The sequence below is a fragment of the Coloeus monedula genome, assembly GCF_965178545.1.
Source record: "Coloeus monedula genome assembly, chromosome: 7".
Taxonomy (NCBI): Eukaryota; Metazoa; Chordata; class Aves; order Passeriformes; family Corvidae; genus Coloeus; species Coloeus monedula.
Genome location: NC_138787.1, coordinates 24667681 through 24807124, shown reverse-complemented (window position 1 = coordinate 24807124; position 139444 = coordinate 24667681). Strand labels below are relative to the sequence as shown.

At 54.6% G+C, this 139444-nt stretch overlaps 7 protein-coding genes across 7 annotated transcripts in view; 1 reads left to right on the top strand and 6 right to left on the bottom strand.

The window, feature by feature from the left end:
* Positions 1 to 3695: 3695 nt before the first annotated feature.
* CFAP65 (cilia and flagella associated protein 65) lies at positions 3696 to 34643 on the bottom strand (the record flags this gene model as incomplete). Its single annotated transcript, XM_082284589.1, has 32 exons — positions 3696 to 3795; positions 4363 to 4500; positions 5169 to 5447; positions 5970 to 6119; positions 6486 to 6700; positions 8340 to 8405; positions 8898 to 9035; positions 9624 to 9743; positions 10196 to 10336; positions 11634 to 11792; positions 12547 to 12738; positions 13525 to 13635; positions 17432 to 17498; positions 18173 to 18349; positions 18632 to 18760; positions 19677 to 19893; positions 20394 to 20522; positions 21069 to 21234; positions 22490 to 22642; positions 22885 to 23109; positions 23530 to 23775; positions 24660 to 24797; positions 25525 to 25887; positions 26303 to 26503; positions 27758 to 28023; positions 28347 to 28569; positions 29634 to 29779; positions 30460 to 30659; positions 31769 to 31935; positions 33345 to 33447; positions 34116 to 34270; positions 34575 to 34643. 32 exons carry the CDS (start codon positions 34641 to 34643, stop codon positions 3759 to 3761), a joined length of 5286 nt encoding a protein of 1761 aa, XP_082140715.1. The 3' UTR covers positions 3696 to 3758.
* Positions 34644 to 38517: 3874 nt separating this feature from the next.
* Positions 38518 to 47063, bottom strand: LOC309574931 (uncharacterized protein; the record flags this gene model as incomplete). The annotated part of the gene is made up of 3 exons (XM_082284950.1): positions 38518 to 38826; positions 39346 to 39506; positions 46628 to 47063. The coding sequence occupies 3 exons, from the start codon at positions 47061 to 47063 to the stop codon at positions 38518 to 38520; spliced, it is 906 nt and encodes a 301-aa protein (XP_082141076.1).
* A 14118-nt stretch (positions 47064 to 61181) lies between these two features.
* On the bottom strand, positions 61182 to 71161 carry IHH (Indian hedgehog signaling molecule; the record flags this gene model as incomplete). Its single annotated transcript, XM_082284591.1, has 3 exons — positions 61182 to 61843; positions 64904 to 65165; positions 70859 to 71161. The coding sequence occupies 3 exons, from the start codon at positions 71159 to 71161 to the stop codon at positions 61182 to 61184; spliced, it is 1227 nt and encodes a 408-aa protein (XP_082140717.1).
* A 5300-nt stretch (positions 71162 to 76461) lies between these two features.
* On the bottom strand, positions 76462 to 119194 carry NHEJ1 (non-homologous end joining factor 1). The gene is made up of 8 exons (XM_082285582.1): positions 119120 to 119194; positions 118423 to 118608; positions 117329 to 117538; positions 114753 to 114891; positions 113223 to 113281; positions 77281 to 77398; positions 76940 to 77040; positions 76462 to 76648 (listed from the first exon to the last, which is right to left on the bottom strand). Exons 2-8 carry the CDS (start codon positions 118606 to 118608, stop codon positions 76568 to 76570), a joined length of 894 nt encoding a protein of 297 aa, XP_082141708.1. The 5' UTR covers positions 119120 to 119194; the 3' UTR covers positions 76462 to 76567.
* A 1807-nt stretch (positions 119195 to 121001) lies between these two features.
* SLC23A3 (solute carrier family 23 member 3) lies at positions 121002 to 125429 on the bottom strand (the record flags this gene model as incomplete). Its single annotated transcript, XM_082285373.1, has 12 exons — positions 125316 to 125429; positions 124886 to 125046; positions 124278 to 124372; positions 123868 to 123941; positions 123398 to 123579; positions 123122 to 123245; positions 122660 to 122807; positions 122326 to 122579; positions 122030 to 122135; positions 121788 to 121955; positions 121514 to 121609; positions 121002 to 121333 (listed from the first exon to the last, which is right to left on the bottom strand). Exons 1-12 carry the CDS (start codon positions 125421 to 125423, stop codon positions 121002 to 121004), a joined length of 1848 nt encoding a protein of 615 aa, XP_082141499.1. The 5' UTR covers positions 125424 to 125429.
* Positions 125430 to 126365: 936 nt separating this feature from the next.
* Positions 126366 to 132884, bottom strand: CNPPD1 (cyclin Pas1/PHO80 domain containing 1). Its single transcript, XM_082284827.1, has 8 exons — positions 132648 to 132884; positions 132357 to 132459; positions 129848 to 129929; positions 129148 to 129268; positions 128929 to 129057; positions 128689 to 128750; positions 128320 to 128437; positions 126366 to 127819 (listed from the first exon to the last, which is right to left on the bottom strand). Exons 1-8 carry the CDS (start codon positions 132714 to 132716, stop codon positions 127187 to 127189), a joined length of 1317 nt encoding a protein of 438 aa, XP_082140953.1. The 5' UTR covers positions 132717 to 132884; the 3' UTR covers positions 126366 to 127186.
* A 102-nt stretch (positions 132885 to 132986) lies between these two features.
* The window catches only part of RETREG2 (reticulophagy regulator family member 2), a 14218-nt gene continuing 7760 nt past the window's right edge, over positions 132987 to 139444 (top strand). Inside the window, exons 1-2 of the mRNA XM_082284795.1 lie at positions 132987 to 133309; positions 135539 to 135645. Of these exons, the coding sequence (XP_082140921.1) occupies positions 133095 to 133309; positions 135539 to 135645 (322 nt within the window). The 5' untranslated portion in view covers positions 132987 to 133094. The remainder of the gene's footprint in view (positions 133310 to 135538; positions 135646 to 139444) is intronic.

Sequence of the window (139444 nt, the reverse complement as noted above, 5' to 3'; positions counted from 1 at the left end):
TGCCCTACACTGCACTGCTACCCTGGGGAACGTCTTCCACCTGCCCTGCCATCTCTGGGGCAGCATCTACCAGCTTGTGCCCTTCTCTGTCAGGCACGCAGGCAGTGCTAGGACCAAGCTCTCAGTACGGCTGGCCTTGGAAAGGCAGCCTCAGTCTGCTCTTGCTGCAGCCAAGGGCTTGTGCTGCCTCACTGTCCCATAAGGACCGACTAGCTCACATCAGAGCACCTCTTGTGTCCATCAGGAGCCAGCATGGTGCCCTTGCCTGGCCTGAGCATGGCCCCCACTCCCAAACACCAAAGTCACACAGCTGAGCCAGCAAAGCCTCAAAGTATCTTGGAGATGGGAGGCCAGGGGTGAAGGATTTGTCCAGCTCTGCCAAGGGATTTGGAAGGATCACCCTCATGCTTTTGCTCTTCAGCCACTGCAAGCTGGTCAGGGCAGGACTTTTCCAGGTTCCTACCTCCTACACTGTACAGAGGGAGAAGGGGCTGATTCCAGCAAGGGACTCGTTAATTCCTTGCTCCCTAACACTGCTGCCTTCGCCACACGGACACAGAGACCCACCAAGTGGGGCTTTGCAGGAGATTCAGGCTCCCCAGCTGCAATGGGACAGCAAAGCCTTGCAGACACCCTGTCAGGGAAGCCCTGAGCAGCTTTGTTCCCTTCCTTTTATCTCCCTGACAATGGCACGATTCAGCAGGTGTTAAATGTTTTAATGGGATTCAGGATAGCTTCTGTTGCCCACCTGCCCCAAGGCCATTCCACCCCTCCCTGGGAGCCAGGAGTAACAGACAAGAAGAAAGCGCCTGTTGTGTGTTGCATTAACTGCCTGATGACTGAGTGCTCCCGATAATTCGCACAAGGAGAGGGGGAGTCCCATTAGCTTGCCGAGCTCATGCTCAGCCATTGGTGTGCTGGCCGTATACCTGCCGGGAGCCCGGCCTGGCTACCAACCCCAGTCCCATGGGAACATCACCTGTTTCACTACCCAAACACCAGTGGGAAGAAGCAGGACCTGTATCTACAATATTTCTGTTGGAGAGATGTGCATTAGAAATGTAGCTGTGTTTGGCAGAGGCCAAATCCAGCCCTGGGAGACAGTACAAGCTCAGACTTCCTCCTGCCTGAGGCCCAAATGTGGTTAGCAGAAACAGGACTTCTCCCCTCTTTTGGGAGCTGAGCTGGGCTGTGAGTATGGGCCTACTACAGTCCCACAAGTCCATTGCCCTTGGCAGTGGGTACCAACAAACTGGTACCTACTGGTTTCCCTCTTGCTAAGGGAAAAGCCCTTTCTGCCAGGTCCGCACATCTCTGCCCTCCCTTCACCTCACCATTGCCCCAAAGATCCAAGTGAGAGAGAACCCCCTGGGTGAGTACATCCACACTATGCAGAGCTCACCTCCAGCACTCCAGTCTGGGAGTGCTGCTTTCTCTCTTTGCTAACAGGACAGTGATGTGGCTCAGTCACAAATTAAAGTGTTTTCCAAAACCAGGGTCAGGGTCTAGCTCCCAGCCTGAGAAGTGGAATTGGGAATTTCCCCAACCTGGGAAAGAGGCTGCCCCTTGTGTATTTATACTTTAGGATGAGGATAAAAGAAGAAAAATGTGTGACAGCTGCTACTGTCTTTGCTTAGTGCACTCAGAGTGGTTCTGGATGACAAGCACCAGAGAAGAGCTACAACAGAGGTGACACACCACCATCTCACAGCCCCAAAAAGAGCTGAGAGAAGAAAAACTTTTCTCTCACAGGTGTAAGTAGCTCTCAAATCTGTTTCCCTGACTCACTTGTTGTTTAAGGCATCATCTTGGAGATTTCTCCTACTAGAGTGATGCTTATCAAACAGTGAATTCCCCTCTAACAGTGCTCCAACAGGCAAGTACGGTGTGAGTTGTTTTCTCCAGGTCCAGGCTGGGAGCACAGGGGAGTGGGGAGAACAGGAGCATTAATGACAAACAAAAATTCCCTGCACATTTTGATGGCACTCTGGCTCCCTCCATTTGCTTTTGGGTGCTACACCAGACCAACACAGAGCATTTCCCACGTTAACTTTTCCAGGTAGTGGATGCAATGGTACAGGTGTAGTGATGCAGCCTAAAGAGCCTTAGATCACACAGCAGATCTGAGGATGGGCAAACTGACACTGTCTTCACTGCTCCAGGCTGCCCTTGGGCAGCTGGATTCAACCTACTTTAGGGCAATAGTGAGGTTTCTGCCCCTGCCTTTGCTATCCATTTGGGAACTTTACTGCAGGACTACAGAGCACCTGCAGTGAGCAAATCCTAGCAAGGAGCCTGGACCAAGAAGAATCACTCCAAGTGGACTGAACAGCCAGGCCCTGCTGCTGCCTTGAGTTGTGGAGGAAGGAAATGGTTCTGCATTACCTGTTCAGCACTAGCCAAAGACCAGAGGAATACAGAAGGTCTGCTGGGACGTAAGAGACCTGGTACCAACAGTATTGGGAAGGGAGGAGAGGGTTTGCACTTCTCAGGAGAAGGAACCAGGTCCCATGTGAACACCCAAGGCACTCAGGCTGAGTTCAGGAGCTGGCAGTGCCTCTGCTGTATCTCTGACAACAGGAACAGCTCGGCCCTGGGGCTTAGTAACAGCTACACACACAAGGCTACTGCACTGAGAGGAGTGTGGGGGTGAAGCTGGGTGAGCTGCAGTACCCCAGGCACAGCAGGCAACTGCCCTCTGCTGAGCAGGGCAAAAGCCCTCCACAGTGCCTTGTGCAGTCTTGTCTTAGGAGGCGAGGGAAGAAGACGCAGCTCTGGTCTTGGCTGGGTCCCAGCACTGGGAAACAAGGCATGAGAGTTTGGAGGGGGACACCAAAGCTGCATCCTCACCAGAGCTGGGTGGCTGCATGAGCCCCATGTTGCAGAGCCCATAGCAGTACTGCAGAACAGGGGAGATGACGCAAACGCAGCCCCACGGCCCGGCATAGCCACCCCGCAGCTCCTGCCTGGGAGCAGCAGCTGGGACCCACCACCAGCCTGTTCTGTGCTGGCCACTGGGATTTCTCACAACTCACACCGCCACCTCCCGGCTGTGACAAACCCGCTCCTTCATTGCGACACCTCTCGCAGCCTTACGGACTCCCCAGACCAGGCCAAGGCTCAGAGGATCCCCTTCCCCAGGTGACAGCCTTGCAGTTTGAAAAGTCTTGTGAGTCTTTGTCCAGGGCTCACAAACCCAGACGCAAAAATTACGTATGTTACACACGGTGTCAGTGTCTGAAGGTCAAGTTGCTTTTATTGGGTTGCCCGTGTGTGCTGATGGTGCTGCAGCTGCCCCCTCGGGCTGGTCACTGTAAGGGGAACCTGCAGCCACCACTGGAGCAAGGAGGGGGGGAGGATTCAGTACCTGCATCCTACTGATGTCATCACCTCATTGCCCAGCTGTCAGTCCTTCCTCAGCTACATTTCAAAGCAGATTCCACTTCTCTCAGCTGGTACAGACTGAGGGTAGTGGGAATTGTCACAGTGGTTGTCCATGTGCTCCCTGTAGCACAGAGTTCTTCTCCGACGATGTGGCCAGCCACAGAAAGGAGAGATCTCATGGACTCTGCTGTGGAGTTGTCAGAGGATTCAAACCAGTGCTGAGAACATAGTCAGGACATACCTCCTCATAGAAAGCCAGCGTGCTGAGCTAAGGTCATGGTGTGGGAGGGTCCGAGTTGCTCTGGACATCACAGGAATGAAGAATGGAGAAAGCTGATGTGCTTGAAGAGCTTAAGGAGCACAGTACCCAGCATCTATGCTCTGGAGGACGAGGGTGCCAGATTGGTGATTCTGAAAAAGAGATGGCAGCTCTGGAGATGACATCTACATCCAACAACCCTCTTCCATTAACCCTCATTCTCATCTCTGCACTTCTGCCCAAGCTAGGGCAAACCCTCATGCTTTTCGCTCAGATCCAAATCTATTTCCCCCACCAGTGGCCATTCCCTCAACCTAACTAGATCCCACACCACCTGGGACTATGAAAGCTTTGCTTCCTTTCTGCTGTCAAAGGCTGCGCTGTCTGCTCCTTGACCCCTCTTCCCAAAGCACCATCCTTGTGCTAGGCTCTCCAGTGCCTCAGGCCAGCCGTTCACCCATAAGGCCCTACCCCAGAGCTGCATGAGGGTCTCGGGTCCATAGAAAGGTTGTACTGTTACTACCTCTGCTCTGAGGCTCAGAACAAGCCAAGAGTGGGTAGAGAGTTTGGGAGTGGATTCTCCCTTTTGCACAGGCAGCCTTGACATTGATAGGCAGGGATTCAGCTAACCCACATGGTCTAGAAAATGGGCTGTGCTTCAGCCTGACATATTAAGGACAGGTCATGTCCCCCACCAGAGCACAGACACACTCTGCTACCTTCGGGAAGGGTTGGGGGGTAAAGCAATGACCATGGGCCGGGCTGTCAGCACCACCTCCCCACGGCTGGCTTCGGTCAGGATATTCTGCAGTGTGTTTTTCAGCACGAGCTCCACAAGGTTCCCAACAGCTGGCTGCCTAGAAGGACAGAAGTACAGCAGAGGACAGCTATCAGAAAGAAGATAAAGCAGGCTGCTTGCTGTGACTCCTGCCAGGAATCACCAGGCACAGCAGTGGAGCACACACTGTGTCCTGCACACTGAGACCAATTAACCAAAGGCTTGAGCAATGGGTTGCTGACCCTTGTCCCAGAACTGTCACCAGCTGGTGTCAGGCCCTGACCTTAGACAGAGCTGGGTGACTATAGTTTTACTGGTTTCTCCCTCCAAGCTGTGCTGTAGCTGCTGTTGGTAAATATGCTTGTAGCAGTGTAGAAGGGAGCAGCCACAGCAATAGCAAGGTGGTGAAATACTGCAGTGAAAATAAAAGGTAAGGTAAGCACATATGGCACCCTAATGTCTAATATGGCCTGGACTTCTGGAAAGTAAAGCAGACCTCATTCACTACCAGCATCCTGGCACTGCCCATGGCTCAACCCCAGACACAGTAAACCTTCCCTCCCCACAAACCACATTCAGGAGAGGGTGGCTAGTGGGGCTAGCATCGACTTCCACCCAGACAACACAGAATACACCAGCAGAAATGCTGCAGGGCTGAAGGAGAAATGGACTTCTGGCCAGGCAGTGTGCTGCCATGGCTCTCTTGACTGTGCAGCTCTTGACTTTTATGTGTGAGCTCTTCCTCACCTACTTATGATCTCCTTTTCCCTCAACTGCTTTTGGTGAAAAATCTTGTAAGATTCCAGAAAATGACTGAAAGAGGTTTCCTGACTCATTTTTTTTCTCTCTCCATCCTTCTCAAGGTCAAGATCTGTTGAAGCAGAGACCCTGGAGGAGATCGTGGAGCCCTGTCTACTGTCCTGGAGCTCTGCTGATTTTGCAGACTGGAACTGGAAAAAATATGGAATAGGCTCATCTTGGAGTTTTCTCACTGACTCCTGGAAGTAGCTGTTCTCCAAGAGGCTTCTAGGAAGAGGAAAATAAAGGATGAGTTACAGCGTATCAGCTATCTGTATGACCCAGAGGATTATTACAATACACCACAAACCAGAGGAAACCACTGACTGATGTCAGTGTTTAGTCTGTCCCCTCTTGCTTCTGGGCCTAAGAGAGGCAGCAAGAGGGCTTGAGCCAGTGAAACTACCTCTGTTTCCCCAGTGCTGGTTCTTTACATTTGTGCAGCTCACAAACTGAATAGATGTACCCCAATACAGCCCGTTTCCAAGGTCACAACAGGTAGAGTTCCCTGGTTCCTGGGAACTCTAGAGGGATGGGCTCAGTCCCTGGCTGGGGAGGAAGCTCCTGCCTTGACTGTCACTCCAGGACCCCTGAGTTCATAGTCCCCAAGACAACCTTTGGCAGGTGGATCCCCCATTCTGGCAACAAGGGTGCACAGATTCCTCTAGGATTAGCAGAGGGCTAGCCATGCTGCATGCATTTTCTGGAGGACAGGGGCTTCAAACCAGGTGAGGGTGAAGGAAAATGCACCTGATGACACCTGTGAGTGTGTCAGCCACCATCTCCAGCTCCGGTTTTGAAGCAGCAGCCAGGGACAGCCATTTGGGGTCCATGTCCATCCTGTTTCTGTACCCTTTTCCATCCACAGATTCGCTCTCTGAGGGCTGGGCGCTGAAAGGGCTGGGAAAGGAGGATTTTTTCCATCAGTGGCAGCACTACTGAACCAAACTATCAAAGATCTGCAGCCTCCTGGCACTGCAGCAGTACTTCAGGCAAGCAGTGCAGGCAAGCAGGGGAGGAGTGGGAGCTTTCATATTTGTGACAGGAGCAGGGACACTGTCATAAAAGAGGAACACTGAGCTCTGACAGTTGAGATGGGGAGAGAAACAGGTCATGTCAGCTAATGCTGGGGAAAGCAAGACAGCTCTTACCTAATTTTGAGGTACTGGAGAGGAGCAGAGCAGAGCGCCAAGTTCAGTGCATATCAGAGCATAGGCAGCCCTGGCTCAGATGAACATGCCAATCCAAAAAACCACTATCTCTTACCGGGACAAGAAGTATTTGGGAAAATCCAAGGAGAACTTGCGGAGAAATTCCTCAATAGTGTAGGACCTGGCTGACACATCAAGGTGTAAGACCAAGGGCTTGGGAGGCTCTGGTTTGACCCACACCTGGCTGGCATCTTTGCCCAACAGCAGCCCCCTCTCAAGGTGTCCAGGTGGCTGACTGGGTGTAGGGCGACTTTTAAGAGGGGGTAATGTCTGTTGGAGAGAAAGAAATGGCATGCACATAGTTGGTTCTTTGGCCAAAAGTAGGCTGATATAGGTTTGAGCACAGGCATGAGAACTGAAAGCCCAGCAACCAGAGCCACCAGATCCTGGGTGTCAAAATGATCTTAGCACCACAGTACTGATATCAGGCATGAGCAGCCATAGTGGAAATCAGTTCTGTTCCCTTCTCACTGCCCAGTGTGCCAGCCCCAAGTGTCAACAGGGCTTCAGGGTCTCCCTAAGGTACTTGGGGCTGGTGTACTCCATTGTAGAAGCTCTTGCAAGCACACCGGCAGTACTGTGGGAGAAGTGATGTACATGGATGGAATGCGTGGGGAAACTGCCCAAACCTGAAGAGAAACCAGGAACTGATTCTAGCCACACTACATGGGCCAACTTGGGGTTGCATTACCAGCAGTCAGGTCGGGGGAAGTTTCTTAGAGCAGTGGGTGGGATACCTGGACCAGAAGGACACCACCCAGATCTGGAGAAGCTCTCAGGCATCACAGGACTTCAACGATCTTTGAGACATAGCTGTCCTGCCTCTGGAAATGAGGCCAGGGGCCTTCACTGCTACTTACACAGGCATAGCAGGCTCCAAATAATCACTAGAGGTTAAAACCCCAGAGGACTAAATGAAACTGTTTTTACCTTTCTGCAGGCATCCTTAACGCTCATCCAGAAAATGCCTTTACCTGCATCACTGATCATACCAAACAGCACAGGGCAAACAGTCCAAGCTAGAGTTGCCCTGAGCTGATTACTTCACACAGAACAGTGCAGGGCATGCAAAGGCACTCCACAGGGTCTCAGGAGCACTGCTACAGCCTCCCTGCGATGGCATTCCTGAGATAACAAGCTGCATCTCTGTTGCCTCAATCCTCTCAGGCCCAGCCTCCCCTCAGCTCCCCTAAATCTTCCCACATCTTGGGTTAGCTGGTCCTCCATGAGCCCTGTCATTCCCACAGCACATCCTGCTGATGGCTATGGGTGCTGCTGGCTCTTCCTTTGGGCTCCGGTAATTCTGCAGAGTACTCACTGGGACCTTGTTTCACACCTTCCCACCACTGCTAGAAAAGCTGTTTTACAGCAGTGCATACAGTTGTGCACTTGAGTGGAAACTGAGATGAACCAGGCAAATTGAGCTTTAAAGCTTTCTGTGCATTTAAACCAAGGCAATTCCTGCCTGCAGCTTCTCCTGAGAAACAGAGCACAGCTCGTCTAGAGGTGAGGGAAAAGTTTGCATCACTTTCTCCCAGGGTCCTGCTGCTTTCTGCTGTGACACACAGTCCATTATGGCCCCAGAATGAAACCAGTACAGGTACCAATTGCCCTGTCTTTGTGCATCTTCTCTGCTTATTTGAAACCTTTCCCCCTTTCTCCAGTCATGGGTGCGCATTTGATGCCACTTTCAGTTCCCATTCACCTCAGCTGGAAAGTTACTGGCCACAGAACACAGCCAGACAGTCTGATTCTTCTGGCTCCTCCAAACAGTCTGTCTCCCAAAGCCTTGAAGCTACAAATCCTGCTGTGCTCTCTGTCCAGACTCCCACACTGTGATAACCAGCATCTGCCTCTTTTCTAAAGCAGTCAGTTTGATTCTACCACGAGTGAGACAGGCCTGACTTACCTTGTATTTCCTGATCACAGCTGAGGAGTCAGAAAGATTTTCTGTTTCAGCAGAAACTGATAACCTCTGAAAAAATAAAAATTAAAAAAAAAAAAAAGAAAAGAAGAAGAAGAGGAATTACCATGTAGGAAAGACATGGAGCAGAACAAGACTTTAGGATTTTTTTTAACCTTGTGCCAGCTGAGAGTCAATGATCTCATCCTCCATTCTTCATTCAGGCCACATTCTTACTGCTAGCTACACATTTCTCTCCAGTGTTTATTCGTGGTTAAAAATCCAACTACCGGTTTCCAGAGCCACTGACTTTGTTTTTCCAAAGGCTTCTCATGCACTTCCAAATTTCAGATGGTCACTAGCAATTTCAGAGTTTGTAAGATGATTCTTGGCTTGAAAACAAGATCTCATTTTCCACTAACTACAGATCAGCTTTGAGGTCTTTAACAGATCAGAGCCTCATGTCCTCTTAACAGCTTGCCTAGGTTTTCCTAAAGAATTGTCAACACTGGCTGCTGTTTCTTGAGTCAAGCTAAGCTGGTGCAGGGTTTTGAGAGCACTTACCACTGAAGGTGATGTTAGCTTCCTTTTAGTCCCAAGGTCCTTCTCTGTGATGGTGAATTCCACAGCCCGCCGTTCCTTCTCCTCTTCCCACTTGTGCAGGTCCCTCTCATACTGAACCAGGGACTCCTGGATGTACACCTATGAAGCAAACCATAACTGAAGAGAGCAGGGCTAGAAAAGAGTTGCAAATAACAGTTTCTGGCTCAAGTCCATGCCTGTTTCTCCCCTTCAGGAGGAACCCACTTGCTTTTCATGTATTCCAGTGGCAGGAAGAGGAAAAAACAGTGGTATTTAAAGACTCAGATGGAGAAGATATACTCTTTTGCCAAAGAAAACTTGGAAGGTGTCCAGGGGGACACTACTGTTAGTCTGTGTCCCCAATAATATTAAAGCAGTGAGACTTGTCTTTTACAGATATCAAGTCTTTGGCATCCACTGAAAGCCACTCCCATTCAAACCATCACTTCTTGTGTAATTAGCAGCTGGGTTCCCCTCACAAAGCCATACATTGCACACTTACACTTCATCTAGTGAGCCACACAGACAGAAAGACACTTAAAGCATCAGGAAGGATGAAGCTAAGTGTCTTCAGGAATGAGAAGTGTGTATCAAAGGCGGCTTCCTTCAGCTGGAAGCAGCAGGCAGCTGATTGCTGGGGTCAGCCATTTGGGAACCACAATAACATGGCCACGTCATGGTAATACACAGGTACCTCTCGGGTCTCACCTCACACACCAGATTTATTCTGCAGAGGGAGGGCTTCCTTGTAGGTTGTAGGGTGATGAAGCAGGGGGTACTCTCTCCAGGCTGCACAACCCCTGACTTTGGAGTAATCTCCAACATGTGGGCCTAGGGGCAGGGGGAGGAGAATAAAATTAAAAAAAAAAAAAACCCAGAAAACCCCCCAGAGCAGCTATGTCACTGTCCTGGGACCTTCCTGTGTGCTTTCTCTTTGCAGGAAATACACCTGTCCTTCTCAGAGGTATGTGGCATGAGAGAGATGCAGTGGACATATTCTAAGAACAAACATGGCCTTTGCTGGTGGACAGAGTCCTGAGGTTTGTTATTGCATTCTGTAGGTCCAGCTTCATGTAACCTCACCAAAGTATTCAGATTTCCCTTCTGAATTCCTGTCGTTCTCCCTGTCCTAACCCTTGCCTTCACTTCACTTTTCCTTTCATCATCTAGTAGAAAGCCAATTCCCTAGAATCCATGTTTCTTGTTGAGAATGGAGTTGTAAGGTCCTTTCATGGCACAATATAGATGGGCAGGAAGGCTGTAGATCAAAGAGGACTCACCTTTTCTTTACAGCAGCTTATGTGCCAGGCAAACACAACTGCCGTGTTCTTCAAGATATTGTTGAGAAAGACAAGTTGATCAGCTTTGGTGCAGTCTGGGATATTTCCAAGGCAAATCCTGTGATGGGACAAAGTGGCTGCCTGCAGGAAGCAAGGAGAAACCAGAAGGAACAGCAGGGAAGGATGATGGGATCTAGCCATTGGGGAAGGGCAGTCACACAGGCATCTCTAAATTATCCAGCAATTCACAGGTAATATCAACCAAGTATCTGTAATATAACAACTTGAGGGAGTGTAACAGTTTTTTGCTCTGGTTACAATGACTTGACCTCAAAAGGCCAGCTCTGTTGCAGTGGGATTGAGTGTGCAATGAGTAGGACAACACTGGTGCTGGACAGGAGAGGATCTCAGGAGCACAGAGGACCAGTAACACTCCGATTCTCTCTTCAGCACTTGCGGTTCAGGCCTTTTCCTACTTCAGCTGAGAAACGTGAAGTGTGTGCTTGTGCAAAATCCCTATCAACCTGACTGAGTTTTTGAAATTGATCCCTAATACACTTTGCTACTAGTATGCTACTAGTTTGTCTCATTCTCCAGACACAGTGCAATCTCTAGTTAAGTAATCATTAGAGAAAGAAACTTGATTCAGACAACAGAGCCTTGCGGAATGCCATCTTCATTGTCAGACTGAGACAGTTTTCAATCATCTTCTCTTTGCTGTTCTCCGGAATATAATCACCCTGCTGGAAGCCAAAGAGCCCAAGGAGCTGTGGCTGGCTCCAAGGAAGGCATGCTAATGTCACACAGGATGAATCTTTACCTGGCAGGAGGATGCCTCTCTGCTATGTCATTCACTGTGCTTGGATCTGTGGGTGAGTTTAACAACAGATTGTCCAGGCTGGCAGGCCAGCACTAGCCAGGACAGACAAGCTCCTGCTGAGCCAGCAGCAGGTCAAACAAGTGCATTCCTCTGCACGTGCCTGAAAAGGTGACCATCCTGCAGTCAGCACACAAGTTATGAATCATCTGAGTTTGGCTGGGAAATGGTGGCAGCCAAGCCCTGACAGGGTATGTCAGGAGTATAAATAATGGTCTTTTCGAGAATGACTTAGCAAAGAAAAAGGTGGTGTAGATGCATACGAGAAAGACACCTGTGATGGGAGGTAACTTCTAAGAAAAAAATCAGTACATGAAGAAACCCTAAACCCATTTTTGTTCTAATGGCTATGGAAGTGACAAGCTGGAAGGAAGACACCTTTCAGCTTCCATGAGTTAAGCTCTAGATCACCTGCTGGAAGGGAAATATCTTGCTCTATCTCATGGCAAATGAATTCTCCTGCAACACAGGCTACTGCAAGATGGGGCCAGTTGTATATTTCAATCTCTCTCACACATTCCTGGACTGATCATATTGCTCATATCCCACACCTGGACTTACCTGCCCAGGCACAGTTAGTTTGGCAGAACCTGAATAGTCTGCAGAAGAAACAAATTGGCTGGATGTGTCAGTCTTTTGTACAGTATTTGGATTGTAGCCTACTCCCTGGAAAGTGACAGGGGTCGACTCACCCTCCAGGATGTGGATGGGAACATCAACCTGCCTTGGACAAAATAAAAGTTTTAAGTCCAGAGTCATCTTTTGGAGACATGTGCAATAAGCCAGCATACTTGCAAATGGACTGGTCTAAATACACCCCGTGCATGGATAAAGACAAATCCAGTCTCTTTTGCTCTTTCAGGCCGTGGCCTTTCCTGCTAGCCCAGGAAAGCTGGTTAAGTAGTCAATTAGCCAGTTACAGTATGAGATGGACAGAGACTTCCTTTTGGAGCAAAGGTTGGAGTTTCTAAAATTAAATTTATTTATTATTCCATGCATTCACCACAGACTAGACCAATAAGTAGTGCTCCAGCTCTGGCCCTGCCTGCTTGCTGCAGCCCAGGACACAGATCTTTGGGAAGGCTGTTTCCAGAGGTTTGCAGCAGCATACACTGCAACAATGGAAGGCACTGACTTCAGTCTCTTTGGTGCGAAATTTTGGAGGCCAACAATTAACCAGAAATCTGAACAGATACTATTGATATCCCCAGTTACTGTTTGATCCTTGAAAAATATATACTGGGATGACTCTGGTTGTGGAAGATATCTCTTCTTGGGAAGAAAAAACTTTTGAGACAGCAATTTATCTGCTCCATTTCCAGACCAGACCAGCCACTCATTTGCTTTCAAGACTCTGTTTCTTGGAGGAATAGAGCTCAATTCAGCCGTAGCATGACAAGGACCAACCATCAGTAAGAAACCTAAGGAATTTTAGGTCAACAACAGAATCTTTCAGTCATAAGGAGGGTCTTACCGAGTATGTTTTAGCTTCCAGTGGAGAGAAGATCCACTCAATGTGGCCTGTTTCACCAGGGGGAATTTCTCCTCTAGGAGTTAGGCAGACAAACACAGGATGCCGAAAATTCTTCTCCTGTATCTTCACAATGTTGTCCAGCTGAACCTCAAATGTCACAGGCATGGAGCCACCATTGTAGAGTTTATAAATCTGAAGTGAGTCAGAAAGAGCAGTGCTTATTATACCAGGTACAAGTTAAACTAGTTAACGCTTCACAGAGGATGCTGATAAGCATTAATATTTAATTAATCAGCTTATCTCCTAAGAATAAGGAGACCTCATAGTGTCCAGATTTAACACTGAGGCTCTGATAGGCAGCTGTGCTGAAGGTTTATCACCACACATGTACACTGATAACCAAAGTGCCTCTCCAAATGGTGCCCTGCCAATTCACAGTAGGGGGAAATGAATACAAATTAACTAAAGGGATCACTGTAAAGTGGATTACTTAAAATGCAAAACCACTTGTATTAAAGTGATCTTAATTCAATTTAGACTTGTTCATTTCCCAAGTAAATTAGACAGAACAGAATCAAGACTGCCTTTTTGCTGAATAAGTGTTTAAGGAAGTTAAATTAATTTACTAAAAACTAATTAGGATTTATTTCCAGAGTACTTGGAATGGCTAGGCAAGTTTTCACTCAGACCCAATGCAAGAGAATAAGTGAACAGCCCAACATGCCTCATAAGCATTCTGATTAGAGTGAACACCAAATCTTGTCAAACTGGAGATGGTGAGAAGTACTTTCCCTGCTGCCATCCCAGCCACTATTTCCAGACTCTGCCTAGAACTATCCTCAAAGTTCTCCTGGGATGCTTTCCTGTGGAGGCCATTCCATTTCCTGAGAATTGCCTCAGACACTGCCTGTCCGTGGGATACAATAGTACTAGCTCCTTCCCTATACTTGCTGCTGGGTTTGGCTCCAAGATGCTCACCTGTATGGGGGGGTGGGAGCCTCCAACAGCAATGGGTGCGAAGTGGTGCTTATTGGATGCAAAATGAACGTACCGCTGGTTGCGTTCCACTGTCACACTGCTGAAGGTCAGCTGCAGTGGAAAGAAATGCAGTCACTTTCTCAAAGGGCCTTGGTCCCATCACTAAAAACTGCACAAGGACTCTGAAGTACTTTGCAAGCTGAAGGCCACACAGTTACAGACTTAAATTTGTAATACCAGGATAGCGTGTCCTAAGAAAAAAAATCAAGGAGATGGAGAACCTACTCAAGATTTTCTCTGAAAGGTTCTCTTCTTGTATCAGAAAGACTCTACTTTTCTCTCTGTTATGCCAGGCATCAGCATCAGTGCTTTTCCATGCAAGTGTATGGTGGAAATTCTCCATGAATGAAAGTGTACATAGCAGAGTGTGCAGCTGTCACAGCCAAATACTTTGGAAAGACAGGATTTAGGTAAGTAATGGCCTTGTCTTGGAAAGGACCATCTGGATGTCTTCTGGAGTGCTCCAAGAATGTGTCTAACAGTCCAAAAGCTAGAAGCAAGTCCAAAAGCAAGAAAATCCCAGCTGAACTTTAAGTGATCAACTCATGATCAAGAGTAGCCTGTTAGCAAAGCAGCTGCCAGGCACTCCAAGCAAAGCGGAGAGATTTATGGAGCTATTTCATAGGAAGGATTTTGCATTTGCATTTTTGCACAGGCTCCTGCATTTTGAGAAAACTGCAATCAGGCTGAAGATGCACCGATGATGCACTGTTTTCTGCAGGATCACCCCAAAGTACCCCTGAGCTGTCTGCTTTGGGGTAGAGGCTGCAAAGCAGTCACCTAGTAAGTAATGTCTCTACATGGGCCAACAGGACCCAAGTTGCTGCAATTCACAATATGTTAAGCCTAAAGCATGGCTGTTTTTCAAATGCATGTGTAAAAGACAAAGATAGACACCTGCAGGAGATACTATATCAGCTGCTTTAAAAAGAGCAGAGAATGACAACTCCTTCTATAAAACCCATTCCAGTTCAGATGAGGAGGGAGCAAAGAACTAGAAATACAATGTTAGCAAGGTCCCACATGGGATCTTATCAAAGCACTACATGAGCATTCAGCCTCCTGAGAATCACAGTTTGCCAGATGGAGTGAAAGCAGGAGGAAGACAAAAGCTTTGCTTTCAAACTTCAAGGGAAAAAGGGCTAGGAACCTCCCTGAGCTTTGGGAGTGAAACACCCATTTATATAAATTCAGTCAAAAAGCCATCTTGGATTCTGACAGACCAGAACTGCTGAGGAAAAATTATCATCAGTTTCCATTTGACACAGGATATGACATTTAGAGGATTAGCAGTTAAAGAGAGGCAAATGGACAAAAGCAAAGACCTGCTACAATCAATTCTCCTTCTGGAGTGCATAGACTTCATCCCACAGTGAAGACTTAACAGCATAAGAGGGGCGCCAGGGGATGCCAGATTCCTCAGGGAGGACAGCTGCCTGCAGAACCCGTGCTGCAGGTGATAACATCTCAGAATACCTAACTAGCAGCTATGAAGTGAAGTGCAAACACTTGCAGTTTATAGAACCTATGTGCTCAAGGATTCTCCTTGTGATCCAGCCCTTCTCTCCAGCAAGTTCTGTGAACCAGCCTACCTCATCCTGCAACACATGCAGCTGGCTGGGCTTTTCCTACTAAAACTGCTCAGGGCTGCAAGTTCTGCCTAGCCAAATGATCTCAGAGCTCTGAGAACAAGCAGTCTTACAGGTGAAGAGGCAAAGGACAATCTGTGAAAGCATTTGGCAGTGGAAGGCCTTGTTTCCCTACTGCACAAGGAATTGGGTAACACACACGTCCCACAGAAGTCTCCTCCTACAGCCAGAAGAAATTACAAATGAGAAATCAGTTTGGGTCCTTTAGAGTACCTGTAAATCATCAGAGGACTAAAAATTGGCCACTGAATGGCAAAGGAAGAACAGAGAAGGAGCTTCTCCTGAAAATGAAGTAGACAGGCTCTGTTGGGGAAAGAGAGGAGCAGGAGGTCAAAATCTATCCATGCGGGTAAAGTCATCACAGAAGTCAATTTAAACCCAAAGAAAACGCAGACAATGGCTTGCAGGTGGCTAACATCACTGCTCTGAAGCCAAGTAGTTTGGAATCTGACCGAGTAACCAGGCAATACCCCAGCCCAATGGTCTCCTCTGTTTATTGTTCCTTTCTGAAATTTCCAAAGCTTAACTTTTCAGATGACATTACAGCATTTGCTTCCCTTAAGGTTAGCATATGTTCTGCACATTTCACCAGAATCACAGGTGAAGATTTGCTCAGCCCTGGAATGTGAGCACACTTAGGGCTGTTTCTGCCACAGGAGCTGGAAACTCTGTGCACTTCATGCCATGACTGCAAGGAAAGCAGGCACACTGTGTTCAGTCCCACAGCTGCCCTCTTTGCAGAAGCATCTCCCACTCCTATTTTTCAATGTCAGCAGTTCAGTACTGGCACTGCATCTCTGCAGGTTGCAACCACCTGCACTGCTCCATGCCTCTGGACTGGCTTCTACAGCTCCTATTGCCAGAGCTCAAATGCACCAAGGGATCTTTTCATCCCCATGCTTTTCCAGCCCCTTCTGCAAGGATAGCATGACAGAGGGTGGTGGCCTCCGGTAGCCACCAAAGCCAGTGGCTATATGGCAAGAGAGGATGTATGCCCTATAGGCTTCTCCAAAGCCTCTTCCCTCACTGGCCAGCTAGTGAAAGGCTCATAGCCACTCTCAGGATTGTGCCAGGCAGGCAGAGCACAGGGAGCCCATCCAAGGGCTTTGAGGGAAGGCACAGTTAAGCCACTGTTTGAACAGCTTGGTGAAAGGGTTGGATTTTCAGCTGACAACAGTCCTGAAAGAAAAGAAAAATAAAAGAGATGTGTGAACACAATGGTCTCATAGGAAACTTCAGAGACAGACAGGAAGGCTCAGCCGGGCATGACTGGTGCCTGGCAGAGCACAAGGTGACTTTGACTCTAACTGACAGTTTGAGAGAGGGGGAGAGAGGGAAATTAGTTTCAAGCCTGAGGAAATGCTCAGGGAAAACACACCGCTGTCACTGTCAGCTCTGGGATGCTTTAGAAAGCAGCAAAGCAGGAAGAATGAGTAAGAATCTCCTCCACCATTGGTAGGAGAAATAAGTGGGTGGACAAAGGCTGCAGCCAACCAGGAACGCAGGGAGTACCCTCTGGGCTTGGGGAAGCAGCTGACCCTAGAGCTGGAAGATGCTCTGCCACTCTGTTCATTCCCAAACTACCATCACAACAGGTGGTATATTTGGAGAAAAGCACATTTCAGGGGGTGTTGAAGAGCATAGAGAGTTGATGAGATGGAGAGATTCAGGAAAGCTGCACATGAGAGAAGCAGGATGGGCTGCAGATCTGAACTCCAGCCACATTGCATGGAACAACTCACAGTGACGCAGATGAAATGAGGGCAAGCATGCACAGGGATCTTGACCATGAGTTACACCAGAGTGTGAAAAATATGCAGGGACTGTAAAACCTGGGAAGGCTGTTTTGGGCTTGGAGTTGTCTTGAAGGAAGAAGCAATTCTGCACTAACACCACTAACAAAATACAAAGGTTAATAATAAATAAAACCCAGTCCTCTTGCTGAAGGACCCAACAGATGGTCCAAGGACCGTTCTGCTAGTCCACTGCCCATATCACACTGTGCTGGAACCACAAGTTTGTCAGAATATTGGTTTTATGTCTCTGCTTGGCCCTCTGTTACTGCCTGGGCAGTGCAAATTCCAGGGGAAGGCCACAGCCCCCTGTATGTTATGCAGCTTCTGGGGAAAACACCTCATAACTCAGTTCCTACCTGCTGTTGTTCTGCAGTTGGAAGGAAGGGACACCTGCTATCTTACCAGAATCTCATGGCCATAGGAAATCTTCAGCAGGACAGGGAGGCGATCAGTGCCAATGAAATCATGTCTAGCAGTGAAAGAGGAGAGAGAGGAAAACAGTAGAAATCAATTTTGTGCCCAGGATGACAGAGTCAGTCACACAGAACATTAGAGACAATTCACTTCCCAGCTAAAGAGTCACTGTTGCGTAAGGGCCCGGGGGGAGGTGGGGGGGAACCCAGTTGTGTTTGGGTGGGAATGAGTGATACAATGTTGATTTTAGTCATACACCTATTTAGGGACCCAAGTTTCTAGGCCAAAAAAATGCCAGTACTCCTCAGATATGGTCTGCTTTGAAAGGGAAAGTGTTCAGCTTTCTTCGTACCTTCTGCAGGCATACAAGGGCTAGCAGCTCTAGCTGATGACAAAAATAAAAATATCACTACATAATCAAAAGCACAGCAAGTGCAGCATCTTGTTCATTTCCTCAACTGTCAAGTCAAGGAAGACCAGTGTCCCCAGCATGTCACACTAAATGCCTTTTGCACTGCAGTGTTAAAGGACATTAAAACATTCTCCTGAGGAAGTCAAGCTCTGTGGGGTCCAGAAACTGGACCTGCTCAGGAACTTTCTATTTTCCCAGCCTCTGCTGTGGAACATATAAAGGGGAAGGAAAATCTGGCATGGAAACTCAGGGGACTGACAGCATGTGTTGTTCTGGCACTTAGCATGAAGCTCTGAAGAACAGGTACTTGTCATCACCTGTGTGAGAGCTGGACAGATTTCTCCTGCCCTGGGAGAAGTGTTCCTGACTTTGGGGAAACACTGAAGAGCTGGTTATCCTGAATTCTCATCTGGTGCAGCTCCTGGGGGGTAAAGTCAGTGTCTTCTGCCCAGTGCTCCATGTCCATCTTCTGATCAGAAGGAAACAAGAAGGCCCTAGGGAACAAATCAGCTGGTCAGCAACAAGGACATGCAACTTCCCCAGGGCCATGGTCAGCATATTCAATCCAAATGGGCTTAGCCCAGATGGTGGCCACATCACATTTCATCAGGTCTGATCTGCAGCTCTTTGATTGCTTCCCCACCCAGACTCACCAAGAGATCTCAGCTGCAGCTGTGCCTACAAACCCCACCCTGTCAATATGCAAACGTCTCACAGCCCTTTGAGCACTTACAGAGCCCCAGAAAGAAGGCTGAGCTCCAGGGAGCACTGCTTACCAGTCCACAGGTACCACACCCTTGTTCTCCAGCAGAAGCCTCGCAATGGTAGGCTCTGAGCCTACCGGGGCAGACCCAAAGTCAAAGTCCAGCAGGAGAGGGGTGTACACTGGAGGGATCAAGCATGTGCTGGTCACAGGAGAGAAAGAAGATATTAAACTGAAACAGGAGGAAGGGTCATCAGGGCATGACAGGGGAAAGGTCATTCTATACTGGCTGTCTTCCTTATAATTCTTGTCTGACCTTCTATTCCTGGCCCTTTTGAGAGAAAGGATACTGGGCATAAGGCAGACCTTCTGATTTTCTTTTAAAAATCTTTTATACAGGTCTAATGAGAGTGAGTGACAAAAGAGAGTTCTTCTTATCCTGAAGTGTCTCTTTAGCTCCCCAAGACAAGGAAGTCACTGACATACAGGCCCAATGGAGGGCCACCAAAATGGCTGAGAGCTGGAACACACTGGCCAGGCTGGATGGGGCTCTGAGCAACTTGGTCTAGTGGAAGGCACCCCTGCCCATGGCAGAAGTGTTGGAACTAGACGATCTCCAAGGTCCTTTTCAACCCAAATTATTCTATGATTACAAGGAGCAACTAAGAGACCTGGATTTGTTCAGCCTTATGAAGCAAGGGCTCAGCGATGGCAACCACACAATTTGCAATACAAGATACTCTGATGAGATGCTAGGAAAAAGGTTTTACCATGGAAATGGTTAAGCAGGAGCTCAGACAAGCTGTGGTTTCTTTGTCCTCAGAGATTCAGCACTGAACTGAATAAGGCCCTAGCCAACCTGATCTATATGTCCTGGCTTTGGGCAAGGGGCTACACCAGAGACTTTTGGAGGTCGATTGCAATTAAATTATTCTCTGTTTCTGTGACTCCTTTCTAGGGAGCTTAAGCAAAGAAGTGGAGGTGAGCAACTGCCTACAGCAGCTAGGATGGAATAACAGGGTGCCACGCAGCAGGGAGCTGCAACACATGCCAATAAGCATCTCCATCTGGCTCATGCAAGGGACTCAAAGACCCTCTGAGCCATTCCCTCATCTTACCTGTGCCTTGTGGGAACTCTGTAGGTGAGCTCGCCAGGAGTTGGGTCTCGCTCCAAGTATTCATTCAGTGTGTCCAAGGAGAAGAGCTTCCAGATGTGCAACTTGCTGGCACTCCCTGTTATAGTGGCATCTGTGATGCGCAAAGTTGGGTAGGTGCCTGTTGCTACAATGCAGCAGAGGGGCTGCTGCTTCTCTTTCGTGCTTGCAAGATCTGCAGCTTGGGAGAGAAAGAAACACCAAAAAGTAGTCATGCACCATTAGGGGGCTGCTGCCTGGGTCATTTTGACTGCAGCAAAGGGGAAAGAGGCCCTACCAAGACCAAAGAAAGAAACAATGGGCCTTTGTATGTAGTCTTTTCTTTGGCAGCTTCTCAAAACCCCTAAACCACTGACTTCTAGTTGTACCTTGACTTCTGCATTTAGACATCACCAAAAGAATATGAATATGATCCTTTTCAACAGTGTCTTTACACAATTGAGTTCTGCGCTATGTGAAAAAAAACCTTTTTTGATTTAAGCCTACAGCCTAATTATTTATGAAGTACCCCTTGTTTTCACACTGAAAAATCATAAACAGTTATTTATATCTTGTCTTCTCCCTATCATTCATATGACATTACATTTTTCACTTTCCAAGCTGAAAACTCCTTGTCTGGCTAGTCTCTTCTTTTACAAACACTGTCCCTCACCTCTGAACATCCCAAAACATCCATCTCACCTGTGGGTGTGCAAGTAGCATATTTGATTGACCAGGTGTAATGCAGTCGACGAGCTGGCCTTACTTTTATTCGGACAAAAGCTTTTGATCTTGCTAAGATTGTTCCTCTCGAGTGTTCCAGCTCTAGAGCTGTAGGATACGAGAGATGGCATGAGCTCTTGGCATCACTGTCTCTTACACCACAAATGTGGTGGCACACAGATCCCTAAGTCTACTTGCACTCCAGCCACTGCCACCCCTTGTCTAATTGTTAGGATTAGCTTCAGGTTTTGAACTTGGGATTCCCAGACTACCACTGCAGGCAGCTCATTGGGAGTACCCAGATTGCCTTTGGGCAGCAAAGAATAGGGAACTTCCCCACAGGAGGTCCTCTAGAAAGGTGGCACCACCATTTTTTCTGGTAAGGTCCTTTATTTAATTTCCTTCTCTGCTGGGAAATTGCATCTTATTTCAAGGTCCAGATTGGTCTAACTTCAGTTGTCAGACTCCGGATTATTGTTTTTCCAGCAAGATAGAAGAGTCATTTCCTATGCAAAGGAGCAGACAGCTTGAGGTTTGAGAGAATCAGTGCAAGCAAGCCAGTAATCACTCCAACCTCCGAGTTCATTCTAGATTGATTTTGGAGAAAAGAGAGGAAAGCTAAGGTCCTGTCCCATGCTAATTCCTTTACAGTACCCAGTGGATCGCTGCGGACCTCCTCAGGGTTATGGGGCCCTGTGATGAATTGTTCCACACTGAGGATGTAATTCAGAGTACAGATCCCATCATTTAGCAGTACAATGCTGCAGCTTTGTTGACCACCAACTAGAACATTTCCAAGGTCCAGATGCTCCTTTTGTGCCTGGAATACAAACCCACCGTGCTGAGGTCACTTTAACGTGTCAAGCATAGTAGTTGAGTGTAGCCACCACTTATCTCACCACGTGCTGATCCCTTGGCACGTGCAGTGCAGTGCAAAGGGCTCCCTGCTTTGTGTAGGACCTGGCATGCCCTGATAGAATCATTAAGGTTAGGAAAGATCTCTGCGATCACTGAGTCTACCCATTGACCTCACACTGCCAAGTCCACCACTAACCCATGTCCCTGAGTGCCACATCTACATGTCTTTTAAATACTTCCAGAAATGATGACTCAACCAATTCTTTGGGCAGCCCATTCCAATGAGTGACAACCCCTTTCCTAAAGAAATTTTTCCAAGTATCCAATCTAAACGTCTCCTGGTGCAATTTGAGGTCATTTTCTCTTGCCTTTTGCTTATTACTTGGGAGAAGAGACCAACACCCACTTTGCTACAAACTCCTTTTGGGTAGTTGGAGCACAATAAAATGTGGAACAGGTCTGCAAGGGACTCGATCCCTCTTCCAAATGCTTTCTCCTACTGTTTTTTAGGGTGTTTGCTGGGTTGGATGTAGCTTATTCAGGGCTGTGAGACCACTAGCTGACCAGCTGCACTTGGGCCAAGGATGAGAGATATTTGCTTGCCCTTTCGTGACTGCTTAAATAGTCCCCCTCTCTTTTGGCTAGTTGTGTGCTCACATACAATTTATAATGACTAAGTACCTTGAAGATATTATCACCTAACAATCAACATGATTTACATGGGGAAATGATTTACAAGGTATTATTTTATTTACCTCTGGTTCCTTAAGAAACCTGACTAAAAATTAAGGTGGCTGCACAGACCTGCAGGTAACAGGAAGAAAGCCAGATGGAGGTGTACTGGCTGTGCCACTTTAAAAGGTCCGCTACACTTAGAAATCAGACTAACAGCAAAACAAATGGAGAAGGAGAGCAGACAGAATGAGAGGAGAGAACCATGATTCCCAAGAAGCCAAGTGGCTTGCTTGGTTTAGTCTGGAAGAGAGCAATCCCAGAGGATTTGTGAAGGTCATATTTGAACTGGCAGGACATTTGCAACATGCTGCCATTAGGCCACTAGAATTAGTACTGTCGTTTAAACTGAAAGCAGTGTCTGGGAATTTTGCTGTGAATCCTTATCGGCTGCCTCCAGTACAGATTTTGCAAAAAGGGAAAGTCCAAGACCCCATCCCACCCTAGTATCCCCTACTGCTACTCAGTGGGCCCCTGCTCCTTACCCTGATGGTGCCCAGTGCGCCCTCTCCAATGACCCGTAAGACATAATGGACACCTTTGGGAGACACGAGGTCTGGGCTTTTCCAGCTCACAAACACCATAGCTTGCAGCACATACTTGGTCTCCTTGTTAGGAGTAAAAGTCCATGCCTGAGCCTGCAATCACAAGAGGCAAGAGTGCTGACAGGAGCTCCAGTCCAGAGATAAACCCAAACACCCCAACAATTGCATTTAATGCACAGTCCCTTCTTCCATTATAGCTAATCTAGTTCTCTACAGACACACCATCTCCATCTGTGTCAAAGATTCATACAGGGAATGAACATCCAGATATTCAAAGCCAGGCTGTGGTTGTATTGTAGAGAGCAAACTACAACTTTGGTAGAACTTGAACTTACCATGGCTTCAAAGGGCTGGAGGATCCCTGCAGTGGGACTGACAGACAGGATCTTACTGTGAGACTGACAAATCTTCCATGTGAAAACCATGGGTAGCCTTGTGCAGTTTTTAATGGTGTACATTCGTGTAGAGGAGGTCCCTATATGGAGAGGTTTGAAGTAGAGATTTCCATCACCTTCTAAGTGCAAAAGAAAGGACTGCCCACAACTCTGGAGAACAATCTTCTGTGGAATTAAGATAAAAAGTAACAGACATTAACTAGAAGACTCAGCTGCGTCAGGGGGGACCTTGCAAAGACGTTTCTCCTTCCAAGAGAGAAGCAAGAACAAACTGGATGTTAATGAGGAGGGGAAGAGCTTTAGGCGGTGCTGTCACATAGGGCCCTTAGCATAATACAGGATATTCCAAGAGATGGAAATGCAAGGAACAAGGGGTACAGGACGTTTGGCACCACAAAGGCCTTCTTTCTGCAATGCTGACCCCATAGTAAGTGTTGAAAATATTCTTTCATTCCTATTTCCAAAGGGAAAAATCCAAACTAAACATTAGGAGACATAACAGGCATCACAGTGCAAGTCATTGTGAAAAGGGAAGTCTATAGAGGAACAAAACTTTGCTCACTATCTTCCACTTCCCCTCCTTACCTTGGTGTATGCAGGATAAGAGTTCAGCTGCAAAGGCAGGACATGCTGCTGCATGACTCTGTTAACTGGGTGAGTGGAGAGAAAGAAAATCTGGTGGCCTCCTGGCATGATGTGTCCTGAGCTGGGCTTGACCATAACAGAGGGACAGGCAGTTTGGTTCACACTGAAGGTTATCAAAGAGGTGCCTGTGTTGGACAACAGCATGCTGCAGTAGGTATCAGTGTCACAAACTACAGGAGGAAAAGTCTGGTGAAGACAAGCAAAAAGGTTTATTTTCACTGGGTTTAAAAACCAGCTTAACAAAAAAGTTTGCACTATATTCAGTTCCAGGTTCCAATAAGCACTATCCCGAGTCTATGGGAAACTTTCTAACTGCTTATTTTCAAGGAAAGAAATGAAACAATGCAGGGGTACACAAATGATGGTCTTTTCCCTTCCCTCAGTGGCCCTCATGGGCTCATGGGATTGGTGAAGCTATTTTCCATCGTGCAGTGCTTTGTTCCCATCCAGTAAATGAGCTGCTTGCTGGTGCCTGCAGCTTCTGCATGGATAGTGACATCCTGGATGAAGAACTTCAGCAGCCTAGAATTTGCTCCACCTCATGCATATCAAATAGAGGCTGCATGGCCTAGATTAGCTGAGGAGATTTTATAAGAGGTTCTCAGGACTATTCTTACTTCCTAGGATCAGATCTCACTTTACTTTATAGGAAAAATACTTTATTGTGCCACAGAAACTGCAGGAAGAGAGAGAGAACCTTCCCCTCTATCTTACAACCACTTCTCTTTCGTAAGTGAGGATTCTGTGTGCCTAAGTGCATGCAAAGCTTTTGAGGCTCCTGGGAGGGGACTGAATACCCTTGTTAGAGCCTATGTCCACTTAAACAGAAAGGAAGGTGATCCCAACAGCTTTTCTGTCAGAGCTAATGAGATGGTCAGTACAGCTGACATGGTGGAGGCTGGGAAGCTAATGCAGGAGGAACAGCATACTACTTCTGTACCATAGCAGGAGCCTCCACACCATCAGAAACCACCAAAGACACACCTCAGTGCAATGGGAGACAAAGTAAAGAATTCAGAGGCAAACACTAAGTGTCTTTGCAAAGATTCAAAGGTCAATCAGTTACACACTTTGGGGACATCCAGGATGTACTGTGGAATGAAGTGCTCCCGTTCTGCTTCATATGTGTGTGCTCTCAGCCTCACAGTCAGGCACCACGATGGACAGATGGTGGCATCATTTTCAATGTTGGTGTAGTGTCTCATCACCTGCAGACACACAAGGGACAGCACACTGTGTAGAGGAAGGGAGTGTGGCAAGGTGCCTTCACAGAATCACGGATTAAACTGAGTTGGAAGGGACCAATTGCACATACTATCTCAACCAACTGCTTATTCAATGACATCTCTGGGGCTAAGGAACTGACATTTTCAGGGAAGAAGGACTGACCAGTGCCAGATGAGAAACAGAGAGAGAGACTTGCAAATGCTGGGTTTCACTTACCAGGACATTTCTGGGTGCTAAATCTCCTGTAACTGCAGACTTGTGTAATGTGAATGCCACGTCACTTGGGCAAAGAGTGACAGTGCCCTCAGCAGCTTTACTTGTGGAGGGCCAGACACAAAGACCAAGTAATTGCCCATTACCCAGGCCACAATAACCATTCTTGTGCATGCTCACATCTACACTAATAGTGCAATAATTCATAGTAATTCCTTCTTCAGTGAGGTTCATGCTCCCTGCGGGCAAGAGCAAGTGTACCTGTCCACATGCATGAGCTGTGACTTGTTTGTTGCATTTATTTGCCAGGACACAGGTGAAAGAGAAACTTTAACCCAACAGTGTATCAAAGCAAAGGCCAAAAGAGTTAATAGAGGTGTTGGTTTGTCAAAATCAAAATTAAGGGTTTAAATTGAATTTTAACTCCTCCAAAATACTTTATTCTGCAAACAGTTGCTTGCTAGGTCATCTCTGGTCTTAGTAATTCCTACTAACCTTGTAAACAGCAAAACCTTCCAGCTCTGCTGCATAGAGACTGTTGACCTGAGTAGGCTTGCAAAAGACATAGAAGGTTGAAGACTTCAGTGGTGGCATGTCACAAATTTCAGGGTGCACTTGGAAGGCACTGCCATGGCTTGGAGTCCAGGCAACAGTGATATTTCCTTTGGTGTGGTTGGTCACACAGAGAAGAAGAGGTTCTGCCTTGTGAGGTGGCATGCAGCATCCAAAATCATACTCCGTGGGGCTGACACTAACATGAGCAGGAAACAAGGCCAGGTCACTGCTTACACCATTGTAGAAATATTCAGTCATGGCATTGGGTTGAAAGTATTCCTTGGGTGGCTTGTCCTCAAAAATCTACAGGATGGAAATATCTCAGTGTGAGCAGGGAAAGTGTGGGAGACACGAGGCACTGATTGCCTCCATGTGCAAGAGGGCATGCAGGATGCACTTCAGTAAGAGTTCCTAGGACAGCTCAAAGTCTAGGCTTCAAGGAGGCTTCTGTTTGTAAGCCTCAATCTGAAACCACACGAAGCAAAAGATGACCCCATGACTGAATTAAAGCCAGAAAGTGGCTTAGTGACTGAGCCAGGGTAAAATCCAGCTGACAAAGGTAGTGTTGGTGTGTGCTGGGACCATCAACAGCAGAAATACTAAAGAAATCAGTCCAGCACCTGCAAGCCCTTCTAGATCTGTCTTCTCTACAACAGATGCCCAGCATATATAGAGAACAGCTGGAAGTGTCTTAGATTCCAGGGAGGGCAGCTCATACCTCAGGAGAAAGCATGAGGGCTCCCTTTTCATCCATCTGCAACTTCCCATCCTTCAGCATCATGCTCAGGATATCAGGGGGGTAGAAGGTCAGTCCCCTCACCATGTTGGTTCGGTACCAGGAGAGGTGTCTTTCCTGAAGGGTGGTTGGCTTAGCTGTGTCTGAATGGCAGGTACCCAAAAAGTCCACATACATGGGTTCCTGGGAAAACACAATGTAAGATAATAAGAAATAAACTGTCCTCTGATTGCTTTGAGAGTTACACCATACCAGTATCTCACTTCCAAAACCATGCCTGGAAAAGACTTAACATCTGCAGTGTTAGGCTGCCATTTACTTTACATCTTGATGTGAGACAAGAATTTTCTTGAAACTGGAGTGAAAATTGAAGGCATTCAGTGCACAGCTGTACAGCTAAAGTTAAGAGAGAGACCTACATGGACAAGAGCCATGTAGGATGCACCTCACCCTATCCATTACTGACTGTCCACATCCTATTGCTGATAGTAATCTGCACCACGGGGATTCTGCTCAACAAGAGCCCAGGTCCTGCACTTGGGTCACAATAACCCCAGGCAGCGTTACAAGCTTGGGGCAGAGTGGTTGGAAAGCTGCTCATCAGAAAAGCACCTGGGAGTGATGGCTGACAGCAGCTGAACATGAGCCAGTGTGTGCCTGGGTGGCCAAGAAGGCCAAGGGCATCCTGGCTTGTGTCAAAAATAGTGTGGCCAGTAGGACTGGGGCAGGGATTGCCCCTCTGTACTCAGCACTTGTGACACTGTGCCTTGAATACTATGTTCAGTTTTGGGCCCCTCAGTACAAGAAAAACATTGAGGGGCTGGAGCGTGTCCAGAGAAGGGCAATGAAGCTGGTGAGAGGTCTGGAGCACAAATCTTATGAGGAATGGCAGAGGGAGTTGGGGCATTTAGCCTGGAAAAAAGAAGGCTCGGGGAATTTTATTGCTCTCTACAACTACCTAAAAGGAGGATGTAGCCAGGTGGGGGTTGGTCTCTTCTCCCAGGTAAGAAGTGATAGGACAAGAGGAAAAGATCTCAAGTTGTGCTTGGGCAGTGGTTAGATTGGATAATGGGAAAAATTTCTTCACCAAAATGGTTGTCACCCCAGGCTGCCCAGGGATGTAGTTGAATCATGATCCCTGGAGGTATTTAAAAGACATGTAGATGTGGCACTTGGGGACATGGTTAGTGGTGGACTCAGAAGTGCTGGGTTAATGGTTGGACTCGATGGTGGACTGAGAAGTGCTGGGTTAATGGCTGGACTCAATGATCTTAGAGGTCTTTTCCAATCTTAATGATTCTATGATAAGTATTAATGAAAATGCAGTGGGAAGAGATTTGCAGGGACTACTAAGTGAGACAGGCCAGTCCTATTGGGTTACACTGTAAGATGTCTTTAAAGTATCACAGCAAAGAAACTACCCTTTGTCTCCCATACCTGGTGGTGGACAAGGCACACGACTCTGCGGTGATAATTCATTGGGTGAGTAGGTCGAAAGGTCACCTTCAGTGTCAGTGTTGTTTTGCCCTCCAAGACTCCGCAGGGGCGATCCAAGGAGAAGACGCTCCCTTTGTCGTCAATATCAAACTGATAAAAGGCCGGGACATCTGACATGTTGCTGATTTTCAGTGTCTGCATCAAACTCTCTCCAAGATTGATCCAGTCAAATTCCACAGAATACTGGTCCAGGGACACAGAAGGACCTAGCACAACATGCAAGATAAGATCCTGGACCTGTCATAGCTGTTTCTTCCAACATGTCACAAGCCACTGCTTCACTTAACTGATCTTCCCAAACCAGAATCAGCTCATCAGCAAACCTACTAGTCCTAAGAAGCAGCTAAACATTCACTTAAAACAGTCAGGCAAGTATAAATCCGAAACAGTACACCAAGGACAGCCAGGATCCCAGCAGAGTTTAGTCTGTGACTGCAGGCTATGATAGTTCGTAGTCCTTCCCCAAGCACTAACCTTTTCCCACCAGTGGTAAGAAGCTGACAGGGAGAAACAGGAAAGGCTTTGGTACCTTTACATGAGCCAACCACTTTCAGAACAGTCTCCAAGTGGCATCCAGCAGATGCAATAGTAAAATAGGAAGTACTGTGCTCTCCTACTATTTGAGGCTGAAACCGTATGCACAAGACCAGCTTCCCTTTGGCAGGGACAACACCATGGGACACATCACAGGAGAAAACATAACCATGAAGCAGAGGGTCTTTTTCTTGTTCTATTCTACATGGTGCATCAACCTACAAGTAGAAAAGAAATAGGTTAACAAAGGATCCAACATGAGGCAGGATGGCTCTGAATGCAGGACACTAATCAGGTAAGAACTGTAGTTCTCAGCAGTGCTGAACACCACCAAGAACACCAAGGCCACCACAAAAATGCTGTGCAGCAAACCTCTGCCACCTTGTTCTGATGGAGAACTGGTAGCAACAAGCTCCCATAATATGCTCAGAAATCAGCATGCTGCAGCAAAACTCCTGGTGATCTCTGGGTTTGGAGTGCCCCTCCTGGTAGGGGGAAAGATGGCTCAGGGTGTCCCTCGTGGTCAAAGTAGCCTAAGTGACTGCTATGACCAGGGGAACATGCAGGCAGAGAACTTATTTCCCTCAGCCCACAGTTCCACCTTGTTTATGGATCTTCTTTTCACCAAAAAACCAAAGCTGGTGCTCTGACACCTTCCTCAACACCCTTTAAAAAACCATCCTGATCCTTGCCTGGCAATGTGCTGAGCACCACTGCAGTGTGAATAAAAACAGTATGACAAATGAATGTGTCTTTTCCACTCCCAAGCTGCAGGGCCTGTGGAAGAGTCAGCACTGCTGTCATCCATGTCAGCAGTCTCTGAGTACATCCATCCATTATGAGGCTGGGATGGGCTGAGCTGGCACAGGTAACAAGGTGCTCAAATCCATTTGACTTTCTGAGCAATTCACTGGACTGCCTGGGACACACACACACACCAATTTGACACAGCTGACACACAGGACTGATGGGCTTGTCCAGGGTGAGCAGGAGAGCTGCAGGATGCAAAGGACATGGCGGCTGCCTGATCTGGACCAGGCAGAGAAGGGAAGCAGGGGGAAGCTGCAATACCATGCTGCAAATGGCTAAGTTGCCAGCACTGTAGCTGGAAGGCAAGGGTGAATGGCATGGTTGGTAGGGGAAGGCTCATCATCTCTGCTTCATTCACATTCACACTTAGGTTATTTTCACAGCATTAAGGGAGATACACAAGACCACATATCCCAGAGAAATGTGTCAGCATGCCAGCTTCTCACAAGAAGTCAATCTCCCCTCCACATACCACAGACATGTTGAAGATTTCCACACACTTCTCCACAGTTGTCCCCACTGGTACTGATCCAAAACACAGGACATCCTGAAACTTTCCAGGCTGTACACCTTCATATTCCTTTCCTGTCACAGTCACACGGAGGCAGGGGTATTTGGCTGTTAAAGAGAGTAGTATACTGGATTAGGAAAGATAGGTGGAACTTCCATTCTTGGATATTCAACACTCAACTGGACAACCCTCTGAAGAAACTCAGATAACTCCGAAGTTGGATCTGCCTTCAAAGTTGGTCCTGCTTTGAACCAAATAAGCTCCCTTCCAGCCCTAATTTACTTAACTCAGAATCACATTTTTTGTTTGTCAGTGGCCATACAAGTCACTTCAGGCAAGGACTGGTAATGAAACCATTGCTTATTTTAGCTTGCATCCAGAAAGCTTTAGAAATTTCCCTCTGCTTCTCTGTCTAGCAGGGACAGATGGGAGACACCGAGTGCAGACATAGCCAGGAGTTTGTAGAGGCTTTTTCCAGTGAACTCCTCTCATCTCTCCCCATCTGTCAACTTAAACAGGCCTTGAAAATGCTGGTTTGGCCAAAGCATGCCACAGAGCATATTGGACCCTCTGTCTCTTCAGGTAACACTTCCAAATTGGCAAAAGTATATTAGAGAATTTCACAGGCCACTTTCAAACCATGGCTTCACTTACTCATCATTTGGGTTGAGCCAAATTTGGCAGAGCATCCATGGAGTGCAGGCCCTCCATGTATCCCTGTGGAATGCTATTCCAGAATTAGGGGTAATACACATTTCTTTCAGTGTTAAATGCAAGAAAGACTCACCCAGGGCTTTTAGCTGGATTGTCCTCTTTTGTTTCACTTCACCTCCAAACCAGCATGTTGCTACTGCATTATGCACCCCAGCCACCTCTGGCTGGAAGGTCACCTTGACCATGCACTCAGCACCTGGATCCAGTGTGCTACGGTCAGAAGTCACGAAGAAAGGGCTTGGTGTCTCCCAGGAAAAGACGCTAATGAGATCACTAGGAAATGGAGATAGATACATTTTAAGGAGATGAATGGATCATTTGCTGCCTGTGCAATTATGCATAGGATGGGCCTTTCCCAACAGGTTATTTGGTCAGGACGGGAAGCAACCAGTGCTGAATGGAAGAATTCCTAATGCATCTGGACAAATACGTGATGCTGTGAAGAAATTTTTCTCTTGTCTCTGCAAATGCTCTGTTCACACTTTAATGAATCCTAGTTACTACAGCTAAGAACTTTATTAATGGCCATAAGGTGATACCAAGCAAATCAGCTCCAAAATTAAGTATTTGCTTTTCCTGTGTCTAAATTTGCAGCTACATAATTCCAAATGAACATTCGTTCCTCTGTTATATGCTCAAGTGAGAAGAGAGGATTGAGCTATTTCCTTAATACCTCATTCAATTTTCCAGAACCCCCTTTGCTTGTTTGATTTCTGCAAAGAACATGATACGCCATCAGCTTTTTCTATTTTATTGATCCAAGGTGTGTGTTTCTTACCATCCTTATCCTCCAACATCCTGGGCCTAACAGTTGGTACAAATTATTTCTCTAAGTGGAGACTGAAACACTTGAAATGGCTGGAATCACTTGGTTGGAAGTACACCTCCTCCTTGCCTGGGAACTTCACTGCATTCCTTTCTACAATACTGTCCTTCCTCACTAAAACAGGACAAACCTTGGTAACCAGGACCATCTTTGCTCCTAAATGACTAAAATGTTTCCAGCTGGTAGCTCATCTCTCCCTGTTCATGCTGGGCAGGCTGCCTTTGGTTAAATAGAAGCCCAGGCCTGTCCTGTGAATGCGGGATGTTCTCAGTGGGACACTGTGCTTGTCCCCACCTAGTTCCGGTGCATGAATGGTTCTCAGCATATGCTGGCAACAAGCAGATGTGAGATGTCAAGATGTGCCCACAGTGACCTGTACTACCATTCTGCTGCCTTTTCTGCCCAGACCTCAGGGGAGGCAGAGATTTGCCTCCTGTTAAGGCAGCCAGCAGAACCAATAACCACTGGAATGAGCTGCATTCATTGGAGAGTTCAAAAAAGTGGCAAAATACCTGACAAAACAGAAAGAGTGTCTCCTTAGCCACCTCTCACTCACCCAACATTGCACACAGGAAAGGTCATCTCTGTGACATTGTGGACAGCACAGACAGGCAACTGGACAGCAGCCGGCATGGACAGACCGAAGCATGGACGCATAGCACGCAGGGCAACAGAGAACTCACCCTCAGCTTTCATAAAGAAGATGCTGTCTTCATAATCCCTCTGCACAGAAAAGCAAGGGGAGACAGCAGTTAGATGGACGCCACCCTGGGGGTACTGCAGCTCTACCCCTGAATACCTGCAAGTGCTGGGGAAAAAATGTTGGCAACAGAGGCACCAGTGGAGGCCTCTGTGCAGGACAGAGAGCATATGAATCACTCAGAAAAGGCAGGCAGTGTGGAAGGTGCCCAGGCATACTCCTCTGTCAGAGAGCACACAAACACCCTCAGGGAGAGCAGCTGAAGGCCACATTAGTTTCACCTGATTTGTTTCAATGCAGATGGATTTCTTTCAGTATTTTCAAGATTCCAGTTCAGCTGAACTGAAGCATGTACAGCCTTTCTTTGAGTTCCACAAGCACAGAAGTATTAATCTTTGATTAAATGCTTTGTCAGCTAGAGATCCAAGCAGATAACACACAACTTAAAGATGCAGTGTTGACAGCACTGTGTACAAATAGCCTCAGGACATCTGCTAGCCAGCCAAGATAGAAGGAACTGAAAGATGTGTGTTTTCTATGCTTCCCATTTGTCACCCCTCCTGAGTAACACTCATACAGGTAAGGAGAGACCTTGGGCACTGCAACACACACAGTCCTTGCTCTCTCTAAGAAAGGCAACCTCCTGCTTTAGCAGTTGATGTGCTGCAGACAAACTATTCACTGAAAATGGAACAAGGCCAGCAGCTTATTTCATAAAGGGAATGCTGAACAGTCATCAAAAAATCATGATACTAAGAGAGCAGGGTATTGGGAATCTGTTCAATGACCATGCTCTATGGCTAGGACAGAGATATACATCAAAGACATACAGCTGTCCACAACAGCCAGAGATCAACACTCAGAGCCAAGACAGACACTGCAAACAACGTGAAAATCAAGAAAATGGTCTAGATGAAAAGAATCATTGCTGTTTTAAATAAAGCTTAAAGAAACCCAATCCATCCAAAAGAAGGGAGGCCCCTGACATATCCCTTTAGAAAACCGGTAGCCCTTGAATGCAGAGGCTTTGAGATCTCCTGTATGAAAGCAGAAAGTGAGCTCCTCAACCCAAGGTTCTGCACTAAAACCACCCAGATATATTTCCTTGGGATCAAACCAGGCGTGGACAGTTTAAGCACTTTATCTTACTGAGTTGAGAGCCAGAAGTGGTACGTGAAAAACTGGGAATACTTCTTGTGAGGATTCCTCTCATAACTACAGGCAAACTCTGCAGAGAAGTCAGGGATTAGGGCTCCCTCAGGTAATGAAGATGTGGAGAGAGCAGGAAGGTCATTCCGCCCACTCTTTCTATGCTACAATTTCCCCAAGGTCTCATGCATTCAAGTGAAAACAAATCAGAAAGGACAAGAGAGGCAGAGGCCCACTGCCCTCCCCCGGAACACTGAGAGCAGATGTGATGTTGCTGCTTTACCTTTTCCCTGGGCCGGAAAACGATGGGCAGAGTTAAGGACATACCAGGGTTCAGAGTAATCGGCTGCTGGAAAACAGTGAAGAAGTATGGCGTGGAAGGAGCTCTAGATAACAAAGTCAAAACAAGAGATTTTGTCTTAGGGTGTGCAGTTTAAGTTAGACAGCAGAAAAGAGAATAAATAACCAACACCTCCAGACCCCACAATTTAGAAGCACTTCACACACTGGACCCCAAGGGTACTTTGGCAGCAAAATAGTAGAGAGGGACAGAACACACTCCTGGCTCTAAGGACCTACCCCCTCCTTGAACAATATTTTATGTTTTCAGGCCGTGCAGTATGAGCAAAATACATAGGGTAGACACATTTGAGTTTCAGAGCAGGGAGGGTCACAGGGACTGCTGGAATGGCTCAACATCCAGAGGGACTCCGGGAGCAATGGTTTTAGGTCACACTAGTGACTGGCTGGCATACATCCACAATCAAAATCTCACTAGACTGGAAATGCCTCACAGACAGAAGTATCAGCAAAACAGAATTTAAACAAGGCACTTCATTTAACAGACTTCTGCCAGGAACAAGGGCTGTGTTTCTGAATTAGCAGGTTTCTGTTCTGCAACATAAGGGTGCACACATTGTCTCCAGCACAGCACTCAAGGGGACAGAGGGAAGGTGAATCTGAGAAAAGGTGCTGAGGTGACTGATACAGCAGGAGGAGTGAAGATGCAGTGAGAGTGTGAGGAGTACAAAGGACAAACAAACTTCCCACGCACCTGTAGCTCAGCTTCTGGGCTTTCCCATGAACATTTTTCAAGGTCAGGTGTCTGATTATCTCTTTTCCAAGTTCCCAGCCATGCCAACTGAGTGTTTCAGGCACCTCAATGCCCCAGAATATGACTTTCTTCTTCTTTGCCTCTCTTGAAGACACCTTAGGGAGTAGCAGTTTGGGAAGAAGGGAGGAGAAATAACTCAAAACAGCCGTTTCTCGACGCTAAGGGTTTCTTGACTCTGGCAGATCAGAGGAGCCACCCCGCGGCAGAACTCCAGGAGTCTCCAAAAGCCCTGCTCCAGGAGTCCAGAGAGGACACCTCCTGGCCACAGCCCAAACAGCAGATACTAAGGGCTGTGATGAACGACGGACACAAAGGCTAAACGCTTTTTTGTTTCTCTCCTCTCCCTGCCTGCCAGACAATTCACCCCACGTCAGCAGCACTTTTTGCTCCTCCGCTCACCTTCCTGTCATAGCCACTCTTCCGAAAAGAGTCAGAGTTTTGGGGCTCGCCATGTGCCTGAGCAAGCATCTGAGAAACAAGAGGGAAAAGTCCTCACACATGCTGCTCCTGCACCCCCTGCGCCTTTGCTGCCAAGAGCTGGGCACTCCCCGAGACCAAACGCCCCCTCCTCAGGCTCATGGTGGTGCTGAGCCCCCTCCCTGCAGGGGAGCAGCCCCCGTTGTGTCCCCATTTTGCAGCTGAGTCCAGCCCTCTCCACAGACCACGGCTGTCCCGATGACCTGTGGGTCGTGACCCGCAGCTCAGCCCCTGTGGAAGGGCTCTCCTTGGCGCTGGATAGCACAGCCCTGCCCTGCCCACTATCGGCCCACAGAGCCCAGTACAGCAAAGCTGTGCTCTGTAGCTTGGTCTGGCCCCCTCGAGCCCCGTATGGATGACTATGGCAGGACCCTGCTCCCTACAGAGAGCGCCTGCCCAGCTCCCTGCGGCACGGCCCACTCCGTTATAACCGTGCCTGCCCCCGGAGCGGAGCAGAAGCCCGGGCCCCGGGTCACCATCGCCCCCGGGCCAGTCCGGCTCCCTTGAGCCCAGCCCGGCTCCCCAGAACACCGGGAGCCCGGGGCACCTCGGTGCCGTCCCGAGCCGGTCCCGGCCGCTCAGCGCCGTGCGGGCCGGCCCGCGTTGCCATGGAGACCGGACGCAGCGGCTCCCGGAGCGACGACGGTGGCCGCCTCGGGTCAATTCGCGCGGGCAGCGGCGGCCGCCAGAGGGCGGCGGAGGGACACGCAGGGCGGGGCAGGTGGCGCGGGACCGGGGCAGGGAGAGGGCGGGGGGCCAGTGGGGGTCAGGGGAACGTGGAGGCGGCAGGGAAGCTGGTGAAGACTTCTCAGGGGTGCACGGGGGAGACAGAGATCAAGGGGAGATGGGAAGTTCAGAGGCAAGGAGATGGAGGAGGGCGAGTGTAAGAGGGATGGATGCAGAGGTGCAGGAGAGGCGCGGGGTGAGGGGTGAGGATGAGTGCAGGGGCAGGCGACAGTGTAAAGCTGAGCCAGCAGAGGGGGGGGCCGTGAAGTCCGTGGGTGCATGGAAAGGATGAACGAGGACAGTGTGGGGATTGCAGGGTGGCACGGGGGCACAGGCTGCAGCAGGCTGGAGAGTGCTCTCAGGGATGGAGTGACACCTTAATGGGGCCAGGTCACCCTAAGCTCCTTGGAGCATTGGTGACACAAGTAACAAGTTGTTAGCATTGCCAAAAGTAGTTGTGGGGCCAAGACCAGCAAAGGCACAGAGGGTGGGGAGCCCTGGCCGCATGAGCCCATCAGGTATCGTTCGCATGGGGCATCACAACCACCATGGGACAGTCCTACACCTTCCCAGTGCCCTGGATGACCCTCAAGGAGGCAGAACCTTCATTTTTCCGGTGGGGAGGGACAGATAGTGCCTCCAGGGTGCACAGGCAGCACTGTGGTGGAAAGCAGCCACATCAAACAGCACAGGGAGGGTGCCAGGGCAGAGGCATGAAGGAGATGCAGCTTTAATGGCATTTGTCGATGTTTACAAATGAGTCATCCAGCTAAGCAGCCCAGCTGTAAATCAGCACCCTAACTCTTCCAGCATCAGTTGCACCCCCTCCTCTGTCTCCCCAGCTCTGGACAAGTGCCTGGCTCCTCCAGAAACAACCTCATAAATAACAGCAACAAAACAAACCCTCCTGCAGCCACGAGTGCACCAGGCGAGAGATGAACGCCCCCCATCCATCACTTTAATGATTGTACTCTGGAAATTAAACCTGTCACGGCCCATCAAGGTGAATGTTTTAAGCCTGTGACATGCCTTCAGCTCCCCTCCTCCTTCCTGGCAATTTTGTTGCTTTCCTTCTTGCCTTTTCCTCTCTGCCTCTGCCATTCCTGTCCCCCCATTTCAGCCCTCTTCCAATGTGCCCAGCTCCAGTGTGTGGTACTCCCTGTGGTCTCCTGCTGAACCAGGCTGCACATCAGATGATATCTTTGGCCCTGATGCTCCTGCAGCCATGGACTGGCATGTGCCAGCATCTCTGTGCCCAGCCCTGTGTTTCTGCTGGGAGCTGGCACCACTGTCTGGAGCAATGGATCTCTCCCGCTCAGTCGTCCCCACACGGCAATGGCAGGGAATTAGGTACCATCCTTCCATGCTTCCCCGTCCCTTCCTCCTTTCCTTGTATTTTTTCCCCCCTACCCCACATTTATTTCTCTCTTGTCCCATGTTACACCAACCACGGCAGGCTCCTGGCACCTGCTCCTACCCTGGCTCATATCTATCCCCTTGGAGCAAGGGCTGCAGCCTCCCCAGAACCAGAGGTCCCCACTAGGCAATTCCAGGGGTCTGGACACCTGCGTGTCTTGAGATGAACTGCCTGGGGAGAGGGAACCTGGAAGTGAGGATGCCATGCACCCAGGGGAAAATTGCTGAGCTGCCAGCAGCCACTGCGGGTCACTGTCCCCCCACACAGGACTGTCATCCATCCATCGCATCCGTCCCTCCCCATGCTCCTCTCTCCCCTCATCTGCTTCCTCTGCCCACCCCTCTGTCTCAAAAGCATCGCATGCGTTCTCCTGCCCAGGGTGCTGCCCCCCAGACATTGACAGGCTTTTCCCAGCCTTGCGAAGTGTGACAGCCCCGCACCAAAGCTTACCTGTTCCTTCCATCACTGATTGTCTGCCAGAGGTGACCCAGGATTCCAGAGGGACTGTTGCCCTTCAGCAATTCCCACCCCGACCACAAGTCCCGGGGCAGATAGCCCTCCCTGCCACTCTCAGGTAGAAACAAGGAGAGGAGAGGACAGCAGGATGTGGCACGGGAGGGACATCATGGTATGTTTGGGAATGGGTCACCCTGGCCCCGCCTGCTCCACTCCTGCAGCCCTACGTGCACTGGAGTGGTGAAGCAGGGCTGCCCCCTCGGGCTGGCCCTCTGCCTTCGTAGCCATCTCAGCACCCCAAGGGGAGACCCAGTAAGTGCACAGAAGCATGGGAGGTCTATAGAGCCTTCCAGGACCCTCCAGCATCCTGTGAGGACAAGGGCAGCATGCTTACTTGTGGGGAGTCAGTGCTTAACCCTAGTGCTTCTAGGGAAGTGGTAGAGGGTGTCAGTCATCATCCTGCTACCAAGGATTGATTTGAGCCCAGTCAGAGTGAGCAACATCCCAAGAGCATCATGAAACAAGCCCAGAAAGGAACTGAGAGAAGTTAAGCATGGGAAAAGGGGAGTTCACCACAGCATTGAGCATTTACAGCCTGAGCACTTTTGTGCCTCCCTTCCCCCTACCCCCCCTTATTTGAGGCAATGCCACACCAATGCAACCAGGCTAACTGCAGCATGGAAAACAGCATCAGCTTTGCTTCACAAGACAGTTTTGCCCTGCAAAGCACAGACCCTACCAGGGATGCTACAGCTGCAGGAGGAGGCAAGGCAGGCTGGCATGCAACCTGGACATCCTTCCCAGCTCTTCATGCTAGCAAAGGGAAGGACAAGCTGGCACCACACCAGGATATGCTGCTCCAGGCACTGTCAGATCTGTAGGGAAGTGGCAGTGCAAGGAAGGGTCCTGGGTCTCTCTCTTCCAGCTGTGCCAGCAGGCTGCCAGCTGTCCAAGTTTGCTCTCCCCACCTTTTCCCCCAGGGATCTGGTAGGACAGCACAGTAGCAGGACAGGGGCAGGGCCTCCCATCCCCTAAGGAAAAGCACAGGCATTCAGATAACAGCTTTATAGGGGAGGGATCTAGGGACTCCTCCAGATACACACAGAGGAATAATTACAAGTTAAATAGGATCCAAACACACATAAGTTAAAGGGTGGCAGGTGCCCTGCAGCCCCCTGCTCCTTCCAGGCACAGTCTGTGTCTGCCAGCAAAGAGACCCCCCACAACACAGCCTGGCCCCTCTCCCCAGCTGGCTCCATTTGCCTTTCACAACACAGAGCCAATCTTCCTCTCTGTGGCACCCATCTCATCCTCCTCTTCTTCCTCGCCCCCCGAGCAAGACGAGTCCGGGCCATAGCTCAGCTCGGAGGTGCTGCAGTGTAGGAAGCCTGAGCCAGGGCTGTGCCCCATGAACTCGGGGCTTTCGGCAGCTTGTCCCTGGGGCTCGCCGGGCAGCAGCTTCTCACAGGTTTTGCTGAGCCCTCGTTGCTTCTCAGCCTCCGCCTGAGCCCCCTGCTCCTTGGCCTTGCGACTCCGCTTCCACTTCATGCGGCGGTTCTGGAACCAGATCTTCACCTGCCAAGGGAAAGCCCCCAGGGGAGAGGATGTACCCTGCCCCATCCTGTCCCCACTCACCCCCTCACCTTCCCTGCAGGGAGGGTCCCCCCAAAACCTCTTCACTGTGGGGCATCCCATGGTGCTACAGATACGTGCTAAGAGGCTGAGGTTGTCACAGGGAGAGGAATAATGGGGGCTGCTGCCTTCCCCCCATCCAGCCTCCAGCCAAGGACATGCACAGGGACATTTTCATTTTAACACCCCCCCCCCCCCCCCCCCCCCGCCCCCAGCATGTTGAGGGATAGGAAGGCTCTGAAACCCAAGCTGGGGGTGCCAGGTAAAAAGAGAAGCAGCAATTCTGGGGTGCCCTTCACAAGAGAAGAGCCTGCAGCCCACCAGGCAGGTCTCTGCCAGAGATGCCCTGGAAGGGGCACTGATAGGAGCAGTGGGGTTGATGGCATCAGCACTGCCCATGACCTTGGCTTCCCCCATGGCAGCTCCATGGTGCTATGCTCCATCCCCCCAGGGCCAAGGTACCTGTGTCTCAGTGAGCATCAGCGACGTGGCCACCTCAAAACGCTTGGGTCTGGACAGATACTTGTTGAGCTTGAACTGGTTCTCTAGCTCCAGGAGCTGTTGGCTGGTGAATGCTGTGCGAGGCCGACGGCACTTCCCCATCAAGCCAGATTGCGGGGCAGCTGTAGAGCAGACAGTGGGTGGGGGTCAGGGGACAGCAGACCTGTAGAGGGACAACCCCTCAGCAAACCCAGGATGAGGAGGAAGGTGAATGTCTCCATCATCTCCCACCCCAATAATGGCTTTATTGCCTGATAGGAACCAGCGAGATATGTTATCAGGCCTCGGTGTACAACTGGGATCAGTGCTGTGACTGAAATTAATTCTCTTTTTTTATTGCTGGGCCGCACAGGTGGCAGCTCAACGGCCAGGGGCTGCGGCAGGGCTGTCCGTGAGCTCCACTATCTCGCCTGCAGCCCTTGAAGGCAGAGCGGCACTGAATCAGCAGGCAGCAGGAACAAAGGGATCTTTGAGAGTCCAGCATGGGGTGGCTGCCGCACTCTGTTTGATCCTTGCTTATCTCCCCTCCACTGGCTTTATTGTCCCCCGGGGTTCAGCTTTTACTGCTTCTCCCAGCACCACAGCGGCAATCAAACCCAGGGGTTTGCAGCTGGGAATAAAGTGCTGGAGCAGCGGGAAGGGGTGTGGGGGAGAATGGGGGGTGGTGGCGGTGGGCATTAATGCGAAAGGTCCTTGGCACGTCCCTGCTGACACATCTTGGGCAGCAAGGTGGAGCATTCTGGCCCCAAAGATGTGCCCTGCTTGACAAGGGCCGCTCCAACTCACCCACTTTGCTGGGCATGGGACACCATTCATGCTATCCCCCCAGATTTCAGCTTTGATCCCAACCTGCCCATCTCCCGAGGTGTCCACTGAGCCCTTCACAAACACAGTGATGACGCATGAGGCAGGAATTTATGAAAGAGGCATTAACTGATCACAACACAGGTTTGATCCCAAGTACCTGGATGCTGGGTGGATCAGAGAGATAGAACACAGGCTGGGCTAGGACTGTGCAAACTCCTCATGGAAGCAGGATAGACACAACCCCTTCTTGTGCCTGTAGCCCCTCAGTGCCAAGAGAGACAGCATGTGGGACCCATCTTAGAGCCACCAGCCAGTTAAACAAGGGACTGACTGAACACACTGTGCCAATGGTTCTGACACACACGATGCATTATTTTGCATATGAAATATATTCAAGGCTAAAACCGAATGAGAGGTTCAAAAGATTTCCAGGACAAAGACAGATGAACGATGTCTCAGCTCTGCAGAGTTCCACAGCTATGTGGGCTCTGACTGGCTGTGGATGCTCTGGCTGTACAAATCCTCAGTTTCCCACAACACAAGACCAAACAGACCTGCAAAGGCTTCCTCTGGCTAAGGAAAGGAGGTGTTATGGGAGCTAGCATCTGCAGGCATGCAGCAGACCAAGCTAACAACCTTTGCAGCTCCTCGGGGAGGGAAAGGCCAGAGATGCATCACAAAGAACTGGAGGGGAAATTCATTCACTCTGCTGGTGGGGGGCACGACACAAAGCAGCCCCAGGCAGTGTCCAGCAGCCCAAGGATTGTGGCTCCCAGTGAGCCTCCTCTGCTGAGACAGGGGGCTGGCTGGAGCATCTGGAGCCCCAGAGTCCCTCCCTGCAACGAGGCTGCACTGTGCAGGCTGGCTGTACCAGGTCAGGGAAGAGTCCCTCTGAGCAGTTCCTCTTTCTGAGCATGGTCTGTAGAGAATGTTTTGGGTAAAGAGAAGGGAAGAGGTTGTGCCCTCTCAGCATCCAGTAATCCGTGAGTTCTGTGTTTTCTGGATCTGGAGGGTCCAGGGGTGAAGAAATATCATATTCCCAGTCTGAACTCCCCACTCCAAAGCAGAGAGCCCAGGGTTCAGCTCCTAGGGCATTGCATCCTGGCTCCACGGAGCACAGAAATCCTTCAGATCACCCTGAAAAGCTCCTCTGTACCTCCTCTAGCAAGGTCATATGTGACCAGACTAAAACCAGATGTGGGAAGAGTAGAGGCACAGAAGTGCCTCACAGAAGAATCTCGATCCTAAAAGCAGTGCAAGTTTGGTCTATCCAGCTTCAGAGGAGCCTGGAAGGCATCTTGCTTTAACACCCTCTCAAGGGACTCACTCTTACCGAGGTAAACTGATGAGGACTGCTTGGTCTAGCAGGGAAAAGAAGAACAGAAAGTTTGTCCAAAAGTCAAATAAATCCAAACAGGATATATCCCAAATAACTACCAATGCAGGGGACTGATTTCTGGAGCATGGTCCCACTGCCAGCCCCAATTTTTCCTTCTCAGTGTCCAATTCAGGTTCAGTGCAGTGTGTCCATTACAAACATTGTACAGAGCCTGACTTCCTTGGAAACCCACCCTGCCTCCTGCCCTAGTGCTGACAAAAAAACCCCCAATCCTCAAATCCCTCTGTGGTGCTGTCATACAGTTTGAGCCACCACCAGTCCAATGCCCAGGGTACAGAGGTGTGGCTGGCCACCTGAACTGTGACCTCCTCTGACCATACACCCCTCAGCAGCTATTATGATCCATCACCACTGCTCCCCACTGCGACTTGTTCACGATTTGGCCTCCACACCAGGTGGGGTAAGCCCAAGCCAATACAGCTGACCTTCAGCCACCCACGGCAGCAGCTTTTCATGGACCTGAATGACCAACATCTTTGGCATCAGCGCTGCTGTTACCTTTCCTAAAGGGCTCTAGCTCCTTTGTGTGGAGAGAGTATGAGGGAAAAGGGTCTGCAGTTTCTCACTGGGAAAAGAGAAAAGGGAGGAGGTAGATGTTGAGACTGAGGGAATGAAGTAGGTTCCAGTTTCCCATGGAAAGAGGAAATTATGCCTTGTGGCTGCTGGTAGCTCCAGCCTGTCCTGCCAGTGTGCCTTGCGGAGTCCTGTCCCTCCCTGTCCTGTGGCAGGCTGCCACATGGATAAAGAATCCTCCCAAGGGGTGCACAGCAAGCATCCCCCCAGGGCTTACCTCCTCCAGTAAGCATCAACTGAGCTATGAACCTATCCCTATCACAATCAGCATCTCATAGAAAGAATTACCCTTTGGGAAGGCTCTCCATCTTATCCAGCTCCTACCAGAAGACCACTGAGTGCCTCAGCATCACACCTTTGCTTGCCAAAGGATTTATTATCTGCTCAGCCACCTCCTCCAGCACTCCATCCAGGATCAGAGCTTGTCTCAACATCCCTTCAGCCTGGCAGGGCTTGGACCCCCTGATGGGTGCCTGGCATCTGGCTGCAGCATCAGTAAATAAATTGGTTGGCCTGGGGCCAGGAATGCCCTCAGAGTCTGTGGCCAGGAGCTCTGCAAGGCAGCTGCCTTCTGGATAATTAGATAAAGCTTATAAAGAATTGTTGGTTTATTTGATACAGTTCCGTTTACTTGATAACAAGGGTAATCCTAGGTTGATATTAACTCACTTGTTTTTAATTTGGTTTGTTTAACTATAGGTCACTTAACTCTGTGGTCTGGCAGATAAAGGAGAGGAAATTAACACCCTGACTGCTTTAGGAGGTGTTTCTCCAGATGTCAGATCTGGAAGGGAGAGAGGTGGTCTCAGCATCAGGGTCATCACCAGAGGCTTTTTCTGACGTGCCAGCAGCCCTGGCCATTATCTGTGGGGCAGCATGTGTAAGGGCACCTTCTACCTCTGCTAGCCCCTTGCTTGCTCCACCATTAAACCTTGATTGCTGCTTGCCAGCTGTTTCCCAGGCCATATTTCTGGCTGACATCAGATCACTGTACACCTGGTGAGCTTTGGAAGGCACTGCTTTTTGAACAAGTTTTATAAGACTTATCCTGCCTGCTCTCCTAGCCCAGCACAGCCCATCAGCAAGCTTTCTGTCATCATGGGCAGGATCTGATCTGGGCTCCAGGCCATGAAGTTAGTGAGTGGGTGATGCAAGGAAGTGGTATGGAAGGAAAGCCATCTAAGCACCGGGTCCCTCAGAGAGGATGCTTTGCTCTTCCTGAGAGTCTACAGCTGTATGTCACTGCTCCACACTCCTACAGCTCTCAGCTGCAGTGGGTCTCTGCACTTGGCTCCCACCACCTCACTGCATTTCCACACTGACAAACAGGGCAAATAAATCACAGCTCCCAGAAAAACTAATAATCATGGCACTCTAGTGCCAAATGCTCTCCCTGGGTGATTCAGGAGGTGCTCAAAGCCCCAGGACAGGGACCCTGGCTGGGGATAGCGGAACCTGGGCAGGCAGCATCTCTGCTGTCTGCAGCAAGGGCACGCCTGCTCCTGCACCCAGGCCTTCCACAACCCTCTGACTCCGCATTGCAGCAGAGGCAGCCAGGCACTGCATGCAGCTCTGCACAGGCAGCTAGCGAGGGAGGCACGGCACCCGCCTGCCCTGCAGCAGGGGCACTGCTCTGAGCAAGCCCAGCACCCAAGCCCAGGCCAGGTTCCTAAAGGTACATCTCCCTGGCATCCTACCTCCCCACACACAGGTGGTAACAGGGAGAATGTGTGCAATGCATACCCACAGAGCCTGCAGTTCATGGGCTGTCCTGCTGCTTCCCCACCCTGACTGTCCCCAGGAGATGAAACCGGACCACACCTGCAAAACAGCTCTACACATGCACCCAAAGAAGGAATTTATTCCAGAATTTAGTCCTGGAACTCCCTATAAATAAATCTCAAGGGTGATCTCCCCATGGAATGATCTCCCCATGGAATGATCCATAATATGTCCTAGGAGGCTTTCAGGTTCATCAGGTTACAGCCATCTGTCCACTGCTCCTGGAAGAGCTAAACATGACTGGCACCAGCAGCATTGACACTTGTACTCAGTCACTCTGGGCACTTCAGCCAGGCAGGTCCATCCGTCTGTCTAGGCTGAGTGGTGGGACAGGGACTCCCACAAACTACAGGCAGCCCAGGAGCCCTGTGCCAACACTGGGAGACTCCTGCCCAGCCCCCCACTCTCCTCAGAGAGATGAGGAAGGGTTGTGGAGGCAGCACATCCTAGGCAGGTGCGCTTTCCTGCCCCTGCCTACACACACCACTGTCCCTGTCCCAACACCATGGCTAGCACCGTGGGGCAATATGAGCCGAGACACAGCCATGACATGCAGCTGGGGCCAGTCCTGGTTAACTACAAGGAGAAGGCACACTACAAAGGAACCTGATTTCAGAGCCTCACTGAGCCCGCAAGAGCAAGGGCTGAAGACACACTTGTGAACCCTAAGGTTACCAATGGACAGAAATAAGGATCTGGAGACGGATGAGGTTCTGTCCTGGACAGCAGAAGAATTGCTAAAGTATTTGACAGGACACTCTGGACAAAAAGAATCCCCACTGCAAAGGGCTCCCCAGAGCCGGGAACAAACACATTGTAGTAAGGACATGGACTGAGGCAGCGGTCACCCTGATTAAAAAATTTACAGCTTTGGCAGCTTTTGCTGCATCCTTGTTACACCTCCACATGTCTACCCTGCTTTGGGCTCTCCAGAACCCAGGTAAGTAATACTTGGGTCAGAAACTGCTTTTCCTCCCTCTGAGCTTCCATAGGAGCCCTGTTCAGTGTTTTCCACAAGACCCATTGACATTCTGGTCCAGTGCATTCTGCAGAGCTCCCTCACAAGTTGTTCTCAGGCCCATAATTTGGGATTTGTTTCCTTTTTATGAGGTTTTGGATAAAACCAGCTATGGAGAAGATCCTGCTTTTGAGAGGAATGGGGCTGATGTACAAATACCTCTACATTATCCCAGCCAGAAGCTCCGCTCAGGGCCACAGGATCAGATGCAGTGGAGCATTCCCACTCCGGTGAAACACAACCCTGTATGAAGCTATCAGGATGCTGAGATACACCAACACACTGAGACCCTTCAAGGATAACATGGCCTCTGCAGAGGAGCAGGAAGATGTTTCATCCCCTAACTAATAAAGAATTCTTTTTTCTTGTCTTAGTGACACGTTTGAGGAGTGCACATAGCACTGGAGGCTTATTCTGAACCTCGAGATTCACAGACAGACCTTTCCTAAAGTCTACGGAAAGCCAGGTAAAGGGAGACAGCATGGAGAAAAAACCAGCCTGTTTCCCTTTAACCTGACCAGGAATAGTTTGAGGTAGGAGTAATAAATTGAATTTTTCAAGTTAATTATCTATATTTTTTGCACTATTATTTATCCAGCCTTTTCTTACTATTATTATTTTGGAAATGGGCTCCCAGCTTTTTAAGGCACTATGCTCAGCTAACAAATCTGGATTTTCTGACGGGGCTTTATTAATCAGTCACTCTTAGTTTAATGCCCATCTTTGCACTGACCAGCACAGGGCAGGGTCCAGGTCACACTGCCGGGGGTGCCAGTCCCCAGCGGGACAAGTGCCTGAAGTCAATTCTTGTTCTATCTGTGCCCTGCAGGACCCTTCACAGCCGTGGCCCATCACAGCAGTGCGGGATCCCGTGCCTGCCCGTAGCCCTGGTGGTGCCCACTAGGAGGGAGTGGGGCAGGGCTGGAGCCGAGCACGCTGTCAGGCCGCCCGGTTCCCGCAGCTGCCGCCAGCAATGAACTCACCGGGCCCTCACCCCCACGAGCCGAGCGCGACGCTGGGCAGGACCCGGAGCCCCGGCCCGTCCCTGCACGGGGCTCGATCCGGCCGCGCATCCAGCAGGACTCGGGCGGGTTCGTTCCCAGCCGCACCGGGAGGGGTTCATTCGTTTCCCGGTGCAGGTTTTTGCCACCGTCTCTTTATTTTCGTTTCCTTCCCGCCCCGCAGGAGCCCAACGAGTCCGCGGCGCCGTGCGGGGCCAGCAGCCTGGGTCGGCGCGGTTCGGCTCTGCCGGCAGCGGCACAGGCAGTGCTTCTCGGGGCTGTTCCGGAACACCGGGCCGGCGTAAGGCGAGACTTTGCCCTTCGGATCGGTTCCCCAGGGCCTCGCAGCCTTCGGAGGTCTCCGGAGGGCGAGTCAGGTCCCCCCCAGCAGTGGGACACCGCCCAGCCCCCAACCCTGCCGGGCTGGGAAACAGGTCTGGGTACAGGACGAGCCACGCATCGGGGTCAGCCCGGAGGGCTCAGTGTCCCTGCGGGCTCCCGACCCGAACCACCGGAGGGCCCCGAAGGGGCGGGTTCGGGAAACCTCAGTCCCGGGTTGTCGAAGGGACCTGCACCCTGCTGTGCCGGCGGACGCTCCCGGGGGTTGCGAGGGCCCAGAGCCGTGTTCCGCCTGGCGGGAGAGTCGGTCCCCGGGTCACTCACCGTTGAAGTCGGAGAGCCTCGGCACCAGCATCCCGGCTCGGATCCAGTGCTCCAGCGGGAAGGAGCCGGCCACGGCCGCCTTCAGGTGCTCTGCGCCGGGCGGCGGCAGGTGCGGGATGCCGGTGTAGGCGAACGCGGGGTGCTGGCCCCCCAGGCTTGGGAGCGGGTACACGGCGGGCGGGTAGAGGGCCGGCAGGGCGCCGAGCCCGGGGCCAGAGAGATGCAGCAAGCCGGGCTTGGGGACGAAGCCGGCCGGGGCGAGGGGCGCGGCGGCCGGGGGCGCCCGCGGCGAGGGGGTGTCGGAGCGCCCGGCGGGGCCGGGGCTCGCCGCGGGGCTCCCGGGGCTCAGCCCCGGCGGGGAGGCGCTCCGCGCCGGCTCTTCAGCCAGGAGCGCTTCAATGCGGAAGTTTTGGGACTTCTCCATGGGCTTGTGCATGGCCCTGCCGCGTGCAGAGCCGTCGAGCCCCCCAGCGCCCCACCGCTCCCCTGCCAGGGCACAGCCCGGCCGGCCAGCCCCGGGCCAGCCCCGGCACCGGCGGGCATTCACCCGCGGGGCCGCGCCGCGCTCAGCGGGGCTGCCCTCGAGGGCAGCCCTCCTCTCCGCTCCGCCTCCCGGGCACTCGCTCGCCCGACGGCACGGGGTGGGTTTTAACCCCCCCTCCACCTGCCCCAGCTCCCCATTGGCTCCGCTCCGGCCCCCCGCCCCGCCGCCCTCCCCACCGGCCGCCCTCCTCCGGCTTCCTCAGCCCCCGGACACAGCAGGGGCACACGCCAAGGGCTGACCCGGGCTACTCTGCCCCTTCCCCAGCCCATCCACACCCAGAGGTCCCCCCAGCCTGCAGGACCCACTGCCCAGGGCGCTAAGCCCATCATCCTGATCCAGAGCCCCATGGCAGGGAAGGTCTATGGTTGCAGTGACTGGAGGAGATCTGGAGAGACTAGACAGACTTCAGCAGATGTAGTCAAAGCCCTGCTGGGCTCCAGTGCTGCCCTGGCACCGTGGAGCCCCTAGGCACTTGGAGGGCAGAGTGCTTAGCTGGGAGGGCAGGAGAGGCACTCACTCACCAGCAGGCTCCTCTGCATCCTGTGCACCAGGGATCACCACCTTTGCCCGCCTGTGCTGTTTCCCATTGCATCACTGTGATCCAGGGAGATCAGTGGACCTGAGCTGGACACACACAAGACCACCACACTCCATCACCCATGTCTGTCCAAGATGCCAACACAGCAGGTGCATACAGGCAGATTGTTACTTATTTGCCTGATCTTACCTTTCCTAAACAATACACAGCTTGGAGAATGACACCTGGGAAGGATAGAGTGGAAAGCCTTGGCTATTCTGGGAACGGTGGGTAAGCAGGAGCAGAGCTGGTCCAGATCCCCTGGCACTGGCCTTCAGGGAGAGGCAAAGTGCATGTGAGTGCTTTAGGGATCTCTGCCATTAAGGGTCTGCACCTATGTGTCTCTGGGTCCCACTTTTTTGTGTCCTTCTGACACAGTCAGACAAGCCTCTGCTTTTTAGTGCCCTGTGGTGGGTCCTGCTCTTTGGATGGGAAGTAAGGCAGCTGTTATTGCCCTGCCTAAATGTAATAATGGCTGAAGGAAGTTCCTGTCCCTGTCTTTCTTCTCCCTTCTGCATTTCCAGCACTGCTCTATTCACTGAGCAAGAGATAGTCCACCCCACTGTATCCTGTGCATCACAGAGGCTGCAAGCAGATGCCCAAAGAGGAGAAACACTGAGGAAGGCCTCATATGCCCCTGCCTTCTATGCTTTCTCTGCTCAGTAACTCTAGGGACTTCTCTTACCATCACCAGTAGAGTCTGGTATGGAGCCTGCTGACCTCCCTGCACACACATCCCTGCGGAACAGAGCTGCAAAGGTCCCGTGTGTGCAAAAATTTCCTGCACCAAACAGCATCACTGGGTGGCCCGAAATCCTTCTGTGGGAAGAGACACACAATAGCCCTTTTCCAGATGCCTCCCTGGGAGACAGAGGGGCAGGAATTAGCCCCATGGAAAGCTCAGAGCTGGATTTGCTCAGAAGGGGATTTGGGGTGGATGTCACCCCACAGTAATACACCTGACTTGGCCAGAAGGTACTGAGGGTGGAACAGTGTTCCTTTCCACCTCAGCTCAGCTGTGCCTACTGCTCCAACCTCTCTACCATCAGGGAAGCTGTAGGGCTCCTCTCCTCTCCCCCCAGTCCATCCCCCTCTGCTTTCCCAGGACACAAGCCAATGTCCCCACAAGCAAAAGGACACCAAGCACTCTCTCCCCCCATGTAAATTGCCAGCACAGCCAAGCAGCAGGCACAGACGGGACAAGACCTGGGGAAGAATGGAGCAGACAGACTCCCAAACACAGGGAGAAACTACAAGAAATATCCAGGGAGCAGAGAGCACAGTGAAGGTAGGACAACTCTTCTGCTGCAGACCAATAGCCTACAGGGCAAGGGGGGAGCACCACATCCTTATCTGAGCACTCAGGACTGACTTCAAGGATTGCAGTGGTTTGTTAGCTCTGTACAGGGAATGTGCCTTGAGACCTGGAGAAGAGACTGGAGAACAACAGAGAAATCACTGCCTCAGTCACCACCATGGAGTAACAGACAGCCCAGGAAAGCCCAGGTAACTCCTGGCGAGCCCTGACACTGTGACTGTACCCAGTGTAGCCCAGGCAGTGGGAGCAGGGCTTGAATGAGAGATCTGGGACAGCAGTGGGTCACAGCCTTACCATCCTCATGGAAGTCCCCTGCACTACCCAAGGAGGTTTTCCAAAGACAAGCAACTCCCCCAAGGATCAGCAGCCCATGCTAGTGCCTAATTCACTGATGCCGGTGTGATGCAAGTACAACCAGCCAAGCTGGAGCCTTTGAATTGCACAAACAAGAAAACATCACTGACAGAGCCATAAAATCTGTGTGGAAATATCCAAATACAGAAATCTAGGAAAATCATGGAGGGATGATGAGTGGAGACACTTGGACCAGACCCTGAGACCCTGCAAGAGGTGCAGCTGGCACACAGCCCATGCCATGCAAGGCAGAGAGATGGAGTCCAAGGCTGTGTGCAGAAGAGCTGGGCTAGGTGGTGGACAGCAGAAGGGGCAGGACGCAAGGCAGTGATAGATGCCAGGGTGCTGATGAGTTCACAGTCTTCAGGGTCGTTAATCAGATCAGAGCTGGATTAAGGTGCCCAAGGTCTGATTAGCTTCATTTCCCGCCTCAGGAAGGAGGGAACTCTCTTTCCCATCCATCAGGTCCTCCAGTGACAGCTCACCTGGTTGCTAACTAAATCAGAGGACTGTAATAAGTGAATGCGACTGTGGCCTGGCCCCTCACCTCTGCCCAGCATCCTTCCTGCACAGGAGGGTCTAAGGCAACCCTGAGCATCAGCCACAAGTGGCAGACACCAAGATACCAGCCAGAAGAAGAGCTCATTCCCCCAGTTTGAGGGTTCAGGGCACTATGGACAGAAACTCTCCCAGGAAACCACCCTAGTTCAGGATGAGGTGGAGTTTAGGGGAGATGTTCCTAGTCAGCATCATATTGCTCCCAGTCCCCCCACAGCTCCCCTGTGCTGAAACCCACCCCATCAACATCTCCATTTGTCCCCTGCCTGATGCACCTTGTATTCAGTGTGCCTTAAAGGTACCTCCACTTTTAACCACTTAGACTATTTCTGTCCAGGAAGTGCAGACCAGCAAGAGGTCCATGCTGCCCAGGAAGCAGTAAAATTCCTCAGCTCCCTCACCTCTCTGGGGCAGACCCTGATCACAGCATCCCACGCTGGGCAGTGGGCATCACTAGGAGTGTTCACACAGCCCAGAGCTTCCTGGGATTCTTTCATTTGCCTAGGTATTTTGGGGGGATTTTCTGGATGTGCCTCAGCTGGACATTCAGAGCTCAGTCCTCCTTCAGTCACCTGAGAGCAGCAGTCACAGCAGCACCCCTGCAGGTACACATAAGCCCTGCAAAGCCTTCTACTGCTGACGGGAAGGTGTACAGCTGGCCAACTGGAGCTCTTTACTGTGTCCATAGCCCCAAATGGATTGACTCCATTGTGACTCCCATGCATGTAATGTCAAGAACCAGGAGTAAAACTAGAAGGGCAAACTCCCGCATGGCCACCAAAGATACCCGGGTCTGGTGTACACAAGTTTTCAGCAGCTGTAGAGTCCCGCAACACTACCAACAGCACTTCACATACTTCCCTAATTTGTTGCCAGCAGTACCTGAGCCCTCAGAAACAAGCCATGGGAGTCACAGGTAGTATTTGAGAGCACAGTTCAGTTTTACAGCCCCACTGCTTCCGCAGTATCACCTTGGGAAGCAACGTAATGTCCCTCAGCAAATCCAACTGCCCCAAGATCAAAGCCGAAGGTGCCGAGGAAAATCTGTACCCTGATAAAAAAATTCCCGACTGGGACCAGACTTCCATTTTCCCAGGATCGAGTCTTCATCCCAGACATAATGTATGACTTGACCCGTGCTGGGGTGTCTTGATTTTCACCTAACCTTCAATTTTGGCCTTTCCTAGATGAACAATTTAGCACCAGGTCCTTCTGTCAACTTTGGGTCACCTCCTGCCTTGAGTCAATAGAAGTTACCTTTGACACAGAGACTGTGCAGGAACCACTGCTTAGCCCATCCCAGAGAGGGGAGAGAAACCCTGATTTCTAACCAGGCCATTTAGGCTTTTAAGTGTTGAAAGAGCTCCCAGTCTCCAGGATGGCTGTACCTGTTTGCTAAGCATTAACTACTCACCAGGTCACAGCCCCCAGAGCTTTCCACATTTAGAAATTACTTCTCTGTAAGAAACCCACAGTGTGTCAACCTTGTTTAAAGCATCTCTGAAGAAGCAGAGATCTTGCTGCTCTGGACCTGGTGTCTCAGGTCATCTTGCACCATTCCAAAGTCCGTAGCCAGCTACTGGAGAAATACAGCCTGGAGTCACCACCGGTGCTGTGAGACAGGATGTAAGCCTGCCTAGAAACGTTTTCCTAGCTCTTCCCCCTTGAGAGAGGCTGTAGAATCATCCCACTTTCATCCCTGAGCAGGCTGAGCCCCTGGTAAGAAGTGCTAGGTGTAAAAGCCCCTTTTGGGGTGTCACAGGTTTTGTGGGAGCCCTGACTATTGCCCACAGCAGGATGTTGCCCTTCCCCTGTCCCTTACAGGCAGGCCACCCACTATCTCCAGAGTCTGGGAAGCCACAGGCGGCTGGTGGGGAAGGTAAATAAACTGCCAGCCCAGGGATGATTTGTGGCTAAATGAACAGTTGAAGTCACCTGTGAGTGCCTTGGGGCTGTTAACCAACCAGACAATAGGTCTTAATCAACCCTGCAGCGGTGGGAGCTGAGTCTACCTTGTGTCAGATCTGGCACAGCCAGTTCCAAGGTCCCAGGTTGCTTGGGGGCTGTCCCCTCTGCAGAAGCATTGGTAGAGGTATCCACACTGCTGCCATGGGAGCAGAGCAGCTGCCTGCAGAAATGGGCTTCTCATCTGTCTTTAGGGGACTGCCCCTGCTCTGACGGTGACAGCGGACAAGTCAATGAAGCCACTTCCCTGCCTGCTTCCAAGCTCCTGTGCTCAGTCACTGCCACACTCTGTCCCTGCCTGGACCCCCTCTCATGTGGGTTGGCCTGATCCTACCCACCCCTGAGACTTCCAAGGCAGCCACAGGCTCCTGAGGGTTTCTTCATCCTGGCACATCAGCCGCTCAGTCCAACAGGTGGGGATCTGTCCTGGAACGCAAGTCCCCGTGCCTCCATCCCCCTGCCCACCGTACCCAACCTCCACCCTCCCTCTGCACGGAGCGCCAGGTAGCAGCCCCCAGCGAAGGGGTTAACAGGCAAAGCAAACACGGCTCAGTCCCTCCCAGACAGACCTCCTGCAGGGATTTCTGGGCAGCTGTTTATTTAGCCAAGCAATTCCTCAAATAAGCAGCCTCATCTCTGATGGTACATGGCAAGGCTGAGCAGAAAAACGTGTTAATAGCTCCCACTCCGGAGCAGGGGAATAGCAAGCCAGCATAGAAAGGCTGGCAGGGCAGAGAGGGTGCCTGCCCCAGCAGAAATAGCCAGGGCAGCTCTGGCATGTCACAGCTGATCCCACTGCACTGCCCAGGGCTGGGGCACCAGCATCCTTTAGCATCAGCCATAGGGCTGCAGGGGACGGGCAGGGGATGCCCTAGGGCTGTTAGCTTCCTGGGATTCAGCAATGCACTGCAAAGGTGCTCAAGTGTGGAGACAGAGGGCTTACCCCCTGTAAACACATGGGGATGGAGTGACACATCCACACATGGATCTGGAGTGACAGGGACACGGTCAGCTCAGATCTATTTCTTACAAGGACTCAGATTATAACCACTACATTTCCAGTCCTGTTAGCCCCTCACTGCTCTGAAACACCTGATCCTGAAACACTGAGCCCACAGCATCCACACAGAGATCTCCTTCATTCTCTTGCCCCCAAATGAAGTAGCAGCACCTCAGCTCATCCTTAGTGTCTGTCCTCACCCCAGGTCAAGTGTTTTGGGGGGAGATACAAACAAGCCAGCATCTTCCACAGCTCAGCATCATCCAGGAAAGCAGGGAAGTGACTGAATGCACAGTGTCCCTCCTGCTACTTCCCCATGCCCCCACTCCCACAGCCCTTGCCCAGCACAGCTCTCCAGCACATTGTATCCGGTGTCACACATCTCTGGCACAGCCAGGCTCACCTTCCCCCTGGCACCACTATTGCTGGGCACACAGGAGGATCCCCCAGCTCTGATTTTTTCCCGTCACCTCCACAGTCTTCTGTTTTGGCTTCACTGGGTCTTGTTCCAAAGCCAGAGCTGCTGCCTGTGGGGGGACAGAGCCAGGTTTCGACTCTGGGGGTGAAGGAGTGAGGGGGAGTGACACCCTCACACACACCACTTCCCCCACAAACACAGCCTCACCTCTTCCCTGTTAATGGCCTTTCCATGGAGTCAGCACCTAACCTGCTCCCGGGGTGACAGGATAAATCAGCTGCTCCTCCCAGGACCTTGGGCTCTAATTAATGTCAGCTCATTAACAAGATAACGACCATTTATTACCCTGTCTCCCTGGCTGCTGATTAACGCTTTCCCAAAGTGGGGGCAGGGGGTGGTGATGCCATGGGACAGGAATGGTGGGAGACAGTGACGTCTCTGCAGTGAGACCCAGGGACACCAGGGAGAGGGAGATGAAGGCATAGGCAAGCAGGGCTGCAGAAGAGCCTGAGTGAGGAGTGGATGGGAAAAGGGGGAGTGTCTTTCCCTACGAGTATGGCAAGGGCTCACTGCAAAAAAACCTTGAAGGAACTACCAAGAGTTGCGGGCTCCCTCTGGATTGTCACTGTCACATCCCTGTGCCTCAAGTGTCCCTACCCCAGCCCCATGGGGGACAGTGTGGATGAGACCTAGAGCTCAGCACAAAGCCCCTGCACAACTCTGGTCCTCAGTCCCTGTTTTGAGAAGGTGCCACACAGACTAGGCAGTGGAAAGACACCAGTGTGTCCGTCCCTGCCTCCAGAGTCGGAAGCAGCCCCAGCTTCATGTTCGGGTACTGTCTATGCCACAGAGCCATGGGGCAGGATAATTTCTCCTGGGGCAAGAGGAAGCCTTTGACATGCCCTTGACCAGGGCCTGGGTACGGAGTGCGGGAGCAAAGGCGCTGGGGCGGGCATGGTGTCCCCGCCCAGCAGTCCAGCACCAGGCTGGGGGGGCTAATGCTCTCCATACATCAATCACGCTGCTCGGTGGCTCCCTATTAGCGGGAGCAGGGGCTGGTTAATCAGGCTGAGGGCTTCGGCTCGTTAAGCTGACACCTCCGTTGTGAGAGTGAGACATGGGGGCAAGCAAGGTGCCACTTATTTATTTTCTTCTTTCCCAGGGAATATATTAAACAAATTAAATTCCCGGAGTGTTGGGTCAGCACAGCCGGCTCTGCGCCTGTCCCAGCTCCACCTCACTCAGCGATGGGGAGGGGACTATGCTGCCCAGCCAGCAGCAAGCTCGGACACTGCTGCAGGGCCCTGCCTCTGCCGTGCCTCCCCAGCTCCCTGCAGTCAGACACAGGCCCCGTAATCCCCCTGTTTCACTCCGTGGGCTGTGCTGCAATCATGACTGCTTGGCAGTGCTGAGGATGGCTGGGAGGGCAGATCTTGCAGGAAATGTAGTCCACGATTTCATACGGCAAGTCCCCTGGGAACCCGCCTGCTGTCCCTGAGTGGGCTTCCTTGGCCCCACAGGGAGTGGAGCTGTGACACGGCCCTAACTGCTTTTGGGGCAGCTTGCAATGCTCCCTGCTCCACGTAGAACCAGGGGCTGATTTCAGTCACAGCACCAAGTCGTCTTTGCACTCTGGTAATAGGGACATCTCCGTTAGTGGCAGGCTGACACTGGAAGGTCTCTCTGCAAGAGGGAGAGCTAGGAGGGAGTGCACTTGTTCTCTCCATCACAGGTCTGCAGGAGCTGGGCATTTAGAAAAAAATACTGTGTATCCCAAGGACAGCTTTATGCCATAAGCATTACCCTCATTGGTGTTGGCCTTAAATTATACAAAGACATGAGAACAAGAGCCTTTGTTGAAGCAATCCCCTACACTGGGCCCTTTGCCTGCTTTGGCATCAGTCACCCCTTCACAGTCAAGTGCTGCTCCTGCTCAAATTCCCTGAGGGTTGGGATGCTGTTTCCTTGCTGCTGGGCTGCTCTGCTCCATCCCAGCACCGGCTGTGTTTCAGCTCTACTCCAGTTAGGTGACAGGGATGGATGGAAAACTCACAGCAAATTAGTCATTAGTCCCTGGAGTTGTTTATTTATTGACCATTTGCAACTCTTCCCTCCATCACCATCTTTTCCCTCCCTATTTTTCCAGCAAAGTCAGTGGCAGCCTCTCCTGCTCCTCTGTCCCACCCCATCCCATCCTGTCATCCCCATCTTTTACATCAGTCCCTTCTACCTAACCTCAGTCCTTCAAGTGCCTCTGATTTCAGGAATGGACCCACCTTTTGCTGGTGGAAGGGTGACTCCCTGGAGGTTAGTAAAGAATTAGAAATAATTTAATTTACCTCCCTGTTCGGGTGCTTTGATGAGCTGAAAGGCCCCTTGTCAGGAAGCGAATCCATCTTCCTCCAGCCTTACATCAAATTTCATTCACTAATTAGAAACTCCTGCCCTAGACCATGCTGCCCCCACCCCGGCCACCCCTTCTCCCCACCAGCACCATTATGAAAATAAATTGTTCCATTAGCTGCATTGTTGTGGCTGTGGGGCCCAGCGCTGGGAGTTATTAGAGCAGGAGGGAGGGCGTTGGATTAAGACAAATGATTTATTACGGAAAAGGACCCTGATTAGATTCTTACTTGTCCCCAGCATGTGGGCGCATACTCACACACCCCCCACCCCAGTCCCCCCCAGGGCACCACACAGCCACTCGTGGAAGCCCGTGCTGGATGGCGGTGGCATTTCTCCTGGGGCTGTATCCTGCTCGCTGCTCTCACAGGGCTGGGAGCCCCCATCTCATACTGGGACACGAAGTAGCAATTGATGCCAGCTGCCCCCTGCATTGTCCCCAGGTACCCCTGCCTGCCTCTCACTTGTTTGGAGGGTGGGGACCACTGGCATCACCCCCAGCTCTGCCAATTCTGCAGCAGGAACCCACTGTGGGTACTGAGTGTGTCCTGGTGACTGGGGAGGGGGTAAGGGAAGGGAAAGGGTGGTGTTGATGCGTTAGCTCTGTACCCCACACTGTGGGAGCAGGAGCTGAGGGTGCCTCACCAGCAGGAGGGTTGGCAAGGCTCACCTTGTGTGGTGGGACAGGTTGTCAGCCTCCTCCATGGCTCCAGAGTACTCTCTGCACCTGGCAGATGTGGGGTGGGTATGGCTGCAGGGATGGGTATGGCTGCAGAGGTGGGCACTACCATAGGGTGCCCATGTCCTGTTGTCCTCACACTGCCTTGCTGTCGCTATAGGCCAAGTGCACGTACCCCCCAGCTTGTTCCTGGAGGGGACAGAGATCAGGGACACAGGGATATCTGGGTGCTCCTGGAATATAAAGGATACAAGCTGGAAAGAGAGTAATTTGTGGCACTGGATGGCGGTTCTGAGATCTGGTGGGTGTCTGGTGGGTGTCTAGTGCGGTGGTGGGCAGGTGTCTGTCCAGGGGATAAAAGTATGTGTAGTGGGGGGATGCGTACTGTCATAAATCATTTGTCTGTCTGTTTGCGGTGTTCATCCAGGCACAGCAGGCTCTGGTTGACTCCCGGAGGCTGTTGCCTGCTAAAACACCTCCAATCCCCGCCCGGGAGAAGCTGCCACGCGCAGGCAGAGGGGCTCTGCAGCACCGGCAGTGCGGGGATGTTCCCAACGTTGCTCTCACACGGGTGCCACGGTTGAGAGAGGGGCAAGAGGTGGGGGGGCTCGGGACAGAGGGGGAGATGGAGGAGGAGTTCGGGGTGCGGGATGGGCTCAGCAGCACACACCACGACCCCCCTCCCCGGAGCTCCGTGGGCTCGGGGACACCCCCCCCCCCCCCAACCATAACAGCGCTGCAGAGAGCGGGGTCCTGCCCCTGCTCCCGGAGCAGCAGCATTCCGAAAAGCCATCAAGTTTAATTAGGCTAATGCAAGTGAGAGCGGGAGGCTGGTACCGACTGCCTCTGCGGGCACCTGCGGGCGGGCAGCGTGCAGGGCTCAGCCGGGCTGGGCAGCTTCTCCCGGGATTTTTGGTGGGCGGCTATGGGTCGGTCAGCCCTCGCTGGGAGGAGGGTTCCTGCAACCTGCTGTACCGATGTCCTCAGGCACAGATATTTTGGGGTGACCCCCCCCACCACTCCCCAGTCACGTCACAGCCCGGGCCATGGGGACCTCATTGGACCCGGAGCTCAGGGACGATGGGCACACACCACGGCCGTGCCCAGAGACATTGCCGCTCTGCAGGGCAGGTTTGGCCTTGGACACCGGTAGGATCCCACCCTGCTGTCGTCCTCGTGCCACTCAAAACTGCCACAAACGGGATTCTTTCAAGAGGCTCCGCTCCCACTGCCTAAGCCCCAGTGCTCCCCTGGCGCTCCGTTGCCGGGACCCCAGCACCCAGCGGGCCAGCCGGGAGCGAGCTTGGCTGGCGCTGCCACGGCAGAAGGCCGTGGGGCGAGGGGACAGACGGGAGAGGCGGGGACGGGGACCATGTCCCCCGTTGTTAACAGCGCCGGACCCTGTAGCCTTTTCAAGGCTCTGAATAGGGGGTGGTACCTCTCTTCTGCTGAATTAGCGGCCGGGGGTTGTTGGAGTTGGTTTAATACGCTCAGACATGGTTGGAGGGATGGGGAGGGGACGCGCTATCCCAGATGGGAACATGTGGGGGTGTCTCCTGTCGCCACATGCCCTTCCTCTCCCTCCCACCCACCATTCATATGGTAACGAGGACAAATTGATGGAGAGACATCCATTGTGGGACCCTCCAGCCCGGCCCTTCTGCCGGCCACCCACCAGCATCCCCATCCATCACCGCCCATCTGGGACCCTGCTGGGACCACCCCTTGCCTGGGACTGGCATGCTGGGAGATGGGACTGCTTCAGGTGCCCACGGGCAGTGGGGCAGCTCCCAGGCTGTCCTGGTTCTCCTGGGGCTGAGTGACAAGATAGGGGATGACATCCAGGCAAGGAAGAGACCCCCGTAAGTCCTGTCTGTCAGCTGGACATCATTTCGTCCTCAAGATTCTTTACATGAGGGGTTATAGAGCTATGGGGGAGTTAACAGAGCTTCAGAAAGACCCCAGCATCTTACTCACGGGTGTTTCCCCTTCCTCTCACTGCCCTGAAGCCAGCTCAGAACCAGGCCCTCCCTGCTTTCCCTGCCTCCACCCCAAAGCAGCCGCCACATACCCTGCAGCATCCCCCGAATGGGGCAAAGAATTCTTCCCCCACACTCACTGATTCCCTAAAAACCTGGACCTGGAGATGGTCTCCCCCAGCGGTCACCCCAAAGAGCGTATCCTCTCCTCATGCATCCCCTGCCTCTGGCTCCCCCTGCCTGCGACAATAGCCTGATTGAAATTTCACTCCATAAAGCACCTCTCGAAAGCCTGACCCCGCGGCCCCCTCGGGGACCAATTTGTCCTTCTCTGTAATAAGAACCTAATTAAATTAGCTCTGCCGCCTTGCAGAGCCCTTAAATTAGCCCGGTGATGAGGGCCCTCGCTGACAGCCTGCTGCCGAATTGCTTCACACTTGCCATGCTGTGGGGCCCAGGGAAAGCCCTAGGAAGATCCTGATCCCAGCACGGCCCAGGAGACCACGGCGGGGCAGCTTGGAGATGGGGCAGGGTGCGTACAGAGAGGTGTGTGGGTGGGACAGGTATGGGGAGGCTGTGTGGGGTGCTGGCTGGTGGACTCTCCTTCTGCTGCCATGGGGATGGAGTAGAGGGGCGAGAGGGCTGACAAAGGGTGAGGGACAGCACTGACTGGCACTAGTGACATTGGAAACCTGTCTACACAAGATACAGGGTCCATCCTCTGGGTCAGTGGGTGTTGTGGTGACTGGGGGTGGTACAGAAGGATGGACAGGCACTGAGGTGGTGAGTCCAGACTGGGACATAGAGATATCCCTGGCAGCCCCACACTGGCTGTCCCTACTATATCCTGCCCCACTTGCCCTAGTTTCCAGGTAGCTCTAATGACAATTTGGTCCCATGTAGACTGGGTCAATCCCACAGCCTCCAGCTGCCCACTTCCCCTGGGTATGGATGAAGTAGTGAGGAGAGAGATGTCATCCTTCCGGGTAGAGGGCACCGGGGTTACCAAATCTTGTTCCTAGAGAAACACAAGACGCCCTCTAGCCCTGCCTGCCCCTTAACAATGGGCACAGTAAGCATCCCCGATCCCTGCCTGCCCTCCCTGCACCAGAGTTCAGAGCTCCCTCCAGGGAGACGATGGATTTATTGGGCTGCGTCCCCAACCTGAAAAGGTACATCCAGTGAAGAGACAAAAATACACCTGCCATTGGCCATGCTTGCGCTCTCTCACTTCATCCTGGACAACAATCACCATAAAAGCTGTGCTTTAAAATAATCTTTAAATAATTTCTGCTTTTTGTTTAAAAAAAAAAAAAAAATCACCCCCCCCCCAAACAATTTCCCACCCCTGCCCCGCACTTCCGTCTCACCCTGCACGCGCCCACACTGCCTCCCATCTATGGTACATACAAAGAGCAGATAAATAAATAAAGATGCGCAATGCTACGGGGGGGACATGGGCCACAGCCTCCCTCAGCCCCCTCCCCTCCACTTATGTGGAGCTAGGGAAGGCTGAGGCCCTAGCTAGGATTTGGAGTGGGGGAACTGTGGCTGCAGCTCTGATGGGACTCTCCCCATATCCCAGGAGTGGGTGAGCAGCAATGAACTGGGGGTTTGGGGAGGGGCCCAGACATTAAAAAAAAAAAAAAAAAAAAAAGGAAAATAGACCAAACTTGGTCTTTTATGTATGAGTCTCAGTAGAGAAAATACAGAAACTGTGCTGGAAGCAAGTACCAAACCTGAGGGTTTGGGGTACTGAGGGCTTGGGGAGGTCAGGCCAGCCAGGGTCTGAAGCCTGAGGAGTTTTTTTAGCTTTGGGGTGGGGAAAGGCTTTTGGGCTGAGCCAGTTCAAGGCTGGATTCAAGGTTTTCTCCTCTGCCTCTTTCTTCAGACTCCAGCAGGCTGGGGTTGCAGCCCTGACTGTCCTCACACTTGCTCCTACCAGTGCGTGGCTATGCCTGGCTGGCATTTGCACCCTTCTGCCCATGTGCCTGCCTCTGCAGCCCACTCTTGCCAGTCAGAGCACGCCATGCCGTCACAGTGGCCCCATGGGATGCCCAGCTGGGTGGCTCTGGTTGCTGGCTTGGGGCATCTCACTCCCCAGTCTATCACTCCAGTGGCACTTGTGTCACCAAGCCAGAGGTCTCATGCCAGAACAGTGCCAGACCCCCACCCCTGCTTGTTTTGGGTGCCCCCTGCACATGGGCTAAGGACAAGGCACAGTCCCAGTACTTGGGTCACTCTCCTCCCAGCTGCCATGTCCCAGGGGTAGAAACAGCATTGCCTGCATTCCCACGCAGGCTGCCCAGCAAAGGGCCCTGGGCCCCTCTCCCAGAACTTCCCCACTGGGTGCAGGCAGGCTGGGAGCCCCAGCGGAGCAGCCAGGGCTCTCTCCTCTTCCCCCTCCCACTCGTCTATCAGACCTCCATCATTAGCTAATTTGGCACATGCACACACACATCGCACACACACACACACATAGCAGCATGTGGATCCAGCCGGGGGCACCTCCTGTCCCGGGGAAAACCCTTCATGCCTCTCTCCTGTCCCCAGGAGCAGGGGGTGAGGTGGTGAACAGGGAGGAGGCACACCATGGAGCTTCGGTGCTCCCCAACCAGGAGGTGGCTGTACCCCAAGCAGGCAGGGCTGGAGGCAGCTCCCCATGGGCACCCAGCTTTGGGACGGGGTGCTGGCCCCCAGTGAGTCACCCTGCAGCCACCACCTCCACCAGCTGTGCTGGCTGGGGCTGTGGTGCACCCTCAGCTCTCCGCCTGGGATATCCCCAGTGGGTGGAAGCTGTCAGGGGGCAGGAGCAGCCTGCCCAGGCGGTAGAGCAGCCCTGAGTACCAGTGCACACCATCCCCCTGCACCCCTGGCCACCCCACCAGGCTGTGGTAGAGCCGGAGTGGCCAGAAGGCCAGCTGTGCCAGCTGTTGCTCCTGCACCAGAGCAAAGCAGGAGGCCACCACGCCGTCCACCACCAGTGTCCCATGGCGTGTCAGCGGGGCATAGGCTCCCACGTCTCTCCGGTCCCACACCCGCACCACTTCAGCAGGCTGCAAGCTGCCCCCCGCAGCCACCACCAGCACGAAGTGTCCCGGGTGCACAAGGCTGGCAAAGATGGGGCGGAAGTGGGCGGTGGGCGCCGAAGCGTTCTCTGCCACAAAGAGCAGGTGGGTGGGCGTCAGGACCAGGCGCCGGGGCGGCTCCTGTGTCTCGATGACGTGGAAGGTGGTGAGGGCACGGGGCTCCTTGTCCAGGAAAGCCAAGAAGTCACTGTAGGTGGGCCTGCCCGCCCCGTCCATTGCCAGCACTCGCTGGCCCGGGCGCAGTGCCCACAGTGGCGTCTGGGCACCGTCCTCCAGCGTTGCCAGTGCCCGCCCGGGAAAGCAGCCCCCCGTCTTCGCAGCGGCCGAGTGCTCTGCGCAGGGAGAGAGAGGACAGGAGGGTTACCCATCAGCCACACCCTCAGCACCACCTTTCCACTGTGCATAGACACCTTCCCAGTCTGCCTGGCTTTGCCCACCCAGGGATAACCCCGCCCTGGCATCAGCAATGTGAGCTTGCTCCCTACACACCCCCAGCCACAAATTTCCCCTAGGCGCCTCATCCCCCAGCCACCATGTCACTTGAGGGGGCAACTGGGGACTCCAGCACGGTCCCATGGCATTGAGCCTGCTGTACAGAGCCAGGTCCCAAAGCCCAGAAGAGGCAGGCAGAGTGGGACACAACCACAGCCTGAAACGTGCAAAACACTACCAGGGGGCACCTGAAGTTTGAAAAAGCAGAGGCAGAGCACTGAGACAGTGGCAGGCTGAGGAGCAGAGTGCTTGGTCTCACTCTGCATATGCCCACAGCACCTCCGTTCCCTGCAGTGCTGGTCCTCGGAGGATGCTGCAAGGAACAGCGCAGGATGCAGCGCCCTTTCCCAGCACTGCAGCACCCCTTCGCCCCATGCGGCAGTCCTGCTTCCTTCTCCCACCTGCTCACCCCTGCACCACTGATGTCAGCCAGCTCCTGCTTCTCTGGGTTGTCGGGAGTTGGCCACAACCTGTGGCCATCATTGTGCAAAAGCCATCAGCCTCCTGGGCAGGGCTTCCCTAATGATTGTCACAGGGTAAAAAAACCCAAATTCCCTGTGGCTTGTCTCCTGGGATGGTGGCACAAGGGTCCTACCCCTTCCCAGATGAAAAAATGCAGCAAGTCACCAAGTGTCACCAGGGGCCCATTCTGGCACTCAGCAGGGGAACCCTGGCTTCCCAAGGAATGGTGCTCAGCTACCTCAGCAGCAGTGTTCTCCCGAGTCCCAGCAACTCCCATCTCAGTGTCTATATGATGCCCTCCCACCATCTGCCAGTGGCATCTCATCTTAGGGTCCTGCTCCTAGCCCTGCACAGTTACATCCTTGAGTTCTTAGCCCCTTCTCAGGGCTCTCTCCCAGCTCCCTCATCTAATCCCTGAGTGTCCCCACCCAGATGGCACTGCCCCCATCACTCCCCAGGTTTGGGCAGAGCCAAATCCCAGCCCCCAGGCCCATGAAGAGAGGCATCCATCTCTGGGACAGAATCCTTTTATTGCTCAGATGAGGTGCAGTGTCCACCCTGTCCTTGCCCCAGGGCCAGGTCCCAAATCCTGCACCCTGCATCCCCTGGCTGGCAGCAGAGCCATGGGGAGGGGTTGCAGGAGGGTGAGAGGGGTGCCTGGCAGAAGTGGAGGGCATAGGTGTTGGGCATGGAGGGGTAGGTGGTTGCAGGGAAGGACCCAAGGAGACACAATACATACAACAGGCCATGTGGCCATTCATACAAAAATAAAAGCCATTTACTAAGAGGCAGGGGCAGCCCGGCTGCCCTCTGTACATAGTTCTGAGGGGATCAGGATGTGTACCCCACGGCTTCCACCACGCACTCTTGGGTTCCCCATGGCCTTGGGGATAAATATGGGGGACTCAGAGCCCTGAGGAGCTGCTGCAGAGTGAGGGGAATATGACTAGCCTCTAGAAGCCCTTCAAGGCCTCAGGGCCCCAGTCTGCTGCTTGCATTATGGCATCCCTCTTCAGTTGGTCCAAGGGGAACATCCCAGGATTCAAGAGCCTGTGTCTTTCTCCAGGGGCACAGCCCCACTCCTCTGGCCAGCCTCATGGCTGTGGGGTCATGGTCCTTGCTTCAGAGCCTGGCCCCACTCCTCCTGCCAGCCCCACAGGGTGCCCCGGGGCACGGGAGCCCTGGTCCTCCGGCCACGTTTTGTCCCTCTTCTTCGGGGGTGCATCGCTCCCTCTCTGCGGCGTGGTCGCCCCACTTCCGTCGCCGGCCGGCGTTGTGCCCGTCCTGGCATCAGCACGGGGAGCGGGTCAGTGCGGGGGGCCAGGCTGGCGTCTGGGGGTGTCGAGCCGCTGGCTGCGGGCTAGGGCAGTAGGACAGGCACAGTGCGGTGGGAAGTGAGCCCGGGGCCGAGAGACGCAGGGCAGCACAGACACACCGGCCCCGGCACCGCGCGTGGCGTGTGGCCCTCGGCTGTGCGGGCACGGGTGTGGGCGTGTGTGCGAGGGCTCCGTGGGCGGGCACGGCCCTGCCGCGCGGGCTGCGAGTGCCAGCAGCCGCCGAGGCTGCCCCCGTGCCCAGGCCAGCCCAGGAGCAGGCAGAGCCCTCCCCGGCCTGTCGCCACACGGGCACAGCACGGCCCCTCCCGGCGCGGGCCGGCGCCGTGCGCGGGGCGCTGCTGCCCTCTGCAGCCCGCAGCCAGCGCGGCCGCTCCTGCGGGAGCCGCATCCCGGGCAGCGCCGCTTCTCCCGGGCTGCGCGGGGCTCGCACCCCACGCGATCCCCTCCCGGCCACGGGCAGGGCCTGAGAGTGGCTCCCCCTGCCTCCACCCCGCCGCCCCCACTGCACCGCACAGGAGGAAGCAAACACCACCAGCGATGACAGCACCCCTCAAAGCACCACCCAGCTCTGCTCCCTCTCTGCACATGGTGCTGCACAGCCAAGAGCTGATCCCAGGATGCCCTGGCCTGTCCCTGCCTGGTGTCCCTGACCCCAAGCCTGGCTAGGCAGGGATGGACAGATGCTGCTGCCGCAGCATAAGCTCAAAAGCAGCCAGCAGTGGAGCAGAGCAGGGCTGGATGAGGCTGAGCATGGGCACTAAGGGACTGCAAGGGCAGAGGCAGGGCACATAGGTGCGACGGGAAAACTGGGGGGTCAGGCTGGGAGAGAAAGGGATGTGGGCTGAGAAAAGGAGGAGCATAGAGTGGGTGGGTCAAGATGTAGGTCTATGGGAGCCAGATAGGGAATTTGCCCCATCTCAATGGCTGGCCACAGGTGTGTGACTCACTCCTCACCTGACTGTTGGCCCAGATACGGAAATCAGGATGCAAGAGCCGGCACCCCCTGCAGGAGCACCCCACCCAGCCAGCCAGGCTCCCTGGGTACACTGCAAGAGGGGGTCTGGCTCCTAGCTCCACTCACTGCCCCCCACCCAGTCTTACCTGACTTGACGGAGCAGTGGATGTGTGCCTTGGACTCGTAGTAGACCCAGTCGAAGCCAGCCTCCACGGCCAGGCGAGCCAGCATGCCGTACTTGTTGCGGTCCCTGTCCGAGGTTGTGATGTCCACAGCTCGGCCCTCATAATGCAGTGACTCTTCCGAGTGGTGCCCATCCTCATCCCAGCCCTCTGTCACTCTCAGCTTCACCCCTGGCCACTGATTCATGACAGAGATGGCCAGGGAGTTCAAGCGGTCCTTGCAGCGCTGTAGAGCAGAGGGACAGAGTCAGTAAAAGCTTTTTGGAAGGAGGAATTAGCTGCCTGGTTGGCAGGCTGCATCCCACCACGCTTCCATTAAGCCTCCCTGGGCCCTCAGGCCCTTGGGGGCTGGTCCAGCAGAGGAAGATCTGAGAATATGAGGTGCCTTGTCTATCCCATGGTCTCCAAACTCCCTGCAGAGCCTGATACCCCACTGTTGGGCAGAGGAGTGTGCATCCAACAGGGTACCCTTCTCCTCCTCCCTCTCTCCCCCAATTCCAGGCTCATTTGAGAGCCTGTTGGGCAATGCAGCCTGCGCTGGGCTGAAACACCCTCTCTGCTCACCGGACACCTGCCCTGTGCTAACTGTACCCCTGCGGTTCCCATCTGACAGGAGGAGGATACAGGAGCTTCAGTCCTGCTGCTTCCTGGCTGGGAGGAGCTCCCAGGGTCTCTAGGGCTGCCTCCAGGCACAAATGAAACACCCTGCCCGGTCCTCAGCACAGCTCTGCTTGGTCTGGCTCCTCAGGTCCTGAGTAGCCAGGACACAGCACTGAGCAGCCTCATAACTTCATCCAGCCTCTGCTCCTGTGGGAAGTGCCAAACCTGCCCAAGAACTCTGTTGTGCTGGAACAGAAAGGATGTGGCAAGAAGCCCCCTTCACCTCTCTGCACCACAAGGGCTGAAAATCCTGGGCTGAGGAACAGCAGTGGATCTTAAAAGCCTCAGATGTGGTGGCCACAGAGGCCATGCATGCTAGTACGGTGCCCATGGCAGTCCTCCCAGCAAGCAGAGGGATGCCAGTCCCAACTGCCTGTTTCACAGTCCTCCCAGCCCTGTCCTCCCCTGCCCCACACTCCCCAGCCACAGATGAAAGTCAGGGAAAGACCAAAACTCTGCAGGCTTGACTTGCAAAAGCGCAGCCCCAGCTTCTTGTCCCTTGCCCTGATGCTAAAGGGATGGAGAAGAGATAGAAAAGGTGTAGGAAAAGCAACATGGGAGCTTCTACAGAAAACCAGGTGAATGGACTAGGACTGTGCAGCCCAAAAAGGAAATTCTGTGAGGTCCTGAAGAATCACAGGACAGAGTGAATTGGAAGGGACCCATAGGATCAAACTCCTGGCCCTGCACAGCACACCCTAAGAATCACACCAAGTGTAACTGTGTATAAAACCAATGACAATTTAAAAGAGACAAGCTGGGACTGGGGTGTTTTTATGCCATCTCCAGAGGCTGAGGGTCACAGCCACAGGTACAGCTGGTTCTGAGGCCTCCAGCTGGATCAGGAGTCCCATTGTCACTGGCCAGTGCTCGCTGGGTGGGAGAGCTCTGCCTCCACAGAGGTAAAAGACTCCGATGCTCCTCTCACTGCCATTCCCCAGGAAACATTGAGTCCCATAAAATCAAGGCAATGGACAGAGCATTCATAGTCATGCACAAAACCAGTCCTGGGAAGCATTAAATGAAATTAATGGACAGCAGCTTAAAAAAGAGCTGCTGCTGGGGATGTTTTTGCCTGATGCCAGCTCAGTACTGGAACTCCCCACCACCATGTTGTGGTCTTGAGACAGTTACAGCAAGCATGAGCCAGGGCTCTAAAACCTGATGCTGGCTACATCCCTGGGCTCAGAAACACCCCAGCACTGCTTCCGCAGGGACCAAAAATGTAGGTCATCACCCTATCCCCAAGCACATGCTCCCATCCTAGGAAGGTGGGCGCTGCTGCTCTTGGGGAAACCTGCTTGCACTTGGCAGGGTCCAGGCCCTGGGAAGGGCAGTGCCAGGCAGGCCTTTGCCCCACATGAGGTCTGCCGTCATCCCACAGCTCCCTGGGCGTGGGGAGATAAGCTAGGAAGGTGCTGGACAAACAGTTTGCTAGGTGAGGGGAGGAGGAATAGGGAGGAGAGTGACTTTTGTCCCCGTCCAGCACCACCATGGTGCCACTTGGCACATGGGACAAGCTGTTCCCAAGGTCCCCAGCCCGAGCGGGACCCCGCAGTAAGGCAGTTCAGCACTGGAAGCAAGGAGGGAATCCCTGAATCTCCCCTGCATCCCCCGGGCAACACTCCAGGCATTCCCTTGCCACTACCATGCCAGCACCCCGCTCTGGGCACCCCTCCGGCCCTCACTGCCACAGCCCTTCTGTCCTCCAGGGGCACTCTGCCCGCACAAAAAAACAACGAGACTGTGCAAGCCTTTTCCCCCAGGCAGGGACAGCGTCAGGCAGAGCCCTGGAGCACCCCGTCCCCGGCTCTGTCGGTGCCATCGGTGGCCAGCAGGTGTCAGAGCGCGGGAGGGGACCAGCAGGGACGGGCTAGGAGCAGGTACCGATGGACAAGGACCAGGCAGGCTCAGGAAGGTCGGGGAGGAAGCACGTACTAACGGGTGGGGAACCGGTGGGCAGGGCAGCAGCGGACAAGGAACAGTCATGGATGGGCAGGGAAGAAGCAACTATGAAGAAGAAACAGGCAGGGATGAGCAAAAGTAAGTAGGGAGCAAGCAGTGATAGGCAAGGCTGAGCAGTGATGTGCAGGGTGGGGACAAGCAGGAAGCAGGCACAGGAGGCACAAAGAAGACAACAAACGACAGGGATCGACAGGGATGGACAGGGATGGACAGAGATGGACAGGGATGGACAGGGATGGGTAAAGAGCCAGCAGCAATAGTCAAGGAGCAGGCATGAGCTGCACGAAGTAGGTAGGGATGGGCATTGCCTGCCCAGGGACTCTGCTGCCTGCACAATCAGGTAGGCAGAGAGCAGAGAACTCATCAGCATGGGCTGACCACAGGGTGTGTGTTTGATGGTGATTGCAGCGAGGGCACAGCTTGTCCCTGTAGTGGTGCAGATGACCAGCACCCCCAGCTGACATGCAGGATGGGGTCTCATATGACCACACTAAACTGGCGCCTCTGCTGTCCCATGTACCTCATGGTGAAGACCCTGGGGATGTTGGGCTGGGCTGAGCAAAGGAGCTCTACCCACCTTCTGCCCAATCCTTGCATCTCTCTTTTTGTGTCCATAATGGGGACAGAACCATGTCCTGTGGGGCAAGCCAAACCACTTTAGGGAAGGCAGCAGGGCAGAGCTCCAAGATGGGGTGCAGTCAGCAGGGACTCCAGGGTCATCTCAGGGAAAGTATGAAGGACATTCAGGTGTGACCACAGTCTCAGAAGAGGTGCTGTGAATGGAGCTTGGCCACAGCTACTCCCATGTCCAGAGTCTGGTCAGGAGAAGAGGGGTCTTACTAGCATCTCCTCTTGAAGTGAGGCTTCCCCCAAAGGAAGCCAAAAGTCCTACCCCAAGGTCTGCATGAGAGATTCCTCACCACTGCAAGGATGGTCTCTGTGCCAGTTTGGCAAAGAGTGGCTGCAAGTGATGATGGCTGGGGTAGGGAGAGGCTGAGTTGGGGACTCCATGGGGGCAGGGGACCCATGGCATTCCTGGGCCAGGCTCCTGGGGAGAGGTGAGGCAGTTTCTGCCTCCAGCCTTATCTCAGCACCTCCGAGTGGGACCAGTGAGAGCAAACACACTGGAATTCTTGAGGAAGATGAAACGATAAAGGAAAGGCGGGCAGAGAGCAGCACTACCCACTCCTCTAAGCAGGCGACATCTTCCGGCTGCCTGGGACACCCAGACCCTTGGACTTGGGGAAAGAAAACAGGTTTGAAGTGAGTCAACAGCAGTAAAAGCCAGTGCTCTGGGGGAAGGGACAAGGAGTTGGGTCAATGGCCTTTCCCAACCCATACCAACACAGGACATGGTGTCAAAGCCAGAATTTCCATATCTGAGGGCATCTCCTCCAGCCAGGAGCCACAGAAATATTCCAGAGGGCTGTGGGATGGCAGAAATCATGCTACCTCCATAGCAAGAGGAAGAGTTGCTTGCAGAGCTGCCCAAGGCACGGTGGTACCCATCTGTGCATGGATGTGTGGTGGCCAGGGACCCTGCTGGAGTAAACCCTCGTTTGTGCAGCCCAAGAAGACCAGGATGCTTCTAGGTACTCTGCCAACAAGGCAGTGGTACAGCATGATACGTTAGGCTGGCAGGTGGGACACAGAGCCCTCCCTCTCCCAGGTGTGCTGAGGGGCACTGCCTGGATTAGAGAAGGTGGTGGGAGCTCTCTCAGGAGAAAACACGGTGAGAAGCACTCTCCTGCCTCCAATGATGTCCACCACTTCCCCGATGCATGGACCAGCGGAGCTCACTGCTTCCTCAAATATCCCTGAAGCTGTTCCCCAGGGGAGGCAGGTTACAGCCCAGCCCCAGGGCTCCAGTCACCAGCAACCACAACTTGTGCAACTCCCTAAGCTTGCTGCCTTGCAGGGGGATCCCGGTCCCTCTGCTACAGTCCCCAGCCTGAAAACCAAGCTGGACCATGGTCCCTGCCCTAAGGGACCTGCTCTCAGGGCACACGGGGTTGAAGAGCTGTCAAGCCAGCACCCAAGCAGCCTTACCTCCTAACGTTATCAACACCTTGGTCAGAAACTATGGCCAGGGCTTTGTTCAGTGCCGACCATGACAGTCACCCATGTTCACCCATCTGCCAGCCCCTGACCGGGGGATGCAGTGGTCAGAAGGACAGCCCCAGCTGCCCTCTGCTTCCCCCAGGATCTCGTTAAGGCTGTAACCCTGCTGAGGCTGGTGGCCAGGTTTCTTAGCAAGGCCGTGCGGCTCCTTATCTGCATTCCTGAAACCCTCAGGCATTCTCCTGGCAATATTAAAACACAGAGTAACCTTCGTCCAGCATCACCCCCCCTCCTCTGCTGTCGTCTGTGTCGTCCACCCCCCCGTCCCTCCTGCCGGCCCAGGGCACTTGTAAGCTGACAGCAACAGGGCATTTGCAGTAACAGGTTGTCCCCAGCCCTGAGCACAGCAAGCAGTTCCCACTGAGCACCCTTCACCATCCCACACGAGATATGCAACAAGAGGGGGGCACTGAGGGTTTCAGTGTCAGAGTGGGGACGAGGTCAGCAAGAGCACTCCTGGAACCTACTCTGCTCCCTGCCAGCACACCAGGCTCCGGTCTGTCCCTCGGATCCAACAGGCAGGCTGCCTGTTCTGCCACTGGGCAGGCAGAGTAGAGGGGCAAGGGCTACATGGCTGCATGGGGCAGGGTGCTGCCTGACCAGGGAACAGCGCGGCACAGCCCTGCCGGATCGAGGGGATGTGGAAGGATGCTGCCGGATCGGGGGCAGTGTGGCATAGCTCGGGGGCACCAGGGACGGCTGCTGCCAGCTTGGAGTGCAGGGTTATGCCAGCCTGGGGGCCAGTGGGACGAGAGTTGAGGGGCAGCAACGCAAAGTGTTGCCAGCTCGGGAGTCACAAGGGCGTACCTCAGGGTGCAGCCAGACACGGCTGCCACAGGCTCCGAAGAGCAGCGGGGCAAGGTGCTGCCATCTCGGGGGACAAGGTGCTGCCGGTTCCGGGAGCAGGGTGCTGCCGTCCCAAGGCGCAGCGTGCTGTCCGACGCGCACAGCGCAGCCGAAGGGACAGAGCTTTGCAGAGCCCGACGAAGGGAGATGCACTCGCTGCACGCCGGCAGCCCGGACCCGGCACCGGGATGCCCGGGGCAGGACGGGGAAGCCGCAGCGCCGGGCCCGCACGGTTCCCGGAGAGTGGGTAGTAGGGCGCTCTGGGGCAGTCCCGGTGCCCGCAGATGCCCGGCGCGGGGGTAGAACCGGGCGGCAGCGGGGCCGTACCTGGGTCATGAGCCGGTCGGCGCCAGTGTTCTCCTCGTCCTTGAAGATGATGTCGGGGTTGTAGTTGGGCGTCAGCTCCTTGAAGCGCTCCGAGTTACGCGCGATCTTGCCCTCGTAGCGGCCGCTAGCCCCCAGCGTCTTCTCGGGGACGTTGGGGCTGAACTGCTTGTAGGCGAGCGGGATGAGCTTGCGGGGCGGGCGGCGGCGGCTGCCCACCACCCTGCCCGGCCCGCAGCAGAGCACGGCCGGCGCCAGCAGCAGCGCGCACCCGCTCAGCAGCAGCAGCAGCCGCGCCGGCTTCATGGCGCGCCCGGCGGCCCCGGGCGGCCCGGGGCACCGGCGGCTCCGGGGTCCCCGCTAGGCTCGGCCGCCGCTCCCGCCGCCCGGCCCGGGGCTCCCCATGCGGCGCGCAGCCGGCGGGCAGGTGCCGGTGCCGGTGGCGGCGGCGGGGCGCGGCGGCTGCCCGGAGCGGGTGCGCTCCAGCTGCCCGGTGCGGCGGGCTGGCGTCGGCCCGCTCTGAGCTGCTGTGGCCCGGCGGCGGCAATAAATAGCGAAGGGCCGTTTGTTTTGGCAGGCGAGCGGCCGCTTGCGGGGCGCGGGGCGCGGGGCTCGGCGCTGCCGGAGCCCTCCGCGGTTTGCGCCTCGGCGGTCAGCGCGGCGGGGCTGGAGCCGGAGCCGGAGCGGCCGCTGCCTCCGCTCCCCGGGCAGGAGTGAGAGGGGAAATTGAAGAGATCCGGGACCGGGAACCGCCAGGACCGCACCCTGCCCGTGTCCCAGCCTCCCAGCGCCCTCCCTCTCTCGCCTCCTCCCCGTGGAACCTGCCCCGGGCCGCCCGCAGCCTCCTCCCCCCTGCCGAGCCCTGCAGCCCACCCCGCTGGGGGTGCCCGCCGCCACCTGCCCCCCGGGGCAGCCCCGCCGCCGCCCCAAGGCGCTCCCGGCCCACCGCACACCCTTCGCCCCCCTTCGCGGGGCGTCCTGCGGGGGCTCCCTCGCGGCGGAGTGGGCGCGGGGTGGCACCCCCGGGGCTCCGGCCCCCGCCGCGCCGCCTGCTCGCCAGGGGCCCGGGCCTGCGGGCGGGGATCAAACAGAGCAGGGAGGCAGCTGGTTGAAATTTAACCACAATATTCTCGCTCCCCATTGTTTCCAGGGAGGCCCGATATTTCCACAACAGGATTATGGCATCTGATTAACTCGCTGAGACAACAATGAGGGGCTGGGATGGGCTTCCCCTTCTAGCTGCCAAAAGGGGAAAGTAAATATAACACCCTGATTTCAGGAGCGAGGGTTTGCAGGGCCCCCCCCGGTTCTCCCCCAGCTGTGTGCCGGGGAGGGGTCCGGCACAGGTCCACTTGCACACCCTCTGGTTCCCTAGGATCTTCCCAGGTGAGGCAGTGCCTTGGGATGCCCACACACACACAACTCTCTCAGGGATGTTCCCTTGTCAGCTCTTCAGTGGGCACAGGGCACAGGTCACTCATAGGGATACACAGTGGCCAGGTTGGAATAGCCAGCCAGACATCCAGCTCTGGCTGCAGGGCTTTGCTGGTCTCAGCAGCACCGAGCAACCTGGGCAAGAGGGATGCAGGCGGGGGAGCCAGCATCACCCACAGACTTGGGATGCTGCTATCCACTGCCCCCAGCAGACCATTTCCTTTGCAGGAGCTGCGAGCAAAGTGCAGCTGGCCAGAGGTGTCTCCGTCAGGTTTTCATACTCAGTAGCCGTGGTCCATCAGGTTTTTGTACTGGTTTTCATACTGCTTACCCAAAACCAGCTCCCAGAGCCTCTATGACGTCCTGCCACTGAGCAGGATGGTGAGTGGCAGATATCCCACTGCTCCTGCACATGATGAAGCTAGGGTGTTTGGCCAGCAGCCCCAGGCCACCCCACTTCTACACCTCTTCAGCTGATCCTTCCAGTGGAGCATTATAAGGGCATCAGCAGAGAGAGCAGAGGGGATGTAGCACAGCACCATTCGCCAACCTTGCCCTTAGCTTCTCAGGGATGCAGAAGGGACACAAGTCTCTGTGCATCACTAGCACAGAAAAATTAGACTCTATGGACCCCTGGACTAGATTCACAGAATCTTCCAGGGTGTTTTGTACTCCCAACAAAAGGAACAAACCTAGCTTCCCACTTTGCACATCACAAGAGACTGTGAAGCAGGATTATCTGGGATAACACTGCATCTGGAGGCTGCAGCACTTCCCCAGGGAGAAGTTCCCTATGAATGCCAGTGTCACAAACCCAGACCTCCAAATAACCTCTGCAGCCTGACAGCATGCAGTGTGCATGTCACAAGCCTCTGTCCCCCTCCCAGCAGCTCCAGGCTCACAGTAAGCAGCCTAGCCCTGCCCTTGCTGGTAACAGTATTCCTGTGCCATGGAGGCCTAGGGTGGAAGGCAGGGAGTTGGGTTTGCTGGTGACAGCAACTCCTGCCCATGCAGGGGCTGTGGCACTGTGCATCAGCTCTGGCCACAGCGAGCAGTGACAGTGCCCTGTTGCTGTGTGCAGAGTCCATCACCTGTCCATGCAGCATTCCCCATGTCAGCCAGTGCTCCTGCCAGGCAAAGCCCACGGGCACATAGGGCTGAGTGGGACAGGGACATCAGGCACAATAGGGTAGCCAGGCTGGGTGTATGGGGAGGCAGCTGGAGGCTGAGACAGGGTGGGCATAACCAGTGTTTGAGAGAGAAAATTTGCTTGGGGAGGGGCACTCCTGCTTGGGCAACTGATGGGAAGGGACCCTTGCTGCTATAGTGGAGGTGGGAGAGAGGCAGTGTCTGTCCCTTATCACATGGCATTTCCCTCAACACTCAGCCACTCTCAGGCACCGCCGGGACTCCTGGCCTGGACGGCAGGACGCACTGCTCCTGCCTGCATTCCGACAGTGCACCAGTGCCTCTTTCCTCTGTCCTTCGGCTCTCCCCACCACCGCATCCCACTGTCCCTGTGCGAACGGCAGTGCAGCATCCTGCGCACCCCTTGCTGGGCTCCCAGGGCTGCCCGGAGCTGGACTCTGCGCAGGGCGAACGGGCGGCGGAGCCGAGCCAGGCAGTCTAGGTGGTGCTATTTCTCTATTTTTGCACTGGACGGGTTTGGGATTTTCCTCTCCCTATTCGCTGCCTTGGTCGTCTTCTTCCCTCTCTCTCTCTCTCCCTCTCCCCCTCTCTCTTTTTTTTTTCTTTTCCTTTTCTAAAAATACTTGACAGCGATTGAAAGGTCCCTTTAATCGAGGCCACAGAGCCCTTATTAAGGGCACGGGTCGGGGTGCTGGGCCGTGCCCAGCATAACGGCTTCATTAAACCCTGAGAAAACTAATATTTATGGAATCAAATTTATGGAGGCCAAGGCCGAACTTGTGGCCTTTAATGTGTGTCGGGAGCTCAAATCCAGCCGGCTCCAGGGAGGAGGGGGTGGGGACAGGGAAGGAGACCCCAGCGGGACAGGATGGGACAATGTGTAGTGACATTCCCCGGAGCTGGCGACAACCTGGGCCAGGGAGGAACCAGTGGCCCCATGCTGGAGTCTTGAGGGCCAGGGTCCCTGCGGTTCCCTGGGGGACATTGGCAAAGCTCTTTTTCCTACTGTCTTCACTCTCCTGCTTTTATTTACCCCCCATCCATGCTCCTGCATCCACACCTTCCCTTGCATTGGGAGAGGGGTGAACGGAACAGGATCTATCCCTGCAGCAGGTCTTTAGGGCTACTGGACACTCCACAGAGACTTTGCAGCAGGACAGGGTTCATGAAAAACTCCTCTGCAGCATTCCTGGGACGGCTCCCCCCAAGGTAGAGTACCCCAGGGAGAAGCAGAGACACAGTAACTCACCAGAAAGACCCAGGGGTGCAGGTGCTGGTTAGCACCACCCGCTCCTCCCCCACAGAGTCCACGAGCCACTGGCACAGCCAGGTTGGGATTGTTTCAGCCCGGCCTCTCCCTGTGATGTCTCCTCACACCCGAAAGGGGATAGACAAGCCAGATGCCCTCACAGGGGCCATAAGCATTCCTGAATGTGCTGGCATGCACGGGGGAACAGCACAAACCCCAGAGCCAGAAGGGAGCTGAGGGACCAGGCTTGCAACAGAACAGCTCCTGCACCAGGAGATGGACTCCATATGGACGGAGTAGGGGTTGCACCAGGGACAGCCTGGCGACAGAAGATACAGGAAACACTTGAACTGCCAAACTCCTGCTGCCCCAGTCCTACCCCTCAGCCAGTAGCAGGACCCTCCCTGGGGGCAAGTGCCTAGCAGGCAGACTCAAAGCTGCCAAGATAAGATGCTTGCAGATGGGAAAATGCAGGATGCGTAAGCTACGGCAGTCGGCACAAGCTCTGCATCCCATGGCTTTCCCTTCTCACCACCCACCCTGCCCTGCATGCTGCTCCCTAAGAAAGGAAATATAAAAAGCAACCAGTTGCACTCGCCCTGGGACTGGTCGGCTGTGGCCCAGCAAAGGCCCTTTCATTCCCCTTCTACAGACACAGGGACTGCTCTGGATGTTTTTATTTCCCCCTTTCTGCCCAAGAGAACAGGCAGCATGGCTGCAGCTGGCCCAGCCCCAGGGAGCAGGACAGCTGGGGGCATGGGTTCCTGTCCCAGGAGAGCAGCACCATTGGCTGCAGCCTGCCTGCTGCCTGGCTCTCTGCGTGCTGTTGTAGGACCTGGCTTGGACACAGGAATGGGGTTCCAGTCCTGAAGGAAGCATGACGACCCAGGGGCTGGAAGAGGAGAGCAGGAGTGGATGGATGGATGGATGGATGGATGGATGGATGGATGGATGGATGGGGTGGGAAGGGATGGAAGTGGTGTTTTGTGTCCAGGGAGCATCTGTAAGCTGCTCCAGGGCTGCTCCCAGGCCTGGGAGCATTCAGTGTGTTAGTGTTTTGGTTGTCTCCTGCTCCTTGGAAGCGAAAGCATGAATCAACCCTGTAACACCTGCCCAGTAACTATGGTGGAGGTGCCTGCAAATGTAGGGTGCCCCACAGCCCATCCAGGGCCTTTGCCAGCCTGCTGCTGCAGGCACCAGCACACAGTGTGTATCCTGGTGTGGGACAGGAACAGGGGCTCCAGCCCCCTCAGCATGCTGTGCCCCCATGATCTGGGCATCCTCTTGTGCACACCCCAAAACACATACTGCTGCTCAGGGTGAGGCACAGCATGGCTGGGAGTGGCTGTGCTGTGCCACAGCAATGAGCTGCTGTCACCTGCTCGCTGTCCAGAGTCACTGCAAGCCCCTGGGACATCAGGACTGGCCTGAGGGGGACCCAGCAGCACTGGTGATTACATCCCTTCCTAGACACTACAGCCCTGGTGGGACAGAGAAGGAGAAGGAATCCCACCCAGACATAGCCTTTTATTGAAAACCCACTCAAGAGCAGCCAAACCCCACAGCTCTGCCAGAGCCCCAGCTGTCCCACATCCACTGGCAGCATCCCTCCCACTTCTCCCCGGTCCAGCACTGGCTCTGCCATGAGAGGAAGCCTGGGCAAACTGCACCAGGGAAGAGTTAGAGAAGCTGTTTCCTGAAACACTGTTGAAGAAGGGAGCTCCATCTCCCCAAATGGAGACATCTTGGGAGGGGACCATGACCTGGGCAGGGTCCACCAGGAGATGCAGAGAAGAGGTAGATGATGCATGGGTGCTCTGCACTTCCTCTCTTGGATGCTGGGGGAAGCAGAGACCCTTGGCAGGGTTGGCAGCAATCTTTCAGCTGAAGAGCCCTTTTGCCTTCTTTGGCTTGGCCTTGGCTGCAGGCAGCCGGGGCTTCTGAGCTGGGGAGGAGGCTGGCTGGAAACAAAGAGGAGGCAGTGTCAGTTCCACCTTGGGGGGTCATGCAGCGTGTGTGCAAGTGTGCAAGCAGTGATATTCCTGTCATCTCTGTTGTGGGAGCGCAAAATACATACACATCTGCAATCACACACTCCCCAGTCAGGATGCATGGGGTAGAATGGGCTAGGAACCAAGCTGAGACGCCAAGCCCATCCTAGATGGGCACAGTGCTTGGATGAGAGGACAGGAAGGAGATGTGGTCCCCATCCTGCCATTGGTACAGAGAGACTGTTCTAGAGCAGCACTCACCGAGGTTCTCTTGCTGGAAGATGTTTCATCCTCCTGGGATGGAGGAGGTGGATGGGGGTGCTCTGTGGTTTCTGCAGTGGGTGCTGTGTCCACGTCATCCTCTGGTACCAGAAAAAGACGCAATTTGGGATTGAGATAAGGGACCATGAGGCATTGCCCAAAGCCACTCCAGGAATTGTGCTTGGATGGGGAGCCCAGCCCATGGGGGGAAAGCAAAGGGGGACACTGTTGCATGGGGTGAGCTGCACCCGGGGCCACACTTTCCCCAGGATATGGGGCTCAGCAGTCGAGGGGATGGCTGCATCACATGCTCCCCATGCCACAGCCAAGGAGCTCCTCACCAGAGCAACGCCGTTTCCGAGCCTGCTTGGCCTCCTGCTGTGTCACTGCAGTGTAGAGCTGCTGCAGAGCAGAGGCAAACTCCCGCCCTTCATCCGCAGCGCAGATCCGGGGCAGGGTCTGTGGAAGACAGTAGAGGCACCATCGCCCTGCCAGGACATCATCTGCCAGGTCACCCTGCCACGGTGCCGCTGTGGGGCAGAAAAGGGGCTGTGCCCCCCTCTGCCTGTCAGGCTGCATCTGTTTCACCCCAGGACTGCAGCACAGTTTGTGGGAACAAGCAGCTCAGGCACTGGGTGGGATGTGGCTGCTCCCAGCTGTGCACACACCCACACACCTGCTCTGGACACTGCGTTGCCTTCCCATTGAGAGGCAGACTGCAGAGGCTTTTGGGTCATTCATGAAATGCTGGAGACAAGATCGCTCTGGAAGGGCTCTGGCTTTCCTGCCTGGAGCAGCATGGGCTGCAGCTTGCAGATCTGGACAGCGAGCCCTGGGCAGGGACATGACCTCATTAAGAGGTGGGAACAGGCAGCCCCTGCCTGCCACCACAGCCTCCAGCACAAGGCATCTCTGGTGGCCCCATGGAAAGTGAAAATGAGGTGACAGTGAGCTGAGGGATGCCCAGGTTTGCTCCCCGTCTGCCAGAACAGCTCCTGCCTCCCTGCACACATTTTTATTCCCTCCAGACTTGACGTGAGAAGCTGCCTTCCTCCTGCCTGCACCCCTTGCCAGTGGCATGCCACCTTTCCTGCTGGGCCATGCTGATGCACATGAGAGATCTTGGTGGGCTGGGGAAGCGCCACACTCCACTGGGACCATAACACAGCTCAAAGTGAGCAAACAAACGTGCAGGGATGGGGAAACGCGTGTGTGCCCTGGAGGGGTTGCTGCGGGGGGTGTGTGGGGCACAGTGTGGGCCTACAAGTGCAGGTGAGTGTGAGCATGATGACGTACATAGGGACTGTGTGTGCAGCAGTGTGCAGATGAGCATGGCTGCGGGTGCATGCATGGCCGATTGTGTGGCTCTCTGTGTTTGTGTGTGTGTGTGTGTGTGTCAAAGGTCTGCACACACTAATCTCTGCCCTGCTCCACACCCAGACAGCAGGAGAACAAAGTGTAACAGATAAGGTAGGATCCTCTCCGGGCCAGGAAAGTGGGGAGGGGATGGGGACACTCAGACCCACTCAAGGCCAGAGTCCAAAGCCTGACCCCAGCTTCCCAGGGGCAGAATGGGTAGGCTGAGCCCTCTTCACTGCTCCCTGCCAGACAGGGTGGGAGGATAGGGCTGATGCCAGGATGTGTTGGCTGGTGCCCAGAGAGACACTTTCCATGCAGGTCTCATCTCTTCTGCTGGAGCCACAGGCATGAAAGGCCCCTTGGCTGTAGGAAATGCATGGCACTGGCATCTGCTTTTTGACCAACTGCTATACAGGTCACCTCCTCTGTCCTTGCCCACTGCCACTGGAGGGAGCGATGCTCTGCTCCCAGCATCCTGCCAGCATCCCACTAGCATCCCACCAGCATCCCTGGGATTGTTTGGTACTGGGCAAGCACACCTCTCAATGCCTCATCACCCAGCTGCCAAGCTGTTAGCTGCACTGGCTCATGACAGGGTCCCAGAGAGGAGGAGGAGGGATGCTGAGCACCTCAGGCACCCCAAAGATGCTCTTGCCCTGCTGTCTCACCCCACAGAGCCAGAGTTGCACCCAAGGTTTCAAAAGCAGCATCCAAGGCTGGGAAGGTGACTGCACTTCAAAGGCAGAAGAGGGCCTGGTCACGGGTGGCTGACACAGCCCAGATCAAAGGCACAAGCTGGAGTCATAATTCAGAGAAAAGCAAACAGCAGCTCCCAGGAAAGTCAGGAATGGCAGTGAAGTGAGCAAAGTGTACTAGATAGCGCTGCGTGGGTCAGTGCCCCAGGAGGGCAGGAGAGTCCCCTGCAGAGCCAGGTGCCAGCTCTGGGTGTCACTACTATGGTGCCCATCCCCTCTCCCTGCCACCAACCAGTTTCTGGGGAATGCCAGGGCAATGGGGCAGGCTATGCATCCAGGTGTAGGGTGCTGCCCGATCTCCTCTGCTCCAACCCATCAGGATGGCACCTGGGATGTGCCCCGAGGCCCAGGGCTGCTCACGCTGCTCCACTTCATAGCATTCAAGCAAGGATCTGAGCAGGGCAGCTGCTCACTCAGCGCTCAGCCCCAGCTGCCCAGAGCCAGCAGTGTCCCCATGGTGTCCCTGGGGATGGGGCAAACCATCTTTGCAGCCGCACAGTGTCCCCAAGAGCAGCACACACACCCACTGAGGTGGCACCCTGGAGAGGCACTGGGGGGAGTGCCCAGCACTCCTCGGGGGATTGGGCATCCGGGGTGGCACAGGGGTCTGCAGGTGCAGGGCACCTGCTGCCCACGCCTGCGGGAAGGGCTTAGCTCCAGCAAGCCCAGGGTGGAATTTGGGAGTCAGCGGCCACTTCCTGCCGCTGCCCTTCCCGGCGGCTGGAGCCTGCGGGCTCGGGGCCATGGGGTGGCCGGAGCTGGCCCGCGGCGGGACTGGGAGGCTGCGCTTCACAGCCCCAGAGGGAAATGGGTTCTAACCAGAGCTGGAAGCGTTTCCCTGCAGAGCTATGACTCAGCAGGGAGCAGAGCGTGCTGTGCCAGCCACCGGCCACCTGATGGCCCCGAAGGCTGAGAGGGACAACGAAGTGTCCCCAAAAGGGCTGGATGGGGGACAAGCCCTGGCTACAGGTGATTTTCCCCTTCGTCCTTGCCCCACTGCTCCGTTCCGAAGCTGAACCCTGCTGCAGACAAGTTGTCCCCACTGCGACATCAGCCCTCATCTCTGGTGACTTGTTTTTCCCTGATTACCCATCTCCAGGATAAACATGATGTCTGAGGTCCGGGGAGCCGCACAAGCAGAGGGCTGGCCGCTGGGGGAGTGCTGGCCGAGTTGCTCCACACGACTCGCCAGGCACCAGAGAGTGATGCCTGGGGAGCTGGCATGGCTTGTCTGGCCTGTTATGACTACCTGGCCACAAGGCCAAGTGGGATGCCCCCGTATCAGGAGGGACTCAAGGCTGTGGAGGCGGCACGGGAGGCTCCGCAGCACACCCTGAACTGCAACTGGGGGGGTGCCCAGCAAAGGGGGGCAGGTGCCTGACCTCGTGCTGAGAGCAAGCCATGCTCACCAACAGCTCCACGGTGTGGAGGGGCAGCTCAGGGGGCTGCAGCCTCGCTCAGTGACCCCAACCCAGAGGGCTGGGCTATGGGGCTGCACCCCAGCGTGGAGATGTAGCAGGGTCAGTGGTGGGCAGGGTACAGAATCTATCTCCAAGGCATTCTGCCTTTACCCACCCCCTGCCCAGACTCCCTTCTCAAGGGGCCATAAGGGACAGCAATTTGCAGTATGAGCAGAAGGGGCACATCACCCAGCCCGGCACCATGCCACCAGCACAAAACCATCACCTTTCCCTGGCCCAGGACGGGTTTGCAGGCAGGCTGGCTCATGCTGGGCCCCCCTTCCAGTGCCAAGCACCAGAGTCTAAATCGGTCATGCTCAAAGCTGGGGACTGACCCTTTCATTATCACACCAGACGTTCAAAGCGGTTACCAACATTCTTCACTACAAATCCCACATTCCTATTTTTTAATATATTTTTAACTGGAAAACAGAGCGAATGGGGCCTGTTTGGAAATTACAGCCTGGCTGCTGTGGCTTGTATGTCAGATCTGCCCACATTCCCGTGGCCAGCCTCAGCACATGCTCCACAGGGGCACACTTAATAATTCCTGCAGGGGCGGGAGCCAAGGGGTGTGGGCCAAGGGGGAGGATGGCTTCCCCAGGCTGTCCCTGCCAGCGGGCTCCGCGGAAGCGGCGTGGTGGAGTGGCAGACCAGGAATGGCAGACTGGCTCTCTGGCACTGGGCATGGCCACTGCCACACTGATGTGGATGAAGTCTGGCGATGCTGTGACAGTCCACAGCGGACAAGGGAAGGGCTCCATGGCTGGTGCATTCCTGTGCCTCAGGGCCAGGCTGCCCTTGGCACCCTACCGTGCCACAAGCTTTGTGCATGCTCCTGGGAATGGGGCTGGCATGGCTTGCTGGATCTATGCTGGGCATCTCTGCCCATGGTTATGCCAATGTCAGGCTAGGGAGAGACCCACCCTGGGATCCAGGTAGATGCTCACCCACCCTCTTCCAGCAGCAGAGGATCTGTCTGCAAGAGGATAGATGGAGAGAGTTGAACTGCCCCCCTCCAGCCGGTATCAAGGGCAGGAAAGGGGGTGCTTATTCCCTGGGATGAAGCAGGGTACATCGGCCGGATCTCCTGCCCCAGCTCCCTTGTGGGGAAATGGCCCTCTCCCTGGGGGCAGAGCTGCCTCCAGGCACTCCGAGGTGCCCCACACTTACCACTGATGCCCTTTCCCAGCTCCTCCAGCCCTTAGATCTACTTGCACCCACCCCAGCCTGCATCACTCCGTGGGACACTGCATACTCCAGAAGCAGGTGGCTAAAGGACCAGCCCTGAGCTCAAACTGTCACTGTCCCCATCTGCCCTACGATGCAGTCCCAGGGGACACGCAACAGCAGCAGCAGCAGCGGCAGCAGCAGCAGCGGTAGCTAGGAGAGCTGACGGTGCTGCCAGCCCGCCCTTGGAGCAGGCACGGGCAGGATGGCCAGGGCTCCACAGGCAGGCAGCCAGGCTGAGCACACCTGGCAGGAAGTGGCGGTGCCGGCAGGGGAAGGCAGCCGGAGACCTGCTGAGAGGTGAAGGGGTCACCCCGGGGAAGAGCGAGTGGTGAGGCCGGGACAGAGGAGCATCGGAGCCCTGCCCAGCCCAGCCCAGCCCAGCCCGGCATGGCACAGCACTCCTCCCAGCACCGCTCTGGCCCTGCTGCCGGCAATGTTTTCCTTTCCCCCTGACTTCAGGGGCCTTTCCAGCGAGCAAATGTCAGGCACATAAAGAGCGGCACTGTGAGCGGAAGATGGAGCGAGAATGCCTGCCCGCGTCCCTCCGTAAGTGCTGTCTCACACTTCATCAAGGCAGCCTTTGCAAGCGAGGCACTCACTTAACAACCAGCAGTCTATGCTGGCCGGCGACCGCAGCAGCCCCGCCGCTCAATACCCTTTTCTTTTCTCCTTGTGCTGCTTCTGTGGCTTGGGTTACAGCCTTTCTCGCAGACACTGAGCGGAGGGGCGTGGTGGCAGCGGGGGCTCTGCATTGTGCAGCCGCCACGCCGGGGTGGATGCTGGTTCCCCCCATGCAGAGATGCTGGGGGGGTTCTATCCCTGCTCTGCCCACTCACTCCTGCATCCAACGGGCAGGGATAAATCCCAGGGAAAGGAGGGTCGGCGGCAGAACAGAGGTGGGGCAGGAGGTTGCAGCATCTCCTTCCCAGTCATGTGAGGACCAACCCACCAGCAGCAGCCTGGGGCTTGGCAGGGACGCTGGCAGGGGGTGAGCGATTCCACCCCCAGTGGGCACCGTCCCTACCCCATCCCATTTGGAAAGAGGCCCTCCTGCCATGCTGCCAAGCAAACCCATGGGCATCCAAGCCCTCCCCCTGCCCAAGTGCCAACAAACTCCCTGAAAAAGAGCTGTGTCCAGCACTAGCATTGCCTCCCCACCTGGGCAATGCTGGAAGATGCTGGGCCTTGCTGCACAGCTTGACCATGGGCACTTGTCCTCCTGTCCAGCAGCCCATGGGGGTAACAGCAGGAAAACCTTTGGGGAAGCTGGCACTGGGTGCCAGTTTGGCAAGGGAGATGGACAAGGAGGCAGGTCCCAAAAAGTGTGGCAGGTCCCAGCATGCCAGGACTAGTGAGGACTTGCTTCCAGGAAGGGAGAGTCACAGGCTGATAGAACCTATAGCCTTCACCTCCACCAACCTGACCCATCACTGACACAGGGTGCCTTCTCCAGGGTCAAGAGCAGAAGGCATGGAGACCTGGTGGCCAGTTATGCCTCCTCTCCCAGGGGGACAGCTCAGAGACCCCGCTTATCTGTGAGGAAGCTGGGTGGCTCACACCGCCTTGTTATTTTAGGCTGACTCGGTGAATATAGATACATCATCCAGGCTTATTATTGTAGGATTCCTCCGCAAAGTGTGCCAGCTCATGCGGGTTTATTATTGTCTGCTCAGGAAAGCTGGACACATTGCACTGGTCTGTTATTGTAGGGTTGCTCAGGAAGGCCAGCCAGCTCATCCCAGCTTGTTGTTATTGCACAGAGCTCACGGGGGGCTGGCCAGGAAACTTCCTGCAAAGTGGGGTGATGGAAAGGGAGCCACACCTGGTGAATCACAAGGATGCTGTGTGGCGATAAGGAACAGCAAAGGGTGGGATCCAGCACCTCAGCTCCACCCAGCAAGGACAGGCCACTCATTCATGGGCACAAGCACTCATGATTCCCCTGGATCTCTGTGTAACAGAGGCAGCAGGAGTGTGGGTCAGGGCAGGGAACTGGCAAAGCAGCCCTCATACTCAAGAAACAAAATCTGGGGATGACAGGGGGACAACCATGGAACTACTGCAGCCAGTACATCCCTGAACCTGGCACACAAGGGATTAGCTGAGCTAACAGGGCCCAGAGAGGAAGCTGGTGCTGAGCCAGGTGAGATTAGGGGCTTTTGGGGGGAATCTGGGCGTGTTTAGGACCAAAGTTGAGCAGGAGGCAGCTGCTCCACCCTTGTGGCTTTGCAGTTCCTCCCAAGCACGGGTGCAGCCATAGGGGCAGCCCCTGGGGATGCTGCCCCATTGTCACCCGAAACTGCAGCAGGAAGCATTTCTATGTGGGGCAGGGGGGCAGCAGGGCTCCCCACTGGGCTGCCTCAGGCAACTCCCCAGGCACATGGCCCCAGTAGGGTTGGGTCCAACTTGCCCCAGCAGCCCTGGCACTGCTGCTGGCACAGCCACTGAGTCACCATCACTTCCTTGCTCTGTGACAATCCGTGTTTCCCAGGCATGGCAGCCTGCTGGCGTCACCCCAGGCTGTGCCCAGCTGGTACCAGGCACCCAGATGTCCCATGGGCAGTGCCCAGCTATGCCAGGTGCCCAGGTGTCCCCCCAGGCAGTGCCCAGCTGTTCCAGGTACCCAGGTGTCCCACGGGCAGTGCCCAGCTGTGCTCAGTGCAGATGTTGGTCCCCAGCCAGGCACCAGGATTGAGTGTCAAGAGAGCTCTCCGTGCACAGCAGCAGCGGCAGGAGGCCAGCCTGCCTTGTGAGCACACAGCCCTTTCATTCATGGCAAAAAATAGCCCCCCGGGGTGTGGTCCAGGCTGGAAAAGCCCCCTCCAGCCCTGGCCAGCCCATGTTTATTCAATACGGGGGGGACACACTGCCCTCTCCCTGCCCCCCAGCCCTGCGCACCATCTCCCTGCCAGAGTGGCTGCTCTTGGACGTGATTCGTCGGGTCCCCCCTGGCCAAAACACACAGGCTGGGGTGGGGGGGAAGGCAAAACCCTAAAAAGCACTGGGTTTGTCTCCAGGAGGAGCAGCCCGTGGTGATGTCATGAGAGTTTGCACGCGGCCACATGAAAGGGACTCGCTGCCCAGGAAATCCACAGGTCAATGATCCTTCAGACAAGCCAGCGATTCTTCAATGGGCCAGGAAGGAAACCTCGGGGAGCCCAAGCCAAGCCTGCCCTTGCCCCAGGGACAAAGCCTGCCCCCAGCCTCATGGCCCCCCAGGATCCCCAACCCTGCTCCACAATGCCTCCCTTTCTCAGCAGCTGAAATTCACAGCAGCCCAATCCCTCTGCAAAATGGTACCAACTTCTGCCCTGCAGTTCCTGGGCACCAAGCCTCTCCCCACAGACTACTAACATCCTAAGCCCTGCTCTGCAGCCTCCAGAGTCTGGACCCCTGCCCACAGACCCCAGACCCTTTCCCTCTGCTGGTCTGGGGGGAAGCACCCCTATTTCCATGGTGATCCATCAGGCTGGGAGTGGCAGGTGATTTAGGGTCAGGCAGCACTGCCACCTGACAATGGGGATGCAGCAGGGCAGAGGGTTCTCTTTCATGAAGGATTACACTGGGGACAGCTGGGAACACACAGATGCAGCCCCCTCAGCCCCCTTCCCAAGAGTCAGCCGGGTTCTCAGTCTGCTCTGGCAGGCATTGCAGATATGGGCTCTGAAACCAAATCCGCTGCCCAGGGCTCCCTCTCCCTGCTTTCCATAGGTGCAGGATGCAGTGGCTGGACTGATGAGGAAGATTTGCCTGATTTGCCTTCCTCCTCCCCATGGAGGAGACATCTCTGGGCTCACATCCAAGCCCAGGATTCCAGCTCTGCACCTCAGTCTGCTCTGCACATCCGAGCCCCTCCATGGATCCTGTATCACATGGAAATTGACGATGGAGCTGCATTTCCGGCCCCACCACAGGCTGCAGCCCAGAAGGAGCCGAGTGGCAAGTGAACCTCAGGGCTCTGACTTCGTGCCCCCAGCACCTCCCATGAATCATTTTAGGAGGCTGCAAGCAACCAGCCTGTCCACCTGCAACTTGCCCATGGAGACACTCTTCTGCTCCACTTGCCCCATGTCCCCACTCACAGGCACAAGGTGAGAAGACCCTCTGCAACCCCAAAGGCGCCTGGAGACCAGCACATACCCCAAGCTGGTGCCACAGCACGTGGGGACATTGGCTGGGAAATCCTTGGTGGAGCAATGGGCACAGGCATCTCCACAATGTGGCGCCGGGGCTCTCCGAGGCCAGCTGAGTGGTGACTGGAACCCACTGCCCTCAGCAGAGAGAGGGTCTTTGCAAAAGAGCTCTGAGAAGACCACAGCCTGGGACATCTGGGATGTGGGGCACCTCCATCCTGCTGGTACCCAAATCGGTCCATGACAGCACTGGACTCATGGAGGGGACAGGGACAGTGGAGAGGAGATGGGAGCCCCCACATTCAATGCGAGGCTCTCAGGACTATTCCTTCTCCCATCTGGGCCCAGGTTGGGATGTTTACTCCTGCTGTCCCTGTTTCAGCAAAGAGAGGGGACTCAGTCTCTATGACTGTCAATCAGGCACTTTTCACCAGAGCTAAAAATGCACTCACAGAAGGAAAACAAAATAAAAACACAAAACAAAACAGAGAGGTGAAAAATTCCTTGATATTTCTCTCCTGCAAATCCCCAGAGCCAGCAGAGAGGCGAGAGCCCCCGGAGTTTGTCAAGCAAACACTTTCACACCCTTGGCCACGCTCGGCACACTGCCGCTGGAATGCCAAATATATATTTAAGCCCTGCTCATCAAAGGAGTCTGTTCGGAGTCGGTTTCGGGCAACGTGCATGTGGGTTTGGCCTGGAGAGAAAACCAGGGATGCGGAGAACATTTCTTGGGGATGGGAGACAGCTCGCGTGCGCGCACACACACACACACACGCGTGAGATAAATGGCAACCTTCAAGGTCGTGTGGCTGTGAGGTCGCGGGCTGGGCACGAGATACCTGCCCGCTGTGGCACTCACCCTTATCAGCGCCTGTCGCACTGTGGGGTGGGGATGTTTAGGCTGGAGGGAGGCCAGCAGCCATTCTGCATTCCAGCACTATAAACTTTGTCAGCTAAACAAGCGCAGCCAACAAAGCCAGGGTCCAGTGAGACGAGCAGGAAGCAGCACTTTGGGAGAGGGCAAGATTGCAGGGAAGTGGAGGGCTGCTCAGGGCTGTGCACCTCGCCATGACGTGATAAGAAGCCTCAGCTTGGGCTCAGCACTATGCAGTAGTGAGACACAGATACAGTGCTCCTGCAAGTCCAAGGTTGGTGTTTGCCAGGGTGCCACAGATCCTGCTCTGCCTCCCCTGGCACTACCTGCACTAGGCTGCCAGCCATCCCACAGGGCATCACTGCTCGTCTGCTGCCAAACCACCCCCAGTCCTGTTCTTGGAGGCATGGAGGGCAGGGGGCTGCTGTTCCACAGCTCCTCCTCTCAGACATGGCTTTGCTGGAACAAGCTGGACACAGCAAGGAGCACTTTGGAAGCTGACAGCAAATGGGAGACCCTTTCTGCATGGACCACTGCTGTTCCTCTCTCCTTTACAAGTATTCCCTTGGTCTGTTCCAGACAGCCCAGGGACCCATGCCTATCTCATGGACAACCTCAGCATCAGAGAGATGGGGAAATCCCTGCTTTCCTCCTCCTATTCTGTGTGGGGTTTGCAAAGCCCCAGTGCTGGCTGCTGGAGCTAAAGGCGGGTATGGGGGATGCCACATATGGGGTAGTGGCAGGGCAGGAGCTCCATCTCCAGAGATGACAGGCTGACTTTTCCCCTATCATTGCTCCAGCCAAGAGCAAAGATGTTTTAGCCAAAATCTTGTACCTAATCCCAGCTGACAGAGCTGCAGGCTGGGGTCTGGCCAAGGGCTGGAGTCGGACAGGGCAAAAGAGATCATTGCCACAAGCAAACAGAGCATGCCAGTGCTGTGAAATCAGGCATTACGCGCCTGTCTCCTGCAGCAGGAGCAGCCCATCAGGCTGCCAGGGAGATGCTCTGGTTATGGCAGGGGCAATCCCAGCACCGGCAGGGCCTGACCCTGCACAGCCACGTCTCTGAAGCTGGGTTCATCTCCAGGTGAGGGGAGGGATTGCTGCACCACCACAGTTGGATTTCAGGCACCTGCTGCTAATAAAACACTCTGTCAGGCCACCTTCGCCCTCTCAGCCCTTGGAGAGAGGGACAGGATCTCTGTGGTGCTACCTGGGGGAGCACAGAGGGCTGGGGGAGCTGGGAGCTGTGGCCCCAACCCTGTCCCATGCTGTGCGATTCCACCTGGGCAAGCAGATCTCCCCTTGTTGCTGCAGCCTCTTCCATCTCTGTCCTGCCAGGTTCAGCCACTGCAGCCCAAGTTGCTCCTCACTTTCAGGGGCAGGGATCCCAGCCTGTGCTGGGAGAGATGCTCTGCGCTTCACCACTCCCCCGTGGGCAATGAGGAGCAAAGACCGCCTCAGCTCTGGTGACTGCTGCTTTTTCCAGCCCCCTGCCCACTCATCACACCACTCTCTCCATTCATGCTTGCCTTGCTCTGAAGGGTTCACCTACCCCTTGCCATCTCCAGACAGCAGAACCGTGCCCTTTGGCTAAATACAGTGTTTTCTAAAAGCCTCACCATTTTCACCCCTAATTTTCTAGGCGTTTTCTTCCATGCAGCACTATCTGTCAGCAGCAGCACTGGAAAACAAGGTACCAAAGGCGCCTGCTTCCAGCTGCTTTGTGCTCATGTCAAACCTCATCTGTTCACAGTCCCTCTTTCCTGGACCACCATCACCCTGCAGTCTAAAAACTGGTCTATCTCCAACTTTATTCAAAATAACATGCTCAAATATATTGTCTCCTACACAGTGCCAGGCTACAAAATCCTCCTCAACTTAAACCCGTGCCATCACCACGGCCGGGTCTTCCTGCAGGCTTGGGGGAATAATAAGGGACCTCTATAGACCCACCCTGCACTGCCATCAGCTGCCATCATCTCAAAACATGAGCCTGTCATCAGGAGACACACAGTGATAGTCGAGGAGCTCTTTCTTTGCTCCCAAACAACCCCAGCTCCTCCAGCAGCCCCAACGTGGGGGAACAGGGTTCCCTCAAATGCCCTGCCTCCAGGAAACTGAGGATGGGGAGAGAACCTCTTCAAACACCTGGAAACTCAAAAGGCATCTCTTCAAGTCGACATCAGAGCCAAGGTGAGGACTGGGCTGCTCCTCACTCTGCCCTTGCTGGCTCCTGGAGCCGGTGCCCACAGCCCACTGCCTCCTACCAGGCTGCACATCTGCAGCCTCCACCCGTGCAGGAGAGCAGGAATCAATTACAGGGCTGGCAAAGGCAGGGCTGCTCCAGGGCTGGCACGTGGCACCAGCTCCAGTGGCCGCAGAGCACGTGGCACAGCACTGGAGGCTGGGTGCAGATGTGCCACTGGCTCATGGGGAAGAGGCAAAGGAACCACTTGAAAGCCATGGTATGAAAGTGCTGGTAAACCAGGGCCACTCCTCTGCTCCTCTGGCTTCATGTGCTATTTACAGTGTTCTGGGTGCCCACCCTGGGGAAGTTCAACCCTTGGGGTGCAGACTTTAGCCAAGCCAGACATCTTGTCTGCCACTGAGCTCCCCAGATCCCAGCACATTCCTGGACCCTCCAGATAAGATAACTAAGATGCTCCAGGGTGGGCTCTGATCCAGCCCATCACAGCGACTCATCGCATGGACACATCAGCACGCACTGGAAGGACCAGCCCTCATGCAGCTCTCTCAGACAACCAGCATGTAGAGCAGGAACGTATGGACAAGCCCAGCCACACCAGTCTGGTGACAAGGAGAGACCCAGCCAAGCCGTGGTCACTCCTTGGAGCCCCACCGTTAGCCCCACCAGGTGGCTGCAGCTGGGGTGGGGGAAGATGTCCCTGTTCTCCCCAGGGTGGGGGGGAAAAGCAGTGGGGAGACTCCCATCAAGCCCATGGGCTGGTTTCCTCGTTTAATGGGAAGGGTTAGGTCTCACCCTGTGTCCCAGCACCCAGCAACTCCTGGGCATTGCAAGGGCTTCTCGAGTCTCTGCAGGCAGAGGAGAACTGAGTTTGCACCAGGGAAATGTGATTCTGCTAACCCACACCTCGCAGGGGCTGCCTAAGGGCTTCAGGGAAGGTGGGACGTGAGGAAGAGGAGGAAGTGCAGCAGTGCCATACCCTCAGTGTCTCCCGTAGTGCTGGCCCTGCATCCTCTGCTCCTGCCAAGCAGTCCATCCAGGCATTACTCTGTGCACAATCCTGTCTCTGTACCTAACCCCAGCTCTGTGTAACCCCGGCTCTGTGTCTAACCCCAGCTCTGCTGGCACCTGCGGGAGCAAACGTGGCTGTAGCCAAACGCTCGCCCCTGCGAGCCGAGGTTTGTTGGGCCCCCGGTGTCTCCCGAGGGCTGCAGGATGAGGATGCTGCCCACACAGCCCAGAGCTGTGGTGACCCCTGGGGTAGGACTGTGCTGATCGGGAGCAGGTGGCAGCTGACGGTGCTCCCCCAGCCAGTGGCGGAGGAGGAGCTAAAATTATCCCACCAATATGTGGGCAGCGGGGAGGGGGACCAGGGGGCTCCTCCAGCCTGTCTGCCCCACGCGTGGCCAACCCTGTCCCGACACCAGTGACGACAGCACAGTCCTTTAGGACTGTCTCTTTGGCACCCGCGTGTCCTGATGACTGGCCCTGAGCGGACCCAAGTCCTTCCTCCTCTGACCACAGAGGGGAAAGTTTCCAAATTAAAAACCTAAATCTGGCAACAAGGTGCCCATGGCAGGAACCTTTTAAACTGGCCATTAAAGTTTATAAGTTAGACGGGCACCAGGAGCAAGCGGCGGAGCTGCAGAAAAACAGCCGCCCCTCCTTGAGCAGCCTAACCACGGCTGTCCCCAAAGCCGCAGGGCTGACGTCACGGCATGACTTCACCTCCATCACCCACTGCCGGGCCGGCCCCAGCCCCGTGTTTACCCCTGCCCATCCCTGTGCTGTCCCTCGGAGCCTGCTCTTCCCTTTGAGGTCAGTCAGCAGCCCCGGGGCCTGGCGAGGAAGAGGAAAAGACTAGAGAGAAGGAAACCAAACCTCAGCGCCCACAAGGCGGGCTGCAAAACACGGAGCCCCATCAGCCGCACTGCGGGGATGGTGGGCTCTGTCCTCTGTGTCTCTCCCCCAGTTGCACCCCCCCGTTTTGCCTCTAGGCTGCTGGAAAAACTGCAGCCAGGCCTGTTCCCACTGTTGTTCTCCCATTTTCCCACAGACAACACATTCTGTTCTGCCAGCAAGATGGGCTGGGGGGAGGTGTGGGATCCAACTTGTTGACCCATCCTGCCCCAGGATGCTGCAATGTACCGCAGGCACCTGAGAGATCCCGGCCTCTATCCCAAGGATTGAGATGGTATGGGGTGAACGAGTGACACCGCCTGTCCCCAAGCCCAGCTAGGGTACCTGCCCCTGGGTAAAGCACAGCCTGGGGTTTCAGCTAGAGGAGCTTTGGGAGTAGCAGAAACACAAACCTTGGGTGCTTGGGCACAGACCAGGCCAGAACCCCTCCCCTCCTCCCTGCCAGCACGGGGCACTTCAACTCTAGACCTCTCAAAGAGGAGCCACCAGCCTCGGTGAGGTGTTGCAGGTGCATGTGGGATGCAGCTTTGCCTTACCTGGTGGGGTGGGAGGGTGGATAAGGGGTCTAAAACCCCATGGGCAGTGATACTGAAAGAGCCCTGGAACCAGCCTGAGCAATTTGCTCAGCTGGGAGACCCATGTTGCCAGAACATGGGTGAGAGCCACAAAAGCCACATGGGCTCAGAAGGGGCAAGGCTGGGGGCTGTGCAGCTGCAGGGCTGCCTGTACCAAGCCCAGGGCACTGGTCAGAACAGGCTGGGAAAGCCACTGTCCCCATTGGCTACTGCTCGGGGCCTCACGGGGCGCATGTTGCCCGCTGTCACCTCCCGGAGAGGTTTGTGGGTTGCATTTATAGACTCGGCCACAGACCCTGAACCTTATCTTCTGGACCACATAGTGCTGCCCCTGCATCCGGAGCATCTTCAGGAGCGGGAAGTGTCACCGATCCCCTCTGCACCCCAGTGAGTCAGTGCACACACCCGAGCCACTCACACTCCTCCCCACGGGCATCGATCAGTGGGGAAACACACACACACACACACACAAACAGGGCAGCCTCTGCAAACAACTGCTTGTTAAGTTAAAATTAAACTCTGCACAAATATTGACCTTTGGAGGGGATACAAACTCTGCCAATATATTTACCAGCTTTATAAATGGGCCTGACCACAGTGCCCTATACGCTGAGGTGGAGGAGGTGAGTGCTGCAGAGGTGCCCAAACAAGGCGCATCCCCCCTTCCCCAAATGGGGTTCTCCCTGAACAATGCCACTGTACCTCTCAGCTGCCCCCCACCATCCCCAAAGTCCCCACTCCAGCCTGAAGGAGGATGGATGGTGGGCATGAGGATCCACTTTTTCCCTCCAACTTGTGGTTTCTTGAGGGAGCAGCCAGCAGCTCACAGAGGACACAGGGAAAGCTCTTGTCACCTCCAGCCCCATGAAATTGGTCAGCTGAACAGCCCTGATGCTGCTCCTTATCTCCCAACCCTTCTAGACTTCTGCACTGACCAAAGCTTCACTGTCTGGCAGGGACACCCACTGCCAAGCCCAGAGGCTGAGCCCTTGGGCAGGTGGCTCTGCCCAGGAGTCTGTGCCCCCTCTGTGGAGTGCTCAGCACAGCCTGGAGAGGTTCCCATCTCTCAAGGGGGACCCAGACCTTGGTCCTTGGTTCTTGAAATGCTTCAGGAGCAGAAGCACCAGTAGCCTGCTGCTGGAGAGAAGGCACAGTATCGCTCTGCAGTGGGAAACCACCCCTCTCAAACCCACCAGAGCTCTCTGAAGGAGCCAGTATGCCCAGCTGAGCATCTGGGGTTTGCAGTGGGAATGGGAAAATACTTAGGACAAGATGTTTCCACAAGGAGGATGGCTAAACCAGCTTGGCTGTCATGGGAGAAGATGCAAGCTCTTCTCACAGCCTACACCTAAGGTAAAACACAAGAGGCAAGCTGGAATAAATAGTGGCTTTTGCAGGCAGAGGGTACAAATGGGGTGGCATGGGAGGCAAGAGCATTGTCGAGGATATTAGTGCAACAAGTTGCTGTTGAATAGCTGGGCAATGAAGGAGGACTTGGGGAACAGCCCCAGCTACTGTGTTAATGCAAGGGGAACACACTGGCCTGGAACTCAGCAAGGAGAAGACAACCTTGCACATCCTGAGGAGACCAGGATGGGACCATTGTGCCTGAGGCTGTCACTGACCCTCAATCCTTGGGCAAAGAGGATGACACGGCTGTGGGCACGTGGTCTGGCTGAGCATGAACCAGCAGGCAGTGGAGCTCAGCATGTAAGGAGGGTGATGGAGGGTGGATTTAGGAGATGGCCCAAGGAGCTGAGCATGCAGACCCAAGGCCATACATAGGCAGGAGAAGGGTGCCAAGAGCATGTGTGTGCAGCAGGCACAACTCCCGCGCCCAGAGCAGTGCATGCACTGGCTGGGCAGTGGGAGGAAGGCTTGTGCCCATGCTGGCTGCCTGGTCCCCAGCCCCAGGGATGCAGGGAGGAGAGCACGACACATACAGCAGGGGATGCCCAAGTTCCAGCTCTCGGAAATACTGAATAGAGTCTTATTCAGGCTGATGTAAAACACTGTTAAAACACACAAAAATCCTTTGAGTAATGGGCGAGCGGGAAAGAGGCATCTATAATTAACAGTAACTGTTCGAGACGGTCGCTGCCCAGAGACGTGTACTGTGCAAAACCACTTGAAAAGGCCTCGTCTGAAAGGCGAAGCCTGGGGTTTTTCAAGAAGCCCGTCATGTAACGATCCTGGCCCTTCCAAAATAATTCTGCCATATTAAAAAAACCCAAAACCTCAGCTTAATCACCCTGCAGCACTGGGACTGAAGAGCTCTGAGAGGAGGGGAAGGGAAGCACAACTGGCTTCCAATTAGAGCCTCATTAGAAAGGAAAGCTGGGGAGCTATTAGAGAGCTGGCCAGGAGTGAGCTGAGCCAGATGCCTGGAGACCCACTGCAGGAGGGGTGTCCCCATCACTCCTGCCCCTTCCCCTCTTCCTCCTCAGTGGGTGCTCTGGGACCCCAAGAGTGACACAGTCCCAACTGTGGGCACTTGACCTGAGCAGAAGAGGTTTCTGTAGTTGCATACCTAAAAGCCATAGTGGAAGCCCTGGCCCTATACACAGTAGAGTTTGGGGGTGTTCACGGAGCTGGGCAGGGAACACTGGGGATGGGAGAAGGGGGAACTGGGGCTAGAAGGATACTGCAGCTGGAGAGGAAAAGCAAAACAGGGTCTGTGGGCTTCACTGCCTCCTCCCACCCTGAGAGGCACAGAGCCAGGCCAGAGACTGCCCCAGCCTGCATGTCCCTGAGATACCAGGATGAGGCTTCCATTTTTGCCAAACCCAGAGGGGAAGATGACAGCCCTGCTGTGAGCACATACCTTCTTCTGCCCTGCAAGCACATCTTGCCACCTTCCCTGCCACTTTGGGTCCCTGTCCCCTCCCATGTAGACCAGACCTAGCGCCCAGTGTGCTGCAGCCCTACGATGATGAGTCCAGTGGCTACAGACACTCGTCCAAGTGCCAAAGTCCAGCCAGGTCAGAGTGAGTGCCAGAGCATCCTTACCTGCAGCACAGGTTCAGCCACAGCATCCAGCCCAGCTCATTTGTTCATCACTCTGGCTTTAATCGTGCCCACTAGGCAGCCCTGCCTGCCTGGGCCAGGGCAGTGGGCATCTCCTTGCATGCCTGCAGCCTGGCTCCAGGGCTGTCCAGGCAGGAGGCACACTGCCCAGAGCAGCCTTCCCTTCCCATCCCACAGCCTGGGACCCATCCAACACAAAGTTAATTTCTAACCATGGGTAACCACCAGTGTCCCAGCTGGGATGATTTATCCCCTATCTGCCTGGGTTGGATTTATGAGCCACACATCCCCTAGGCTGTGATAAAGGCCATGTCTGTGCTCCTCCATCACCGCCCTCCCGTAGCCACTCCGTGCGGACTCGCTGCTCACCCCCCCATTTACAAGCCTTTCCCCAGCACGGAAACCTGACAGCCCGCAGAAGAACAGTAAACAGCACAGAAAATAGAACATGCTGGAGGCCAAGGAGAGACACACCGGCTGGGGAAGCCACAAATGGTTCCTGCTTTCAGGACCTGTTCAAGAAAAGAGAGTGGGATGTACCCTGGACTCCCACGAGTCCTCAAAAGGGGAGAGGGGAGGTGCTATTAATAGCTGATCCAGGGCACTGCTCACATGCAGGGCTGGACTGATGATGCCACAGCCGTGTTTGGGATGGCTGAGCATCAAGGTGCATCAAGGAGCAATCCTTGAGGCAGTGCTGGGAGTGGGGATTTGCCCTGCAAATGGGAATTCACACACGGGGTGGGAAATTCCTTATCCCATCAGTCCAGTGTGAGGCCAGGAGAACTGGGGACCTGAAGTGAGGCCAGATGCTGCTATGTTTGCCCCTGTCAAGCAGCAATAGGTTGTGGGGTTGCTAAGAGTGGACACAACCCTGCATGCACTTGTCCCAGTCCATCTTCCCCTGCAGACGGTGCTCAACAGCCCAGCACCTAGACATAATGTCATGGTGATGCCTTAGATTTGCACTTCAGGCTGCTTCAGGGCTTGGCCACAGTGGAGATGAAGACACATGTCACCCAACTTCTTTTTAAACAAGATCTGAGGCTTCTTCTCCTGTGCTGGGAACACAATCAGCCCCTGTGCAGTGCTGGGCATTACTGCAGTGCTGGCGGTCTCTGTAGCAGGCCAAAATATGTGCAGAGAGCTTCAAGCACCTGGATCTGTTTTCTGTCCCTCCACCAGCCAGAAGCTGCTGTGCCAGAGCTCGGATGTTCTGCATGCACTGCAGCAGCTGCAGTTCAGAGCCTTGTGCATTGGAGTCCCTGCCCCAACAGCCTGGGATGGCATCACTCTCTACACCACCTCTAAGGGCTTCCAGTCCCCACAGCCAGCTGGATGTGCAGCCCAACAGGCAGGCAAACAGGCTGGATGCTGGCAACCCGGCCATACAGATTGTGGTCCTGAATTCAAGCAGTCCCTTGCCAGTGGCATCCATCTGGAAAGGGAGCAAGGGGCAGAAGTGACAGGCCTGGGGTTTGCAGCATGAGGCTGCAAGAAGCAGGATGGATGAGGCTGCAGGCAGCATCCTGGCTCTTGAGGCTGGCATGACCAGCCCCAAGCCGTCCCTCAGCCCTCTGCAGCGCTGATAGCGGCAGCCCCAGCAAGGGAGAGAAGAGAGCCTTGTTCTGGGGCCAAGACTAAGGCAATTCAGTGCTCTGCTCCCCTGAGGTTTCTCGGGTGAAACCTGGCTCTGTAATGGCTGTGTCTGTAAAACGTATGGAAATGCCCATAAAACCTGTATCAAATGCTATATGGATATATATGGATACATGGAGAGAACTATGAAATTAGGAGCATGCGGGGAATTGGGGCAGGACGGCTCCCTCCGAGCCATAAAAACACGTAAGTAAAAGGCAGGGGAGGCAGCAGCACCAGGAGCTGCAGAGACAGACTGGCACGGTCAGGAGCCAGGGGAAGGGCACCCTGGCTCGCACTGTGCAGCTCCAGAGAGACCTGGGACCGTGGGAAGCCTCCAGAACGGAGGGACCTCTCTGTGGAGCTGCATGGGACAGACCACCATGTAGGTCTGGGCAAGCCTCGCCAGAGCTTCCCAGCAGCCCAAACCTTCGCTATGGGCAGAGGCAGGAGGTCTGGCTGTGGGGAGAACCTGGCAGTACCCCTGAACTTGCAGGTAGCTTGAGGAGCTTGAGCTATCAAAGTGACAAGTGAAAGACTAGAGAGGGGAGATGGACAAAAATCTCTGCTGTGGATGACAACAGCCCACAGTGGTATTGATGTCTGAGCAGAATAACTGCTGATCCCAGCTGGAATGAAAGAGCCAGCACCGGCTGAGCACTGGTCGAGGATGGTCAATGGAGCAGTACCATCACTACAAGAGCTGAGGTCTTAGTTAAATTTCTAATCTCTCTATCAACAGATTTCGCAGCAAAATCATAAACAAATAGGCCAACAGAGGCCCTTTCTGAGGGGTAAGCAATAAATGATGAGAGGAGATGAGCTGTGGCCACTGATGCTGTTTGATCCCCACATTGTGCTGGGCAGCAGCCAGTTTGCTCCAGTCCTTCTTGCCTTGCCCCAGCAGGGGCTGGGGAGCTGGGACCCCAGTTCTCTGCTGCTCCCACCAAAACCTTTCTCTTCTTGTAGCCTTCCTAAAGCAAAAAACAGGCTCAGAACCCCCAAATTTGGAGCCTAACCTCACTCATCTGCCCTGATTCATTTGACCTGAGAAAAATAAGCGTGAAGGGACCTCTGCAGCAGGGAGACCAGGGCAAGACCAGCTGCAGGCACACCCCTGCTCCTAACCCACATGGGGCTGATGCTGTAGTGATGGGGGAAAGCTCCTTGGCTGCATGACAGCCTGCTTGGCTCCTGCTGCATCACTGACCAGGGTGACAGCACAATGTGGGTACCAGCCCTGCTGCCTTGAAGCATCCCTGTCATAGAGGCTGCAGCCAGGGCGATGAAGCAATGCAGTGCCAGGGCTGCAGTGATGCAGTGCCTGGCATGCAGAGGTGCAGTGCCCGGGATGCAGGATGCAGTGCCCGGGATGCAGAGGTGCGGTGCCGGATCCGCAGCCCCCCCGCCGCCGCCGCCGCAGCCCATCAGGCGGGCGCTGGCCGGAACCAGGGCGCCATCTGCCGCGTCCCTGTCACCCACCGCGGCCGCATCTCCTCGGCTGACACATCCAGGGCACCCAGTTTGCAGCAGTATGGCAGCGATGAGGATGCAAATGCCTCCGGGCTGTTCCTCCTTTGGGCTCCAAGCCCCTAGTGCTGGGGGGGGGGGGGGGGGGGGGCAGTTTGGGTTGTCCCACAAAATTAATCTGGGAAGTGGGGCAGCTGGGGGGCCGTGCAGGGAGACGTCAGCAGCAAAGCAGAAAAGGGTGAGAGATGGAGGGGATGGGAGGCACTTGAAATTCTCCTGGCACTCTACTCTGCACCACCAGATGCAGATCTTCCCCAAGGGCTTCCAGAGGCACTTGGCAGCTTTTGGGGGTCAAGTTTAGAGGCTACCCCACCAAGGCAGGGGTGCCAAGGCAGGAACACGGCTGCAGCAGCTGGAGAAATGCCAGGTTGCGCGGGAGAGCAGGGACATTGGAGGTGCCTGTTCCAGAGCACCACCCATGGGTCTGCTCATCTTCACGCTCAACTAGGCAGCCACAAAACAGGGCAGCACCTAGGGAGAGCTGATCCCCAAATTCCTACAGTTGCACCAGCAACCATGGCCCTTGCTCAGCTCTGGCTGGTGGCAGATTGGCACCTCCAGCTCTGCAGATTGCCACTTTTGGGGGCACTACACGGCCACGCAAGTGAAAAACATGCAGGAGCCACACTGTCTAGGGATGCGACGTGACTATGGATGAGGCAGAGTGGGCTCATGAATATTAATGTCCATTGTGGCTTTCAAGAACGTCAACCCAGCACAAAGACGTAATATTACTCCTGGCCATGCAACCGCAGCTATATCCTCATGTCAACCAGGTGGCAGAGTGAGGGTGGGATGCCCATCATCTGTCCATGTTCGCAGTCTCTGTGCTCCAGCTCTGCAGCTGGCCAGAGGAGTGGGGAGAGAGCCCTGCTTTCTCTGCAACCCCGAGGTCTCAAAACACAGGGAGCAAGAGCCAGGCAGGCAGGGACCTGACTGCTCTGTGACCGTGGCACCTGCACTATGACAGGCACTTGTAGTCACAGTGTCCCAGGAGCCAGCCAAGGGATGCTGCCTGGGGAGCTGGGCAGTGTGTGGGACTGGCACACCCCGTGGCTGAGGCAAATTGCTCTGTCTGCCTGCTTTGGAAAGCATCACTGATGAAGGTTACAGAGCCAGAGGATGGATTTCCCAGGAACCTGGATGTGCCTGAGCACCCTTCCAGCCATGCCACCAGTAGGCTCCAGGGGAGGGAAGGGCAGGCATGGCCTCAGGGAAGCACAGGGGACAGCAGGCGGGATATGATCACACTTGGGACACACACTTAACTCCTGCCCTTGGGCATGTTGGGACCTGTGGAGCAGCTGCCCTGTGGCTTCCCAAGAATCACAAGTTAGAGAGCTACCAGGCTGGAACTTGAGGAGCCACACTGATGGCCATGGGAATGTAGGGATGCTCCCACACGCCTGTCCTTCCTCTCTCTTCCTCAATATCCATTGGTATCTCCCTCCAGCAGCCACAGCTCCCAGGGCCACAGAACACATATCAGCCGAGCACTGCTGCCAGCAGGGACACCCCTGGGAAGGGTTTTAGGGGTGTAAGCCTTTTAGCTTGGCAGAGCCCTGCGATGGAGGATTCTGCAGGCCACCTGCATCTCCTTGGTGAGCACAGCAGTCCCTGGGCATGGCTCCTGTGCTCGGCCAGTGCAGCGCAAGGTCACACCCAGGCCTGTGAACCCAAGCAGGCACAGGGGGAACCTTCTAGTCACACAATTACTATATTATGTAGCACTAATAAAAAAAAAAAAAAAAAAAGAGGGGGGGAGAAAGGGCTTGAAGTTTTCTTAATGCCACATAGTAAAGTATTTATAGAAAGCCAGGCGTGAATGGGCCGCTTACAGGCCACACTCCTCCTCGGCGTCAGGATCTCCAGGAATTATTCTGTGCAGTCACATTGTTGTATTCACCCAGAGATTGAGTTTAATTACAGACACGCGGGCAAACAGGCTGTCAGTGTTCCAGCCTCACTGGGGAAAGGGCAACTGAGCTCCCTTTAATGAATGTATTTTAAAAAGACCCAAGGTTGAAATAGAGAGGGAGGGAAGGGGGCTCGCAGAGGCAGCGCTGGGGCAATAGGGATGAGAGAAGGGGCCATGGGGAGATGCGGGGTACCAGGGGAGCTACTGGGGCTCTCTGCATTGGGGAATGGGGCTGGGATGCTGGGGAGAGGTTGGGAACAGTTGGACATTGGGTGTATGGGACACACAGAGCTGGAGGCACGTGGCCCAGATGTGGCCAGAGCAGCTCGCGAGATGCAGGGCCCCAAGCATCCACTGCACACAGGATGCAGATCCCCTTGGAGACCTAGAGGAACTTCCCAAAGAAAATGGGGGGAGTGGGGAAGACTCCCAACTTATTACAGAGCAGCGTATAAACAGAACAAATAAATATAGAGCTACTTTATTACAAGGCTAGCCAACTCTGGTGGCTGGCTGATTACAGGGCAGGCTGCTCCAGAGCTATGCAAACCCAGACCTCAATAAAGGCCAGATTGGAGCTGCCTTTCACTCATTGACAACTTTGGCATGCTCCTGCCATGCTGCTCAGCCCCAGCATGCTGCTGGCTGCCCCCAAACCCCAGCACGAGGCAAAGGGGTAAATAAAAGCTTAAACAAGTAGTGAGTAAGCGATGAGCAGGGGCAGGCACATCAGCAGCCTTGCACACAGGCACTAAAAATACAGTTTATTTTCCTAAGGAGGCAGCAACTTCCAAAACTGGAGATTTGAACAAAAAAATAAAAGCAAAGAATAAAATGCCATAAGAATTATAGATCCATGGGGGGGTGGGGGAAAGACCCAAGAACAAGGAAAGAAAAACACAGTGATGAGTAAGATACACACATGACGTATGTAAATACACCGAGACGGAAATGCATAAGCCTCCTGCACACAGAGGCACACACAAGCACATGCAGAGGCACACGTGCAGGGGATGGCTCCCAGCTTCCCATGGGGATGGAGCCAGCCCATGCCCTCTCCTCTCCTCTCCTCTCCTCTCCTCTCCTCTCCTCTCCTCTCCTCTCCTCTCCTCTCCTCTCCTCTCCTCTCCTCTCCTCTCCTCTCCTCTCCTCTCCTCTCCTCTCCTCTCCTCTCCTCTCCTCTCCTCTCCTCTCCTCTCCCGAGGGCCGAAGGCATTAACCTCTGCACACACACACAGACATCTTCCCAGGGCTTAGGCTGAAAGGGCACTTTGTCTCTTGGTCCACAGTGCTCTCTACACCTGGGCTCCCAAGCCGCCACCAGCGAGGTGGTGGCTGCTGTCCCCAGGGACTCCTGCGACCACCTCGGTGCTGAATCCCTGGCGCCTGGTGCAAGCCACGGACCCCGCAGTGGGGTGGAGGGTCAGGAGCTTCCTGGCCAGCAGCCGAGGCAGCCCCATGCCCGGGCAGCTGGCCAGCGCACCAGACCCCAGTGTGCCCACAGGAGATGAGGGAGGGATGGAGACCGGCACGTCTGTGGGGCTGCAGGTTAGGAGGCTTTAAAGGAGTTGATTTAGTATTGTCCTACCTGCCCTGAAATGGGTACTTGAGCAAGGGATGGAGGTTGCTTCGGGTCATCGGTGTGCTGAACAGAGCCATTATAGCACAGGGCAGGAGAAAGGGGCTGCTTTGGGATGAGTTGGCTCCCCTGGGCACAGCTGGGTGAGACTGCTGTGGTCCCGCACATGCCCCACACACAGCTCTGCCAAGGAGATGCTGCCCCAAACGTCCCCACAGTGATAGATGAACACCACTGTGACCACCAGTCCCATCAAAGCCCCTAGGGCACCTTGGCATCACTGCACCCTCCCCAAGGCAAGAGCCTGGGAGAAGGGGCAAAGCTGGAAGGGCAAGCAGACAGCTGGATAGCCTTCCTTGGCAATGTGCAAGGGTCCTTTCCCTGAAGGCATCACTGTATGCCCCAAGGGATCCCTGCCACCCCGAGCCCTGCACACTGCCCACCCTGCTCCACAGCAAAGCCTGGCCATGGTGCTCTCAGGGAATTTGCATGGGACAAAGCAAAATATAGCAGAGTCCCAAATCTCCTTCCACACCACACATGGGATGGCAGCATCCAGGCCATGCCAAGGCACCTGCTGTCTCTGCATTTCCTCTGCCCTCACCATCCATCATCACTTTCAGGGGCAGATCTCCTCCCAGGCATATGGCAGACGGTGAGCCTGGGGCCAGCCAGGGCCATCACGGCAGCCCCCACCACTGTCCCCCCCAGCCCGGGGAGCGGAAAACGGATCTCTGCAAAGGGCAGCTCATGCGGAAGCTGTTCGCATCCCGTAGTGCAGGCTTGACGGGTGAGGAGCAGGGCAGCTCCCAGGTCGCCAGGTTATCGGATGATAACAAGCCAGCACAGCCCGAGCATGCGACTTCCAGCAATGCAAGGCTGTTTCCTTTGTTTTGGGAAAACAAGAGGGGAACGAGACCTTTTCTGGCACGTTCTTGCCCAGCCTAAAGCTGTCCCCCACTTGCACTAGTTCAGACAGGAGCCATACCCTCTGCCCGCTCCTGGCAGGAGGAGGTGGCCAGAGCCACCCCTCGCCCTTTTCGCCTTTCCCACCTCTGTGAGGAGCAGGGCTGGAGCCAGTGACTTTCCAAGCAGGGACAGACGGCTGCTCCTTGCATCCCCCACACCCTGGTGGGGATCTTGGCTGCCTGGCTATGCCATGAGCTTGCAGCCCCACCAGAGATCCCCTGGTCTTGCCTGCACAAGTTGAACTCCAAAGCAGCTTCAGAGGGTGAGGCTAAGTATCAAGGGGGTCAAGACACCCATGCTTTAGACTGCAGGGACCCTACCACACTGGGGTTAGCTCAATGCCTCCCCCATCCCCAAATGCAGGGCTGAGCCCTGTATTGGGGCAGGAGAGCAGCACAGGGTTTTTGGGCAGCCATTCCCACCTTCCCCTATATCCCATGGCACCCCCTGCTCTCCAGAGAGCTGTGGGTTTGACGGGGGTGTGGGAGACCCCCTCCCCACCCCTTCCCCAGCAGAGGAGGAGGAGGAAACATAATAAGAAAAATAAAATTTATAAGCGAGGCAGTAATTACAGTGTGGCTACAAAAGGCTGCCTCCTCAGGGCCATCATTATGTGGCTAAATTTAACGCCCTGTGCGGCTGCTCCGGGGCGGGGGGGAAGCCGCGTCCTGGGGCTCTGAGCATCCACACAGACGCCGGCTCCTGCTACCTTCCCTCCGTGCCGGCCAGGGCAGCACAGCTGAATGGCAGCCAAGAAAGCCATAAAGCGGGTCAGAGTTTTTTTAATAGTCTATTTACCAAGATGCTGTTTTTACTGCCGAGGTTTCTCTCGTTTTATCTCTGGCTTTCCCCCCCCCTCCTCGCTCTCTCTTCCCCTGACTCCTGAACAGACTGGGCTGTATTTTCTGTTTTAGGTTCCTCTCTCTCACTTGCTCTAAATACTATTTTCAGAACTCTAATTTTATACGGTATGTCCCTTTTTTTTTCTCTTTCTTTTTTTTTTTTTTTTTTTTTTTTTTTTTTTGGTAAATATTTGCCATGACTAAGCCAGGACACATCCCGTTTAAAAGGTTCCCATCCCACAAAACATCAGCCCTTTAATGACATGAATCTCATTAGCTCTCCCCATGAAAAGAGGTATAGAAAGGGAGCATCACTCAGCCCCTCTGAGTTCCTGTATCTGCACGGACATATATTTAGCTGTGTGTACTGTACAGTCACAGGAGGGGACAGTCTGGGCACACGCACACCACCTCATTCAGCCAGAGGGACCCAGAGTGGGAGCCCCTGGGACCAGTGGGTTTTGGGATATCTGTCTGCCTGAGATAGGGTTGGGAAGGGCTCTAGGCCCAGTGGAGCCAGAGCTGGACTGCAAGAGCAGGCAGCCGGGCACAGCGGCGCCTCAGAGTCCCTCCAAGCTGGAATTTGGGATTCTCTGAAGGGCCTTCTCCAGTGATGGGGAGCAAGTTGTGTAAAGCCCTTGCAAAGAGCAGTCCTGCCAGAGGAGCCCAGCCACTGCCCTCTCCAGGCCCTTAGTCCCACTTGTTGGATTTGGAACTGGATAGCAGATGTTGGCTACGTACTTGGAGATTGATTCAGAAGAACCAGCACAAGATCCCAGGAAAGGTACTGGGTCCAAATGCCCAGAGAGGTTTCCTGACTGAGGTGAGAGTCTCTCTGATCAAGTAGTCTCTGCATCAAGCACAGCATCCCTGGGGAGCAAGCAGAGTCCCCCCAAGGGCTCAGGCTATTTCAGCCTTCCTCCCAGCTGAGAAGGGCTCTGTCTCTCTCCATCCATAACAGCATCTTCTGCTGGGGAACCAATCCATCCGCAGTCCCATGCTGGGCGTGGTCATTCCAACTTCAGTATGGTCTTCACTTCTCCAGTATAGCTATCCCTTCCTTGGTGTAGTCTTTCCTTCCTCAGCATGGCCATCCCTTCTTTGGCACTGCCATCCCTTCTTCTGCACAGTCATCCATCCATCAGGATGGTCAGTATTTCCTCTTGATTCACCCACTGTCTGATACCAGAGGGAGAAATCCCAGGAGATGCCACAGGCTTGCCAGATCTCACACGCTGAGATCTCATTCACAGAGCCTGAAGAACACAGGAGAAGTCTACAGAAAAGAATTTACTCTCTCTTTCCCCGATCCTCTCTGCATCTTCCCTCTTATTTCCAGTCCAAGCAGGATACAGTGCTATTTCTCAGCCTCATGGCACCCTACCATTTTGGCATCAGGTGAGCATGTTAGCATGACCTCCTTGTTGTCCTCTAGAGCTGTTCCCAGCAAACCAGCTGTGAAAAATCTGCAAAGATACTGCTGAGTCCACAGCATGGGGCATGGCTGTACTCACTGCATTCACTCACTGCTCCTCCACATTTTGGGGAGAAAGAGAAATAACCCCGAAAAGAGCTGCGGACAGGCAGTGCTGTGCAGAGACCAGTGCTGCTGCAGGCATTGCACTGACTGAGCAACACAGGCTTCCAACCCATAAATAAACCTGGGGGGATTTCACTTCACTTCAAATTGCTTTAAAGGTTTGGTTTCAGCAGCTGAATAGACCCAGCCTTAAACAGTATCATCGGCTCAGGCAGCAGATACCCGTAGTGGAAAGGCAGCACACCCACCCTGGCTGTTTCCACTCTCCCTGGTGTAGGACCCTCTCCCCCAACGGCAATGCAGATACATTTCCAAGTGTTTCCACAACCCAGAGAGTGAGACATGACTAGGAGAGACTCACACCTCCCCAAGTGCATGGCTCCCAGAGCTGGGGCTTTCTGCAGCTGTGCCGGAGCCCATGTGCGGGCAGGGCTCCATGTGCTCATGCTGCACTGAGCCAGGTTCCCCGCTGGCCCCCAGCAGCCAACATTAATTCATTAACAGTCCCATTAACACCCAGCTGTGGTTTCCCCCCCAAACTCAGGCAGGGACCCGCTCCCCTGTGACAGCTGCTGACAGACCAAGTTTCCACCTTCAGCCCTTCTGGAGTTCTGTATAAAAATAAGCAGGGCTTTTTTTTCAAGAGGAAAACTATATTTCCCCTATCCACACGCCCGCACACACGTGCAGGACTCACAGCAGGAATTTGCTCCAATTTCCCCCACCCACAAACATACCGCCTTTGGCCAGAGACCAAACATGGGCATTTTCAGCCCAAGATATCAGGTTTTTCAGCATCCAGAAGAAAAGAAGCCACCGTGATCCTGAGCTGGGCTAAATAGGGCACCGGCTCCCTGGCCAAAGGGTGCTGGGAGACCCAGTGGTGCTCCCACCAGGGCCTCATCCAGGACCCACAGCAAGGCAGCTGCCAGCACCGCCAGAAGAATTGCCCTCCTGGCATGGCCAAGCATCCTGTTTGGGATCTGGTACCAAATTTCTATTTTCCCCATTTCATTGTCATTCCCAGACAGGCATGAGCACCAGATGCTGCAGCATCCCAAGGAGATGCCCAGCCTAGCACCTAGCAACTTGGGACCTGTTACCCAGCATTTATTTTCTCCTTTCCCACATGATCTTTCCTCAAGAGCTGTGAGCACTAGATGATGTTCAGGAGACAATCCCTGACACTCCAGAAGCCCTGGGCCACCCCATGCCACAGAGGGGTCGATATCCTTGCTTTACATCATCCGGCTCCACATCAGGCTCTGCAGCCTGTATTAGCAGCACAGGAGCTGGTTCTCTGGGGCTCTCACTGAGAAACTGGAGGCTAGGAAGCAGAGACCTCAATCAAATGTAGGCACCACAGGATCAGAGCACTGCTTGGGGCTTGGTGGGTGTGCTACTTTGGGCACGAACAGGGTGGCTTCAGGTCCCTGGAGAGGACAAAGCGAGTGCCAGCTATCTTCTAAGATGCATGGTCACTAGCAGAGCACCCTGCATCCCTTTGATTGAGAGGTGTTTGCCTCTCTGAGAACCCTTGAACCTACTCCTCCTTTAAATAGCAAAGCTCACAAACGCCCTATACGGCTCCACGTCTATACGTTGTCTATGTATTTGTGTACACACATGCACACAACACACAGAGATTTATTCGTGTTTTCAGAGCGGTTCAGGATACATTCCAGGACGAAATTCCAGCCGGTGCTGGAGCCAAGAACATCAGTGGCCCCGGCATTCGCTGCCCCCTTTGCCTGTGCACACACTAAATTCGGAAAGGGAGAGGTATAAATAGAGAGAGAAAAACATGAATGGCCCTGTTTCCTTACACAGATACCTAGGGTGCGAAGGTCTGAGCAGAGTGGGAGCAGGCAGACTCAGGAATCCAGTGGCTGTACCCCCTGGGGTGCAGAGCAACCCGTTCCCAGGTGCTGCTGTCTGCCCAGATGTCTCAGCTGTTCAGCGTCACCTCTGCATGGGCTGGCACAACTGGAAGAGGCTATGAGGCTTTGGCCCATGGGATAGGGAGGGATCAGCTTTCAGAAACACCAATAAAAGCTGCCAGTGGATGCCACTGGAGAAGGGATGCAGCTGTGGGAATGGAGGAAGCTAGTGAAGGGCTCAGGACACACAGGAACATGGTGAAAAATCCTGACAGCCCATTTCGAGCACAGAAGGGGTGCTGGGAGCTTGGAGGGCAGCACCAGGGGTGCAGGCAGCACTGCTCCTCTGCCCTTGGAGACAGTGGGGATGGCAACACCCCAGTCCAAATCCTATCAGCTCCAGACAGAGGTGCTGACACAGAGCAATGCCTTTAGTGCCTCATCAAAGTCTACCCTGTTTTCCTCCAAAAGGTCCTTTGCTTCCAGGAGCTGCTGCCACATCCTGAGCTGAAGGGCTGGGACAGGTGGCTGCAAGGCACAGTGGTGAGGGGCAGACCATACCCTACACCTCCTCCCCTGCCAACCATCCCTGCATGTCCCCTTTGCCCTCCTCTAACCCAAACACAGCCATAGAGCCCAGCCTGGTGGGGCTGGGACCCCAGACACCTCTGCACTCCCTGCTGCCCCTCGCACGCTCCCCAGGGCTGGGCAGCTGCCTGCAGCCGCAGGGCCGATAATGGCCAAGATGTGGGAGCAGGGCCAGGGGTGGTGGCAGGGGGATTGCTGCTCTGCTTTCAGGAGGGGGAAGGGGCTCTCCCCCTTCAATGCTCCCATTTGAGCTGAGGCCTGGCACTGGCTCAAACCACCGCCTGCTGACATGAGATCAATCATCCCCCAAGCCGAGCTGTTCCTCAGCAGCACTGCGCAGCCAGTGCCCATGCACAGACTGGGGCCTCTCCCGCAGGAGCAGCATCTGGCCCCTTCTGCCAGAAGGTCTGTGATGCCCCTCTTCCAGCCTGCAGTGCATGGCATGGCATGGCACAACCTGGCACATCACAGCAGAGCACGGCACAGCTTTGCATGGTACGGCATGGAGAGGATGAGGAGCACCCCGACTGCAAAGGAGGGTTCCCTGCACACGCCAGACCACATATGTCAGACAAGGGCTGTACAGTACCCCAGAGAGGGTGGCTGTGATGGTGCTTGTCCATCCCTCCATCCCCAAACAAACTACCAGGTGATGCTGGGCTGAAGTGGGCTGGGACCAAGCAGACAGCTGCCTGTACCTGGTTCAGGTGCCACCCACTCTCTACAGTGGCACAGCCACAGGGGATTGGGCTGTGAAACCCCCACATCCCCAGAAGGAGCATCCCCTCAGGGCTCCTGGGACAGCCCCCACATCCCTGGTAGAGGCAAGGGGCTGGAGCAATCACAGCCAGCCTAGCCCTGGTCCAGCAGCTGGGGACTCATTGCTTGCCCGTGGTCTGGGCACTTTCAGGCAGACTGCTGCTCTGGGCTGCCTGTGCCAAGTCTGGTTTTAGCAGCATGTAGCTCCATTGACTCACTGCTTGTGCAAGCGGCCTGTGGCTGCTGGTGGCATCCCCAAAAGTGCATCCTGGCTGGGTGCCCCTCACCTGATGGGGCCTCAGCAAATAAATAAATAACACCGCAGCACCGACCGCAATGCGCCTCCGTGGCAAACACCGCAGGGGGCTGGTGCACAGGCGGTGGTCAGCACCCACACAGTGATGACTGCCAGTGCATCTCCCCAAGTGCACCACTGTGGGCACAAAGTGCTAACCCCTGTCCCCTGTCCCGCTTCAGCCAGCAGATGTGGCACTCTGCCCCTTGTTCCATCAGTGCCAGTATGTACACTCCTAAGTCTTGTTCTCACGCTCCTGCTCTGGTACATGTGCTCACACTGAGCACAAGCAGCCCTCGCCCCACTCCTGCTTGCAACAGTGTGCAGCTCCTTGAGTACACGTGTGTGCAGGGCAATGTGTGTCCAGCTCTGCTCAGCAGCCATGGCCCGCTGCATTTCCAGTGTGGGACTCAGACCCCAGGGCAGCGATGGGATGATGTGACCAAAGCTTGCTCAGGAATGAAGCAAAGACCCTCCAGATGGCCCCAATCCAGAATAAGACACCAGCACCCACAGGGCTCACAGGGCAAGCACAGCACAAATGCTTGGCAGCACACAAGAGCTTGCTCTACTCATCTGAGCTGCCCCACAAGCCAGTCCCATGCTGCCATCTCTGCCCTGAGCCAACCTGCTCAGGGCTGTGCAACTTTTGCACTTCTCAGCCCTGTTAACAGCAGCACTGTGGTCACCAGCTCCTTCCCCAGCCCCATGCCAAGGGACCCCAGCCCAGCTGAGCACCCACAGCAGGTTCTCCCTGAGCCGTGCACCCCGTGTGTGAGCATTCCACGTCGCACACACACCACCAGCCCCGCTCCAGCCCAGTTGCAGCTGCAAAGTCGCATCTACCTTGCGCTAATTAAAAACATCCCTCATTTGAAGCAGCCAAAGGGCTGCTTCCTCTCCACTGCACTAAGCTGGCGTGGGTTTGAGGGATGCTGTCCCCACCCTGCAAAATACGCAGGTCACCACCGCCTTCGTCCTCAGCCAGACCGTGGCCACTCCGCTACCCAGGGCTTATTTTTAGTTCCTGTTAAAAAGGAGAGGCAGGGTGCTGGAGGCAGGCAGTGTGCAGCCAGGTACCCAGCTGGACCCCGGCGTGGCAATGGCCTGTGACTCCAGAGTGCGTCCTGGCCATCCTCCACCTGCCCCGCCGGCCTGTGTCCCCACACGGGACGGGGACGGGTGCCTGGCCCTGGTCCCAGCCCCGGTGGGAAACAATAAGAGGGATGCTGACCCCCGGGCGCCCTGACGTCAGCCAGCACCGCTGCCGGCACCACCGCCAGCCCTGGCCCCGGGGCTCCCACTCGCCCTCGGCTGGGGCCGCACTGGAAGCTGCCTGTTTGTTTATCTTCCTCTCCAGCGTTGCTTGTTTTGATGGTACATCCTCCTCCTCCTCGCCGGGCCCCGGGGTCGAGCCGTGAACCCGCCGCGTCCTGTTTGCCGAGGTCCCGCGCTCCGCTTGCGGAGGTGCGGAGCAGCCGCCCCCGCGCGCCAGCCACAGCAGATAAAAATACACAGGGCAGAGCATCCTGGGGCGCGGGGGCTATATTTGCACTGATGGCATCCGTGAGCTTGTCCTCGATGTACCTGTCCCTGCCCTCCTCAGAGCAGGGGGCACAGCGCTGCAGGAACCTGCTCGCCCTTCCCGCTCAAAGTCAGACCGCAGACTCTGGCATAAACTGTGTCATGAAACGCTGACCATAGCCAAGCTGGGGAAGGCTCTCAAAACCCATGGGTGGGCACCCCACCCTGCCCTGTGGGGTCATTTCTGTAACCCAAAGGGATGCCTGGGGACAAAATATCCCCAGCCTGCTGGGTCCTAGACTGTTGGGAACAGTGCTGGGGCAGCTCTGAAACACTGAGCCCTCTCCAGCCGCCTGCTCCTTCCCCTCGTGGCGTGAACCCCTGGCCTTGCCAATAAAAGCCACCGGTTTTGCCTCAGCTTATGCACAGCCACTGCTCTCCTTCCAGCTCTGCTCAAGCCCAGGCAGCTGCTCAGCAGTGAACCCTTGCCAAAAACTGTGTGTGTGAAAGCATCATTTCCTAAACGTATAAATATTACCAGGGCTTTGCTGGAAAACTCCCCCGGTTAGTTAAAATGCCCTGGACAGCCAAGTGCACACAAGCCCAGAGAAAGGGCATGTCTAAGCTGAGAGGCTGTGCAGCTCTGCCCTGGGGGACTGACAGGTCCTTTCCTCTCCATGTGGGATATGGCAAAGGTCTGGGAAGTAAGCAAAGCTGTGGAGCATTTGCCTGCGTCCAGCCCTGTACCACATCATCACAATCCCTTTCCAGCCAAGAGGTGCTTACCACTACCAAACATCCACAACCTCTAGCCCCATTTTGCAGATGGAGGTACTGGAAGGACCAAAAGATCTCTCTCCTTGACCTCCTGCCCACTGATATTCAACCATGCACATCCCAAGACCAAACCCAGCAACTTGGTTTTCTTCCAGGCGGGCTCCCAGCCCACTTTTGGAGACATTAAGAGATGGAGGATCAACCACTGCCCTTGGGAGCATGCCCCAGTCACTTGCGGAAGCAAACCCAAGTGCCTCCATTCTAACTTGAAATTGCCTGGCTCTCTCTCCCAGTGCCTGGCTTGTGCTCCACTGCTCTCTGCAAGATTAAAGAGAGAGCTTCACTAACCAGCATTTTCTCCTTGTAAAGACCCTCACACACTGTAATCAAGGAGCCTCTCAATTTTCTCCCTGATAAGCTAGACAGAGCTCTTCCCTTCCAAGTCCCTCAATGCTGGGCTCTCTCCCCAGCTCTCAATCCATTCCTGTGACTCTGTGCTGATTGTCCGGCATCTTTTTGAAAACCTAGACATGGGAGTGCTCGCAGCATTCCCAGCTCCCTGCAGCATGTCCTGAGGGACCTCAGCTCCTTGTGCTGCTCCTTTTAGGAGCTGATAAACAGAGTACTAAATTGCCTGGGGGCTCTGAAATAACTGCACAGAGACAATAAGGCCACCCAGACCCCCTTTCTGCCACAAGATGAGAGGACAGACTGGGGCGAAGAGCCAGTTTTGGTGGTAAAGAGCTGAAAAGCTGTGTTTGGTGTTCCTCACTAACACAAGACCTAGAAGGCATCAGGAGGAACGATGGGGTACCACACTCAAACCAAAGGCAGCAGCTGTTTGCATCTCACAGCTCATTGCTGCAGGATGGCATCATCAGCGGGTTTATAAAGAATGGGATGAATGCAGAGAGGACAGACACCCTCCCAGCAGACCAAACGCACAACTGCATCCTTCCACCAGCCTCTCCCCTGAAGCCAGTGCTCAGACCTGGCTACCAGAGGATGCAGAGGGGCAGCATCTCCCAGAGCCTTCCATTCCCTACCCAACACTCCGGCTCCAAGACACGGATCCTGGACTGTTCTTGGTACACACAGCACCAGTTGCCATCCCATCTTTTCAGTCTCTGCCAGATGTGCTCCACACCAGCTGCTTTTGCCAGGCTCTGTGCAGAGCTGCCTCACTCCCCCTCCTGCCCACTCTGCACCTTCCCCCATGCCCCACACCCTACCAGCTCTTGAAGGACTCTGAATTTCAAGCCCGATGTTCATCTTTAGCAGATGTTGTTCAGATGACTCTTGGACAAAGACACTTCAACATCCCCTTATCCTGGCACATCTGCCTGCACCCTTCCAGCGACAGCACCGAAACCTTTACCAACTGCTTCTACCATGTCTGGTCCAGTATCAATCATTTCACCACCTCTGTCTACTAATCAGCTTATCCTGTTGCTGGGAGCTTGGGGTTTTCTCCTACTGCACTAAATAAAAGCCTCTCCTTCTGTTCTTCACCATGATTTTTCCCTGATGTCTTTAGCTTCTGTTACCCATTTTCTACAGTTCATAATTTCTAATTTATATTGATTGCTATCTACTCCCGCTCTCCCATTTGTTATAAACTGCTCTTTTATTTCTAATTGCTGCCTTCACTTTGCCACTGAACCAGAACGGGCTCTGGGCCAGCGCTGCCCTCTTTCTTGATCGTGGAATTGTGGCTTTTTGTGGCTTCTGAAATTCTTCTGAAAGAGCTCACCATTTTCATTCACATTTTTCTATCTAAATGTTTCCTCTGAGCTGATTTCACTCATAATTTTCCCCCTGCTTTGGGAAATTAGCTCTTTCAAGGCATGAAGGATATAAATTACTGCTTAGGAATGTCTTTTCTTTGCCCAGGGTGAATGTAATCTGGTCATGATCACTGGTCCCTAGGCAACCTCCAAGTTGCAGTCCAGCAGTGAATTCATCTCTATCCTTCATAACCCAGGGGAAATGAAAGTTGCCTGCACTGGATGCAATACCTCATGTATAAAAGAGGGATCATCTCTAATTTTTAGAAACTGCAGATCATCTATTGTTGGCTGCACAACATCAGCTCATCTCATAAAGCGACATTCTCCCAAAGCCCATGTGATACCACTGACACCCTGGCTGACTCCCTGGTCCCCAGCAGGTACCACTGCTCCCCACTGCTGTGCCTTCACAGCAAGCACAGGAGCACTCAGAAGCATCCCAAGTCTTTTTGCACCAATGGGCATTGAAGCATTTCTGACCTTGGCACATCAGTCTGAATCATGTTAGTCCTTCTGTGATGATCTCCAGTAATGCAAAAGGATCAAAGACTCTCTCCTTCCAGTTCCAGTTTCTCCAAAGAACATGTCTGATTTTAGAGCTGAGTGTGCCAAGGGGACAATGGTAGGCAGAGCATGGATAACATGCTGAAAAGCTCTTGTCCCCACAATGCATCACTGCAAAGTCACCTCTAAAAGAAACGGATTAACTAAAAGGAGATGGCTTCTCCTCATTCACCTGATCCCTGCCTGCCATCAGCAGCAATGTTTAGGTCCAGAGCAAGTGTGGGAGGCAGGTGAATATGCCCCAGTGATGGCACACTCCTGTGGAGCAGCCAGCCTGGCTCGCACCTCTGGCAGCTCCCAGCAACCAGGTAGTTCCCATCCGGCCATGTCAGGCACGTTCCCAGCTCTGCTGGCCGTAGAGATGAGGGGCAAGGACACAAAGAGAGCCATGGGAGAGCTAGAGGGCATAACCCCTCTTTAGGCAAGTCCAGCTATCCCCATCAGTGCTCCCATTCAGCCTGGCACACCTCACACTGCAGCTGCTGCTGACAGCTCCCAACCACCCCTCTGCCAAAGGACAGAGGACTTGCACCAGCCCTTACCTTAGCCATTAAGCTCTGCTGAAATATCTCCTCCTGGTAGGGCTCTGTCCGCAGGCGGTCTGCAAGGTAGAGAGGGATCAGCCCGAGCAGGTTTGGTCAGACCTCCCACCCCATCTTCCCCTTTCTCTGTCCATGGGGTGAGGGAAAAAGCTCCAGCACGCTCATCCCAAAATCATCAGGAAAGACCAACAGGCCTCTTGGGCTAGGGACACATCACCTGGTTAGCAGAAGATGCAAGGACCACACGGAAGCTGGAAAAACATGATTGAGCCTGCTGATGCACAGAGCAGCCAGGCAGGCCCAAGTGTCCATCCACACTTGTCCCAGCACTCCCACATTGAGGAGCAGGGAATGGTGGCAGGACATGCTCAACACCATTCCCAGATCTTACAGCTGGAATGAGCTGTCTGAGTCTATGGGACAGGGCACTGCTTGTCTAGCTGCTCTTCTGAAGGGGAGAGCCAGCCTATGTCCTCCTCTTTTGGGACAGGGACAAACCTCTGTTATATTCTGCTCTGCACCTTGTCCAAAACACAAGTTTTTCCACCTTGTTGCTAAGATGTGGTCTGGAGAAGCACCTGGCTGGATTCACTCAGCCACTAGGGTGCAATGTGCGTTTCTTCCCAGCTTTCTGCCCTGCACCAGGCAAGGGACAAGAGAGGCCAGCTGCTTACCAGCATCAGTCCCTGGACCCAAGCCAGGCTGTCCTGGCTGCTCCATGCCCTGCAGAGCTCACACACAGCAGGATAGAGGGACATGCATCTGGCCAGTGCAGCTCTAGTGTATCTCCAGGGCAGATCCAGGCTCCTGTGGTGGGGCACCTGTCATGGAACAGGGTCTGGACCACAATATCATCCTGGACATGATACACAAGCCAGGGCTGACCCCCACTACTCCCCACATGCCCAGGGGGCAAAGTTCCCACAGAAGTGCAGGTATCACCTGTGGCAGCAGGACAAAGCATGGCAGTAGCAAGGGATGACCCAAAAATCAGCGCCCAGCCAACCTCCACAGGTGGAGGACAAGCCACCCCAAGGTGGCTCCCCCGGCAGGTCCTGACCCATGTCCTACCCAAGGGGGCTACTGTCTGCCCATCACCCCGATGGCAAAGTGGACTGGGCGCTGGAGGGGGGCCCATGAGCACGGCTGCACTTTCCATGTTTGGGAGAGCTGGGAGCCCCTGGTTGCTCTCCAGTAACTCAGTGAGCTACTGCACTTGGGAAGGGAGCCTGACACCACTGCAGGGCCAGCCCTTGCTGGCATCCCTGCTGGCTCCTGGGGACCAGCCAGGTGCTCTGAGAGTAGTGGAGAGCCCCTTGGCGTCTCCCCAACTTCTACAGCTATCAGTCAAGGGCTGTTCCTCCCCCAGCTCTCCCCAGAGGCTGCTCCCAGCCTTCTGGCTACCGTTGTGCTGCCGGCTCAGCTAAACATGAAACACAAGCCTGGCTGGGTAACAGCCAGAGGGAGCAGAGCACGCCAGCCCAGTGTTAAGGAGGAAACTTGCTCCCTGCCCCAGGCATCCCTCCTCACCTCTGCTAAGAGTGGCCCCATTCTCCCTGTAATCTTCAATCTCAGCATCCTTCTGGAGCAGCAGGGAAATCAGCTCTTGCACCTGGCACTGCAACACCAGGTTCATCTGAATCAGGGGCCGCACGAGGTGACGGAACACCTACAATGGAGGAGGGAGAGTCTAGGAAAGGTCCAGGTCTAAGGAGGCCCACAGCTGTCCACAGAGTGGTCAAAGCAGGGCAGCCAGCAATGTCCTAGCAAGAGCTGCAGCCCAGGTCACACAGGGCCCCCCAAAATACCCCACATCTCACCCACATCCAGTGGGAAGTGGTCAAAAGATGTGAACTGGGAGAAGGCAGGCCAGATGCTGTAGGACACATCCCTCCATCCCAGCCCCATCCTTTCACAGCTGGGGGCTGTAGCAGGGGAGAGCTTAGGTGGGAGAGTCCGATAGAAACAGAGTGCAGGGAATAGGCAATGCTCCACCCACCATTTGGGGTGCAACAGACAGCAGGGAGCCGCCCATGTGCCACTCAGACCCTCCCCATGGCTCTGCACACCTTGCGGCATGTTCCTATCAGGAAACAGGCATGGCTGGGTGAAAAACCAGAAAGATCCAAGGTGTCAAACTGTGGCTTGATGAACAGGAGAGACACTCCCAGGGTGGTGAGATCAAAAGCAGAAGAGATCCCAACATGCAGGACTTGTGCATGCTCCCCATTGCAGCCCACCAGTGTCTCCTCTAAGCTTACACCCACACAAGCCCCATGCAGAGCTCTGGCCATGTCCTCTGCCTCAGAGCCCAGATGGGCCACCCTGGCCCAGCAGGCACACGAAGCAGCCCCCCCTCCTATCTCCTCCTTCAGTCTCCAGAAGGGTATTTGAGATCCCCCAGCCTATCGTGCCCCTTGTTTCTGTAGCCAGGCTGAGCCCATGGGCGAGAGGACAGCAAGCCCAGCAGTGTTCCTGAAGCGTTCTCACTCCTATGGCAAGCCCACAGTGGGCTCTGTGCTTTGCTGACCCCCAGACACAAGCCACAGAGGTGATGGGCATCACCCACTGGAGCACTTGGAGTGCACCACCTGCAGCAGAGATGGGATGGGCCAAGCCAGGTGGGCTCCATGGTCGCCTCAAGCCCCTGGCTGGGGCAGAGTAGGTCCCCCTTGCTGCATCCACACCAGTCACACTCAGAACCCTGGTTGCTTCCCACCTCCATGGTGTTTTGCAGACATCCAGTTCGCATCCAAGATAAAATAAAGGAGCAGCCGGGAACAGAGGCTTTGCACCTCCTCAGCTCAGCCTCTGTGCGTCTTCCCCGAGGAGGGACATCAAGTTCCTGGGGTAAGCCAAGCCAGGACCCCGATTATTTGCTCCCCAGTTCACCCTAGGCTGTGAGAACAACCCCCGCAGCAGCTGGGGAGCCCGGCTCTCCCCCCGCGATGCCGAAGCACAGCCGCTCGGGGGCAGAGGAACCGCGCCCCGCAGCGGGAGCCGGCGGGAGCGGGGCGCCGGGGCTGCCGGGCGCTGCCTCCCGCCGGCGGCGGAGCCGCAGGGCCGGCCCGGGGCCGGGGCTCCGCCGGGCGGTTCGCGGGCGCCGGGCGCCCTCTTGTGCGCGCAGGGACGCAGGGCCCGGGGGAGCCCGGCCGCAGCGCTGCCCGCCTGCGGGGGCCCGGCGGAGGGGCTGCCTCCGGATACGCAACGTGCCGGGCAGCCCCGTGAAACAGCAACCCCTTAAAAGCCGGGGAGACCCCGCTGTAATTCCGCCCGTCATGACAGACCACCGGCAGGTCCTTTGGGGGTACCCGCTGCCCTGTGCCCCGCTTCATGGCTTGCACCTAAAGAGAACAGCATCGCTGTGCTCTACAGGGCACCGGCAGAGCATTACCCCACACCAGACATAGAATTACAGAAAGCTTTGGTTTGGAAGGGACTTTCAAGATAACCCACTAGATGAGGTTGCTCAAAGCCCCATCCAACCTGGTTTTGAACACTTTCAGGAATGCAACATCCACAGCTTCTCTGGGCAACCTGTTTGAGTGCCTCACCACTCTCATAATGAAGAATTTTTTCTAGCAGCTAATCTAAATGTCTCCTCATTTCGTTAAAAAACAATTCCCCTTGTCCTATCACTATCTGCCCATGTAAAAAGCTGTTCTCCCTCTTTAAAATAAGCCCTCTTCAAGTACCGGAAGGCTGCAATGAGGTCTCTTCAGAGCCTTCTCTTCTCCATGTCAAACAATCCCATCTCTTGCAATCTGTCTTGGTAGGAGAGGAGCTCCAGCCCTCTTAGCATCTTTGTGGCTCTCCTCTGGACCCGCTCTAACACGTCAATGTGGGTGGGCTCTCACGAGGGCATTTCACTCACGCCCCAACAGCAGCATGTGCTGGGCCATCCCTGTGTCACTGCACAGCACAAACCAAGGTGCCAAAGCCTCAGCGGGAAGAAACGGGGACAGCAAACCTTGGGAGAGGCAGAAGGCAGTCAGGCAACCTACAGTCACCCACATGGCTCGAGACTACTCAAAAGCTCCAAGCATAAGGGGACGATCCTTAATTTTGGCCATTCTCCTCCCTGAACTCTCTGCAGCTTCACTCACCATCTCCAAGGGAGCAGGGCAGCAGTGGAAGTCCCAGTAGAAGGGCAGTCCTGACAGCTCGCTTTTCACACGCAGCCTGAGGCCGCTGGCAGAGCGGTGGCAGGAGAAGGCAGTGGTGGCATCTGGCTGCCCTGCCAGCAAGGGGCACATCAGGTTGCACAAGTGGTTCAGGAAGGAGGACACATGAACCGTCAGCCGCTTGTTCAGCTCCTGGGAAAAGGCAAGGTTAGGGGGCACAGCACAGCATTGGGGAAAAAACCAGCAGAAATCCCAGCACCAAAGGAATCAAACTACTGCATGTCCCACAGCAAAAAGCCATCCCTAGGCCTTGGCCTCCAGCCCTCTGACTTGACATTCCTCATTGATTCTCCCAAGACAGCCATGCTGGGAAGGCTCCCTTATCCTGCCACTCCAGGATGGGCAGGGTGCAATGGCCTGCAGTAGCACATCTGTTCTGCGTGCCACCACAAGCGCCATAGCCTGGCTGAGAGCCAACAGCAGGACAACCTGCCAGGGCTGGTGGATGGCTGCAGCCATATGCCCATCCCTCCTGCCACCAGCTGCTCAGCATTATGTGACACAGGGACGTGCCACTCCAATGGCACGTGAGGGCCAGGGCACATGGGCTGAGGAGATGAGGCACAGCTCCATGCATTTTTGGGGTCCAAGCTGACAGGATGCCCCATGAAAGACTGTGCTAGCTTTGAACGTGAACAGAATCTCTCTGTCACTGAGTAGAAGGAAGCCTTGTTTCAAGCTCCTCTTTAGTACACTGGCCCTGGGGAAACCAGCTGCCCATCCAGCCCACAAGCGAAGAGACTGTGCCAGCCCTCTGTACACTGACCCACCCCGCTGCCCTGGGCATGCTAAACAGTGTGGCCCACTCTCCCAGGAGAAGGGTGTTTGGCCAAGTGGGCTGACAGCGCTTGGGCAGAGCCACACAGGGACTTTCCAGGCTGGGCATTTGCACCCAAACCCAGTCAGACCCAATAGCCACTGTGTCACCAAGCAGTGTATGCTTGCCACCACAAGCATACAGGTATGTCAGCTGCTGGGAGGAGAAAAGGAGGTCCCTGGCCTTTTCAGACACTCACCTTGGACCTTTGTCCCACAGCCTCGACATCTGCACTCTCGTACCAGACACTGCTGAGGTCAGAGATCAGCAGGATATAGCCAGTATCCCTGAAGCACACTTTGGCAAGAAAAGTGGACTCGTCAAAACGAACAGAAGCCCAGGGCTGGGTCAGGAGGCTGCTTTCCAGCTCCTCGGAGCCCTCCATCTGCAAGAGAGCAACCAGGTCTCTGCCTCAACCCCCACCCAGGAAGACCTGGTCCCTGGGGTGGCCCCACAGGGACCGTCAGTTCCACCTGACAGCACAGAAGAGAGGATACTTAGCCAGCTCTGGTCACACATGCAAGCAGCAGAGCTGGGGTGTGTGTTTTGGGAGCTTTGTGCAGAGCAGGTCCTGCCGCAGCTCACAATAAGTACCCCAGACGCGCCAGCAGGCGTACGGCAGCAGAACTGCTGCCTCCCCGCGTTACCCGGGGCTTGCTGGCGTTAGCACGGCAAGACCTCTACGCCCACATTAACATTCTGGCTGCCCCGCCGGCACCGGGCGGGCAGCAGGGTGCTGCACCCTCCTCCTGCTGGGGCATCCCGTCCCTGTGCCCGCAGTGACACGGGCAGAGTGCCGGCAGCCCACTGCTGCTTCCCGCTCCTCCCTAGGACGGGCTCCACGCCTCCCAAAACACTCGCGAGGTGCCCGGGGCTCTGCGGAGCCGCAGCGTTACCCGAGGACAGGAGGAGCGGGCGGCCGGAGGATGCAGAGGCAGGGGCTTGCGAGCGGCGAGCGGCGCCGGGCCGGAGGCGAGGGCGGACTACGGCTCCCGGCATGCTGCTCTCTTCCGCGGCGGGCGGGGCCGGGGCACGCCGGGATGTGCGGCTCCCGGCGCCCCGGGATCTGCCATCTCTTCCTCGGAGCCGCGGGGAATGCTGCTGGTGTTGCCTTGCCTGCTCAGAAGGACAGCGAACCGAGCTGGCGTGTCCCTCTAGAGCGTCCGCGGTTGCCGCAAGGGGTGCCATGGCCAAGACACTGATGGGGACCGAAATGCCTTAGGACTTCATTCTGCGCTTGCGCCTGCTACGAAATGTCCTGGCACAAGTGCCCAGCTGGGGACAGGGCCTGGTACAGCGGGAGAGGCGGCGGCGGTGCGGGGCTTCTCCTGTCCCTTGTCCCCAGGTTTATTCCTGACCCCCACGGTGCCGGGGCAGGCACGGCCAGGGCACGCACCCGCACCACTGCTCTCCCAGGGTGTGCGGGGACTCGGCTGCTGCACCACAGCGAGCCCTGCGTAGCTGGGGCTGCAGGTGCCTCTGGCCCCATGCCTGGGCACTGGGCTCACAAGGCGGCACAGAGCAGCACTGTGCCAGCTTGGCACACCACGCACCCCCAGTTCCCTCCGCACTGAGCTCCACCCTCACCCCAGGCACACCCCTGACTGTAATCCCCCACCAGCACTCCATGCACGAGGCCATCCACCCTGGGCCCACAAACTGCCCCCGATGCACTGCCCCTGAGTCTCCCATTTACACTCTTTGCACACACCCCTCCACTCACCCCTGTCCCCAGGAAGCAGGCTGCAGTCACCTCTCAGGGCAGTGCCAGGACAGGGTGGTCATCACACAGGGTTTGCATCCTGACAGGGTGCCAGGAAGCAGGGGAGTAGGCAAGGACTTTGCAGTGCAGGACAGCCTAGGTTGCATGACCAGGCTTGGGGTGCAGGACCCAGCTGGACTTTTCAGCTGTGCCCAATTTAGTGTCAGGTGTGCATGCTGGCTGAATGAGGATAAGCTGTGCATTATGCTGCTGTGTACAGCTGCGGGGGTCACAGAGGGCTGGGGAAAGAGGGCTCACACCTGGGGACCTGCACACAGAGTGCCACCACATCCCTCCCACCCTACATCCACCTTTGGGTGTTTCACCTTGGGACCAGGTGGAGGGAAATGTTCTTCTCCAGGGAAAGCTGCTGTTGGCTAGAGTAGTCACAAGAGCAATGCCTAGGGCGTATTTATGTGGTGAGCACTACTGGGACCATCCTACTGTAGGTGAAAGGGTGTTCATTGTTTTGGGAATCTCAGCTCAGTTTCACCCCCAACCTGGAGCATCCTGGAGTGCCAGAGCATTGATATATACCTGGTGCCATGGGCATCGACGGGCCATACGCACAACTGGGACACAGCAGGGAGGAGGTGGAGAGCCAGTCCTTCCTGAGCACAGTGCCAGCAGGTGAGCATAGCTAGAATGACAGTCCTTTGGGTGTCCAAAGCACTGAGCCCTCCCCTAGTCATCTCCACAGGATGATGGTGAATTTTAGAGGCACCCACATCCTCCTGCAGTGGCACCAGGTAGCCCTGCCCTCCAGTCACAGTCCTCAGGGCACCAGGGGATCCCCTAGGTAAATCCCATCTGTAAAGGAATCCCCTGGAAAAGGCAAAGTTGGTTGAAGGTTTTTATATCTCGCTCTCAAACAGGGAAATCAGGTTTGTGTTGGGAGGGTGGAAGCTCAGGTTCCTCCAGCCCTCGAGGCCTTCAGAAATGAGGAGCAAAGTGGCTCACAAGCTGCCTTGAGGGCACAGCCCTGTTTTCACATGAGGCACCCCTGCGTGACAGGGTCAGGCCACAGTGTGCCATGCAGGCATGTCTGTCTGGCTTGACCGTATTGCTGGCTGCAGCTCCCCAGAGCTGGGTTTGGGGAGCAGGTGTGTCCCTTCCCCCGGGGCAGCAGTCCCCTCCTCGGTGGCACTGCTACTCTCCTCCTCTTCCTCACTCCTTGGGCAGAGGAAGCAGCATGGAAAGGCTTTGCAGGAAGATGGCAGCAGCCTCCTTAGCCCAGTGGGGAGCCTATAGGCTTGGCTGGCTTTGCCTCTCTCTCCATGGAGGTGACAGTCACCAGCTCTAACTTTCCATGGCTGCTCAGAAAGCAGCCCTCGTTCCTCCAGCGTTCCTGCAAGCAGGGAAGTAGGCAGTGAAATGGGAGCCCTTTCCTCCAGGTACATCCTCCCAGCCCACACCAGCCCCAGGATCCTCAGTAGGACTGCCTGAAGGCAGAGCTGGTGGTTTGTCCAATGGACAGATCCAGTCCTCGGAGTGGGGAATATGCAGAGCACCTAGAGCAGCCCCTCACCTGAGACCGTGTTCTCCAGAAAAAATGACAAGAAGCCAGTTAAGAAGACAGGCACCATAAGCAGGGAGAGGAAGAGGAGGTCCAGTGGCGCCCAGCCTGCAGGGACAGTGCCAGAATCAGCCAGGAGGTCCCAGCCTAGCCAGGGGAAAGGGGCAGGAGCTGCCATGGCAGAATCAGGGATTGAAGAGGGAGCTGCCTGCTACCATGAGCCGACCCAGCCTCCCAGAACACTGGAGATGTGTGGTCATGGGACTCTGGGGAATGTCCCTCCTACCTGTGGCCAGGGGAGTCAGTGCCGTGCCGAACCACCGTGGTACCAGCAGTGCCATAAACATGGCAAAGCCAACAATGAAGATATTCCTCCCTGAGTCAATGTCTGCGTACTGGAAGTAGGAGATCCCCGTGCCCACAGCCATGGCGTAGGTTACACAGAGCACCCCTCCTGCGAGGGGCAGGAGTCAGGCAGTGCCAGGCAGGCTGCAGGTGTCGCAGCAAGGGGCAGGGCAGGGTACCCACCGTGAACTGCCAGTGGGATGTGGGTGAGGAGCCCTGCCAGCCTCGGGGACATGCCCAACACCATGCACGCCACAGCGCTTACTTGCACCGAGAGGAGAGAGCCAGCCTGGCAGAAAGAAGAATGGGAAAGTGAGGATGGGTGGCATCACCTCCTGCTCTGTCTCCCGCCCCATCCTGCTGTACACACCTGCCTTTCCCAGTGCTGTCTTGGTGACTGCCTGGCCATTACGAGTCCCGCACACCTGCTCAACTGCCTCCCCATCCCTTGCCAACCCATTTCCCCCACCTTGGCATACCTGTGTGAGGCCAGTGGCACAGGTGTTGGCAATGCTGGAGGCTGTGCCCCCCAGGGTGCCCAGCAGTCCTGCCAGGAGGCTGCCCAACCCTTCCATGCAGAGCCCCCGGTTACAGGCGTGAGGGGGTAGCCGGGGGACTCGCAGCAGCCTCCCACACAGCACGTAGCAACCCACGGAGTTCATGCTGCAGCCGATGGCCATGGCAATGCCCACTGCCAACGCCCGGGGGGTGAGCAGCGGCCACCTCCACTCTCCTGCAGTAGAGGGAAAAGGGACAGGTGATACAAGTTCTGTCCAAACGTGGATGGCTGCACTCAGCCCTGCTGCCCCCCACCTGCATAGGGGATGTGGATCCAAGGGGCATTGAAAGTGCTGTTGGCCCAAGACAGCTGTGCCATGGCCGGGTCCAGTGATTCCCAGGGAATGTGGAAGTAGCTGAGGATGGCACAGACAATGCAGACACCAGCAAATGGGAACAGTACCTGGAAGGCAAAAGGAGACCCTCAGCAGGGGACCCTCCCCCCTGCCTGCCCTGGCCAGCACCCCATCCTTGTCCTGTCACCTTTCCCAAGGAGTCATACCACATCTCCCCTTACCCCTGCAGGAAGCAGTCCAAGCTGTTCTGCTCTAACACCCTAGGTCCCCAGCACATCCCGAGAAGCATCCATGTTCTGGGAGCTGCACCAGAGCTTCTCATCCCTGCCTGTGCTCCAGGTCTTACCTAAACCCACACCAAAGAGCCAGGCTTGGGGAGAGAAGCGTGGTGACAGTGAAGAGAGCAGACAAACCACAGTACCGAGAACGTGCGCAGGGTGGGAACTGATGACTCTGTGGAGCCCTCCCAAGCATGAGGCCAGGCACAAAAAGGCAGGCGGCAGGACCGCAGGTGTTGGGAGAAGGTGACAGCAAGGAGCATGAGCCTAAGAGAGTGAGCACGGGTCACCACACAGCATCACAGTCAGTGATGAGGCCCCAAATGTGTGCCATGCACTGCAAGGGTGCCCCATCCCTGTCCCACTGGTGAAAGAAAGCCCCAGGAGCCACCCACCAGTACAGTCCCTGGCTCACATACAGCAGTGCTACACCCCAGTTAGTGGAGCAGAAGAAAGCTGCTTCCTTGTATGCAGACAGCCCGATGATGGACAGGCTGGGGGCCAGGACCATGGGCCCGCAGTGCCGGGCTGCCCACCCGCACACGCCAGACACTCCCAGCACCAACTGAATCAGCCCAGAGACCAGCACTGCTCCAGAGACCTGAAAGAGGAAAGGACGGGCCTGTGGGGCAGGATACATGGAGAGCAGTCCAACACCTTCCCTTCGTGACATTCCCAGTGCCCCAGCAGCATCGCTTGTTTTACATGCTCCACTCACCCCGAGCGCAGAGAAACATATACATGGACATGCATTATGATCCCCATTGCCTTCGCACCTCTATTCATGGCAAATCCCAGAAAAAGAGATTGGGGGTACAGGGATATGGGTGACAAGTGGAAAGCTGATCGAGCAGGATGGGGACCTCCATCCTAGCACAGGAGCACCCACCTCTCGCAGCGAGTCAGCCCAGCTCCCTGTGTCTCTGCAATGAGGTACGAGGCATGTACTGGCCACGGCTGTGCCTGGAAGGGAATTTTGGAAGGGTGTGATACATGTGGATCCTGGGCTCCTGGAGCCGTCTCCAAGAGCATGCAGCAAGGAGACTGCTGGCTGGAGAAGGACCGGTGTGCCAGCATCCCCATCCCCATTAGCCCTGACCCTGGGGAAGTGACCATAGATTTAGCAAGTGCACTCAGGAGTGAGTAGCACGCTGTGCACCATCACCAGAGGGGCCAGCAGGCAGGACCCCTTGCTACCCCTCATCCCTACCCCACCTACCAGGCACCTCATCATTGCCATTCCCCTGGCACCAGCATGGCCCAGGCCCCAAAGGACAAAGGCTCCAGAGCTGTGCTCACCATTCCTGTTTGTGCTGGCACCAGGGGACAGGTGGGAGCTCAGCATCATGGCAGGGACCAAGTACTCAAAGGATGGGATTTGAACTAGCGGCAGCCTGAGGAAGGGGACAACAAGCACACATTAGGGAGGAAGGACAGCAAAGGGAACAAGGCTCCTCCAAAAGCCCAGGCTGCCAGAGGAGCAGGGGTGGGAAGAGAAGAACTCCAAAGTGGCAGGAGGTTACCCCATATTCTACATGTGCCCTAGTACATCCCAAGGGACAGCACATGGAGTATGTGCAGAGGTCAGAGGCTTTGCCAAATCCCATACCCAGGCCCTGTGTGGGCAGCACAGGCACCGGATGGTCTGAAGGAGCTGTGTACAATGTTGGAGCAAGGCAGTGAGTAGCTAGAGGGAAAGCACAGCAATTTTTCTAGAGGTATGTGCAAGATGGAGGGGACGACTGTGACAGCTGTGCAGAGATTCAGCACAGTAAGTTTTCCTTGTGCCCCTTCCCACTTCCAGCAAAGCTCATCTTCCTGCATCCCAGGAGGATACAGACATACCCTGCCATGGCATCACCCTCCTCCTCGTGACAGCTGCTCCCCCTTCACCCCCCCTTGCTCACCGGCTCCCCAGGGTGGTCTGCAGCACTGTGGAGATGCCGCAGGCAAAGAGGCTACATGCCAGCAGCTTGCTGGTGGTCTGGGCATGAGGTGGCTCCTGGGGCAGGGTGGGCAGCAGGAGGAGGTGGAAGATGCAGAGCAGGGAGGTCTGTACAGCCAGGTGCTGCGCAGGGAAGAGATGGAGCAGTCACAACTCCTTGCAGCACCTACAGCTGTAGCTCCCCATGCCCAGTCCCCGTGAGAGGGCAGATGCCCACTGACACCACCTGGGCAGCACTCACTACTGCCCACTCCCCTCCCAGCATACACTGACCACAGCCCTACACACCCTTTGCCTGGTAGGATGCAGCCCCTGCCCTGCAATCTGAGAGGATCCCCAGCCCTCTCCTCATCATCCCATCTCTCTGGCTGCTCACCCTGGTCCCCCCTTACCTGAAGGGCTAAGCAGCAGTTCACCATCCATGAGCACATCTTCTGGGAGGAGCAGGACGTGAGCATGGGGCTCCCAGCTCCAGGTGCTCTGCCATGGCCCCCATTCATGCTGCTGCCTCCCCACACCGCTCCCCGTTTTCAGTGTAGAGAGGGGGGACAGGCTCCCAGCCCCCTGAGACCTCCTTGCAAATCCTCACATGGCTGAACTTCCACCTTCCCCAGGAGCTGCCCCAGGGTTAGCCATTAACTTGAGTTGGTGAGTAACCTGCCCTTGTGGCCAGGAATGCAAGTGTCACCCTGGTTTGTCACCACACGGGCCAGGTGACAGGCAGCCACAAGCAGGACATCAGACACTATTACAGTGCCAACTACCCACAGCCCGGATCCCATCACTGCCTCTGTGGGCAGGGACCGGGTAGGCCACAGCCTTGACACCTCTTCCTCCACGTGCTTAGACTATTCCCACCAGCAGCATCCTCCAGCTTCCATGTATCCTGCCCATGCTTGCTTCTCCCCAGCACAGCAGCTCCTGCCCTCCCAGTCCAGCCCGGTCTCTAATGGGGGTCTATTTTATCCCCCATTCTCCTAGGAGAGTATGGAATCCTGCCACTAGATAAGGATGCCAGAGCCAAGAGCTGCCTGCTTGGCTGGAAAGGATCCCAAGGGTACACAGGCAGGGGATGCTTATGTTTTTGTCACAGGGCAGAGGTGGCTGTGTCAGTGACCTGGCTGAGCCCTTGCTGCTCAAGGGTCACTCATTAACAGGTAAGACTTCAGAGAGCAAAGAGCAGTGGAGAACATGCATTCCCCACATTCCCAAGGATGGGGATCCTCCTCTCTCCTGCTGTCCCTGACTGCACCGGACCTGATATCCCTCCTGTAACCAGAGAGAGACTGCAGGACAGGCCTTGTAGGTCTCCTGGGCTCACTGGCAGCACCTAGGATCTGTCTTGCACAGCAGCTCCAGGAGAAGGCACAGCTGCATGGACATGGCTCCACTCTGGGGCAGGCATGCTGCCAGCATGGAGCAGCTCAGCAGGACAAAGCAGGCACACAGCAAGAACTACTTTTATTGGAAGAGATTTGCATCTACAAAAGAGTGAAAAACAGGTGTAAAATCCACAGTAAAAAGAAGGGGCATTATGAGCTGGCCTGGTCAGCAAGACAAGATGCCTTCTTCCCACTCTGAGGAGCAGTCAGGCACTGTTTGCTCACAGACACAGCTGGGGTTTGGGATGGGGTCACAAAGCACCCCAGATTCAAAACACCCAACACAAGCAGGATAAGGAAGTTCAGCCCTAACCACACCTCATCCCCACCAAGCCCAGCAGGGCCCAGCCACATCAGGGTACCTGCTCGGTGTCACTCTTGCAAGTTCCAGGAAGCGGCCTAACAGCCCCCAAATGTAAGTACTGCTATGACCAGCCAGCTCATTCCCACCTCCTTCAACCTCCTCTCCCCTATCCCAGGCACCCCACCTTCTCACTGGGGTCAGTGCCTTAGCCCCTCCACCCTGCACACACAGTCCCAGCCTCCAACATCCCATATGCCACCTCTGTCCAACACCACTCACTACAGGAAGAGGGACAATACCCCCCCTTTGCACAAGCACCCCAGCCCAAAGGCAACCCATATTTACCCTCCAGCTAGTAAGTTCCCACCCCAGCAAGCCAGCTCTATCCCAACCTGCCCCAGCAGCCCCCAAGTGAAGAACATCCCTGCCCTGGGTGGGGGAACACAAGTGCTGGTTTGAAAGTAATGCACAGGCCTTCAGCCCCATGCAGTTCCAAGGATCAGGGGTCCCAGAAGTGCAAGGAAGTAAGTTGTGCCACACTGGAAGGGAAAGGGAAAGGGGCTGCTGTCCTGTACTCCTAGCTGGGAAAAATGAAGCTCTTGATTCTACTGAGATCCATAGCAGTGTGCAAGAAGCACTGCTTCAGCCCCAGGGGGTCCAGCCAGTCCTCATGGTTAGGGGCTGCATCCCATGTGGGGCCTGCAGTGGCTGAGCAGGTGTGGCAGTGGAGCACTGGAGGAGCTGGGAGCACGGCAAGTCCGAAGGGGCCAGGCTGGCTGGGGGCTGCAGTGGGGCTGGTACGGTTGGATCTCTCACAGGCAGTGGGCACTTTCCGGAAAGGACCTTGTGGGAGGCTCCTGTGTTGGGCTAGATCAGGTGCCTTTGGGTAGGACAGAGCCGTCATCATGCTGCCCCACAGGTAGAGTGCAGTTGCTGTGACACCCCCACGACGTGGCTCCTTGGTCATCTCATTCTCCCCCAGGCAACGGGTGCAGCTGGCTGAGGAGATGTTGGGCAGCTCGGGCTGGGGCTGGCCAGGGGCTGGGGCTGGCTGAGCATCCAGCTGGCACCTGCCCTCCTCAGGGAACAGCGCAGGCCGGGGAGCTGCAGTGCTGACACTCCTCATGCACACAGACCGGTGCACTACAGTGATGGAGGTGAAGATGGCTGCGAAGCCAGTCAGGTACACCACACCCAGGAGGCAGGCCAGCTAAGGAGAAACCAAATGTTAGCCCAGACCCACCCAGCAACACCACCCACCAGCCATAATGCAGCATGGCCAGGATCAACCCGGCAGCTGCGATGGGAAAAAGCATCCCCCTGGATGCCAAGAGCTGGCAGCCACACTGCTTATGGTGGGTGGCACACAGCCTGCCCAAAGCAAGGCCTAAATATCACAAACCAAAATGCCCCAGCTAAAAGCCAACAGTTCCTGTTCAAGACCCTAGCCAGCACCCAGTTGCCTCCATGCCACCACCATGCCCTTGCACCATGACTTGTGGGGCTGCGGTCCAGCACAGGGCACACCACCCAGCACCAGGCTGCAGTGCCTCAGGCAGTGCAGCTGCAAATCAGCATCTTCTGACAGCCTCCCTTTTCAACAAGGAATAAATCAAGGTGCTGCTCTCAGTGGAAAAGGGGGTCCTGCTCCAAATCTACAGCCTCCTAGGTCCCATGTTCTTGCAAGTAGCTCCTCTCCTATGCCCTTACCTTCACCACTTGCTGGTAGAACTGGCCCAGCACATGCTGCCACATGGACTGCTCCATGAGGACACACAGATCTGTGTAGGTGAACCAGCCACGCCACATGCCCTGTTTTTCAGCCACACTGCAAGAAGAAAAAAAAAAAAAAAATGGGGAATGGTGGATGTGGTATGCACCTTTCCCCATCAAAGCAGCTTCAGCCCAGGCAGCCTTGGAGTAGACCCTGCTTAAGCTCTGCAGAAGGGAGCCGGAGAGCCTAGCTAAGGCTCACAGGTGTCCCAATCTCTTATTTCACTGCAGCAGGGCTACCTCCAAGCAGGGGCAGAGCCAGGCTGCAACACAGATAAAGGGATCACCCCCATCCCAGACACCTACCGTCCTTCCAGCCAGCTCAGCACTTCAAACAGCTCCCGCGGATCTGTGTAGAGACTCCAGTCCTGTCAGGACAGCAGTTAAAGGTCAGCACAGTCAGGGCAGGTCACCCAGCACCCAGACACCATCCTTCTCTATCCCTTCATGGGAGCATGTGGGGGAAAACCAGAAATCCAGACTCCCCTCAATGCCTCTTTTCCCATGCTCTGTGAAACAGTTGGCAGCAGTGACAGTTTCACTTACAATGGCGCTCAGGAAGTTCATCTCCAGTGTGTTCATGGTCTGGACGTCCACCTTCCCTGCAGCTCCCCACTCGTCGTTGAACACCTCCTCCTCCTCACCCTCATCATACAGGTACTTACTTGCAACCATCTAAAAGTAGCACAAAGGACAGGATCTCAGTCTTCACTGCACTCTTCCAGGCTTCCCTCCAGCCCAGTTACCCCCCTGCCCACCACTCACCATGGAGATCAGGAAGAGGTCTGAAGATGAGATCTGCTGGAGGTATTCGGGATTCCGGTGCCGGAGTCTCTCAATGTAAACCAGTGCCAACATCATGGAGCAGGGCGAGATGCAAGCTTCCCTGTGGGACAGGGCAAGAACCAATGCTACAAACGTCCCAGGCACCACAGCACAACTTGGTTGCTCCCTCCCCATGCAGGCAGTAGGAAGGTTTAGCAAATCACTAAATAGGTCACAGCCTTGCCAGCTCTGTGCCAGCTGTCCTGAGCTGCAGCAAGAGAAAATGCAGGGGATGCAGGGTGGAGAGCAGAAAGCCCTGGTTTCTGTTCCCAGGCACAGTCAGCTCTCAACTGAGCAGCCCTGCCGGCAGCAAGGAATGCTGTGAGGGCTCAGCTGCCAAGAGGAGACTCCAGGTTCAAACCTGGTTACCCAGGGAGCTACAGTTCCAGCCAGTACAGACTCCCAGTAACAAGAGCACACATGCATCCCAGAGAGCAGGGCATACTTGAAGTAGGCCTGCCTGCATCAGGAAATCACCGTGCCTGCTGTCTGTGCCACCTACCCCTTTTTGCTCTTTTTGACACTAATCAGGCCTAAGCACAAAGCCAGTGACTGCACCAGGGGACAAAAGTGAGTCACAAGTAAGACCAGAGCTCCAAGTTCTGACCCAGGACATGAAGAGACAGGTTTTGCTTCTTACCGAGATACATGAGACACATATTTCTTCTGGAGTCTGCGGATAGGACTGGGAGCCACTTTCTGCAGCAACTCCACAGCAATATCTAGGACAGAAAAGCACCAAAAAGAGTTAGCCTCATGTGGCACAGCCCACACCCACCCTTCCCCTTCTCCCCACAAGCCCACCAGGTCTTGGTGTTTGCTCAGCCCTTCAAGTTTTAATTAAACTATGAAGGTAGGACAGGCCTTATCAGAGGTCAGAGACAAGTGAGGAACAAACAAATATGCAGGTCAGGCAGATCACAGCAGGAAGAGGATGTGAGTGACCAAGGGCCTGTGGCAGTGCCAGATCAGCAGGTCTGTGTCACCAGCAGTCAGCTGCGGAGAAACAACCTCCCCTCACCCTGCAGGATCTCAGACAGCCCTTCTGGAGACCTTCTTGGACCTGATGTCAGACCACATCTTCGTGGTCCTCTGCTCCCCTCCAACCAGCAGCATCTTCCCCCTGCAGATCTCATCAGCACCGATCCAGCTTCCCCTACACCACAGCCCTAGCGCTCCCGAGATGATGACGTACAAGGTACCCATGTGAGCAGGAGCCCAAAGGTACTAATGGGGTATCAAAGCAGCAATACAGTGTAACTGCAGCTCAGCCTGCTTTCCCTGCACTCAAGGACGTGCCCCAGCATTCAAGCACTGAAAAGGCCAGAGACTGACATATACTGGCAGATGGCTCCAGCAGCTCCCATCTCACTTCCCTACACAATAGGACCAGCTGGGAGCATCCCAAGCAGCACTATGGTCTGATGCTTGGCAAGAAGTGCTTTAGACAGGAAACTTGAAATACATTTTGCTTCCAAGCTCTTGGCTGACAAAGTTGAGAATAGTGTTCATCCCAGCAGCCTTGCATTTCCAGCTACCAGGGGAAGCATCACCACACCCTCCTTTCTACATCTCTCCAGCAACTAAGAGAACAGCTGCACTAATGAGAGTGATGTGCCCAAAGTGCAGCCACCAAGCTCAGAAAAACACTGCTCTAAGGAACCTCCCTACACCATTCAGGCCACACCACTACTGTGGTGTACAACCAGGCAGACATAGCTCCAGCCACCCATTGGCTGCTCCCAGCCTCTCCCACTGCTGCTGCTCTCTCTGTCCTTCCTGGCCACCCTTGTACTACCACAGAGGCAATAACAACATCCCAAGGGATCCCTACAGCTTTTGTCCTGATATGAAACCAAATTCTTCAGCCCACAAATCCATCTCACAACAGTGTCCCGCCCTAGAGGGCGCGGAGAGCAGCTGATCAGTTTCCCCATCTCACAGCCATGGCACAGTGAGTGTGGTTACTGTTCTTCTGTTTCCAAAGAAACAAATTCACTTTTCAATTTCTCTCCTCAGCGAGGCCCATACTGCCTTCTGCATCCAACCCCCAATACCAAAGACCTTTTCCTGCTACTCCAGACTCTCCCAACAAGCCTCTGCCTTGTTTGAAGAACAGTGCCATAAACTTGCCATGTAGTTTATGGCAAGACACAGTTGTACCAAGATGGATGTCATAGTCCTGGGCCCACTTTTTTGACAGCAGCTGGTGAAGGAAGGCTGTAAAGCAGATCAGCCCATGAACACATTCTCTGTGCGTCACTCTGGTGCCCAGCTGCTGGAGCCATGGCATTTCCTGAGTGCAAGGCAGTCCTTAGAGTTAATAGCCCCCAACAGTTTTCTTGCATGACTGTACCCTTTGAACTTTCATCCATGGAACAGTCCCACCTTGTACCCGGGTATAATGCCAGCCTCAAGCGTCCCTTGCACTGCTTGTGTTGGAACTCGTGACTCCCAGCAGCACCCCAGCAGGTGGCTGCTCTGCCTGGGTCTGCCCTGGCACCACATGCTCAGCATCCTCTTCCTCACCAAGGCACATCGCACACAGCATTCTGGCAACTTCAGACTGTTTCCCTAGCAAGCAGATATCGGAAATGCTGAGACAACTACACAGCGAAGGCCCTCTAGCAAACTACTCTTGCCCTTTTCCATTCCTCTCCACCATCACCTGCAGCAGCTCCTCAACCTTAACCCAGCCATGTCCTTCTGCTCCTCAACACACTGCTGAATTGACAGGAAAAAAAAAATGCAATCCAGACAAACACACAGCAAGAACTTGTCCCCTTGGTGCTCACAACTAGAAGTTGAACAAAGCTGAGTGTTTTGCAGAGCACAAGCAATTGTCCAAGACAGCTCTTACCAGGCAGAAGTTCACAACCTGCTCTGCCAAGAAATTCACAAGCAATCTAGAGGACTTTACACACCAGTGAGATGTCAAAAATGCAGCAGTGGGCCAGACAGGGCAACAGAAGAAAGAGCAGAAGCCATGAGGCTCTGGCATCCTGCCCTGCTGTACTGAGTGGGAAAGGCCGTGCAGGGGTGGGATTTGGCACTGGGGAGGAAGCAGGTGACCTATTGGTCTCGGCCCCTTGGGCTACTTCCAACCCCCTTGACTCAGCATTCCCATCTGGGGACAATCAGCAACCCACCTGCCACAGGGCTAGAGAGATTATCCAGGCTGCAGTCTTTGTCCCAGCCATAATAGAGTCGCTTCCGCACTCTCTCGCTCAGTTGCTGGTGCCTGGGCAGGAACTGAAGGCAGACAGAGGAACGTGAGGAAGGCCCAGAGCACTCCTCATACCGTGCTTTCCACCCCAGCCCAGCTCAAGGCTACACCGGGCCGGGGCCTGCGGCCACACGGGGCTCCCCGGGAGCGAGGGATGAGGGGCGGGGATTGCCCCGGGGGCCTGCTAAGAGCAGGCTGGACCGCGGATACTCACCGTGAACTCCTGGAACCCACTGAGGGAGAAGGCACCCTCCTCGTCCAGCAACAGCTCGTCCAGCTCCATCTTACCCGCTCGCAGGGCGGGGGCTGACAGCTCCCCTTCGGCGATACAGGGCCGGCCCTGAGGGCGCGGTGCCGATCCGCTCCGAGGCCGAGGCCCGGCGCAGCGTCGGGAGCGGAACCCTCAAAGCCGCTCCCAGCCCGACCGCCACCGCCCGGCCTCCCGCCCTTCCTGTTCCGGCGTGGGGGCGCGGCCGCTCCCCGCCCCTGCCGCCGCCGGGCGCACGCGCGGCCGGTGTCACCCGGTTCCCCCCCCGCCTCCTCCGTCCCCGGGCGCACGCGCAGGGCGGCAGCGGCCGCCGGTCCCTCAGGCGGTGCCGCCCGCCTGGGCCGGTGACAGCGGCATCTCCGCCTTCTCCCCCCTCGCCCCCCCCCCGCAACCATGGCGAGCGGCCGCGCCGAGGAGGCGGCGGCGGCGGCAGCGGCCGAGGAGGAGGAGGAGGAGGCGGCGGCGGCAGCGGCGGCGCGTCTGGCGGCGGCGCTGCGGCAGCGGCTGCGGGGCTGGGAGGCGGCGCTGGCGACGGCGCAGCGGCTGCTGGTGTGGGAGAGGCCGCTGCACAGCCTGGTCACCGCGGCCGCGCTCGGCGGGGCCCTCTGGTGAGCTGGGGCGGGAAGGGGGACCGGCGGCTGTCGGTGCCGCCCGTCCGGTTCGTGCCCGTGCCCGTGCCCGCAGCGTGCGACGGCTTTGGGGCCCGCGGTGGTGTCCCTGGGTTCCGGCGGTGTGTGTTCCTGCAGCCGCACCGCCGTGGGATATGCACAGCCGGGAGTAGCCGCGCTGTTTTCCTCTGACAGGCATAAACAGGCCCCTCCCTGAGGGGAGAAAGTGCCAGGAGGATTTGCCTTGTCCTGCGATAATAAAATGCAGATGGGCCCAACTGGAGCCTCGCCCAGGCACGTTTCTGCTTAATTTTTGCATCCGTGTTTTTATCAGTTCATTTCACTCAGTAACTGCGGTCAGAGATCTCCACGGCCTCCTGCATCGGCAGCTGCCCTGCGGCGTTTTATTTAAACCTTTCTGCTCGGTAATCTTTCCCGGGAGGTGCTGATTTTTCACTCGGTTTTGGTGTGAGATTATTCCACCTTTCCTGTTTTCCCTTCTCTGCCTCTCCGCGGGGCAGCAGCATGAGGAGATGGGAGTGTGAGTGGCAGAGCCCAGCTGTGGAGGGGAATGAAAAACATCCTGTTTGTTTGTATAAACAGTGAGTCATTTTTACTGTTGAAAACGCTCTGTCAGTGGCTTTCCCAGCAGAAAAGGTCAGAAGTGGCCAGGGAAAGAGCTAAAGGTTGGTTGCAGGTGAAATAAGAAGGGGCAGATTCTGAAGTTAGAGGAGGGAAAAGTATGTGACCGAACAGCCTTTGAAGTCTCTCTGATGAGGCAGTTTATGTTCTGTTTCCTCATCCATACAATTATCAGAGGTGTACGTGGTAGCTGGCACATAAACTTTTTTGGGTTACTCTACCACCTGAAAAGTCTCAGAGCAGAGCTATGAAGTGAGGAGGGGGAGAGGTGCAGGTGAGATGGCAGGGGTGGTAGACAATGACAGCCCAGGGGCTGTGCATGATAAGGTTGAGAAGAGCAAAGAGTGCCCAGAATATGGGACAGCAGAGAGAGATTTAAGTACAGCAGAGGAGGAAAAATCATTTAGGGTCCCATGGAGGATTCAGCCAGCATCCTTTAACTGAAATCCATAAATGAGATGGAATAGGAGGAGATCCATCCTGAGATGATGTGTTAAGCTACAGAATTGGCTGTTTAATGAGAAGGAATACAAACGTTGTTTAGGTTGTTAAAGGTCCTGTAAGCCCATGGAAAGTGCAGCTTTTGTTCTGTGCTGCCCAATGAGGCACATTTCACTTCCAGGTTCTCTACCTGTGACTGTGGCTTGGTGGGAACCCCTCCCTGCTCTGCACTGTGAGATTTTCCCTGACTCCAGTCTTTGTTTGGTGTATTTGACATTAGTTTCTGGCAAACACTCACTGAAGAGGAGCAGGGTAAAAAAGCAAAACTGCTCTTCCCTCCTGGAAAGGAATGTTCGTTAAAGAGGTGAAGGTGAATGCATTTCCCTTTTTTTTTTTTTTTTTTTTTTTTTTCTGGAGTGACTTAAAAGCAGCTCCTCTGAACTAGAGAAAAGGATGAATGCAGACAGCCACTGCTGGCACAAGTGCCACCCTGGCACCTTTGCTATTGAATCTCTGTGGAGTGGGGAGATAAATTCTTTGAGTGGCATTGCCCAGCTGTGTGTGAGTGGTATTGTGTGATCTGGCAAGTGGCTTGATCCATTGTGTGGATGAGGGACATGAAAGGTTTCATGTCACAAAGCAACTAAACGATTTAAGTGCTAGCTAGGCTCTGGTGAAACGGGGAGGTTTGTGATAAGAGAATGGGCATCTAGAATGGCAAGATGCATTACCTGCTTGTAATGCTGGACCTTGCCATGACAAATGGGATGTAGGTTTCCAGCGAACAGGCCGAGTTGCAAACAGTTTTCTGCTACAGCAGTCTGTCTTTATGTTATCTAGAGCCTCCACCTTGAGGCTTTGGAAGGACTTGTCCAGGGAGCATTAGCTTTGTTTTGCAACCTAGGGAGGAGCTCAGAAGCAGGGGAGGAGAGCACTGGGAGATGGCAGGGAGTCAGCTGTCTGGTGGTGGGCAAAGGCACTATTTGAGAACGTGCTGTGGTGTGAGTGGGTGTCTGCAGAGTACAATGCTTGCTGCAGTAGCCCATAGCAGTTGGATATTTCTGCTTCGAGCCATATCTATTTGCTCATCAAGAGCAGTAATTTGCTGTCTTTTCACTGCCTAACAAGTTCTTGTTTGATTTCTAGGTTGTTTTCCTCCACCTCCCTGAGACCCCTCTTTCTCCTCAGCATGTCCCTTCTTGGCATCCTCTTGTTGGAGAAGTGGAAACCCAGGTTCCTGTTTGATTTCTCAGGTATGTGATGATTAGCACTGTAGATAGTGACACAGTTCTAGTGTTACCAGCTGCTGGGCTATGGCTATGGCCCTTCCTGGACTCTCTTAGCAGTAGTGTAAGTCCTATTCCTATTTTTACTGCAGGCCCAGATACTGGTGCTGCTTCTTATCTGTGTCAGAGGATTAGGATGTATCCTAATGCTCTGGGCATGGGGGAGAATTGCTCCCAGTGCTGAGAAATTCTGGGAGTGGCTCATTCTGAGAGTGGCTAAGGGGCCCAGCTAGCTTGCCAGGGAAGCTAGTGACAGGGATCATGTGTTTCTGCTGTGTCTTTTCTCTCCTGCAAATGTAGCAAAAAGATCATCTCAAGTCTGAGCACGTATGGCCAGCTGAGCTGAGGGAAGGAAAGGAGGGGATGAAAGTGTATTGGTTTTAGTTAAGTTCAGCGTGGGCTTGTGCCTTGAAAGAAGCAGAGCAAATGTGAGCCACTTCTTGTGGCAGGTAGCAGAGTGGATGATGAGGTCTGGCAGCAGCAACAGTTAGTGTATTGTACCTGTACTGAACAGCATCTGATCTCCAGCTAATCAGTGAGTCTGATCACCTGTCTTATCTTTCCCATTTATTGAAGGGTCTGTGCCAACATTAGACACAAAAGCAGCAAGAGGAATAGCCTCATAAAGATGATAGACATGGACTGGCTGCTGTCTGCTTCGAGTACCTCCTTCTTTGAGTTTATTAAATGACGGAACCCAGACCTTCCTACTGTATCTACTGCTGCTGTTCAAAGGCAGCTCAGGGCCCTCCATCCCTGCCCCTCTACTCCAGGGAGAGTTTCTGAATGAAAGCCCCTCTATATGTGTGTTTGTAAGGTGCCCTTTATTTGACCTAAAAGGGTACTGACTTAAAGGGTGCTTTCACAGAAATCCTGATAAGATTAGATATGTTACAGCTGTAGTCTTGAAACTGTTTGTTCTGTGTGGTTCAAGTAACCAGGCAGTTAAACTGGACTGGCCAATTTAATTTCCTGCTTATTCACATTGGTTTTTAAAGGGAATAGTTTAAAGCCAACCCAAACCACCTCACTTGAAACATGTCCAGAAATGCGAAAGTCTGGTGTCCAGTACAGAATGGTGTCATTGAGGCAGGTGGGGGTGGAATCATTCCAGCAAGTACTTGGCCTGTAAAAGTTGTGTTGTCATAGAAGAAATAGGAAATTCATACTGAAATCTATTTATATGATGCAGAGCCATGAAGAATAAAAAAGAAAAGCAAACAAAACTGCAGCACCAGGGGTTAGGCTCGTCCTAGGCCATCTGCTCTGCTGGAAGTCAGTGCACATCCGACTGTGCCTCTCCTCAGTGTTCTTCACATATTTCACTCCTTCCTGCTTTTCTGCTGCTGACAGCAGAGAACAGGGACACCTTTCTGATGTGCCTGGTTAGGTCACAGCCCTGATTTTGACATGGTCCACTGGACCATGTTTCCTTTGCTTCCACAAGGAAGGAATGGTGCTCTGCATTCCTGAGGGGCCTCCCGTTGAACTGGTACTCCTGAACACTTAGGGGTTCTTGTTTGGCTCTCACTTCCTGCTGAAGCAGAGCTGTAGCTTTGTGGCTTACCTCCTTAGTGCTTCCTGTAAGCCTTTTCTGGAGTTCTGGGAGATGGGTCAGTACCATATTTTCAAGAGTCAGCATGTACGTACAAGAGTCAGCACGTGTGTCTCAGATGACTGCTTATAAGATGACTTCTGAAGGAATGCTAAAACCTCAGCATGTGTTTTGCAGTTACTCACACACTGTGATCAGGGTCACACTAATAGCATCAAGCTGTGCGACTTTTTTAGGTCCTTTCAGAAGGGACTGCATATTTGCAGCTCCTGTGCAGGGTATTTTCTCAATATCTACATGGAGTTCTACTTAAACATTATTTAAGGACTTAGGAAGCATCTCCAATTTCTCCTGAAATGGGTATCAAGTAGGGATGTTTTCTGTAGCCTTGCTGTTTGGCAGCTGTGTTTCAGTCAGTGCAGGAGAGTGCAGTGTGGAAGAGCTCTAGCAAAAGTTTTGTTGCCATTGAATGCTAGTACTCCTTAAAAAGGGCCCCTGCTTTCTAGCTAAAGTTTACATACAGATGAAGAATGTCTCTTGGAGAAGTGTTGAAAACCTGTAAGAGCCAAGGAATCCATCAGCAATAGTTTGTCAGTACCAACATGTAACCTAAACTCCTGCATGGCTGTCTGATCTCTCAGAAGAGTCTGGTGTATATCAAGTGATTTGTATTAATCCACAGTCCAGTGTGAAATGCTGACAGAACGATTTCAGCCAGTTATTGATGATCTGAGGCCAGCTCTGGGTGTCCTGCTTGCCAGCTTAGTTGTGCTGGTGCTCGACAGTATTTCAGCACAGGTTGGAGTTAAGCCTTAACTGAGGGACCCTTTCCTGTTGGAAATGCTCTGGGTTTTTTGGAGTTGGGCTGTTCTTGCAACTAGTGTAAGATTCCAATGCTTTTCAGTGGCCAGAAGGCAGACTACTCTACTACAGGAAGCAACATACTGTTGATCTTAAAGACAGCTTGTGTTTTGCCAGATAGCTGAGATCATGTGAAGACCCTGCAGCCTGCTGTAATGTTCTGCTCCCCAAAGTGTCTCTGAAACCTTCAGGATCAACTGAGGAGAATTGTTTCACTCCCTCTGCTGGCGTATTTTGGATGGCTGGGATGACTGCAACCAGTCGGAGAGGAGTGGGGTTCCTGTGCCATCCCACTTACTGTGTTGCTGGCACATCTGTCCAGCAGAGGTGACGAGCATCCCAGCACCTCGTTTGATACACTGTACAGCTGGTGTAGCCAACCCTCACAGACTGGCTAGTGCCAGATGTAATGTGTTTGGTGATTTAGCACAGGTGATAGATGAGGCTTAGAGATAGAGCTGGATTTCTCTGTGCTGCGATTAAGCAGCTTTAGATTCCTGAGCACAATAACAAAACACAGCAATGGCAGTTGCAGGAGGGAAGCAGCTGCCCTGTGGGGGTGAAGCTGCATCCATAATATTCACTTTGCAGCCCAAGCTTCCTCTGTGAGCTGCCCCATCCGCCATGCCAAATGTTTCTGGGCAGAAGAGCGAATGGACAGCCCAGTCTGAGAGCAGTTGACTCCTCTTGTCAGGCCTGATTACTGGAAATCTGGGTCACGCTCTCAAAGAATCGCCTCCTCCCTGGGTGATTGGCCTCCTGCTCCACTGCGCGAGCCGGCTGGTGCAGTGCCTGCAGCGGGAGGAGGAGTCTGGCAGACTTGGCCCAACGTCCTGTGTCTTGGGAGAACAGTGGCAGGGCTGCTACAAGCAGTTGGTCTCTTCTGTGACTTGAGCTGGATGGAGTCTGAAGTCTCACTGGGTGATTGCAGTGATGGTTGTTTGCCTCTTCGGTGCATTCCCCTGAGGGAGTCATTGCTACTCTTGGGCTTTGTGCCTGGCTGGTGACTCCAGGGAGGATTCAAACCCCTTTTTGCACAAGTTGCATTTCCTTAACCCATTTCTGACTATAAGCCTGGTCTCTGAAAATAAACTCTCCTTTATTTTAATTCTGTTTACATGGTGACATGCAGTGTGGGGGACAGGGTTAGGGTTATAACCTCATGCACTGAGTTTGCTGCTGGTCAGACAGCATCAAAGATACATCAGCCCCTGCCAGCTCTAGGACAGTGGGCAGACTGGTACAGGAGGGTAGATCTCAACGAGCTATCACAGCACAAACAGGGCATTGTTAAATACAGGAGACTTATAAAGGCTGTGTTGATAGAAGAGCTTTGGTTGAGCCCTGTAC

What these genes read in the sequence shown, in the direction of transcription:
- CNPPD1 (XM_082284827.1), bottom strand. Translation starts at nt 132,716, where the DNA reads ATGGAGCTGGACGAGCTGTTGCTGGACGAGGAGGGTGCCTTCTCCCTC. An exon ending in GTGGGTTCCAGGAGTTCACG is followed by an intron (nt 132,460 to 132,647) that starts GTGAGTATCCGC and finishes GTCTGCCTTCAG; the next exon opens with TTCCTGCCCAGGCACCAGCA. An exon ending in CTGAGCTGGCTGGAAGGACG is followed by an intron (nt 128,438 to 128,688) that starts GTAGGTGTCTGG and finishes TTCTTCTTGCAG; the next exon opens with TGTGGCTGAAAAACAGGGCA.
- NHEJ1 (XM_082285582.1), bottom strand. Translation starts at nt 118,608, where the DNA reads ATGGAGGGCTCCGAGGAGCTGGAAAGCAGCCTCCTGACCCAGCCCTGG. An exon ending in GCCCTGCTCCCTTGGAGATG is followed by an intron (nt 114,892 to 117,328) that starts GTGAGTGAAGCT and finishes CCTCCATTGTAG; the next exon opens with GTGTTCCGTCACCTCGTGCG. An exon ending in CTTCCAGCAAGAGAACCTCG is followed by an intron (nt 76,649 to 76,939) that starts GTGAGTGCTGCT and finishes CTTTGTTTCCAG; the next exon opens with CCAGCCTCCTCCCCAGCTCA.